Source organism: Amborella trichopoda, chromosome 2 (genome assembly GCF_054954075.1).
Source record: "Amborella trichopoda isolate Santa Cruz 75 chromosome 2, AtrichopodaSantaCruz75HAP2 v2.0, whole genome shotgun sequence".
Classification (NCBI taxonomy): domain Eukaryota; kingdom Viridiplantae; phylum Streptophyta; class Magnoliopsida; order Amborellales; family Amborellaceae; genus Amborella; species Amborella trichopoda.
In genome coordinates this window covers 67,394,675-67,506,906 of record NC_142337.1, presented here as the reverse complement: position 1 = coordinate 67,506,906, position 112,232 = coordinate 67,394,675, and the positions used below count along the sequence as shown (strand labels likewise).

General features: G+C 34.9%; 6 protein-coding genes across 12 annotated transcripts; 1 reads left to right on the top strand and 5 right to left on the bottom strand.

Annotated features, from left to right (window-relative positions):
• Window positions 1-3,439: 3,439 nt before the first annotated feature.
• LOC18430137 (40S ribosomal protein) lies at window positions 3,440-7,588 on the bottom strand. 2 transcript variants are annotated; one of them, XM_020664755.2, is made up of 4 exons: window positions 7,445-7,588; window positions 5,362-5,411; window positions 4,760-4,931; window positions 3,440-3,750 (listed from the first exon to the last, which is right to left on the bottom strand). In XM_020664755.2, the coding sequence occupies exons 3-4, from the start codon at window positions 4,905-4,907 to the stop codon at window positions 3,611-3,613; spliced, it is 288 nt and encodes a 95-aa protein (XP_020520414.1). In that variant the 5' UTR covers window positions 4,908-4,931; window positions 5,362-5,411; window positions 7,445-7,588; the 3' UTR covers window positions 3,440-3,610. The 2 variants fall into 2 exon arrangements, with proteins under 2 accessions (XP_020520414.1, XP_006840362.1); XM_006840299.4 differs by lacking the exon at window positions 5,362-5,411.
• Window positions 7,589-10,868: 3,280 nt separating this feature from the next.
• LOC18430138 (SNARE associated Golgi protein family) lies at window positions 10,869-15,454 on the bottom strand. Of its 2 annotated transcripts, XM_006840300.4 has the most exons (7): window positions 15,005-15,454; window positions 14,538-14,590; window positions 12,539-12,631; window positions 12,198-12,421; window positions 11,999-12,065; window positions 11,531-11,641; window positions 10,869-11,098 (listed from the first exon to the last, which is right to left on the bottom strand). In XM_006840300.4, exons 1-7 carry the CDS (start codon window positions 15,444-15,446, stop codon window positions 11,072-11,074), a joined length of 1,017 nt encoding a protein of 338 aa, XP_006840363.1. In that variant the 5' UTR covers window positions 15,447-15,454; the 3' UTR covers window positions 10,869-11,071. The 2 variants fall into 2 exon arrangements, with proteins under 2 accessions (XP_006840363.1, XP_088715791.1); XM_088859665.1 differs by lacking the exon at window positions 14,538-14,590.
• A 3,757-nt stretch (window positions 15,455-19,211) lies between these two features.
• Window positions 19,212-62,508, bottom strand: CHR18 (chromatin remodeling factor18). Of its 4 annotated transcripts, none has more exons than XR_016050288.1 (30): window positions 62,285-62,508; window positions 60,526-60,581; window positions 60,040-60,115; window positions 59,907-59,952; window positions 59,570-59,763; window positions 59,209-59,264; window positions 51,451-51,526; window positions 49,542-49,596; window positions 49,059-49,225; window positions 48,883-48,938; window positions 48,699-48,774; window positions 48,121-48,187; window positions 46,255-46,321; window positions 42,503-42,569; window positions 40,970-41,053; window positions 40,801-40,842; window positions 40,361-40,516; window positions 35,985-36,062; window positions 35,841-35,909; window positions 35,650-35,715; window positions 35,413-35,461; window positions 34,353-34,409; window positions 32,009-32,098; window positions 27,240-27,305; window positions 25,260-25,328; window positions 25,046-25,150; window positions 24,391-24,516; window positions 23,437-23,495; window positions 21,531-21,567; window positions 19,212-20,109 (listed from the first exon to the last, which is right to left on the bottom strand). XR_016050288.1 is itself a non-coding variant. In XM_020664791.2 (30 exons), exons 1-30 carry the CDS (start codon window positions 62,471-62,473, stop codon window positions 19,864-19,866), a joined length of 2,727 nt encoding a protein of 908 aa, XP_020520450.1. In that variant the 5' UTR covers window positions 62,474-62,508; the 3' UTR covers window positions 19,212-19,863. The 4 variants fall into 4 exon arrangements, 2 of the variants coding, with proteins under 2 accessions (XP_020520450.1, XP_011621950.1); XR_016050289.1 differs by having other exon boundaries at window positions 59,570-59,760; XM_020664791.2 differs by having other exon boundaries at window positions 35,413-35,541.
• Window positions 62,509-70,841: 8,333 nt separating this feature from the next.
• LOC18430140 (aspartic proteinase A1) lies at window positions 70,842-78,505 on the bottom strand. Its single transcript, XM_006840302.4, has 14 exons — window positions 78,479-78,505; window positions 76,570-76,944; window positions 76,292-76,352; window positions 75,969-76,063; window positions 75,495-75,607; window positions 75,129-75,297; window positions 74,996-75,035; window positions 74,811-74,875; window positions 73,636-73,749; window positions 73,387-73,451; window positions 72,979-73,135; window positions 72,459-72,578; window positions 71,715-71,803; window positions 70,842-71,526 (listed from the first exon to the last, which is right to left on the bottom strand). Exons 2-14 carry the CDS (start codon window positions 76,927-76,929, stop codon window positions 71,442-71,444), a joined length of 1,533 nt encoding a protein of 510 aa, XP_006840365.1. The 5' UTR covers window positions 76,930-76,944; window positions 78,479-78,505; the 3' UTR covers window positions 70,842-71,441.
• Window positions 78,506-95,896: 17,391 nt separating this feature from the next.
• Window positions 95,897-96,847, top strand: LOC18430141 (Rubredoxin-like superfamily protein). The gene has a single exon (XM_006840303.4). The coding sequence runs from the start codon at window positions 96,046-96,048 to the stop codon at window positions 96,742-96,744; it is 699 nt and encodes a 232-aa protein (XP_006840366.1). The 5' UTR covers window positions 95,897-96,045; the 3' UTR covers window positions 96,745-96,847.
• Window positions 96,848-99,853: 3,006 nt separating this feature from the next.
• On the bottom strand, window positions 99,854-104,728 carry LOC18430142 (DHHC-type zinc finger family protein). 2 transcript variants are annotated; one of them, XM_020664763.2, is made up of 9 exons: window positions 104,415-104,728; window positions 104,219-104,332; window positions 103,640-103,969; window positions 101,976-102,044; window positions 101,553-101,624; window positions 101,275-101,403; window positions 101,073-101,153; window positions 100,775-100,939; window positions 99,854-100,624 (listed from the first exon to the last, which is right to left on the bottom strand). In XM_020664763.2, exons 1-9 carry the CDS (start codon window positions 104,454-104,456, stop codon window positions 100,097-100,099), a joined length of 1,530 nt encoding a protein of 509 aa, XP_020520422.1. In that variant the 5' UTR covers window positions 104,457-104,728; the 3' UTR covers window positions 99,854-100,096. The 2 variants fall into 2 exon arrangements, with proteins under 2 accessions (XP_020520422.1, XP_088715790.1); XM_088859664.1 differs by lacking the exons at window positions 103,640-103,969; window positions 104,219-104,332; window positions 104,415-104,728 and having other exon boundaries at window positions 101,553-101,647.
• Window positions 104,729-112,232: the final 7,504 nt, after the last annotated feature.

Below are 112,232 nucleotides of genomic sequence, written 5' to 3'. Positions count from 1 at the left end.
ACCGTAATACTTAAGGAATTTTATACGGTACTTTTAGTACCATAATACTGAAGCCATTTTATATGGTACTTTAAGTACCGTAAACTTACACTAACCCTTATACGGCATTTTAAGTACCATAAACACTAATCTATGTTATACGACACTTAAAATGTCGTAAACCTGATTCCGTTTATCTATTTCATCTTTAATTATTTTTATGTTTATCTATTCTTTCTCTATCTAATTCTTTTTAATATTTATCTCTTTTTTTTCTCTCTAATTCTTTTTTATCTCTTCTTTCTCTCTCTACAATCTCATCATCATTTCCTTATAGAGAGTAATCAAACACTGACTTCAGCTATACAAAACAGAGGACATGATCTATCTAAGGAAACGATGATGAGATTGTAGAGAGAGAAAGAAGAGATAAAAAAGAATTAGAGAGAGAAAGAAGAGATAAATATTAAAAAGAATTATAGAGTGAAAGAAGAGATAAACATAAAAAGAATTAGAGATGAAATAGATAAACATAATGAGAAAATAATTTACAGCATTTTAAATGGCGTATAAGATGGGTTAGTTTTTACAATATTTAAAATTTCGTATGATGGGTTTTAGCTTTTACAATACTTAAAGTACCATAATTGGCTTTTCGATCATGGCCAGAGTTTTACGGTACTTAAAGTATCATAATATTACTTGAAGTTACTACGGTATTTAATATTACTTGAAGTTACTACAGTATTTTAAATACTGTATAAAATGATATGTATTACGGTAGTAAGAGTACCATAAAGATCATTTTGGTAAAAAAAAGCTGAAAATGAGGAAAAGGATGTAAACGAGATAAACGAAGGGTTGGGGTTTTTTTTCCAATTAAGCTTAAATTAAAGTATATTTGCGATAATTTTCCTCCTTTCTACTAGGGGTGGCAACGGGTTGGCCACCGGGTTGAGTCCACCCAGACCCAAACCTGAATAATATTTGGATCCCGGTTTTGGACCCGGATTTGAACCCATACCCGGACCTGTCGAGTCTTTGTCTCTAGTCAGGTCCATTGCCACCCTATGACTAAAAGCTTCTTCTTCTTCTTTTTTTTTTTCCTACCATCATATACTCATATTATTGCAACATTTACAATATTACACAACATTTATGAATACCCACATATACCCATATTCCTTATTGTTTTATGTAATAACTGAAAATTCCTAAAAAATAAATGTATCGGGACCATTTATGAATACCCATATAACATATACCCATATTATTCGGGTCGGGTACGGCTGGACCCGAATAGTATTCAGGTCCAGGTTTTGAACCCGGACCTTATGTTCCAAAATTTAAATCCATACCCGGATTCGAGATGGGGTCTACCCTCTGGTCAGGTCCATTGCCACCCCTACTCTCTACCACAAGAACGGGATGCCTTTGTCATGCGATGTATCAAAAGAACAGAACTTCCAAGCCTTCGGCAGCAGTGACCTGGTTCAAATTTTGCAGTTAGTAGTAACTTGGTTTAACCTTTGTAGTCTTGTGTGGATAGGCTTATGTAGCCTTGTGTAGATAGGCTTATTCTTTACAGAACACTAGCCATGTAAATCAAATTATGAATGAATGGAAGTACAAGTTAAATTTCGAAGACAGGAACAAAAGATGCAGCTAGGAGCAGGTATATGCATGGGGAGGCAGGATTTTGAAATTACCGCTGCATGCCTTAGGAGAGCCTGTGATAAGTTTGCCAGTTCTTTCATAACCAGTGCCACTTGTAGCGGTTTCACCTAGACAAAAACGTGTTCTTTCCCTTTTCCAAGTCCCTATTTTTTGAATAAATACGTCATATTTTATTCCCAAAATGTGCCTTCCACGATTCATCAACACAATCTAAGCTTTATCATAACTATTTGGAGTCGGTTATACAACTCCTAATATTCTTATTTCATTTAAATATCATTTTTCCTTTGTCATATATTTTTCATGGATTTGTTTCAGTTCCAATCCAACAACCACAACAATTTGGAGTTGGCTATACAGCTCCCAAGACTACGATTCCTTATTAAATATCATTTTTCCTTATCATATATTTTTCATGGATTTGTTTCAGTTTCAATCCACCACCACCACCACCACCACCATCCACTTAGGTATTTTATTGAACAAAAATGGTGCTATCGTTCCTCCATCGATCAACAATATTGATTCACGAATTTTGATATTTGGTAAGTATTATGATCATCTAATAAGAAAGGTTTCAATTTGTTCAATGAACCATTTGAATACCTATTGAATCTAACAACTGATTGCATAATTGATCATTTGGACCTTTCAATTCATAGATGTGGATATTAATATTAATTGCTTCCTTTTATTTACAGGTAGCCTTCAAATCCAATTAAGTCATGAGTCTACAACAAGAGCTTATGCTATTTTTCTCTAAAAAATTGGATAAATTATCACTATAATAGTGCTTTAATTTTATGAAAATCTTACCTTTCTCAATACATAAATAATGTACAAACATATCCATCTGAAAGGCTTAGCACTTATGACCCTCGTATCCGTGTCAAACATCAACCTAATTTCCTAATCTTCATAAATAGATTAGATAGTGCCCTAATAGAGATATCATTGACTTGCTCATGGACTTAATCTAGGAATGCACACTCGAGATGACTAAGATGTGGTGATATCCACATGGATGCTTGGGCACTTGATGTTATGCATGGCCATAACATACAATATTTCCATACATGATTCCATACAATATTTCCCTTGCTACTGTGACAATCTCCCCCAATTTTACTGATTGTTTTCCAAGTCATTCTAAGAAAACAAATTTAAATATGAAAATAGGATAAATTTCAATGAAATGTGAAAAATGCAAAACTTTTGAAGACCTTAAAAGTTCAATGCAGAAAGGATGGAAATTCTTTATCCTTTTAATAATCTTATTTCACTTTTTTCTTTTTACTCATTTAGTAGTAACTTTATCAGTTCTCTCAATTTCTAATAAAACCCTCATCTTTGAAAGAACTCAAAAAATTTCATTGACCACGGCCCCCCCATCTCTAACTATGAATGATATGACATGCCTTCTGAATACAATAGAAATAAACTTTGAACAAAGCCATCTAACCAAAGAAAAGTGAGCTCATATGTGTAGACCTCCGCAGCTCAAAGAATATGAAAAAAGGCAAAAAATAAAAAATAAAACAAAATAAAAAATAAAAATAAAATAGAAAGTCCATATTGCCTGTAAATTTAAAATCCAAAGGGCTGAAAACTACAATGTACAAAACTAATTGAGGAAATAAATGAGAAATCAGCATAGCAAAAACTGTGCAATAGGAAATGCATTTGATCAGTCCCGATCGCACATTACAGATGAGCAACTGGTATATACAAAACAACACATTGGAAACAAGATTAAAGAAAGAAAGAAAGAAAGAAAGAAAAATTAGTATCAGAAACTTTTCCAATAGATTAATTTAGAGACTCCATGGCACCATACCCATCCAACCCTCTTCTATGGTAATATTGTAATTTAATAGAGATCATAAAAACTACATATAAACTTGAAATCCTTACAAAGACTAGTTAACAGAACATAAAAACATACGTCGTCTCATTATTTCTTTTCATAGGCAGCAATGTTTTGAGGTTCACACTCAGGACTAAAAAGGCGGACCAGAAGTGCAGTGGTTGAGCTTACGCCGATTGCTCCAGAACCTGCCCACCTTAGAGACCTTGGAACTGTTATTCTGGGACCTGCATTCAGTCCACCAACCCAAGAAAATATATCATTCCCCAAATGCATTTATGATGGTCATAAGAAAGGATTCTCAGTCTGATATTATCAGTTGGTTTTAGAAAGTATAACATCCGGTTATTTTCTATTTGGGCTCATTGTTAGCACTCGCAAGCAAAAAGATGATTGCATACTCAATTTTCTTCTGATAAGTGAAGTAACAGGAAGTTTTTTTTATATATGGTTTCACTTGAAAATTTTGTGATATCTCTAGCAAAAATGGAAATAAACAAAGAAGGTATAGACTTACAGAATGCAAAAAAAAAAAAAAAAAAAGTAAAAATAATTTTGTATAAATTTTAAAATGAATCTTTTTCGCTTTCTCATTTTGGTCACCTCTCGGTGACTTTTTGTACCTCTCTCTTTCATCAATACAATGTTAACGGTATCAAAAAAAAAATTAAAATGAAATTTCAAATAAATTGCTCCTAAAACTGCAAATTTTTATAGGCATTACAAATAAATTGTTCACTATAAAATAATCATAGCAAAATGAGAAGTAAGGGAGAAAAGAGCATCACATTAAGGAAGATATCATCTAAACAAAAACATATGATATTCTAGAGAAATTTTCAAATAATATATACATTAGTCATGGGATTGTATAAGACCATTAACCTATTTACAAGAAGGTCTGAATCATCCCTAGCCTCAGATATCAAGTCAGGCACCTCGCATGTGTCATTTCTCCACAGAAAGTTCAAAAAAGATTTTCTCAGATTGAGCAAGGTCAACAGCAAGCTTCCAGCCTGCCCAATTGCACATCTGATGCGTACGGGTGATTTTGGCCTTCCTAAACCGAAGATAAACGGTCTTATTATATACCTTCCCATTAGTTACTGGGTTTGGTTGATCCATATGACTTCTCACCCCGGAAAGCAAATGAATTGATCTTAAGCACTTGCAAAGCTCGCGTGCTCTGTACTGTGGTTTTAATTCAATTTCAAAAACAGATAGAATAGGACTAACCATAATGTAGTCTACAAAGGGTCCAGAACCCTAAAGCGCCACCAACACTAAAAATAGCAGCTGTGTGCCTCATTAGTCGAGAACACGGTTTTGCATCAGATCTCGACAGCTCACCATCAGAAAATCCAAATAAACGCCTCAGAGCCATCACTGTAAACCTCTAAAGAACTTCCTGAGCTCATAGACACAAAACATGTAAACAGGAAATCCTCACTTTAGATTAGATAATATTACCATTACATAAAATAAGCCACAGATAATGCAATATTGCAGATAAATCCCTCTAGTTTATAGCTTTAAATTCCCACCGCATCTTAGGTAGTAATGAGACACCTTTGCAAGAATCAAGAGATGATTAACTAGAATTAGCCTAGTGTGCAATTTATGAGCTTTTGCCATTTCAAGCACTTGGAGAAGCAACTAACTGGTCCATCAAGGATCAGCTATCTTTTTTTGCATCTGAACCCCCATAATAATTTCTTTCTAGAGTTCACATTGGAATACTTTTGCATTTGGGAAGAACTGGGAGATTTGTACAAAATTAGCCCAATCTTCATTCAGAATGTGCAGATTTCAAAAGATTCCCATCAACATAAGCTCACCCCCTAACTAAAACATTGAATGTGGAAGAATTACTGGAGAATAAGCGCGCCTATAACAAAGAAAAAAAGAGTCAAGCTTGAATAAAGAATTTCTCCAAATTAACATGTAATAAGTAGAAAGTTTAATACAACCAAATATTAGGGCAACTTCATTAGTCTTACTATGTCAATGTCCAATCTCTATAACATGAATATGCACTGACAGTCTAAAAAATAATAATAATGGCTCATTGTATCCATGGAAGCCCTTCTCTCTAGAATTAATCCATTACCTCAACTTCAGCAATCAAAGCTCGGTTCCACTTTGATTCATGTCTTTAATTATCTAGTTCTCCTTTTTCCTTTTCTCCTTTTGTGGCTTGTTTCCCATGAGTTTATCAACGCTAATAACTATAATTATAAGTAGTGTTCTGAAATACGACTCAGCCAAGGTACTCGGACCATGGCTGAGGCGAGTTACTTGGATTGTACAGTTTTTTAAAAAGAGACAAAAACGAAAATTAAAGGTTATATAGATATACTTTGGAGAACAGTTTCAAATGGAATAGAGTGAAGGACCGGTGATTCCCTGTGTGTATAGATGAGAAGTCTTAGGTTCCACTTCACTTGTTGTCAAAGTTTTTTTGAGCCCGCCAAGCGCAGGGGTCGTACTCTCTTACGAGAAATGTCCAGTGGCATGCTGGTTAGTTTGCCGCCTTTTTAGATGCCCCTTTGTATATTGTCTCATGTTCGATCCTTGTGACAATGACCTTTTTTTTTGAACTATGGTGGGTTGAAAAAAAAAGAAGAAACTAGGGGCTAAAAAAAAAAAAACAGAAATGTGCAGTGGTTGCCGTGGGGAATCGAAACCCAATCAAAATGGCCCCTAACATGCTAACCAGAACGCCACCCAGCATTTTGTTGTCCCAGAAATGACAACTTAACTATATAAACTTAATACGAGAGGCCGAGTAACTCGGCTGAGTCCAAGCGACATCAGCTGAGTCTTGAAACACTGATTACAAGACTAAAATTCCCAGAAACATTTTTTCAAACACATTGACAAATTCGACTCAGGGAAAAAATAGTTAAACCCCATGATAAAATTACTTATTGAAAGACAATAACAAAGAGTTCATACACAACTAAAGGAATGAACCCTAGCTTCTGGATCTTCTATGAAAAATTAGAAGGCTGGAGAAATAAGTGAGATACTATCTGGCCCAAAATGTAAGGCATGATCAATCTTCACTCAGTTTCAGAGAAATTATTTTTGTTTTATCCCCACTTAATCACAATGTTTCAGAAAAGCAAATGATATATATATATATATATATATATGGACCTGGTTTCTATGTGGCCAAGCCCGCATATGTAGAAATGCGGGCCTCTTAATAAATCTATTTTTGAGATGGATATTAGGACTTAATTTTAAGGACATGTAACCTCTAACATGGAGATCATGAATATGAAAAGATAAATAAATTTTAAAAACTAGAAATAATAATTCTAGTAAGAAAATATTTGGACCGTTAGTTTCCATTGTTTTTAGATGGAAGACCTACTTGCATCCATCTTTAAGATGGATGCTTTACACTTTCTGGACCACATACCCACATGAAACAATTTTTCTATATATATATATATATATATATATATATATATATATATATATATATATATATATTTTTTGATGAATTAACTCTATAAACAAACGGCTTCTTTAAAATGTAAAATGCTGCAAATAATAATGCAATGGAACATACAACTAGCCTCTATGAATTAAAAAAAGAAATCATATAACTCAAGCATGATTTCAAAATAAAAGACAAACAGATCTTTAATTATTATTTTTTCATGAAGTAACCCTGTAGACAAACGGCTTCTTTAAAATGCAAAATGCTGCAAATAATAATGCAATGGAACATATAACTAGCCTCTATGAATTAAAAAAAGAAATCATTTAACTCAAGCATGACAATTAAGACGATTAAATAAACGATAAACAACTAAAAAAACAAAAATCAAAGCCTATTACGTATAAGAAGCAGCACATGAGAATTGATAGGGGTGATATAATGGTGGTCGAAAAGTACACACTTACAGCAGTTCAAAGTATTTAGGGTTTCTTCTGGTTTTGTGGAAATGGCAGATTAACTGGCCTTCTTTGATTGCCGTAATAAGAAAACAGCTTCTTTATAGAGGGATGGGGGTCCTTGAGCACTGAATACTACTGAGAGAGGTCCTTGCACAAAATATTAAGATCTCGGCCTTATAAAACCACACACAAAATTTTATACTCCTATATGAGTATACTGTCTATTTACTTCTTAGGGTAAACCCCAATATAGAGTACTCTCAGGACTTATTGGGCCGGGTCAATTACCATTCGGTATTCTCATTTCATTAAAATTACAAACACTCCACCCACGTTTTTCTTACTTTGGTATGTAATTTCTTCAATCCACATACTAACCTCAATAAAAACAACTTCCAAATTAAACTCCCATGTACTAGAAAAAAATATTGTCTTAAGACCGTCCAATTTTTCAAAGGCGAGATCTAAGTATAAAAGAACTCAAATTCTATTTTTATTTGTAAAAAATAATCATCTAATTTTTTTTAGGTGCTTTCCCAATTTTCAAAGAGCAAAAAAAACACCCAAGTAATCTTTTAAGTGAGGGACAAAATATACTCCCTTGGGAGCATATTATGCATATCCTTCTTTTGCGGGAGATGATGAAGGGGTTTATTTTTGGGGTTTTATTTATGTTAGCACCCTTTCAGGTGATACAGACAATTTAGGGCGAAAATAGAAGGCCTAAGTTTTACATTAAAAAATAAAGCGGTACTTCAAATCTCAATTTGAAGAGGCAATCGGGAAGTCTAATATACTTTCAAATCGATCTTGTCGACCTAAACAATTGTATGGCTAGATTTCCGGTGCTAAATATATTTTAAAACTTATTTTCCAAAATTGTTAGATGCCCACTATTTACGAGGCCATTAATTTTAGGGAAATTATCAAAAGCATATCTTTTTTAAAAAAATAATATAAAAAATAAACTTCAGAATATCCAAAACCTCATCCATACTCCTTTCCTCAATTGTTTGCATTTTTTTTTGACAAAAATACCCTTTATGATAGTCTTAGATCCGTGAAAGCATCATTGTTGACTTAAAACTGTGATGGTTATGAAAGGTTTTTTATCTTCGAAATAGATTTTCAAGTGTATTAAGGGGTTTTCTACTTCAGGTTTTGGAATTAGAGTTCAGTTTTTAGTCTATGCCATATGCTAACCACACCCTAAATCAATTGCATACCTTCTCAGAGGGAGAGGACCGTTTTAGAGGGGATTTGTGTACTACAATATTGTTTGTTTTTGGTGTAATGAGAATGAGATAACAATTATATTTCAACCGTTAGATTTTAATTTTCACAGTTTGGGATGTGTCACAAAGATAAAAAAAAATATTTAATTTTAACTTTAAATTTAATCGTTAGGACAATCTCTAGCCATCTACTTTCAAATCTGACCGTAAAAAATGATTGTGACCTCTTTGTACTAAAAATCAATAGCCTTGATCAAATGATTATATGTTAATGTAATACTAATTTTGTATCAATTTAAAAGAATTTGAGAAATCGGTGTACTTATTATACTTATTATAGGAAGGATAGATTATTTTGCATGACTTGAACTCGAAAAAACCATATTTCAACTTAGTTTATTTTTAATCAACTTGGTTTATTTTGGGGCCAAACTTGGAAGGGAGGAACCCTAAACGCCCCTCCACAGCAAGACTCAAGGGGGATTATATGATCTTGGAAAAATGTAATTGAAGTGATAATTTTATTGAGAAAATATCATTAAAAAGATCAAATAATATAATTAAAGTGATATTTTTCTTGAGAAAATATCATTAAAAAGATCAAATCACTAGTTAAATCAGCAAATTCATCAACAAATTTGCTACTTTAATAAGATAATATAGTTGAAGTAGATCCTCAAATGTTTGCCAAGAAATGCCTCATTCCGTGATTTGTAATCCTAAATAATCAGGGTTATTTTGATAATGTGGCACTAGACTTAAACACTCCTACCTGTACCCCAGGTCCTAAAGTGATAAATAGGAAATTTAGTGACAAAGCACACGGTTGCTTGTTCTGAGCTCGAGACCAAGAATAATAAATTTCAATGAAAAACACATGTTCTAGGTCCGGAATCTAGATCAAGTATGGCTACTTGAATAACTTAGCTACAGTGAATTATTAAAAAATTCTTATTTGCTCCAAGTTCCAAATCTAAACTATGCATTTCATTAATATCTCTTATTTCAATTTTGGAACTGACAACAATAAGGGGCAATTTAGTAATTTGTCCCAACTTATTAAACCCAATTACCAAACCCCTCACACCACACCAGGTAAATAAATAAAATTCAGGTATATAAACCAGGGGATACTTCTTAATAAAACATGATAGCATTTTAATAAAAAGGTGTGGTTTGCATAAAGTCACAATTTTAAACAATCCAAACATAAATTTTATTTAAGGCATAAGTCTAAATTTTATCATAAATATAAATTTGGTACCATTAATTCTTAGGATGGCTTGAGAATCTATCTTCACCTCTAATTATAAAATTTATATTCTAAAAATAGTTCAAATAAAGTAGATCTATGAACACATGAAAATCTTGAAAATAGACGATCCAAATAATGTACTGCAAGATACATTATTTCTCGGACCCAAAATCCTTTTTTTTTTCATATTCACACATCTCGATGTCGAGATGATCAATTAGAAGGCAACATCAAAACCACCTTTTTTTTTTTTATGGATTTTTTATGTATACCTCAATTATTTATTTGAAATTTGCAACCTTATGTAAACTTTTTCTTTTAATAAAAGGTGTGGTTGTATAAGGTTGCAAACTTTAACAATCAAATTAAGACGCATCTCCAAATCTTATTATAAATATCATTTTAGTATCAAATGTTCTTAAGATGGCTTGAGAATTTATTTTAATCTCTAATCATAAAATCTTAAACTTAAAAAATAGTTCAAATTAAGTAGATCCGTAAACATTTGAAAATCTTGAAAATAAACCGTCTAGATAATGTGTTGCGAGATAAATTACTTTTATAACTCGAAATTTTTTTTACCTTTTAAATTCATACATCTCAATGTCGAGATGTCCAACATTAAAACAACCTTTTATAATGGATTTTTGAGTGCACCTTAATTCTATATTTTAAGATTGCAACCTTATATAAACTTTTTATTTTAATAAAATAGCTGAGGAAACTCACAAACAAGCTTTCATCTCATTTTTAACTATATTTATAACGTTATTGTCGTTTTCCATAAATTCTTTTTCCATTTTATTATGATTCTTCTTCCATCAGTGCAGTTTAAAATAGGGCGGTTATTAATTGATCCAATGAATGGTATCTATAATAGCAATAAAAAACTAGTGCTGTTGTGTGTGCGTGTGTGAGAGAGGGACAAGAGAGAAAGAGAGAAGGGTAAAACATCATATATTTATGGGATACAAATACAATTACAGGGGTATTCTAACAGCTGCAATAATCAGCAATACTTATCTTGATTACAGTTCCAATTTACAATAACAATGACTTGACCTAGTATGATCTATATACACCCAACATTAGGCTGGCTTTCTGCATAAGAAAAATTTAGAGCAGAGCCCTTATTTTTTTGTCTTATTCATCGATGTCCTTTACTGCATCCTGCACACCAAAATTGGAACACAAAGCAAAATCAGTGTCTTATGGCCATTTTTTTACCAGAAAATACTCATCACATATCAAAAACCATTAATTAACACTATAGCTATACAGTTTGGGCCATAATTCAGTGAGAATACCTGCTAGGCAGCAAGTTTTTGGTTAAAATTCAGATATATTCAAAATTGTTTGGCAGAATCAAATATATCTTTCAGAACACCTATCCTTTTGGCCATTTCTCAACAATTCAACAATATACTGCTCAGAGACCCAGGAGTTCAGGCATATCAGATTTCTAATGGCTGAATTATAAATCGAAATGATGATAATTGCATCTTCCCCATTCAGATTTACAGTATATGTTAAGCCCATTATATCAATATTTTCTGCTTTATTTCTCAAAATTTATCATAAGCATTGAGTATCAAATGTTACCTTTGCAAGCTGTGTGACATAAGCTGCAGCAATGGCGGTAAACAAGAGGCCAAGTCCAAGAGTCACTAACTGACCGTTTCCACCTGGCAAACCCACATCTGACTCTTCTTGCTAAAAGTCGCCAAAAAACCAAACTTCAGATTAAACAAAACGAAACAAACTTAAGAACTTAATAAAACAATAATAATAATAGATAAAATTGAAGAGCCAAGAAACCAAACCTCCATATAATATCAACATAAATGCAGAATCTTTAAAAAATATATATAAAAAATAAAAAGCATACATAAAGATTCCTCAAATTGACAGTGATCTAAAAAGAAGGGAGAATATTGAGGGAGAAGAAATTCTAAGACAGTTGTGAAATATGCAAGAAAGTTTCCTAGAGGAAACCAGTTCTAAGGAGACAAATGTAGCCTATAGAAGGAAATCTAGCAAACAACCAGTACAGAGGCTGAGGAAACTTACAATTATGGCCCGGCCAAAAGCACCAGCACTGACATAAGCCCAAGTTCCAGGAAGCATTCCTAACCAACTGCAAATTTACGATTAAAGTTTAAACTTAAATACTTGATTATATATCACTACGAGGGAGGGAGGGAGGGAGGGAGGGAGGGAGGGAGGGAGAGAGAGATGGTTTGATGATAACATAAATAAATATTCTTACCTGCCCAAAACATAAGGAACAAATTTCACCGAGGTCAATCCATAGAGATAGTTTCCGAGAGAAAATGGGAGCAAAGGGCTTAGTCTCAGAAGAGTAACAACTTTGAAGCCATTCTCACCAATGGCCCTATCAATGGCAAGAAATTTTTTATTTCCCTCCACCATTGTCATAATCCGTTCTCGAGCAAAGTATCTTGCAATAAGAAAGGCAACTGTCGCTGCGACCTGAAAAGTTATACAAGTGCCTCAATAAGGTAGACATTAACCCAGCAAAGACGATACAATAGGACGTTACACCAAACTCTAAGTGAAGAATGCGCCTGGTTTTGCAAACCATCATACCGTTCCGCTGATCGAAACAATAATAGTGCCTGTAACTGTTCCAAACAGAAGTCCAGCAGACATTGTCAACGGAATGGCTGGAATTGCAAGAACCTGCAAGATATTGCATTAACGGCTCGAGGTTATCTCAAGATGGGAGTTTGATAATTTGAAACAACTTTGAGTAACAGTGTAATGGTAATAAAGCATGATATACATTAGTCCCCGAAATTCACAAAAAAAAAAAAGAACAAGAAGTAAACCTCATTATCAATAGTCTTCTTCTTCTTTTCTCTTTCCAATAACTCGTTATGGATAGTATACAATAGTTTGGCACAATAACTGATTTTGTCCAAAGAAGGAAATTCCTTGGGTGAAGAAAAATGCAAGATATAATTCTAAAAAGATATAAATGAATGTGATTCATGTAAAAGCACCAATAACAAAGAAACATGATCCATGTAATACCTTGAATTGAATTAAAATTTATAAAAATCATGTCAAGGTCGTTATGGAAAAGGTATGTGATCACTTCGACTGGGACTCCTCAGTATATAGGATGGTCCCCATGGGGTTCAGCAAGGACGGAAATAAAGTGAGAGAGCGCATTTCCCAGGTCTCCTTCAAGAGTGTACCATATACCCTTCCGTGCCTGCCAAACACCACCCCATCCTATTCATCACAGAAGCTGGACTAATGGACAAAGCAACCAAGTATATCAGAGGTTTCAAGGTTGGTTCCACTAATCCTGTGGTAGCCCATCTTCAGCAAGCAGACAATATTTGGACCTTCAGTGATCCAAGCCAACAGAGAGTTTCAAGATGATTCGCTGATATGTATGAATAGGTTCGGGGAAGGGACTGAGAAAAGGATTTAAGTTTTGGTTTGACACTTAACTTTGGGGCACTGCAAGCTCAAGTTCCAAGCATGACAATGCTACTATACTTAGCCTAGCAGTGTTGATGATTTTGTGAAAAAAGGGGTCAAGTGGGTCTGAAATCTCAAGGTCTTAATTAATAGGGAGCTTGAGGAAGTTTACATACCTTGACATGTAAAACAGGATGCTATCGTGATTCTATAGTGGTGTCCTTCTATAGGATCCTATTTCAGAGGAGGGCTTCAAGCCACCTCATATGGAGTGTTATGCAGATGATGTCCTTTTATCGTCACAACATTAGTCACATAATCTCAAAGGATACTCCGATTCCCAAAAACATTCATCTGAAGTGCAAAGGAGATGGATACATAATGGGCCACCTCTTATTGAGCTGCTTGTTCACCTTCTTTCTCTTTAAAATTATTTGGATCAAACGGAGTGTTTACATGCAATATTCACCAGCAGCTGATTGAGTAGTTTACTTTAGAGGATAAACTTGTCCTGGAAGATTAGTCCTCTAGTTATCTAACTGAATTTGAAGGGATTGTGATAACCAAATCTTTTAACTAATATACACGACTGTAGAGGATATATGCGATAGAATCAGGCACACTGTAATCTTGGGTTCTCAACTTCTGATCAATATGGAGTCCGAAGCATATGGCATTCAAGAAGCTCCCTAGGTTAAGGCTTATATTTTGTTGGGTCCCCCAATAAAGGTGGTATCTAGCTCAAGTTTGATGATATATCCTTGGTGAAGATTGAGTGAGCCCTCGGGCATGGGAGGTATTCTGAGAGGTTGTGTCGGCAATAGATCAGAGATTGCAACAGAGGAAAATTCAAATAAGAGATTCCCTTACTGCAGTAGTTGTGAATAGCCCTCATTTCGAATATGGTCTATGCAGTAACTAGTGTGTGTAACCATTACAACTGTTTAAGTATCAGTGGATGTCACTATGGGTAGAAAAAAAGAAGCTTGCTAATTTGTTTGGGCTGATGTGTGATATAAATATCGAATGCTTGTTCACCATAAATTCTATCAAATTTCCCTATAATACACTCATTTTGATCTAAGATGGACCAAATCAACCATATATAAATCAAAGAACCAAAAATTGCAGGCAATTCTAAATGCAATCTCACCTCCAATCCAGCATAAACGGCCACAAATAAAGCATACCCAGCTGGTCCATAATCTGTGTTAGGAATCATTTTATGAGAGTTATCCCACACATTTATCATCCTCCTAATCCAAACAATAAAAATTCAGAAATCTAAGTTGTGAATGTGACGAATATTTGATCACATTGAGATGATTTTGAAGAATTTTCCCAGTGCATAACTAGCATAGTTTCTTCATAATATGTAAACAAATTGATGGATCTCAAACATAAACCATCTGTCCGTTTATTTTCTTAAAGAGACACTCCTAGCTTTAACAAAACTTCAAAATGTACCAACAAAAAAAGAGAAGAAAAAAAACAGAATTCCACAAAAAAAAAAAATCCAAAGTCATTATTTTCTAAGTTAACATGATCTGAATCATCTGCTGAATACTTATTAGTAGACAAAATGGCAATTAAAAGAAGGAAAAAAATCCGAAAAATTACCCTCAATGAAGCCTGAGAACTGTGTAAGAAAAGCATTAATTTGATCGCGATAGATATAGCCCACAGATCCAAACCCGCCGATAACCCCAACAAGCAAAACCCCAGCCAAAACAGTTCCTTTCAAAGCAGTCTCTCCACCACTGTCCTCTTCCACAGTTTCTTTCTCTTCATTGACAATCTGAATCTTTTTTCTCTCCTCTGTCTCTTCATCACTATTCTGGGCCTTTTCGATCCTAAGGTTAGGAGGAACGCTCGAAACCTTCTGTGAAGCCTCTTTCCTGGTTTCCTTGAGAGAAGAGCATGGTCTGAAAATGTGGTACCGTTTGGGTCTGAAATTGGGGAGGTGAGAGAAAAGGGAGAGGGGTTTTAGAGGGAGAAAGAGAGGGGAAGAGAGAGAAAGTGTGGGTGTAGGAGGAGAAGGCCCTGGTCTCAAAGGGCACATTTTGAGAGAGAGAGAGAGAGAGAGATTTTGGTATTTACAATTTGAAAGAATTTCTTTTGTTGGGGGAATGATAAAAGGAGAGCGGTGAAAGAGTAGTGGAAGCTCCTGGTTATGTCCACGTGGCATCAGATAGACCATCAGCAAAGTGACACGTGGAACAGTTGCGATTGGCGGGAGAGGGCTGAGGAATGACTGAGAGGTGTTTGATAACGAATAAAATAGGGGAAAATCTCACACTCTCTCGTAGTACTTGTGACGTGGTTTTCACATGTTTGGGAACAGTAAATCGGGAGTAAAAGAAAATTTAGTTTTTTTCTATTTCACTACTTTTTTGAGGAAAGTAGCGAATAAAAGGCATCCTGGGTTTTTGGAGAAAGTTACGACTCATTAACAAATATAATAATAATATGTATTATATTATAATATATAAAAAAATTTATATTATAAATAATATTTTATAATATATAAAAAGTGCAGTTTGGACAAAGTCGAGGCTCTAAACAAGAAAAATAAAACACACCTTCAAATAGTATTGAGAAATGTGGTTTCAATACTTTGAATCTTTGTGATAGCCTTAAAATATATTTTTTATATTTAATTATAAAATTTAAAACTTAAAAAATAGTGTAAATTGAGTAGATTTATGAAAACTTGAAAATCTTGAAAATTGACAATACAAAAATACGTTACAAGATGCACTATTTTCAAAATCAGAAATCCATGGAGGTTTGCTATTTCTAATATACCAATTATGACATTTAAGGAATCCCCTTTCACTATTCAATAAAATTCAGCACACCACTCTCTCTCAAAGGCTTTAGTCCTTGTTATATTGCCATCAATTCAACATCATTAGGTTGAACGACACCACAAGGCCCAAAGTAAGTGAAAACCATAGCACCCCAGAATTGCAAACGACACCTCCCACCCCACTTGGGCTGGGTTTCCAAAAGAACTTCCATCAACGCTGAGCTTAACATACCCATTCAAAGGTGAAGTCCATTGTCCTTTCAGTTTAACTTTAAAAAACAATTGAAGATTGAGAATAATATCTACCTTAGAAACCCATCTCCTTTCTTCACATTGGAATACCAAAACCATTTTGATTAGTTATTTAATGAAATTGTTGAAATTTGATTTGATGTTATGTTAAAAGGAAAAGTTTATATAAGGTTGACATCTTAAAATGTAAAATTAAAATGCACATATAGAATCCTTCAAAAAAAGTTGTTTTAACGTTGTAAAAACATTTAATGGATCCAATAGAGGAGCCTACCTTCAATTAGTATCAAGAAATATAGTTTCAATACTGGAAATCTTTGTGATAGCTTTAAAATACATTTTCATCTTTGATGCAACAAAAACTAGATTCAAAATGATCGAATAGCCTCAAAATCATAGATGTTGCCAAATCAAATATTCGATCAACGAAGTGAGATAGTTCCGTCACATAAATCCTCCCCTTTTTTTTTGAGTAACCGTTGTAAAAATGTTTTCATAAGGAGTCCCTCGAGCAGTAAATGGCCGGAACGGATGCTAAGCATGCATCCCGCACAAGTGTGAGCAAAATAATTTCTCTCCTATTTTATACAAAAAACTCTAAAATTTTGAACTAGCATGGATAGCTTCGTATTTTCGTCCCACTTAAAGAGTCACATGCCAAAAGTTTCAAACCTAATTTTATAAGACTTGTAAAGTAGTGTATTTACATAATTTGGTTAAACTCAAGTAACCAAAGCCAAATGACAAAACTAACCCTGCATATTCTGAGTCAAATGACAAACTTAGCCCTGCATATTCTGCGTTCGAAACCCAAAATGATATGGTTACTAACACTCCATTCAAAATCATTCTTTAGAAAATACTCGTTTTCAAATAGCACACCGAAAGTGTGACTCTTAAATGGAAAAGTTTATAAGGTTGACACTTTAAAATGAATAATTAAGGTGCACATTTAAAATCCTTCCAAAAAAGTTGCTAACATCTAGTTGACCATCTCAACCTCGAGATGTTTGGATATGGAGAAAAAAAATGAAATTTTAAGTCTTAAAAATAATACATCTTGCAATACATGATCTGGATTGTCTATTTTGAAGATTTTCATGTGTTTATAAGTCTACTTGACTTGAATCATTTTGTAAATTTAAAATTTTATAATTAGAGATCTTAAAAAATTTCACACTAAAATTGCATCTCATGACAAAATTTGGAGGTGCACTTTAATTTGATTGTTTAAAGTGGCAACTATATACAAATCCCACCCTTCTTAAATATCCTTAACGATCTATATTTTCTCAAAAAAAATTATTGTCATATTTTATCAATTAAAAGAACCTTTTAAAATAATCCTTTTTTTTTTTATTTTTTTATTTTACGTGCCAAGTTCATAACTCATTGGGATTGAAGGAGTTATACTAAACTTACTGGGGTATAAGTTATTATATAAAGTTTTTAGCTGACTGCTGACAATGTGAACTAGAATTTATTGTTTACTTAAAACTTAACATGATGAATTGGCTTTGTATAAATACACACATACATACACCATTTTTATTTTATTTTTCTTTAATTAAAGAACCTTTTAAAAGAATCGTTATTTTATTTTTATTTTTTTTTACGAGCCAAGTTAGTCATGACTCATTGGGATTGAAGGTATCATACTAAACTTACTTGGATATAGGTTATTATATAAATTGTTTAGCTGACTACTTATAATGTGAACTAGAATTTATTGTTTACTGGTCAATGGGCTTTATATAAAGGATGCAGTTTGTATAGAGCCTAAGCTCTAAACAATCAAATTAGAGCCTACCTTCAAATAGTATCGAATAATGTGATTTCAATATTGGAAATCTTTGTAATAGCCTTAAAATATATTTTTACATTTATTTATAAAATTTAAAACTTCAAAAAGAGTATAGATCAACGGATCTAAAAAAACTTTAAAATCTTAAAGATTGACGGCCCAAACATGTGTTACAAAATATACTACTTTCAAAACATGAAATCCATTTTTTCCTCATGTCCATGCATCTTGATGTCGAGATATCAATTTGAAGATATTTGGGCATCAAAACAACCTCTTCTTATAGAATTTTTGAGGTAGGCTCAAATTTGATTGTTTAAAGTCTACGCTCTATATAAACTTTTCCCTAATATAAATACACATACATACACCATTTTTTAACTATATTTTTAATTAAATCCGAACCAACCGCACTTTTTTCACAGCACAATTTTCTTCAATGGTGAATCTTAAATGGCGAGATCTAAGTACTGGAAAGTTTCCACAATTTTAAATTGAAAATAAAAGCTTCTAAGTAGGTCTTCTAACTGACAGAGTACACGTACACTTATTGCTCCTGAGGGAGCATAGAATACCCATTTTTATAAGAGTATACCTGCATTTTTAAGCTTCCAAACCTTAAAAAGGAACATTTTGATTTTTTTTTTTTTTAACAAAATAGTTGACAACCACCTTTATTAATTGACAAAGTCCTCGAATTACACTTTTTTTAACTAAATGATCGTTTTAAAGCAATTACTAGCCATTTTAATAATATTTTCCGAAGTCCATACAAATATTCTTTCTACCTGAGAGCTCTACTTCTTCCTTTTTGTGGTTTTTTGAGTACTTAGTGTTTACCTGAGAGCTCAACGCAATAAGCCCCTTGGCTAAACACACCTGCATTTTATGCAAAACCGCTTAATTTTAAGATAAATATCATCCATTATTCATCAGAAATCTTCCAGAAACAAGAACCATTGCGAAAATAGTGAAATATAAAATAAAAAAGTCCAAAATTACATCACCATGAAATCTTCCATAAACAAGAACCCGGATTACGAAATAGTGAAATATAAAAAAAATAAGTCCAAAACTCCAGAATTACATCATAATTATCCCATGTTATACCCACTTTGATGTAGGCTGAATATGTTTCTACAAAATGCCCCTTGGTCTGGTGAAATGCATCTTAATTAAATTATACTTTTCCTATATACATTTAAATTACATAATACCCAAAGAAGAAAGAGGAAAAAAAGATTGAGGTCCAGAATAACCCAATTTCTAGAAAAACCAAGTATTTTCTCTCCCTTCAAAAGAAAAATAAGAGGGAAAATGAGACCCATAATCTTCATCACCATTACTCCTCTCTCTCTCTCACACACGCACACACACACACACAATGCGTGCACTGAAGATCGGTCTTCATCACTATTCACATATCCTTTCCCCTGATGTTCAGTAGAGTTTTCCATGCACTTTGATAGAAAAACCAAAAGAGATCAAGATAAGGCTATTTGCTAACTTCCCTCAACACCAGGTCCTGAAGTGATACTATACAAAGAGGACCTCTAACAAATGAGGGATAAAAATGGCATATATACAGCTATCTCCACATTCCTAAAAAGTTCAAAGTCTAGGGTTCTTTGGTTTTAAATGATCATCCTCGCTACCATCACTACCACGACAACGTTTAAGAAACGAGTCCAATGATGTCTGAACCCCAGATTTGCCCTTGCTCGGACTTGATGAAGCCACTGTTTGAGACCTAAAGTTGATGTTGGCCTGGCTTGGAGAATTCATTGCTTGAGAGCCAGAACGGTTTCTAGTCTGGCAATTTGAAACTTCCAATGAATTTTCTCGCCCGTCAAATACCTATTAAACATTAAAATACCACTCACATTACTATAACAGAAGGTATAAAGTCACGGGCAAGGATCAGAGAACAAAGAATGCCCAATTAAGGCTATAATGTTTCATAATACTCAGGGCACAGAGCTAATATAGAAGCCATATCTCGCTATCAAATTCAGTTATGATGAGGAAGTTGCGATCAGAGCGAAAGAACATTCTTTGGTAATTCTCCCAAACATTATTTTCCATTTTCTCTCGGTTGTTTTAAACAGTTTACTGAAATTTGACCACTTAACTTGAGAATGACTTTGATGTAAATATATAAATATTTTTCTAAAAAGGAATGACCAACAGCAGTAGATCTTTGGATCTCTCTCTCTCTCATTCATAATGGTAATACCCTCCAACTTCCTGTGTTATGTTTAGACACAAGGGTTACCGGAAATTTTTACCTAAATACCCTTCTAAAAAATACTCTAATACATTTTCAAGGGGTACTTTTGTCAAACTTAAGGAGACTATTCAATTACGTTGCCATTTTAACCAGTGAACGCCTGTCCTGCAACGAAGAGGAATGAACAACGAAAAGGAGAGAATAAGGAAGACCGAAGACTGGTTTTGAGGGGATAATACAGGTTTTAGTTAAGGCATGGTTTAGACACAATGATTGCTTGATTTGAAAGAGTTCGGTGGTTTTAATAAATTGGGTTTTTAGTGTTTTCATTGGATCTCAAGCTAAGTGGATGTCGTTTCTCTGTCAAAAGAAATTGGATTTCAGGTTTCTGGATTGGGATTTTTCGATGGAAGAAAATGGGAAGCTCATGGTGACATTGCTCTGACGTTTGAAGTGTTTGGTCATAGATTTGCTTGAATCTCAATCCAAGTGGGTGGTTTATCTCTGAAAAGTCAGTATCTCTTTTCTCTCTGCAAAATACAGGACTTTTTCCTCTTTGTTGGTGAGATAGAACTATAGAAGCAAGGATTTCTGATTTGTGCCTTTTGATTCCTGGGTTCCTCACTGAAAACAGTTACAAGGCTCAAAGCATGCTTCAAAGGATCTCTGGTTTTTACGCTATAGTAGTAAGAAGCTCCTACAAAACCACATTGGACAGATTCAAGTAGGGAATTTTCTCATCAAATGCAACGGTTCCTCTTTCTTACTCTACAACAATAAATATCCTGGTCTCTAATTATCTTCTAGAAAAGAAGAGAGCAATCCATTGTCAAGGATCTTTAGCTCTCTAGGATGTTGGAAGATTATATTCATAAGAAAGATCATGTCTATTTTCCATTCGATCATCAAAAAGAATGATTAGGGGTATTTTGGTCAAACTACATATGGTAGGAATCAATATTTGTCAATTGCGCTAGAATGCAGGATTCATGTAATCCATTAATTTTTTTCCTTTTAATATAAAAAAGGTAAGCGAGGAAATGCATACCTGTCCCAAATTTTCCAACTTGCTCTGGATAACATCCCTGCATGAAAAAAAGGATTTCCATTAAGGAAATTATAGAGCATCAAATATGATAATCACAAACAATGATTCTCATAAACTTAAAAAATGACATAATGGACTCAAACCGTAAACACTTCATACACATTGTATTTAGAATTGAATCTATTGGTAGCAACAAACAACCTTGTGGACTTAAACAGCAATGAGAAAGAGTAAAAGAAGCATTCCACCAGGGTTCCACCATTCAGCTTCCAAAAAATCCCTTGAGGTCCAGATTATGAACCACACATGTTAGTGATGTAATTTTTTTAATTGTTCAATTCAAGTACGCCATTCTTCCAAAGAAAATGTTTCAGTAAAACCTCGATTGCAGTCAATGCAACTACATCCGCACCTCAAAACCCATCTTGGATGTGGATTGGCTGCTCCTCTCAACATCTGATCTGGACTGCCGATTTCACGATCTTGACATGGTCATTCATTTCACATCTGATGGTTTTTCAGTCCATAGTTGTAGTCTGTGGACTACAATAGCAGCGCAACTAAAACCGGACCCTTTTTCTCAGACTTGTGTTGATCCTAATTTATCATTTCTAATAGCACAACTGCAAGTCAACATTGAGTTTTTGCTGCTAATAAAATGAAAATGATTTGAGGTCTTCTTCTTTCACTTGACCTTATGATTGAGCCTAAAATGCTACAAGCATCATCATCATCGAAGCCTTTTCCCAACTAATTAGGGTCAGCTAGACAAATTCAGGTCCAGCATTTTGCTATTAAGGGTCATACCCTCAATGAGGCCATGAGTCCCAAATCTTTTCTTACTACTTCCAACCATGTCCTTTTGGGCCGACCCCTTGCCTTTTTTGAGCCTTCCACCTGAACTAACTCGCACCTCCTAACAGGTGCTATGCGCAGTCTGCACCATATATGGCCAGTCCACCTAAGTATAGGTTCTCATATCTTATCGCCTATTGGTGCCACATCTAAATTCTCCTTAATGTATTCATTTCAAAATCTATCCCTTCTTGTCTTTTGACTCATCCATCTCAACATCCTCATCTCAACAACACTCATTCTATGGGTATGTTGTTTCTTGACTGCCCAACATTCCTTCAAGAAAAACATACCCATAAAATGCTACAAGTATCTGAAACTGAAACACTACAAGCATCTGGCAAAAGGTTATGGATGACCAGATTGAAGCTAGACTCGAAATTAGGAATTTTTCCAAAAGGAGAACAGCCATTGATTGCATATAGGTTTACAAGGTAAAAACATAAGATGGACAGTTGGAGTCACAGAAAGCTAGGTTGGTGGGCTTGGGTATACGTAAAAATTTTCATAGAATACGGGGAGAAGATCTGGAGAAAAAGATAAAACACATTCTATAGTGATACCAATGGCTGCAGCTAAAAACAAGCATTATTTCAGATGGACTTGGAAAAGGCCATCTTTTGTGGTAATATGCAAGAGCACATCAACACGAGTCCCCCTCTAGTAATGGTTATGAACCATAAATTTATGGTGTTTAGGAAGATTTAGTATACTAGTGTAGTTAGAAGGTCTCTGAGCTAGCTAAAGATAATTAACATAAAGTGATTAGGGGTATTTTTTTAACAAATGATAGTGATCATGCTATGCACGATTCTGGGATAATTGCACAATTGCATAATTCCTAACACTTGGTTAAGGAGAATTATTAGTTCAATAATAAGCTTCTAAGTTTAAGTAAAGTAGTACTAACCATTTCATGTTCAACATATAACAAAATAAAAGCCATAAGCACAAGAAAGAAAGTATACAGTTCAAATAATGCGAAGAAAATGCAATCACAACACGTATAACAAGACATACAATCAAGATAAACTAAAGGAAGTATAATTACCAAATGATGTCATCTACTGTGTCATTGGCAAGCAAGTAGTAGATATTCACAGATGATACCTGGAAATGCATCCCAAGGAACAAAAGTAATTAAAGCAAAATCGGTGTTTTATCTTACACATCGATATCAGTGTGTTTAGCATATGAAAGCCTTTTGATATCTTAGCCTGGAAAAGTTTAGAAAAAAGGAAAAAATACTATGAGACCATTTATCTTTCTAACGAGGAGGTCACTACGAGCCATTAGTTTTCAAAATGGATGGCTTGAGGCGTCACAAAGTTTGAGAAATTTCTTTTTAAACATTGAGTCCAGCCAATGACGCACTCACAACCACCTAATTTGAAGAAGACTGGAACACCACTTAGAGATTCCATTGAACTATTTTACCATCTACCTAAAGCATGCAATAAGACAAAAACCAATATAAAAGTTTATAAAAGAAAAACACACACACAATGACCATGCCCAGAGCACTTTATTTATTCCTTTTGATTTGGTAAGTGGAGGTTACACATCAAAGTCATTGTTCTCCATGCTGAAACCCTAAAAACCGTGGAAAGAAAAAAAAAAAAAAACCATCATTAACTCTGATAAGAACTTTGGAAATCTCAAAAATCAAAGGGATAGTCCCCTTCTTCCAAGCTTTCCTTAACTAATTAAAAAGCTCCTGATGCCAAGGCAATCATGTAATGGATTCATAGTTACACAACTTTCACCCATACTACTTAAAGAAGTCCGATGTTACACCCAGATTTCTACAGATTATTTGTGCAAATAGTCCAGCTTCTAAGAATTGCAGAAACACCTGGAGTATTTCCCCAAACCTTCAGTTTAGAAATCTCGCTAGCACTTCTCTCACAGGCTTAGCTAGTCCCCTAATAGCCAGTTTTTATCATTTGCTCTCATATTATTCTATGGTTTTAACTCTGCCCCAAGATAACATTATTTGTATTACCTGACCAATTCGGTGAGCACGATCTTCAGCTTGAATTATATCACCTGGGGTCCATGATAGCTCAGCAAAAATGACAGTGCTAGCAGCAGTCAGCGTTAATCCAACTCCTCCTGCTTTTATAGATAACTGTATATAGAAAAAACACAAATAAATTTGCAGTCATGAAAATTGGGTACAAACATGGACTAAATGCTTCAATCAAGCAGAGACTAAAAGCTAACGTTTAGAGCAAGTAAAACTTCAGCGATTTAAGGTTTCCCCTTGGCTGAAACTGAAGTTGGTAGCATGATTCACATCCGTATGTTGTCTGCTATACCTATACTACAATTAAACTCTAGCTGAAAGAAGGAGATTAACCATTTGGCAGTTTTTTGAAGCTATATCAAAATTCAGTGGTAAATCTGGGAAAAACAACAAACTCAGTATTATTCTCTTTCTTAATACTTAATTTATTATGTTAAGCAATGATCAGCCACCCATAAGCCATCAAAAGTACAAAACCTTCTGCTCAAATTTCAGGGAAACTACTCAGTTTAACTATCGGCGGAATGCAGCTCCAAGACATCTTACCACACAATAAGAGATCGTGTATAACAACAAAATAACCAATTGAAAATCAAGATATCATACATAAAAGGGTTAGTCCTATCCTTACCACTGCGGCTTTGACATTGTCTTTCTCCTGAAATTGAGTAACCAAATCTTGCCGAGTTGATGTTGGGGTACTTCCATCAATTCGGATAAGACCAACATTCTTTTTCTATAAACAAAACGCAGCTCTTAAGAGGAAATAAAATGTTCCAACAAGAAAAAAGAAATAGAAGGAAATCATTTCGTCTTAAGGGAACATAAAACTCGGATTCTCTTACAAGAAGAAATTGATGAATTGCATCCATCATAGGTTGATGATAAGCAAATATTAGGAACTTACAACCTGCCTGCATTAATTGCAAAGGAAATAAGAACATGTTGATAATATATAACATAATAAATATATATTGTATATAATATATAATATATTACATATGATATTTATATATTATATATACAATATAATAAATATATTATCGATAATATTCATATATTTTTTGATAAATTATATATACTATTTATATAATATATATCCTAACAAAATGGACGGTCTATATTACATAAAATGCTATAGTTCACCATTAAAACGCTATCGATCTTAGCCATTCTTTTGAGACTCGCCCAAGTTCATTCGGACTTTGCTTGGCCTCAGCCTTGTGCTGACGTGAATTGTATCAAGTACCTTGGTACAACACTTAATGGAATAAAGGGGAGGGCAATGCCCCCCATATTTCTCCATCGCTCTCTCTCTCTCTCTCACTAGAATGGGGGCACTACCCCTTTCATCTCTCTCTACCAGGCAGTGGCTCTCTCTCTCTCTCTCAGAAAGGGGGTTGATTTCTACCCACTTTTCATTCCTCTCTCTCCTCCCTCTCTTCCTCTCTGTCGCTATAGAGGGCTGAAGTCTGCCCCCTTTGTCATCTCTCCCTGGAGAGAGGGATCTGTGAGATAGAGAAAGATCGATATGAGGGAGAGAGAGAGAGAGCTGTTAGAGAGAGAGAGAGATCTGAGAGTGAGCAATCGGCCGGCCAGGAGGGAGGGGGGGGGGGGGGGGAGATCTGAGAGAGACATGGCCAAACATGTTGCCATATTTATATATATATATATATATATAGATATATATATATATATATAGAGAGAGAGAGAGAGGGCCAAGGGGGCAGGGCACGTGGCCAAAGCCCCCTTCCCTTTCTTTTGTATTTTTGTAAGCTTTTTTTAATCTGTATAATGGTCATTACTCAGGCGAACCCATGTCCAATCTCCTGAGTAACTAGCATTTATAATAAATGCGGACTTCCAATACAAGCACTCCCAGTTGCCAATGTAAGAATTTGCTATTAGAATTTAGGAAATTCAGGCGTCTATTGTCAAAATTTCTAATTGTTGAACAATCCCATATTGTCAAGCAAGTACCAAAAAATTTCTAATTGTTGAACAAGCCCATATGGTCTGGGCCCTGGCTTCGAATTTGGGTAAGACATTCTAAGGGTCAACTTGCACTACAGAGGTTTCTTTAGCAGTTCTTAACTCAAACTCTAAAGAGACAAAGTCAAGCATTGCCAATTCATAAGAAAGTGAAATCAGTTTAGCATTTTCCTAAGGGATTCAGGGTCATAATACAAACTAAATACATTTTCAGAAAGAATGACAAAGAAATAACAAGTACCAATCCTTCCAAATGAGCAAAACATGCAATAAATGCCCATATCAACTACACTGTTGTTGCAATTGATAATACTTGGTTAACATGAGCAACATATATTACAAATGCCCAACATAATGGGAGCAAGAATGCCAAACTTTCAAAAGAATGGAAGTAGCACCCCATTAATTACATACAATATTTGAAACTGTTTTAGATGTCAGTGGATGGGTGCATTGCAAGACAATTGTTTCATTGAAGGTTCTACATGTTTTTGGGAAAGTATTTGAGATAAAGGATATATTTGGACGCATCTTGTGTGATATCCAAAGGGATACCAACAGGATTACTCATTCATTAGCCAAGCAAGGTGAATAGAGGAGAGGTAACTCATATCTGCCTAATATGTCCGCCCATTACGTAGAATGTACTAAATGTATATACCATTCAAGTAGTGAATTACATGTTGCTTAAATAAGAAATCTAAACCAATATATTCCTCCACATTAGTTTGACGACTTGAAGTTAAGAATATGCCCATCAAGAATACAAATGTGAAAATTGCAAATCATAGATAAATATGAAACTTGAATGATGTTACACCTGAAATGGTTACCTCAACAATAGTTTCCAAATAATCCAAAACTGCCGGAATTTTGGCTTCTGCTGAATCATTGAAGATCTGGAACAAGAAAAAGAAATAAGATTTTCATGAATGCCATAAAATGTTTTGGTATCTTCATTACAAATACAAAATCCATGCAATAGCCCTAGTCATTACTACATAAACACTCAAAGTCCGATAACCTTTTGTCATAGTTTATTGTACCATGTCAGAGAATCTAGAGAGTGAAAAAAGAAAAGAGAATAATAAGTAGAGAGATATCAGAGATGTGAGAGAGAAGAGAGAGAGATGTCAGACGTGAGAGAGAAGAGAGAGATATGAGAGACGAGTGAGAGAGGAGAATGACATGAGGTTCAAACTAACCCCTCAGGCACCTCTTAAACCACTTGTATATTATTAAAAAAATATGAAACGACAGAGTTGCTCATACAAAATATGAAAGGACCCTTAGGTCCTAGAACTTGGATAAGAGGACTTTCAATACTCCCACTCAAGCTAAAGCATAAATGTCACTGCTGCCCAGCTTGGAGCAAATTGTTTAGAACATATTACGACCAAGACCTTTGGTGAAGATGTCGGAAAGCACAACATCAGATTTTATATATGGAGTAGACACCTACTTACTAGACACTTTTTACTGGATAAAATGACAATCTACTTCAATATGCTTTGTCCTTTCATTAAACATTAAATTATTGGCTACATAAGTGGTAGCTTTATTATCATAATACATCTTCATAGGTTCAACAACAGTAAACCCGATCTCCTACATCAGTGTTTTCATCCATATCATTCACATGTAGCATGTGTCATTGCTCTATATCCAGCCTCTAAACTAGATCTTGCCACAACAATTTGCTTCTTACTTTTCCATGTTAAGCTTTATGTACAATAAATGTGATAGAGCCGCTTGCTAGATGGTGAACTAACCCAATCAGCATCTGAGGAACTTTCAATGGCTAAATGATTATTTAGCATGTAACTCAAACCTCGACCTAGGGCGCCCTTTCGATGCCTTAAAATTTATGAATAGCATCCCAAAGATGAATCCTTGAAGAATGCATAAACTAACTCGCAACACTTACTGCAAAAGCAATATCAGGCCTCGTGATGATCAGATAAATCACCATGCCTACCAATCTTTTGTACCTTCCTGGATCCTCAAACAACTCCCCTTGATCACGTAATAATTTGGTCACCCAAGATTTAATCTCTATCAACAATCAGTCACATATTTTCTTTGAGACAAACTAATGCCATGGTTTGATCGGGCTACTTCAATTCCGAGAAAATACCTTAGCTGGCCTAAATCCTTTATTTGCACATATTGTTTTAGATGTCTCTTCAAATGATTGATTACATCTTAATTATTGTCAGTGACAACAATATCATCAACATGACAACTAAAGCAAAACTTTGATCACATGAACGAAGTGCATCCATCTCTTCCATTACTCTCTTCCACTGAGAAAGTGCTTCTTGAATCTTGATAGGCCTTAGGAATAGAATTAGATGAAAAGGCAAAAGAAAAACTTTGATATGATGGAGACAAATTTGTAAAGGTAATAAAATGTGCAATCAGATGTTGTATACCATCTGATACTTTTACAGATGGCAATACGAACATCATCATCACAAGAAGGAAGTGGATCGGTAGACAAAGATGATGATTGAGTAGTGTTGAGTTGGTTGAGGATGCCCATGCATTTCCTTCTGGTGTAAACATTTATGGCCTGCTTCTAAGAAACACCATAACACGTAGATGTACTAGATTCAGTGGAGTCAGGTAATTGGGGTGAAGAAGTATCAACAGGATTATGAATCCTCTTCATAGAAGGCAAGGAATTTTGAGACCTCTCCAGCAAGACAAAAAACATTTTTATCAAGCACATGATTCGCTTCTAAAAACTAAGGAGTCTTTTACAAAAATTTAACATCAGAACAAACAATTTCTTTTATAAACAGGGATGATAACAATGATAACCTTTCACGAAGCATGACTACCTGAGAAAGACACACTTGACAGCCTGGAGATTCTAGCATATTATTGCCAATACCTAATGTTAAAAAACACAAAGGTAGCCACCTAGGCGGGCGCCCAAAAACCCTTAGGGGGTGTCAGGGGAGGGGGGTTGGTGTGGGGGGGTTCGGGGAGCATCTGTTTATGTGTATTTGCATATATGTGCCCACCCAAAAAGTCCTTGGGGGGCGTCAGGTGAGGGGGGTGGGTGTGGGGGGTTTGGGGGGCCTCTGTTTATGTGTATATGTAGTTATGTAGATATGCATGTATGTGTATGTAAGAGAGCATATGGACCCTACGTGTGAGAGAGGGGTCTCGCATCGAAAACTTGGAGGGCATGTTCTTATTTTTGTTTCTTTTTGTATGCAGAGAGAGATATAATATGAGTCCATTAGAGAGAGGGGGGCCTCACATCGACCACTTGGAGGTAATCTTCTTCATTTTCTTCTTATATGTCAAGCGAGAGTACACAGGTCCATGTGTGTCTGTGAGTGAACATGTGAGACTATTTGAGGATATCAGCAGAGTGAAAAGCAGCACCAATCAAGTTATGATCCAAGTAGTATAGGCTGCCCGACTCATACCGGGCACCAATCGTCTGCTATGTCTTTAGATCCCAAATGACACAAGAGGAAGGATAAAAGGTTATAGAACAATGAAGAGATTTGGCTAATTTGCTCATTGATAATAAACTGAAAGGGAACTTTGGAACATTTATTATAGATGACAGAAAGGGAAGAAGCAAGAATAACTATACGTTGCCCTGACCCATTGGACAACGATCCATCAGCTAGGGCAAAAGAGGAATTATGATTAAACTAGTTTAGAGATACAAAAACAATGGACTCACAAGTTATGTGATCAGAGGCTCCTGAGTCAATAACGTAGGGAGTAGGTTTCTAAGAGGCAAGAAGCCCAGATGTACCTCAATTGGCAAGGGTGACAATAGAAGAGGAAGAGGGAACCAAAGACAGCTGTACTTGTTTAATAAGTTCATTATGTTCATCTTTGGAAAGCACAACAGAGTCACCAGTAGAATCCGACTGTTGTGGGCCATCATGGGGCCCATTCTGACAAAGGTCATGACTCTCAGAAGTGTAAGTAGCCTGATTTGCCTAAGCAAGCTTACCAACCTTGTCCCAACACTTATCGACTATATAATTTGTACCCCAACAATGCGGACACTTGCAAGTTCCTCGACCCCTAACCTACACCTCGGCCCCTTCTTGAGTCACGACCACATCCTCAACCTCTACCTCCATCGCCTCTCCTAAGGAGTGGGTGAAGCAAATATATTGACACGAAGATGAGCACATAAACATTCCTGAGAGACGAGAGTTCACTGCTTGCCAAGATCTATCCATGAATTAAGGCCAGATAAAAATTTGGCAACTTTAATTCTTCATGCTCTCTTCTGTGATTCCACATTACCAGATATAGGCTGCTATGAATTCAACACTTCCCGCACAACCCTGAGGAAACTATAACACTAAATCACACTCTTATTACCCTGATGCAATTGAAACATTTTTCTCAAACAGCTCATATACCCATGAGATATTTTTATCTGATGAATATGTTGATTTCAAAGTGTCCTAAATTTCTTTAGTTATATATAGAACATCATAATGGCACTTTATTGGGTGACTACTCCACAACCAGATCATGATTATATAATTCTCCCTCATCCACTCTTCATATCCACTATCAGATATACTACGCATGTCCTCAGTCAAGTATGTCAGTTTCCCGCTTGCCCCAAGGGATACCATGACAGATTGAGCCCATAGAACATAATTGGACTCATTTAATTTTACTAAGGTGATTTGTATCCCCACAGTTTCGGTAGATAACACAAGCCCAGTACAAAGTTAGAAACCACTTAAAGAGGAGAGAGATGTTTATCATTCACATCTGGTCATCTTCTCATACTTGAACGAATTAGGGCAACACCACATTAAATACATCAAAGCATCACCATACTACTATTATCGAACCAGGTCACGACATCTCTATATATCTTGATCTTGAAAGACAAAAAAAAACACACAACAGCATCGCCACAATAACAGCAGATCCACATGACCTTCTGCCCACAAAACTCTAGGAAACAACCCTAGGGTTTAATTCGAACAGTCCCAAGGACCCTTGACGAGATCAACATCAACAGGTTTGGGGTTTACTTTTTTTTTTTATTTTGAAAAGAAAGGGGAAGATGAAAGGCTAGGTTTTACCTGTTTTATTTTTTCCTTTTTGAAAGGAAAGGGGAAGTGAAAGGAAATGAGAAGATGAAAGGAATGGGGAAGAAAGGGGAAGACAAAAGAACTTAGATAGAAGGACTTTGAACATAACAAACATAGCACTATGCAAATAGTTCCAATAACACAAGACGATTCGTCATTAACTCTGTTAGTCAAATGAGAATATGCATACAGGTATCAACTATGGATCCTATGGCAGGCACAGGCACGTAAACACATATCTGAGAGAGAGAAAGAGAGATGGTTAGATGGCTACTTTGGTGCCTACCAACTTGCAGACCTCTTTTTTTCTTGTGCCATTATTCAACAAGAGTATTTCCAAACATATATGATGCATCAAAATAGAGAGACCTCCTATTACAATAAGATCAAGAACTTTAGCACAAAGAAACATATGAATCATTATCATCAACAAAGCGACACAAATACTACATGCTGGAATTAAATATGTTAGCATTTAAATCTGTATAGAGTTTAACCTTGTTGATGAGTTGCTTTTCCGAAAACTTGAGGGTGTCAACCTCTTCCTGGGATGTGCAAGCCTTAATTTTGTTTTTCACCATCTCCAACTGCAAAAGGTAGATACATGTTAACACACACCAAATGAGAAACCTCAAATTTTAAAGATAGGAAAATGAATTGGCACATCCATCAAATTGCATCTCGTACATCATACCAATAAGATGCTCATAATAGGTCCTACTGCCAGTAAAAGTCCAACTAACCTGAATGAAAATGAGCACCTGCTTTTTCATAGTTAAAGCAGTGAGAGTAGATCTTCTCACCCGAGGACAATGCAACCACATCACACACATGCCAATTGACATACCAACAAATCTGATAATGAAAAGTTCCTCAATGGGGAAACAAAAGTTTCCACTTTGGAAAAGAAAAGTCCCCAAGTGATGGTACAGAAACTCAAGATGAATCTGAAGTTCATCAAATCTATGAGGAATGCAACCCCATGAACCAGTCACAGTTAACAAATTAAGACTAGAGCCTAAAAGGGTAAAAAATGTAAACATCACCTCACCAAGAGTGCAACTACAGACTATTTTGCAAAACACCACACCTCCCCTTAAACTAGACATGTTGGGTCCACAACTGATGGTCTACCCAGAAATAATGTCAAGCTATAAACAATCCCGTTGGAAGACAGTCAAGTAAAAACAACCTACCCCTATTCCCTGTTTCTCAAAAAATGAACAACTAATATTTATACTAATTGCTATCACCACCACATAAAATATTAAGCGCGTGTTTGGATGCACCAAAAACACTTGATATAAACCTCCTTCCCACCCCTCCCCCCCTTCCCACGCCCCACCACTCCCCGCGTACAAAACCTGCAAGGGAAATCCATCAACTCACCAGAAAACTGCAATTTCTGGTCATCATCACTTCTTCCTTCCCTCATTAGATCATACCATTTCTTTTTTTTTTGAGAATGCTGAACTTGTATTTTCAGACCCAGATAATGAAGCCCTACTCATCGAGCTTGAGATAGAGCAGGCATGCAGGCAATTTTCGCATGCCCCATATCCCCCCTTTTGAGATGATCAGGTTGGTCTCTCTAGATTTTGGCAGAGCTGCAGAGAATTAGGGCTTGGTCACATAGGATTAGGATTTTCAGGGGTTTGGAGGTGGCGTTTCAGTTACATTGGGGAGAAATTGCATTTTATTTGTTCGAAATTGCATGAAATTTTGATGGGTTGCAGTAAATTAATAGGATTTTGTTGGATTTTAATTGGTCTGAATTCGGATGCTTAAGGGAATTAGATCCCAACATAGCCAAGCACCATGTCAATGATTACAAAAACATAACCTAAAGGACTGGAAAGTTCATTTGAAGAGAAGCTCAACCAAAGATGGTCTATAGCAGCTGTTCACCAGAAGCAGGGTAAGCTTTTAGGGTTTCTGTGATGATGCTGGTTGCCAAAGCTAGGGCTTTTTAATGTGTTTTTAGGAGAAAGATGGGAGTAGAGGAAGGATTTGATGTACTAGTGTGCTAACATTTGAAGAAGTATGTCAAAGAAATTATGTTGGGTTCTAGGAGAAAAGGGCCATATTTGATGTAGAGATATCAATAGTTTCAGAATGAAAGAGAAGAACTAGAGAAAGACGGGTGTTCAGAAATGCAAGGGAATGGAGCTTTGAGGGTGCGGACCAAGGATGCTTTTCAAAATGTAGAGTTTTAAATGCCAAAACAACTAACAAATTAATATTATATAGAATATGGGGTACCAACCAGAAAGATAATTTAAACAAACAAACAAAAAAAAAAAAGACGTTGCAGAATTCATTAATCTTATACAAAATAGCCTACTCGTGATAAAACTTCCTGTAATCCAGATAGGCACTAAAATTTCAGTTACCCTTCATTCTTGTCTTCTTTCCATAGCATCTTTCCAAGTGAACAATAGATAAGAAAATGCATAGAGAACCACAGTCATGTACCAGACATTGTAGCCCCTAATAAGGACATATGAAGAATTTCAAAGCACTTTATTGAAACAAGTGTTATCAAGATTGGACCAGCCACAAGACCGGGGAGGGGCCCGTCTAGTCAAAACCAGTCTAACCAAATGGACTTATATTTGAAAGGAATCAAGAAAAATAGTAACAATAGTGTAAATTACGAAATATATTAAAAAATGGTCAAACATTGTTCAACCAGTCTGAGCAACAAGATACATCAATATTTTATGAGTCTAATGATATTTTACTTTTAAGGTTTTGATCGTAACGTGAAACACTAATATTGAGAAGAACTAAGAGACACATGGAAGAAATAGAAGTGCCATAAACCTCAATTGTCCTTACCTCCCGAAACAGAGCACGGATTTGCTTCATTTCCTTCTCATCCAAATCCAAAAATACCTACAATAAGTAAGCTAGTTAAGACCCATTAAATGCAAATTCAGTAAAACCCACTCGAAAACGCCCTGTGTAAACAGCCGCATAACGATACAAGAATCAACACAATGCTCAACAGAAATTAAAAAAAAAAAAACACAAACTGAATATTCTGTGGACCAAGAAATAAAACAATTCTTACCATAAAAACTTCCTCCAGAAGAAAAAATATCCAGCGATCGAGATTTAAAAGAAAGATATGGTTTGTATAAAGCCGAGGCTCTAAATAATCAAAGTAAAGTGCACCTTCAAATAGTGTCAAGAAATGTGGTTTCAATACCGGAAATCTTTTTGACAGCCTTAAAATATATGTTTATCTTTAATTATAAAATTTACGACTTAAAAAATAGGATAAGATCGAGCAGATCTATGAAAACTTGAAAATCTTGAAAACTGACAGTCCAAAAATGTATTACAAGATGCACTATCTCCAAAACTTGAAATCCATTTTTTTCTCATATCCATGCATCTTGAGGTCGAGATGATCAATTTGAGCATATTTGGGCATCAAAACAACCTCTTCTAGTGAAATTTTTGAGGTGCGCCCTAATTTGATTGTTTAGAGCCTCACCCTTATATAAACTTTTTCCTTAAAAGAAAGTCCACCAGAAGTTATGGGTCAAAACAGGGCTCTACTGTCTTTAGATGGAAAATGCTAGGACATAAATGACCCACTATGGAACTTGTTGAAAGGAATATTATGGAACTTGTTGAAAGGAATATTACGTAGAATAAATATGCAATGTGTTCCTAACTATTAGGGTAGTTACTCTACATGGACTGAATCATTACCAATGCCACTAGCTGAGGAAGCAAACTCTTCCATTTTGCCCCCAAAAAAGTTTTGCCAGTACATTCTAGATCCATATCATATAATAGATGGCAATGCAGATAGCACAACATCACAGTCCCTACAATAGCCAGTTGATGTAACTGAACATCTAGATTATGAGTATGATGAAGCTACCTGCTGCCTACGTTTTACAGGAAGTTGAGAAAGCACATCCTTTTTAAGCCTGCGGAACATAACAGTTGCTTTTATTAAATTATGCAGCTCGTCATGGTTGCTTGCTCCTTGATACAATCCAAATATACCCTGCAAATTCAGCCTTCCCAAATCATATAGACCATCCCCGTCCATAACCACATATGCAAGTCATCGTAAGAACAAAGACAACATAAACCAAAAAAGTCCAAAACTTACACCCTTGCAATATCTCTGACCATATTCATGTACATTATTGTATACATCAGGATATAGAGCTTCTAACTGCAATAGGAAGCAGATCAATATTAATTGACCAACCATTACGAAAAAGAAACTTCACCATAACTACTACAGCGGCAATCATGCTGATAGTTCAAAAAGAGTTCAAAAAGAATGCTAAATAAAACCTGTTTGAACAGCTCAATTGGTCGAGATAATGCTGGAGTGCCAGTTAAAAGAACCACATGTCGAGCTCTCTGAAAAAATTAATTAGCAAATCAGGATATAAATACTCTTATTTCAATGGCTATACATAGTTAAAAAAAGGTAACCTGCAGAATTGGAAGACAAGCACTTGTCCTTTTGGCTTGGGGGTTCTTCAAGAAGTGTGACTCATCTGCAATAACAATCTAAAGAAAAGGAAATGTGAGAAAGGAAGATAACGACTCATTGAAAAAATTGGGGTCATAACTTTCAAATAATAAAATTATCCTCCAGAAAACCCCAGCTACACCAACACTCTAAGAAAAACTGCCTCTAGAAAGCTGTTCTCCAATAAGACAGTCTTGTTGACATGTTTCCTACATATTACACAACACATTAAATGTGAGACAAGTACTACTTAGGCAAAGTGTTTCCCAAGAAGGTGGATGGTAGAACGACTTCATTGACACTCCTGAAGACACCAGATTAAAAACTGAAAATGGAATCATGACCCACCTGAGTTGAAACAGCTTAAACAATCCACGACTTAGAATATTGAACGAAGTTTTATCAAATTGTAACCTTGACGAACCCCCCCCCCCCCCCCCGCCAACCCAAAACATAGTTGTGCTTTACCAACCCTGCCAAAGTTGACAAGACTTGAGACCCCGCAGAGATCTAACCCACCTACAAGCTTTCTAACTTGGAATGGAGCATCAGGGACTTGCATAGGTGGCTACTTTCCTTCAGAAGACCTTGCAAAAAGGGCCCGAAGCATAAACTCATACCTGATCCCAAAGAAGCTATGAAAGATCAAGGAAGAACATCCACTTAGGGAAATAGACGAAAAGGAGGACGAGGATCCTCTTTCTAAATATGCCGTGAGGTGGTCTTATCAAGCAGGCATTGTACCAAGTACAATGCCCTGGAATAGTCATGGAAGATGAGGAAATATGGCAGATCGGTCAGGGAGAAGGGACATAAAATTTTCATGAATTAAGAGTCACTTTTGAAAAAAAAAAAATTACACAAGACAGAGGAGTATCAGGCAACAAAAGACATTCCTAGAAGAAATGGGTTCCAGCAATGTTGAACATTTGGATGGGTGGCCAAGATTTGCGAGAAGCCTGTTGAAGATTTGGCAAGAAGCCTGTTGAAAGTATGTTTATGCAACAAGTTGATTATCTGTACATGAAAGAAATGTGAAATCACGAATTGGATTGTTTGATAAGATGATGGACAGGGCTAGAGTGTCTAACACACAGCAAATTGCCACCAAAGTTAAGAGAACTCAGCCGAGTCCACTCAGACTTGGCCAAGACAATCAGCCTTGGCACCCTGCCAAGCCTGTAACCCTCCCCAACTCAGGTGCATTGGGCTGCTAAAGTTCTCCAGCAACTTTAGCAACTCACAGGAGTACCAGCATAGTTCTTGATTGACTCACAGAGTCAGTCAGAATTCACCAAGTCCTATAGTGGAACAGAACCCCTATTTTCCTTATTTCTCTTCATTGAAGCATCCAATCAAGCCCAACTTTTCGCTGTAAGCTCGTTTTTGCATTATCTATCAATTGACCTAGGTTTGGTCCAAATTCAGAAAGTTGTGATTTCTTCACAATTGTCAGTCAATCCTATATGAAAATTGTTTCGTAAACCTGTTTTTGGGTTCTTCATCAAATCATGGGACAAAAATCTCAGGTTCCATTTTTTGGATTTACTATTCACCAAAAATTTCAAGTGTTATGATATCCTAGATCTGAACTGGAATCCCAAATCTAATTTGGGAATTTCAATTTGGGGTGCTTCAGAACTCTTTGACAAATATAGGAGGTATCGATTTGCACTGAGTGCAAAAATTTCATGATCGACCTCAAAATTTTGGGTTTCACTTTTACAAATTAAAATCATACATAGCTGATTTTACAGACGTTTCACGACATTTTTATATTCATAAATTCAATTTCCCAAATTGCAGATACTTTTGATGACTTTTCTAGTTTTTTCTTATTTTAAAATGACCTTTTCCAAATTATTGGGATTTCTTCTGGCCTATTTAGACAAGTTGACCAAACACAGCAAGTCAACAAGGTATTCGCCGAGCTATCTCGCTCTAGGCAGGCCCCGTGTTTCGCAGTAAGACCAAGTTTTCTGACCTTGATTGCCACGAATGATACAAAAAGAATGCAGCACCCATGATTTCATTTCATGTTAACAATAGTGCAATGGCAAATGTAGTAAACTCAGCAAGAGAAGAGTGAAATCCTTTAACATTCTTTTTATTGAGAAGTATACAAAGAGACCATTCACTTTTCGTATAAGAAGGTGACAATCACTCTCGTTTGTCAGATTTTAAATCGGGTGGTTGTAAGACTTGCATTCACTAGAGTTGAAACTTTCAAAAATCAAACTTTGTGACACAGGCGTAAGAATTCTAATTTGATATTTAACAGCTAGAAATAATTGTGACCTCCTATAACAAAGATAAATGACCTCATAGTATCATCATCATCATCAAAGCCTTTTCCAAACTAATTGGGGTCGGCTATAATGCTCCCGGTCCGTCATTCTGCTCTATTAAGGGTCATACCCTCAGTGAGGCCATAAATCCCCATATGTTTTCTCACTACTTCCAACCATACCCTTTTGAGCCTACCCCTTACCATTTTTGAGCCTTTCACTTGAACTAACTCGCACCACCTAACAGGAGCTGTATTTAGTCGGCACCACACATCGTAAGTCTACTCTCTCTCATGTTATCGCCTATTGGTGCCATACCTAAATTTTCTCGAATGTATTCGAAAACGAATTTTATCCCTTCTTGTCTTGCCACTCATCCATCTCAACATCCTCATCTCTGCTACAATCATTCTATAAGTACGTTATTTTTTGATCCACCAACATTCCGTCCCATTGAGCAAACCTAGTCTCACAGCTGCCCTGTAGAACTTGCTCTTCAGCTTCATTGGTATGCGGCTATCACATAAAATTCAGGTTGCATATCTCCACTTCGCCCACCCAGCTCTAATTCTATGTGAGACATCTTCCCCAATCTTTCCACTTTCCTGGATTATCGACCCAAGATATCGAAAATGCACTCTTTTTGGTATTTTCTGACCATCAATCTAACTACTTCCTCACCTCTACTCTGATTATTACTAAACTTGCATTCCATATACTCGGTCTTAGTCAGGCTGATTTTAAGATCATTAGATTCTAGAGCATCCCTCAAAAGTTCTAACTTTGTGTTGACGCCATTTCTAGTCTCATTGATCAAAACTATGTCATCTACGAACAACATGCACCACGGTACCTCATCTTGTAGGTGCCTATTTAAATCGTCCATAATTAAGACGAAAAGGTATGAGCTCAATGTTGACCCCTGATGTAGATCTATTGGCACTGAAAACTCACTCGTCTCTCCACTAGTTGTTCGTACACTAGTTAGCGTTCCATCGTACATATTTCTCACCAAGTCAATGAAGTGTCTAGAGACACTTTTTTTTTCCAACACCCACCAAATCAAATCTCGAGGTATTCCATCATAAGCTTTCTCTAGATCAATAAAGACCATGTGGAAGTCTTTTCCCTTCGCCCTAAACTTCTCAATCAATTGTTGACTTCCCTAGATAAAACCGAATTGGTTTGTACTCATTTCCAATCCCAAATTGCTGCCAGGTGCCAAGACGCAACTCCACTAAACAATCAATCAACTTTGTTTTCGTTGCATGTAATCCCAATCTCACTTCAAATAATGCTAGCAATCAAGAATAAACCAATGAAAAGAGGGGAAACTAAAGGCACCATGTAGTACACATACCATTCCTCATTATTGTACAAGGAACACATGTTACAAATGTAGTAGAAAGCAAAGAGAGTAAGGAATGGTTTTGCTCTTTAATGTTGAGATACAAACCAATGAGTTGATAAGCAATTTCGCAGTTGATAGAGTCTGGAGACAAGTCTACAAAGTCTTTCTTTTCTTTTTTTCTTGGACAAGTCTAGATAGAGAGTCATTACTATGCTTTACAGTTCAAAGATAATGTTTACAAAGAACAAGGAGCTAGTTGTCCAAGAATTTGCCCCTGGCTTTCATATATTGCTGAGTACATTAAAAAATGATGGCAATGGCATCATGAGGGAAAGGTTGATGGGACACAGGTTTATAGATCTCCTGAAAGGACATGATACCATAAATATAATTGGACCAAGAGCTGAAGTACTTTTGGGGGATAATGATCAGAAGCGCGCTATATATATGAGGTGATAGATTGAACTTAGCAAGCCATCCAGTCAGCCAGAATTGGACATGCTAAAGGCACATGTTGGCATTCGATATTTTTTACAGAAGTTAAAATGTACAAACCCACCACTTGTTGGACTCAGTTCCTTGATATGACTATCTATTATATTATGTATTACATCAACAGCAATTCCAAGGTCATGAAGACATGAAGGACCCCAATGATGGGCCTAATTCCGGAACCAAACATACAAGACAAGATTACCTTGAATTTAGAAGCAAGCAGCACATGTTGTAACTTAGTAACCATATCATAAGAAATTATGTTGAAGACACCATCCAGCTGTATAGACCCCTTGGAAATTGAATGAACTATTTTAAAACCAGCTCTGTTTGATCCACCAAACTGGGACAAGACCACCTGCATAAAGAACATACCAGAGCTAACAATCACAACATTTGACACCAATCGCTACATGGATGCACAAGCACGGATAGAGCAAATGTACATATGCCGATTATATTGAACTAAAGAAAAAGGGGGAGAGTTTCAGTGCTTTCTGTGTCTGCTAGATTTTGGAGAATTGCTACGTCAGAATAAAACATTATTTATACTTGTGAAAAAAAATGACCAGCAAACAATTTAGTAATTCACGGCAAATGAACTATATGGATCAATCCACAAATAGCTCGAAAGAAACATGCCAGGATGTCCGACGGAGGGATATTCAGCCACTGGTTAATCATCTGCAAAAATAACTTCAATTAGACATGAGCTACCAAAGCGTTTGCCGCATGAACACTATCTCAAATTACTTCAAGACTGAAAATTTAACAATGCATGTAAAAGGGATATATTAAGTAAACTGCTTACAGTAGCCCAATGTAAACGCAAGGATGATGGAGTGAGAACAAGAACGGGCCAAGAATCCTGAATGCATGACGAAAAGGCAATTGCCTGTGGGCACATGAAAGAGGACAATGGAGGACATAAAATTACAACTCATGGCCTCAAATGACAGAACTTACGTAGAGACAATTCACATTATAGAACCAATAACTTCTGTCCAATGATTCTTTGTTCTTGTTACAAGTACAAGTCAACCAAACATGAAAGCCAAAATGCAATCAGAGTAACAATTAATATAGTAATATAAAACAAAGACATTATACAATAATCAAGGCCATAACAGAATGCATGAAGACAACAAAAACAGACCACATTAGTGAAAAGAACAGCAAAGGACATTCGTCAATTAAGAAAGGGTGTCTTTGTATAGAGCCTAGGCTCTAAACAATCAAATTAGAACCTCCCTTCAAATAGTGTCGAGAAATGTGGTTTCAACACTGGAAATCATTGTGATAACTTTAAAAATATTTTTTCATATTTATTTATAAAGGTTAAAGCTTCAAAAATAGTGTAGATCGACAGATCTATGAAAACTTGAAAATCTTGAAAATTGACGGTCCAAAAATGCATTACAAAATACACTATTTTCAAAACTTGAAATCCATTTTTTTCCCATGTCCATGCATCTTCATGTAGAGATGATCAATTTGTGGATATTTGGGCATCAAAACAATCTCTTTGAGTGAAATTTTTGAGGTAGGATTGTTTAGAGCCTCAGCTCTAAATAAACGTTTCCCATTAAGTAATGAGTTATCGTGCATGAATTTGGAGTTTGAACATCTCGCAGCTCATCCTTACAAAAGAAAAGCAGTGCACCTTGAGACAGAAGGAACCAATACAATTAGCACCTTGAGACACCTTCGAAATGCACCAATTCATCCCACTCTGCTGCTTCCCCCACCATTGACCCCCAAGACACACGCACTCAAACAACATAAAAAGAAATACAACAAAACAAAAAGGGCAAGGAAGGGCAGACATTTTAACATGTAACTTCTAAGGAAGCTTTATGGGGGAGTGGAATTTGACAGTTGGGCAAAAAAATTCAATACACAAATGATTACTGTAATGCGTAGCATATAAGTGTGATGCCGAAGTCAGCCCAACATAGTTTAAAGGAACTACGTCCTACTTCTCCAGCAATCAAATGTTATTTTTCATATGTTTCACTGCATGTATGAGATTTACCAAGAATTACCAAGATACCCCAGTTTCCATGGGCACTACTACATCAAGGAATATTAGCATTTGCTACATAATTCACATAAGGAATTTCAAAGTCATAGAAAGTGCACAAACAGACAGCATGCCCCTTCCTCTATACTAATGTATGCATCCAATGCAAAATACGAATATCATGCAGCCAACAAGATATCCGTCTAATTTAACCAATGAACCTTGCTGAACTACAAGTATTGATACAACCTACTGGCAGGTAGCAGAAAGACTCAATAAAGAATCGAAATTAATAGCAGTTAATGACTAAGACAGAATTACTTGTATAGTTTTTCCAAGACCCATCTCATCCGCTAAGAGAGCACGTCCCCCATGTTCCAACAAAAACCTGTTCACAAGTATGCTGATTCTGTCACTGATCATGATTAAAGTTTCTAATAACAACAGAAAACCGATTAAGCCAATCAAATGGTAGCGCCTATTTGTTTTAAAGCAAAGAAAATGAAATGTCCGAACCGAAAGCAACAAACATAGAGAACGAATTTTAACATCTACTGTCCACGAATATGCCACTAAAGGTCGAAGCAAGAAGTCATAGACTAGTTTGATGATTGCAGTCATAAAAGAAAATTACTCAAAATGTTATTCAATAGGAAGTCAGAAACTGGACGTGTGCATGTGCAGTTCATAGTTCATATAAACCTGAAGGATTCCATAAAAAGCACCATCAAGGCTGTGTAGTAAATACATCCCAGACAAGAATACCAAAGCTTGTCTGACCCCATGTCAAGATGAAATTCATACCAGTAAATATTACTCTAAATTGCCCCCAAATGCACCTTAAACTTTTGAGAGAGAGAGTTATATAGTTGTTAGGTGTATTTTGATAAAACTTGCGTGAGTAAAATTTGAATACAACCTTTTACATAATCAGATAGTAGTATATATGGATACCACTATTATCAGATATTAGCATATATTAATCTGATTTTTAGGGTAACAAAAACTGATTTTTATGGCTTTCCTCTTTGCTATATATTTATAATTTTGATAATAATAATGTTAATGTGATATATTAGTACTGATATTAGCATCATTACTCCACTATGTCAATCCATTAATAGCTACAGATACATATACTTATCACTGCTAATAATTCATTAGTATCAGCATCAATGACAGATATAATATCACTTAATATCAGGCGCCAATATTAACAGATATTGATAGATTTATCCATATATAATCTCTCTCATACATACATACATACATAATACATACACACACACACACACACACACACACACACACACACACACACACTCACATACACACATATATATATATATATATGTATATACACATATATATATAGGGTGCGGTTTGTACAGAGCCTAGGCTCTAAACAGTCAAATTAGAGCCTACCGTCAAATAGTGTCGAGAAATGAAGTACTGAAAATATTTGTGATAGCCTTAAAATATATTTCATCTTTATTTATAAATTTTAAACTAGTGTAGATAGATAGACCTATGAAAACTTGAAAATCTAGAAAATTGACAGTCCAAAATGCATTACAAAATACACTATTTCCAAAACTTGAAATCCATTTTTTTCTCATGTCCATGCATCTTGATGTCGAGATGATCAATTGGAGGATATTTGGGTATCAAAACAGCCTCTTCTAGTGAAATTTTTGAGATAGGCTCAAATTTGATTGTTTAGAGCCTCAGCTCTATATAAACTTTCCCATATATATACACACATATATATATACATATATATAGGGGACTGATTTCAAGTCACCATGTCACTATAGTATAATGAAACCACACCTCTAGAAAACCATGTTAGTGGTGTATTTATGACCCCAAATTTTGCACGTACACTCTCTTCATCGCAATAATCAATCTCCAAAAAAAAAAAAGTCAATTTGCACCTTAGATATGATCAAAATGAGTCTACTCCAACAATTAATCTAGGCCATTCATTTGGTGAATTTCAAGATTGACCTTTATAAATTTAAAATAATTTTTTCCCTTTTTAACATTGTTAATCTAATTATAATAAAGCCATCTAAAAGATTTCGAAAGCAAAAAACATCTTTCAAAGGCCTAGATCTCAGCATCTCATCGAAATGGATGGCCCATATCACTAGGGCTAAAAGATGCTTTCGAGGGTATGTTTCCAAATTTTGGTGTTTTGTTAATGTTCATTGGAATCAAGAGTGTATATTTAAAAGTTGCCGTCAAACAAATGGCCATAACATGGTTTTTGAAGATTGTTTCATTTATCACTACATAACCGTTGCATGAAATCACTCTCCAAATATATATATATATACTAATATCAGATCAACAAATATATTATAATATCAGATCAACAAATATATTATAATATCAAATCAACAAATATATTAGTACCTTAGACACACACACTAACCAATTAACTAACTAATAAACTCAGAATATAAGTATATATAATATATACTTTGTGATATACATTGTAAAGTATCGGCTATATAAACTTTTATACTTCTAATGTAAAATGATAACAACATATGTTAATACATACTATGATGTTGGTGTGCTGTACTAATAGATCATAGTTAAGGCATATATTAACAAATTCAGGGGACGGAGTACTATTGTTGCATTCAGTTTTAAGTTTAGAGAGTAGATTTCAGACTAATTATGCTACATGATAATAATGATTACATCCTCATTATACTGACATTATTTACAGTGATTGCACTAACTAGTCTGAAATCAAAAGGATATAACATACTCTGGTGATGCTAATTTTCCTTTTTTAAGAGATAATGTCAAAAGGAAATTCGATAAAAAAAAAAAATATGATAGATGACATTCAAGTAAAATGAGAACCTCTTAACAATGACCCTTGAGTGAGTTGGGGTGCCAGAGAATGTAAAGCCATAAATTATTTTGGATTTTGTATTACCAAAACAGAAAATCACATAGAAATCTAGATGTTGAAGGCTTTTGATGCCGTCAGGTTCTCCAAGTCGAGAAATCCATTTATTCAAATAGACATCAACCCGGGCACAGGGATTTCTACTTGAAAAAAGTAATTGCTCGAGCTGAAGGATCTGGTTGCCTCATATGCCATTGACATCTTCTTGACTCCTCACAGTTTGCCTTCTATAGTTTAACAATACTTGAAACATATAATTTCAAATAAACATGATGTTGCCCGACTCCAACCTCAGGAGACAGTTTCGACAATGTATTTGACAAGACATTCAAGCAAATTGAAGATGTAACTTAGACGGTCATTTAAGAATATAGGCTTTGATATGATCCCAGCAGTTTCATGAAATAAATTATTTGTAATATATTTTACCAGACTTTCTAGCATATTCAAGATGCAGTTCGAACTGTTTGAGATATATTTTTTTACATGGTTATTTGAGAAAAAGCTATTTGATATAGGCTTTTGGAATTTTTGCACTAGTTTTATTAATCTTCTGGTCATATTTGAGAAGTCCCATTTCCCACACCCATTAAAAGCCCATCGCAATGAATGATGGGCTCTAAATTGACAGCAATCCATATCAATTAAGAGGTGAATGCTAGAAGTGGCAACTATGAGTTGCACTTAAGCGTAGAGCTATAACTCAGAGAAAATCAACAAAGAAATTATGGAAGAGGGAGGGAGGGAGAGAGAGATTAGTTGAATAAATAATTTTTTATTTGAATCATCTATTCTGTTACTAATAATATGGACAAGTTACGACAAAAAAAAAACTCATTCAATAGATGAATTATGTAATGAATGGTTAAAACAAGCTAAATTCCAGACTCCCAAGCTTCTAGTTTAAGCAAACCATGGAAACAAGTATCATCAGGGAATCTAGACAAGTTATCATTCTATGGTTCCCAGCAGTCAAGGCTTCATTTTCCTGAGCTCTCATTTCCAAGGCCCACCGTTTCCAAGGGAAACCACAATGGAAACTATCAAAAGGACCATAGGAAGCCTAATTCAGCAAACCAATTAATGATCCATAAATCACATCTATGAAAATCATTTCACATGCCAAAGACAGATGAAGCACCTTACTCCATCTCGTTGAAATGGCAGGAGGTTTGATTCAATATTGCTCGGCATCATTTTGTATAAGTCTGTATGAATTAAGCAAACAAAATCAGAGGCATCTAAACCAATTAGGGAAATAATCAAAGCAAACATGTGTAGCAAATGAAAATACATAAAGCTAGCAAAAAGGAGATTTTCCATCAGAAATGGTAAAAGAAAATTAGCTCGATTAAATGAAATATAAACAACAAATAAGTCACAATACCTTACAGACATTTATGGAGCAAAGTCAACAAAATCAAAACTCCACCTCAACAGACCACAGCTGAACAAAATATATAACATTTTAACAGGAAATAAAACATTTCATATCAGACAATTCCAATGCCAGGACATGCTTCTAGATGACATCGCATTTAGTGTACTGGATATATTGTGATGCCTGAATCTTCTGCAGTTTAGTAAAGAAATGATCCATTTAAACCATGACCATGAGCTAGTGCACAGATATACTCCTGGAATAGAAGCAGATATAGGAAGCCTTGTTGACAGGATCTGGCTATTTCTAAATATCCTAATAATTCCTCTAATAAAAATTAAATTGGTACTGCAAGCAGGAAAGAATTTTGGGGTTATCAAATGATATGTGAGTGACTTACAATGGAAGGGTAGCACAATATCTCCACAACTTCGTAATGTAATTCACTTCTACTTAAAACATTATGAGTGATGTAATATATAATACAGCACAATGCGTCCTTTAGAAAGGACAGTAACACCTAGTGCATTGAACATACTAGTTTTATTTGATAAGTCAATGCATACTGAAATGAGTACCAATACTGGTATCAAACCAATACCGATTCAAGCAAGCTAAATCTTCTAATCCATGATTGGGCCAAAGAAACAATTTGAATTTAATGGCTTTATTTGTATGTCTCAAGATGCTTGCCCCTATCCAAAAATTGCCATGCATGTAATACATCTACAAATTCACACATTCGAAAATATATGTAGGATCAAGGGATGAAAATGACTGAACCTAACATCCACGCCACTTTATAGGACCAATAACTCACTTTACTCATATTCTCAGTGTTAACACTAAAATTTGACACGGGGATGAAAGTGAAACTTTTTCAATGTTAGTCCTAACACTAACATTTGACATGGGATGAAAGTGAACCTTTTTCAATATTGGAAAATCCTGGGATTAGGGCACTGGCTTGATATGTTAGGGCTATGATGATTGCAATACAATGTCTTAGGTTTTCTTCCCATGCTGACCTATGTAAAAGAATTATTGGAAAAACAGTAGTGACATCATCAAGTGAATATACTTTGGGAATTTCAGAAAATGTTTATCATCTTTGACATATCGTCTAGTGAATATATTGATCTAACTTGTAAGACACTTAGGTCAGAACTAAGGTCCTAGAGGCATAGGGACCTACTCAGCGAGATTAATTACGTCCATTAACAAAATTTAGAGCCTTTTCATGTCATTTATTTTAACAGAAAAGTTAGGCCATTTGTAATTTTGATGTACATTCATCTGTGGAAGCCTATGACGGTAGCATCATCTTTAAGTACACATGTTAAAGGCAGTTCACGAATTAGAATTATTAACGCACAAAATAGCTGGACTCACGGTAGCATCATCTTTAAGTACACATGTTAAAGGCAGTTCAAGAATTAGAATTATTAACACACAAAATAGCTGGACTGATGGGTTATTATTTTTCGTTTTGCCCATAGTGCAACATGATACCAAATATAAACGTGTTTTCAAGAAACCCTATGTACAAGGAGATCCAAGGTTATAGCCAATCAAATGGAAACAATAAAGCTAACATTCCACAATGATGTAGATGATTGCAATTACCATGAAGATCTGAAACATTAGAAGCAGCATCAAGAGCACGTCTTACCAGCGAATCCAAATTGTACACCTGGCAGTCACATTTTCGGTAAACATCCAAATGATGAGCAAGTACATGGTTTCTATTAAAGCAAATGACGAACATACAAACCACACAAAAGGTTCAGGGTGGAGGATGTGATGCAAGAACCATGAACCTACTAGAATACAATCTTTAAAGCAAGTCAACCAGATTATTTCTATAATATTGACAATCCCAATATGGGTATTACAATTCCTAAAGTCAGCAATCTTAAGCTCTCCATATGCTCCAGAACTATCTTATCGTTTTTCATATACGGTGTTCTAGCTCTATATTTCCCACGGAATCTGGCTTCTAAAGAATAAATTTGATTCAAACGCATGAAAACAAACAAGAAAATCCACAGAGCACCGGAGCAATTTATATACCAGAAGAAACTGATAAAAGTGTCAGAAAGGCATTTGGTTCGTCCTATACATCCCTATCAACAATTCGGCATTATGCCACAATAAACATGACCTAGAATATGCTGAAATTACAAATTCTAAAGAAAACTTACCTCAACATCTAAGCCATCCACTTCGCTAGGAACCTTTTCAGCCGATGACAGGGAAGAGAATGGGAACAACCAGAGCCTGTTGTATAGCCAAGAACAAGCAAATACCATAAAACAAAGAGTGAGAGCATGTTTCAACGCGACCTCTACAGAAACAGATCAATCCAAGCTCACAGAAAGTATGAACCTTTCTTTCGCCTGCCAAGTACATTTGGGTATCTTTTTTATGGCATTCACGAGTGCCTGGAAGGAGATAAAACATAAAAATAAATAAATAAAACCAGCAATATTGTGAATAGATCCAAAAAAGAAATAGAAAAAAAAAGAAAAAAGAAATAGCACCCATGCAGTAAAGCTGAATACCTGCTGATAATCAAACTTAGCGGCAATATTGCAACTAGGATGAAGGAAAAACTTAATTGTAATCTTCTCCAAATTCTTGGGGCAAACATTGTCTTGGATGCAGCTTTTGTTAGAAGTATCATTCCAAAGTGATGTTTTCACAGAACGATCACCTTCACAGCGCCTGCCTGATAAAGTTAAAAAAGAAAGCACTCAAAAACATACTTGAAAATATTAACAATGATCCTGTTGAGAAACCCACAAAAGTACCATTTTATAGATGAAATCCATCTAAACGTCTTTCTTTGGGATAAATTTTAACAAAATAATGCAGCATATAAGAATGTGCAGGGATGCATAAACCATGTGCATGTAACAAGACACAATCACCAAAAATATCACCATACACTATGATATTGAATGATTCAAAACAAATAAAACCTATTTTTGTAATGTCTGGTTCCAAAGCCAAATAACTGAAAATATTCAGCAGGTTAGATTTACCAGTTCCATGAGATACTTGCAAAGCAGGTAAAACCAAAGGCGGGGAAGCCTCAATCTGGTACAACAAATAAAACAAGCATAGTCCCGCAATGTGAAAGACTGCTAGCATCAATAAACTGGAATAAATGTTCAATTAGAAAATTCATTGGTAGAATAGCACTGCCAACTCGATAAAATAAAATAACAAAAAGAAAGTGAAGAAATGCATGACGGGACACAACAACAAAAATGGTCCATCGTAAACTGAAGACAACGGATGGCATCATGTTAGCAAAAGGGAACAACAGAATTATACCGACCAACAAGGGATTCCTCCCCATGTCCAAGATATTGCAAAACCATATAAACCAACAACTCAAGTTTGATACATGGATTCCTCCCCCACAGTGAAGTTGAAGTTAGATGGAAGCTCTTGCAGCAACCAGGCCCTAGAGGTGTCGGAGGTCTATTAAGTTAAAGGTAAGACTTTACTGATGACCTATTCTGGCCCAATCCCCACTTGCGGATCAAATAAACCAAGGTAAGGTCGCTACAGCAAGGACTAAGAGTACAGGGTTCTAAATGGCCACAAGTGAATAAAGTGGGGTATTCCAGTAACATCATTGCCTGGGGCAGTGGTACAGGGCCTTGCTCATGGCAATTGCAAAATCTCTATGAAGAAATTTGAACCATATAAAAAGAATAATTCGCTGTTTCCACACACTTGGGGGGAGGCTAACTTCAAGGCTAATGCCTTGGTTAAAGATGGGATATCTAAGACATCCACAATAGTGACTTTTGATTTCAACCTTGTTTGGTATAGGCATAGTTTCTTGTTTTTTATAAAGTACCACCACCTAGGCTCAGTTCTGTAAATGTAAAAAGAACACTGATGCAGTCGTCATACGAGTAGCACAATTTTTTATTTGTGTCCAATATTGGCGCTTCAAGTTGCATTTGAAGATCTTTCAGCTATTTACAAAGGCCATTGCTGGGCTTTTTCCTCAATTTTACTATTTCAGGCCTCAAATCATAGTTTAAAATGTCAAATGAGGATGGTGACCAATATTGTGACTAATTAAAGTTTTTTATATTATGACTAATTAGAGTTTTTTATATTTTACCAATTATTAGAGGTAACTTATGATTTTAAATTATTTACTTGGATCTTCATTTGGCTTGGGGTTTTATATGTTTATAAATAAAATATTACATGTCCATTGTAGAAGGATCGGAAATTTTATTGAAATTGCTAATGAAGTTTGAGTTCCGAACTCGGTTAATGGTTGTTGCACTCTCCTGCTTTTTGAGTTTTTTTTCTCGCCCTCACCAATTCTACTACATCAAACACACAACCTTGTACATCAATTTGATAAAAAAAAATTCAGTTACCAATTACAAATATAAAAAATAAAAAGATAACAGAATTTACCATGAGTGAGCTAATTAGATGATATTTATCCCCTAACAAATATAATGTCCTTTTACATAAATCTCCATTGTATCCCAATTGAACAAATGAATTTTCCTACGAAAAAAACAAGCCTGAAAGACCTAATGGCGTATTTGTTCGGCGGAAGGTTTCGCTTTGGAAGCCAAACCTTTCCAAAAAATTTCATTCCATGGGGGGCATCATCCCTTTATATTTGGCGCAAAACCATGATCTGCCCAAGCTGGGTTCAGCACAAAGGACCACATGTGCTGGCCTTGCCACGGGCATAGCCAAGCCGGGTGGGTTGCTAGCCCATTGTCACTCCTTTTGTCCAAACATACAATCTGAACAGACCATACCAACCCAACCTTCCTTTTCTGACAAGAAAAAATACTTCTTAATTAATAAGAGAAGAAATAACACTTCAATCCATCATAATTACTTGCTTAGCAAATACTCTCTTCATGTAAGTCCCTGAAAAGAATGATGAAGACCCACCGTAACAACGGGAGATATGATTGAGGTCAATGAATCCACCGCTTCTTTCAATGAAGCAAGAGGAAATGTCCAAACCCTGCAAGAAATGAAAAATATAAAGGATTTTTTGTACTTTAGACTGAAAATTTAAAAAATATACATGACAAAACCATGAAAGCTAAATGTAAGTTCATGAAGCATCCAAAGCTTACCTCATTGTTCATAGATTATGGAATTTTAACGTATCCAATAACGAAGTGTTACATTGAAATAATTATGAACACATAAAAACAGTGAACTTTCTCACAAGCGGAGGCAACACATAAAACAATGAGAGACCACAATATTTCGTGGAAATTATTCAGCAAACTCAAAGATCATATGCATGACACATGACACAGAAATGCTGCACTAATTTTACAGGAGATATTGAGATTAGCACATCATAGAACAGTTTCCTCCATATGACGAACCCTGTTTTCGTGGCTGATTTTAAACTGAAGAGCCCTTAAATGTGTCTAGTCCTAATGATAATTTCAAAAGTCGCCCCCATATCACTCTTTCTGTGGAGGTCACAGAACTACTCCTACACACCAAACTGTTTACAACTTTTTATGCTAAAGGACTTTCATGCCTAGGTTTACCACTAAAGTACTAGAAAAAGGAAGCCGACTAAGGCTATCATGTTCCTTATGCATTCATTTCCGGCTTCATATTCCTTTCATCGAAAAATAGTATGTAGAATCTTCTACTAACTCCACATTTTTCATAAATAATTCTTAGTTCTAGAGCTTTAAAACTGATCTTTGCAGACAAGCTTAAATGCATACATAAGTTGTCTTCATTCTCAATAGCCATTCGTTAGAAATTTGTACGTGAATCACCATAATTACGTTTCCAATCAGTAAAGGACAAGGAAGTTCTGATCCCTATGTCAGCAAAAGAACTCCCCCGTCTTACCAACGGAAAGAATTAGCTTTTTTCATGTCAAGACACAGTTAGGAGGCTGTGAAACAGCCCATGGAAATAAGATACAAATGTTGAGCTATGTGCTGCTTCCAAACAAGTCAGAGATCATGGGACCAACCAAATCAGTGTTCAAGGAGGCAAAAAGAAATATGGTAAAGGGTAATCACAAGCTAAAATTTGAATTACAAGATCCATTATGGTCATAAAGAGCCATGAAGTCATACAAGTCATATATGACCATGCAATTACAGCCCTATGAGCAAGGAAAGTGACATGGCTGAACATTCATCATCCCATGCAATTTAGCAGCCCGCCCCAAGCAGCACAATGACAATAATGAGTCATGAAACACCAACAGAAGCCTTCCCAGGCTAGCGATCAGGGCAAACACCTAAAAGGTTTTGAGTCTATCTTATCATTGTTCAAAGTGTTTGAGCAAAGTCAATCCTTAATAATCCCAGAGACAAAAATCCTAACCGACAGGGACATGGAGGTAGAACCTCTATGATTCTAGGAAACTAACAAATTTACAAAATAAGGCAACATCAACAAAAGCACTTCTAACAAAAGAAAAAAGGAAACTAACTTCAACTTTCCAAAATAAAATTAAAGTCCCAATTTTTACTAAATAAATATAAATATCTTAATCAAATTTTTCAGCTGCCTTTTGACTAAGATTTGACAGAACTTCAGAAATAGGAAAAACCCTTGAGATAGTAGTCCTAGATTTCCGAGAGAACTCAATTTGATATTTGAATCACCTCAAACAGACATATACATGAAAATTTATGACATTAAAAAGCAGTAAGCATCATTAAAATAATTCAGGACGAAGGGGGACTTGGCTCCTATACCAATTTTATCAGACCAATTTGCCCCTTGGAAGCATGTCAACCTGAAGGGATTGTACATAGGGCTCTCATCCCTCCCTGAACCAAAGAGACGAGCTTTTGTTGCAATTAGTGGATTGAATGTTCTATGTGTTCATCTTATCTATTTATAATGTTTCTTATCTGTTTACACTTCTCTGTTCACTGTTTGTTTGTACACATCTATTATTGGTATCAGAGCCATGTCGTCTGTTGAGATTAAATTCTTATTTACTTTGTTGACTGGGTTAATCTATAGTCCGTACTTGGATTAGTATGCTCTGCGTCTGCGTAGCTGGACTATGATCTCTCGCATAAGAAAACAGAGTACGAATTAAAGGTTAATTTTATGAATGATTTCATTCACTGTCAATACTTTCTTAGGTTTACTTAACAAGAGCTCTAAAGTCGGCAAGAAGGCCTGGAAAGGAGTTCATACTTTGTAAACCAAATCAGGAAAGTTGGCCTTAACCTACCTTTGTTTTACAATCATAGTCAACTCTGTAAATTCTTTAAAATGGCAGATGAAAACTTCTCAGATACTTCTATAGACCTTACTTCTTCTTCGGGCCCAGATTTCGAACCCATGTTTTCAAAACAAGAACATCTTTTTGAAATAACCTATACCCCTGAAAAGTTTTATGAAACTCGTTCCCAGTTAATTAATCCTTATCATGTTTATGATAAATCTAGCTAAAATTGGACTAAGCGAATCAAGAAACTTTCTGGAAAGAAGAATCCTAAAGCCATCAAAGAATATGTTCAAGCCTCTTCTTTTGATCAACACCATTTTCCAGCCACCCAAGCCGAACAATATATCACAATTAGCCATCCCAAAAACCTTTTCCCTCAATGGCTTAAAGAAGGATATCCATTTTGGAGCTATTAAACCAGCCTTAACTTTCCATGGTCGAAAAGGAATCGAAGCAGTAACCAGAATTGCATTGTTAGACACTAGATTTCTAGAATACCAGCATGCATGCATCGGAACAATCCAAACAACCCTAAATGCTGGCACCATTTTTGTTAACTTCTTTCCTAACTTCAATATCCCTATCAGAGACCCCCATTTGAGCTCGGCATTCAAAGTTCAATTACAAATTACTGGCACCAGACAAATTGAAACTGCTATTGTAGCCACACTCCATTACCAAATGGTGCTTCAGAATCATGCTTTTGATATTGTTACTCCTTTACCTCCTGAATGTGAAAACACTACCCTGTTTATCAAAGTTGATAATAACTCCCAGCCAGTATGTCATGACATCCCGAGACAGATATCAAGGGAACGGTTGCTTGAGTTAATTCCTTCTTCTTGGGTTACGAATTATGAAAATTTACAAACCCAAAGTCAACCTGTGATGCAGTCTGAGTCTAGAATGACAAGGTTGCCAGATGGAATGGTCCAAATAAGTTTTCAGTCCCCAAGCAATATTGAAAATAAAACCAGAGAAATATTCCCTACCCAATTCCATGGTTTACTTGAAAAAGTCTCAATTGTTGCATTTGATAAAAATGGGAATCCTATTTATGAGCAAAAGACCTCAGATGGTCATAATTGATTTGATTGTTGCAACTGTTCTACTTGCATCCAAGATCAAGACGATGAGGAAGAGAAGGAAAAAAAAAAATTAAAAAGAATAACTCTTCTCAACAAAAACTTCCCCAAAGATTCATTGATGGTGATCCAACATTGGATTACTAGGTAAAAGTTCTGGAAGATGGGATTATTATGTAACTTATGGCAGTCAGCACCCAAAAACCTCTGAAACTTCAGAAATCATCCCTACTGGTTGGGATGACAAGAAAGATGCTACTGATGAAAAGTCTTACATTTTTTAATGTATGATGTTTGATCCGCACAGTTCTAATTATGCTAATAATTTCCCTCCATTACATGATTATGAAAAGATCCAGGATAATGAAAGACACTTATGGAAGATTAGAAACCCTACTTCCAGAGATTCTTCTGGAGCTTTAAAGACAATTTCTCCTGCTGAAGCAAGCCTTAACTGGCAAGCTGAGAATGCTAAATCTCAAAACTTAGCATTGCTTCGGATAGAAGAAAAACAGAATAACATGTCTTCTCAGTTGCAAGGTTTAATTAGCATAATTATGCAGTTAAAAGAAAAAATACAACTATTGCATGAAGAGTTGATGCAGATTCTGTATTCAGTTAAAGACATTCATGAGCAATCTTAATTGTTGAATCAAAAAGGAAAAGAAAAGGCATTTTTGGAAAAACAATTGCAAAGTCTTGAAAAAGACCTTTGGATGAAATCTCAGTATTCTCAGCCTCCATACCAATCCCAATTTCAACCAGTATTAGGAAATCCTTACGTTCCAAATTACCCAACTTAGATAAATCCTGATCCTTTTCCACCTACAAGAACTCTATATCCTCCTACAGGTTTAATTCCTCTAAGAAATTTTGGTTTCAGATCTTCTAACTCTTTTGAAGATGAAAGACGTTTCCAAAACTTTCACCTGGTAATCCAACTGTTAAATCACCATCAATGAATCTTTGGTGAAGTTTTTGTTGAGAAGAGTTTTTCTTTTTAATTATTTTTTTTTTCTTCTCTTCCTCATCGTCTTGATCTTGGATGCAAGTAGAACAGTTGCAACAATCAAAACCAATTATGACCATCTGAGGTCTTTTGCTCATAAATAGAATTCCCATTTTTATCAAATGCAACAATTGGGACTTTTTCAAGTAAACCATGGAATTGGGTAGGGAATATTTCTCTGGTTTGATTTTCAATATTGCTTGGGGACTGAAAACTTATTTGGACCATTCCATCTGGCAACCTTGTCATTCTAGACTCAGACTACATCACAGGTTGACTTTGGGTTTGTAAATTTTCATAATTCGTGACCCAAGAAGAAAAAATTAACTCAAGCAACCGTTCCCTTGATATCTGTCTCGGGATACCATGCAAGAAATTCTCAATGTATTGGTTGAATAAAGTGATGCTACAAATCAGCACAACTAATTAAACTCCCAGCCTCCAAGGGCATCCAATGGAAACCCTTCAAAGGGACAACCAATACCTCAATGATCCAATTTATGATGGATACCAAAGGACACCGTTTACAGGTCCATGCAAACCTTCTCAAGGGCTACTTTACTACCACAACATTCAAAGCCAGCATGGGCCAGACATCTAGCTATAATAAGCGATTTGTTGAAGCTTCTCATTCTTGAAAGCCAAACTATTGTAGACCTTGATGCTCTAGCAATTGTGTTGCCAATCCCCATCCCGATCCACTCATTGATGAAGCAACAGAGCCAATTGCACCATTTTTCGAGTTCACAAAAGGGCATGGAAAAGCATGCTATAATGGAAATGGAAAGGAGATGTAGCCCCAATTCCTTAGGAAATGCTAAGATATTTGGTGCAAGACTAACAGGTCAATCCATATCATCTTAAATTAGGTCTACTTCCACTCCTGTTTCTTCACAATACTGACTTCAGTTCTTCTCCCACGATTATTGACTAGATACCAAAACTAGAGTGGGAGCCAAGATTAATGATGCAGAACAATTTTCAAAAAACACTAGCGGCCCCTAGACAGCCGGCCTGGCACTCAAAGCCTAGGCGGGAGCCCTGAGGTGAAAACTTTAAAAATATGAACATAAGTGTTGTTCAAACACACGTGTGCAGATATTGGTGTTAATTTTGTATGTTTTTGCATTTATATGTATTCTAAGTAACTTTTCCCATGTAAATATATACGCATGAATGTTGAAACGTGTTCAAAACCTCACATCATTGAAAATTTAGCGAAAAAACATAAACAAGTCCATGGTGTATGAGTCTCCGACTCTCCAATCCATACTCCACAGTGACACACGATCATGCTACACTAATAAAATACAAGATGGAATACAAAAGAAAAGTACAAAACCAAAAACAATCGATTTAAGGTGTTTGTAGATTTATGGATCAAAGTGACCCAAAATGCCCTTAGGCGCCACTTTTATTACACAAAAATGTGCCCAAGCCTAGGTGCTAGGCGGACCCTTTTTTTTAACACTGATGCAAGGTGCTTTTCAAATGCATAATTTTCACCTATATGCAATGTTTTAAAAAAAGGTTTGCCTGACGCTTAGGCGCCTGACTAGGCGGCCAAGACAAAAAATCTGCACGCCTAAACCCAAGCGGCCTACACGGGAGGATGTACCTGGGCAGGAGCCTAGGGCCGTAAGGCCATTTTTGTTTTTTTAGAACGCCCAAAAGGGCAAAGGGAGTCATTTTGACCCCCAAAGTTGTATAAAAACGTTATGGGGTTTATTTTTAACCCCCATAGTGAAAAAAAAAAAAAATTTAAAAAACCCTCAATATATGAAAACCCCCAAAGTGAAAAAAGCTACAGGGCGCCCGAGTTCTGGGCACGCCTAGCATTTTTTGAAACCTTGCCTATGTGTCTATTTGAGGTGATTTATGTCCCAAATTGAAGGCTCTATGAGATTTATGACTACTATCTCTAGGATTTTTCCTAATTTGGATATTTCAGATCTTATACATTCTATTGATAGGTAGATGAAATTTTTTACTAAGAATCTTATAATTAATTAGCGAAGTTTGAGACTGTAATTTGATTTTAGCAAGTTGATGTTAGTGGCCCAAGGTCAATCACATAAGAGATTCAGTTGAGAATAAAGTTTGCTTTGTTTAATGGCGCAATCCATCTAGGTCTTTTTTCCTCCTTTTCGTAGGTGTTGACTCAATGAGTCTAGTTTTAAGTTGGTGTGGATGCCACTACAATTCTAAGTGTCCTAAATTGTGTTAACGTATTGACTCCTAATACAACTCAGGTAATTCCTCTTTCATCCTCTCCTCGTTTCTCTAATGATTCCGCCACCCTACCAAAACCCTGAGGAAAACCCATCTCATCCCAGAGCTCTTGTGAACCCCAACAAACCTACCCCCTAACAAACCCTTACAACAAACCTTGCATCCTTAATCTTTTCTATCCTAAAACCAACCTCACAATCCTCCTTCCATCCCCATATCTTGCCGGACTGTTAAATTTGGGTAGCTTACCCTCTACTTGCAATCCTCTACTTTACCTTAACCTCACCAAATCCTCCCCCATTGACCTACCCTAAGTCTTACACTTTAGGCATTTTGTCATCCACTCTTATGTAGTATAGGAGACCTACATACATAACCTACAGTCCCTAACTAAGTAGGAGACCTAAACATTTAAACATCCCAAATCATAATTGAATTAGAACTCGAAACTAACTGGCCCTTCTTCCTTAACCCACCTCGCATATGAGACTCGTGTAGGAGCCAATCCCCCTTGATACTAAATCACTTGACTAACTTCATAGTGTGGCCAAGCAAAAATGCAAGCCGTGCCATGAATGCAACAACAAGTGTTTGACGAAATTTTTGCACTGTTGGATACTTAAAATGCAATGCATCCTATCACCATATATGCATGGAATCCAATGAAGTTGCACATGCTCCAGCAAGATAAGGAAAAAAAAAACGTATTTGTCACTTAATTTTGTTGGGTCAAGACACATGGAAAAAAAAACCTAGTTGTCACTTAATTTTGTTGGGTCAAGACACATGGCAGCAAATTGTATACACAACAGGCTTAACATTGGCAAAGGACTCATACTGGTAAATTTATTCTTGCATTCATTGGAGTAAGTCAACTATCAACAAGAAATGTAGCACGTCATAGAAAGGTTCAGACTACAAGAAGCAGATACAGCATTAAGTAGGATACTGTGCACATTGCGCATACTAGGAAAAGCAGGTGCAATAGACAGCATGATTTTGGGCATTCTCGGTAGATTTAGATAGCCTAACAAATATCCAAAAAAAAATTAGATCTTTGAAATAGCACTTAGACGTGGTTCAGCATATATCTATTTACTGCTAATCAAACATAGATACCATAGCAGCAGAATTATACTTGCCTTTCCTCAGCATTCCACTGTCTTCCTTTTACTGATTGGCAAGCTTCCTTTATTCTCTGCAGAAAAATTGGAGTTAATGCACAAATCTAGGATATATACTGAAAGAGTACTCACAACGAGATTCCCCTGAGCAGGAACAGAAGTTCTGAACATATGGCATTAGAAGCAACAGACATCATCACAAGTTGACCACACAGGATGAAGTTAAAATATAGGAGAAAGCAAATGCGGACTAATATCTAACATCAGAAAAGGCTATTGACATTTAGCTTGAATACAAGTATGCAGCCGAGGCCCCCAGAGGAAACCACAGAATTAACATGTCAAAAGAAAAAGCTACACAAGGAATCTGCTAAAAAACCTCATTGTATGGACTTTGAGCGGCAACTCGGTCTTGGCCAATCAAATATAACACCACCCGTATTTGGCCTTTCATATTTTGCGGACTTAAACCCTTGCCTTTACTTCCCAGATCTGGTGAGCACGGAATACCACACCCAGATCCTTGTACTGGTGGAAGCTCACGCAGTATACTTTGCTCTAGGGTACAGCCTGCTGTTTAGCAATAACTGCTTTAGTTTGTTTTTCCTACCCAAAACAGCAATAGAGAGAAATTCACACAGCAATTTTCTTTCTTCTAATGTTGACTTCTTTCACACAATGGTAATTACAACAACAATAGCAATAATAAGAATCACCTTGCACAGATCTCAAGTGCGAGCGAATTGGGGAAACCATAGAGATCTGAAAATCAGAAACAAATGAAATAAATACTAAACAAGCATATAATTCAAATCTGGCAAAGCACAGAAACAGCATTTGGAATAGTACGCTGGAAATAATATCCTTGAGTGAACTTAGAGCCACTTCCAAATTCTCCAATTGAGATTCAGGGTAGGTCCAGATCCTGCACCAGGAGCAACAAAGGTTTACTCTAATTCAATTGAACCAGGAGACAGAAGCATATTAGCATTCTAACACAGGTTTAGCTCAAAAGATAGTTTCACCATAACAATGCATAAGCCAAGGAAATAAAATCTAGCATGACAAAATTCTGCTAATAGACAAAAACATTAAAAAGAACAAGCAATGAGATTGTGAATTCAAATAAATGACAGTTTTATGCAAAGGAACCCATGACTAAAATATGAAATCAATGGGCCATTTATTCCGAGTGAAAACAAGGAATATCAATCTGCGATATTAATTGATAAACCACCATAAAGAATTAAGCTCTATCAAGGCATCTAGTTGTAATGCCAAGCATTATACAGAAGCCATAAAGTAACTCATATATATGCAAGTGTAGCCTCTAACCTCCTACTTTGATCCCACTCATGACCAACCACAGACTTCAGCACATGCAAAAGTTCCTGCAAGAAAGAAAAGTTAACAAGAAAGATAACAATTCTAGTACTCTAAAACTCTAAATGTCATGAGATTCACTTAAATTTCAAAATAGAAGAAAATCAATTAACCAAAGCAAACAAGATGAATTCTCCAATTGGGACAAGAATTCAAAGAATAGCCTGCGTCCCAATACTGGATGCTTCAATAACCCATCTTATTAGGAGTAGAGCGTATCCATACCTGATGATGCAATAATGCAGAAAAAAAAAAAAAACATATACACAAACAAGGAGAACAAACCACACATGAAGACATTCAATATTACATGTAACGGATGAATTCAAGCTAAATCAGGAAAAACATAAAAGACCACCCAAAGTTCAGAGAAGGATACAAATGAGAAATCACTGCAAACATTAGAAAAATATGTAACTTATATATCAGTAGACTGTGTTTTAAATTGACTCAGTAGAAGACAGAAAAATAACAGAACATATTTAGCCTAATACAGATTTTATACGAGAAAGTAATGTATTCAGTTTATTACAATGTGCGTCTAACGCAGTTCATGAAACACACAAGCAGTTCCACTAAATCGGAGACTTCTACAAAACAAGGCTGGAACTAAAATTGCACTGTGTTTTCTTTGACTACATTGATGGCACAATAGAAGCACGCTATTTTCATAGCATGGATGAAATAGTGAGGGAATACACTATTATACAGATTTCTATGGCGAGTCAAGAGACAAGGAAACAAAATACCAATAATTAATAGAAAAATATATTAAAGAATACTAAGGAATCACCACATTTTATGGACTTTTCCATGGCAACTGATCTAAAGGTGGGGAAAAATCTATGTTCGCCAAAAATATGGCAGATTCAGTGCTTTCCTCGGTAGTTCAGGTGTGCTAAATGAGATCAAAATTTAATGTAGAACAAATATCTCAATGTAACAATCTATCTAGGGTAATTCAGTGAGATACCGGGGAAAAAAAGTACTTGCCCTGACAGAGAGAAACAAGAGAATTAAAGGGCTTCCACCAAGTCACCATGTGTTTGATGGTGTTTCTTACTGCAATTCAGATAAGAGTGCAAAGAAAACACCCCCAAACAAAAAGGTAAAAAAAAAAAAAAAATATCAATAACAAACTTGTCTTGCATAAGAAATCACTAACATCAGCATACATGAATCATAAATAGTTTTTCCACGACTAAGATCAGTTCCTGAAACTGAAATGAAAGTAGTTCCCTCTTTATACAGAGATTTCAGGAAATCCAGCAAAGTTCAGGAACACTGGCACTGGTATGGGAAAAAGGAAGGATTTTATTTCTACTGAGTTACACCGAACTTGCAAGGCGCTTTTCTCAAAAGAGCCCTTGAATTTTGACAATAACTTTGTACGGCGTCTCACACAAATATGGAGAAGAATTAAGATGATCCTCTCATGTAATAAGAAGGTAATTACCAAGTTTGACTGTGTAGAAGGTAATTACCAAGTTTGACTGTGTAGAAGGTAATTACCAAGTTCGAATCGCTTTTTCCAATAAAATTCAGCAAAATGCATTAAGAAGCAGAAGAAGAATGCTAGAAATTAACTGTAAAATCCAATACATTCGGTAGTATCAGAACTTTCCTTAAGAAGGTCTTCTAAGAATCTAAAAACAGAAAACACTTGCCCTGACTAAGACAGTGAGGCACCCAAAAAACGAAGGGCTCCTACCGTGTTGTATTGAGTTTGCAAAGCGATTCTTCCGGGAGAATCTCTGAATATTTTGATTGTAACCTTCTGAGATGGACTCTTTGAAGGAGATTGAGAAGAAGAGAAGGTATTTTTCACTGCAACTCTTTTGAGAGCTTCTTTCTCCATTGAATCGAGCTCCTCTGCACTAAAACCCCAATCGTCTTCCATTTGGCGCCTCTTTGCTCTCTCGCTTACTCTCCTCTAAATTTTTCTTTGCCGTTAAGAGAAGCTAATTTTATAGTGGGTCACTTGCTTTTATAAAGCAGGGAAGATTTTCCCAAAATATCCCTGAAAATGTGTCCTCGTTTGGTGTTGATACCCTCGTAGGAGGGATATAATTTGGAATTTTGGGAGAAACTGAGTCTAAATAAAATTTGCAAATAACGTACACTCTAAAGAAAAGCGCCCCACTTTCGAATCGGAAGAGACACTTTCAGTAATAACCTTGGTTTTGTACCAGGGTTTCTTTGGAAGGGAGGAGTAGAATTGGACATCTTTTCTCGAGGCATGGCTGGGTGGGTACACATCCGAAAATGAGATGATGTTCAGTTTTTTTAGGATTGTATAATACGAAACTATTTATCCGAAAATGAGATGATGTTCAGTTTTTTTAGGATTGACTATTTATCCGAAAATGAGATGATGTTCAATTTTTTTAGGATTGTATGATATGAGACTATTAATAATTGTTTTAAAGTCATAATTAAATATTAAATTGGATGGTTTGGGAAGTTTCATGAAGTTTGAAATTTGTTTTTTTCAATGTTCCTTTACCTTGTGTACAAAGATCTCGCAGCTATTCTCATTCATTCGATTTTTTGGCTTCACATGAGTCACGACATTCGTGAAATATTTTTTTAGAACTTTGGGTCTAATCAATTTTACTCTTACAACACCCATTTTGAAATCTAAAATACAAAATAATTATAATTTTTTTGTATAAAAAGTAAATGATCTATTTGTGAACAATCCCCGATAAAAAGTAAGAAAATGAATAAAGACACTAATCAATAGTTATTGGGATTTTATTGTTGAATTTGTGTGGTAGAATGGAAACGAGCAACTGACATCCCAAAAGACCATTTCTCTAGTAGGAGCATGCGGTTCATTTGCTCTCTCAATTAAAACTTATGGTAGGAATATTTGATGGACCCCAAAATTTTGGGGAAATAACCTTTTGATTTTAAGAATTAACCTCAAAAACAAAAAACGCAAATTGCACACTCTATGCTTGAAAAAATGTCCCGAAAATTGAACAATGCCATCCAATTTTTGAAGATCGAAGTGTTTAACTCAAAATCCACCGTAGTTTTATAATAACCGTGTAGCAATTCTTAGTTATATCCCAATATTCTCTAGCCGAACCCAAATAATTAAGAAAATGTCTGATGATGGTGATCCCAATATTCTCTGTAAAACTCTCAAGTAACTCTTTTAATTGAGGGAATTAATATATTTTATGCTCCGGGATGAGTATGCCATGTACGAAGAGCCACAAACAACATACCTAAAATATGGAAGTTTTATATAAGATAGCGGCATTACTTGTAGAAGTAAAGGTACAATGATCCATACTATTGAAATTTAATTGGACGACGTAAATTTGGTTTTTTCCGTCGCGCTGAAAAATACATGCAAAAGTGAGTGCGGTTTGTATAGAGCCTAGGTTCTAAACAATCAAATTAGAACCTATCTTCATATGTTGTCGATAAATGTGGATTCAATACTATAAATCTTTGTGATAGCCTTAAAATACATTTTCATATTTATTTATAAAGTTTAAAACTTAAAAAATAGTGTAAATCGACATATCTATGAAAACTTGAAAATATTGAAAATTGACAGTCAAAAAATTTGTTACAAAACACACTATTTCCAAAACTTGAAATCCATCTCATGTCCATGCATCTTGATGTTGATATGATCAATTTGATGCTATTTAGGCATCAAAACAACCTCTTCTAGTGAAATTTTTTAGGTAAGCTCTAATTTGATTGTTTGGAGCTTTGGCTCTATATAAACTTTTCCCTTTTTAAAAACATGTAAAATGTTGGTCGGAAGACTGCGACTTATTTTTATTGTCAAAAAATATATATATATATTTTAGGGGAAAGGCTTCTATACTTCCCCTACAACATAGAAGATCTCCATCCAATTTAGATAAAGTGAGCTACTCACCTTTTGATCTAGATCCGACGCCTCAAAATATTTTATTTTTAGTTATTTTTTATAAAAATTGTAGGACTATAAAATTTAGTACTGCCATCTTCCCAATGGGCCCACACCTAAAAAAATATTAAAAATAAATTTTCAATTTTTTAATAATTTTTTTATAAAATATAATGACCAAATAACCTTTGAAACTTTAAAGGCTATTTTGGTAATTTAATTTAATTGATAATAATTTTTAATATTTTTTTGCAAGTGCGAGTTTAAGATGGGAGTAGATGTCTAAAATTTGGTGTCAAAATATTTTATAAAAAAATAATTAAAAATAAAATAGTATAGAGACGTGACATTGTGATTAGTGTCATTTCAACCGTCTATTCGTAATGGATAGTTAGATAAGGGGCTATATATGAGTTTTATACTGTAGGAGAAGCATATAAAGCTTGCCCTAATTTTTTTGGGTAATTCAGTACGGATGACAAGCCCCTACATGTTTTTTGAAATCATTAGTGGTTTTTTAATGCGTTAGGTTTTTTGGGTACTTCAGTAGAGATAACAATCCCCTACCTATTTTTTGAAATCATTAGTGGTTTTTAAACGTGTTAGGTGTGAATGGAAGCGTACACCATAGTTGGGGCACACGTGGTGCTACCACCACAACCCCAATCCCATTTTTGAAAGCTTGTCATATTTCTAGTACAAATAAGTCACAATCACTCTTGTGAGTCAGATTTTTTCTTGAACGGTTATAAATGACTATCTACAAAGAGACACCATTTACCTTTTGTACAATGAGGTCACAATTATTTTTGTATCTTAGATTTCAAAATAGGTGGTTGTAAAAGTGTTATTGATTAGACGCAAAGTTTTTTTTTAAAAAAAAAACCTCAGACTTTGTGACTCTCCTCAAACCATCCAATATGATATCTAATGAACGGTAATAGGTGTGACTTCCTCGTACACCGAAAATGGTCTCTTCACAGACGTCCCCCTTTTAACAAAAGGTGTGATTTATGCAAGGCGCCTCACGTATGGAAGTAAAGTTGTCGTTGCCATGTTCTACTTTTTTTAGCATTTAGGTTGCCGCGTTCTATGCTATTCATTTAAGTTTGAAGACATAGAATTCGTATGTCTTTTAAGACCGTCAAAATATAACACGTATTCCAAAACCTTATTGTAGTTTCCGTTCTCACTTACCCCACCCAATAACATTTTAGTAAATCTAACTCCTAAACTATTTAAAAAAACAAGAAGGAGAATTTACATGATACATCTTAACGGGTTGTATAATGTAAAGTTGGCACCGTATATTTTTTCCTTTTTAGGGAATGGTATTATTGTATGGACAGACTTTATATATGTCCCACACCCATAGGTAGAGGTCATACATGTATGCTCCGTCTTACAGCCACTCGATCATAATGGACAACTGGAATGGTTTGTCGAATTATTTTATTTTTTATTATTTTTATATAAAGCATATCCAAAAGGGAAAATATATAATAAGACTATTTGCTTTTAATATAAGGTGGTCATATTAATTTTGACCGTGGGATGTAAAATTGGGTGGCTGCAATTGTTTCATTGACCAAGCTCAAACTTTAAAAGAAATTTATTCAAACTTTGTGACACATCCAAACTATCAAAATTTAGGATGGTTGTAAGTAATTGTGACCAACTTATATCAAAAGTAAATAGTATCATTGTATACAATCCCTATCCAAAATCAAATTTGATGCACGCCTATTTTTTCATTATTCACCCGCACGTTACACGAAGATTTTGGACTTTTATCTTTACTATAACTACTTTTCAAAATTTTTGTTGGGTGCGGCCACAATGAAAAGACTGTCTCAAATTTAATGCCAATATTATTAGTAGTGAAAAATTCGAATAAAATAAAATACTCTAACCGATCATGATCAAAGTATAACTTATTAACATTGTGGATCCAACAACAAATAATATATATATATATATGGAAAATTGTTTCATGTGGGCTAGACCGCATTTTTACAATATGTGGTCTCAAGGTATAAAGCATGCATCTTAAAGATGGATGTAAATAGGTGGTCCATCTAAAAACAATTGAAATTAATGGTCCAAATGTTTTCCTCATAAACTCATTATTTTTCTTTTATATAGGAAAAAGTTTATATAAAGTTGCAATCTTAAAATGTAGAACTACGGATGCACCTCAAAAATCCATCGGAAAAGGTTATTTTAATGTTGAAAAACCTTATGATTGATCATCTCGACATCAAGATGTATGAGTATGAAAAATAAAAATATTTTGAGTCTCATAAATAGTGCATCTTAGAACATATTATCTATATTGTCCATTTTCAAGATTTTCATATGTTTATAGATCTACTTGATTTTAACCATTTTTGAAATTTTAAATTTTATAATTAGATATAAAAATAGATTTTGAGACAATCCTAAAAACATTTTACATCAAAATTATATATTATGATAAAACTTGAAGGTGCACCTTAATTGGATTGTTTAAAGTTACAACCCTATAAAAACCTATATATATGTATAGTTTGATTAATTCCTTTGCAATTAGAGAGCAAAACAACCCAATGGAAAGAGGCATCTTAACCAATATCCACATATGCTTCCCTCTTGTTCTCATTGCTACGGTTTGACCCAGTGGTCTACCGTGCCTCTCGGTGGGAGTGCCTTTGGCAACTACTCTGACACAATGTTTGTAAACTCGTTTAAGACTAGCCCGACCGTGAGACTGGTGCGTAAAAGAGGTCTTGCACAACTTGATAGTATGGTGCAGCGCAACAGTTGCAATGTGCTTGCCATCCACACCAAAGAAAAACATGAATGTATACCACATAAACAAATTATTATTTAATAAGTATTAAAAATCAAAATTCGGCACAGAATGTGTCAGACCAGCATAATTGGAATATAGAAATTGGGCCAACACAATGTGTCATAAGCTGGTCTTGGTGCGTTTTTGTGTTGAACCAAGCAACTAGCATATTTTTATGACCAGAAGCCAGTATGGCACATGCTAGGCATCATATTTTGCGGAAAAACATAGGTTAAAATGGAGATATTTTGGTTCAAAATATTGGACCTTTTTGCTTGTGGGGCATGGGCGTTGAATGCAAAAATAAATAATATTGTGGTTAATAATATGATATCAAAATTTTTTTCTTTTTTTTTAAAAAAAAAATAAAAATTGAAGGGGATGCCTAGAAAGTACAACCTGCTATAATTTTCCCTAAAAAGAACAAACACATTATTTTCCCATATGCACATATAGAAATGAATCGTGTCACAAAACAAAATTAGAGTACAAACTGAAGTACGAATCAACCATTTAATGTTTAAAAGAATGTCCTAAAAATCGAGGCTTGTAGATTGTAACTTCGTTTGAGCATAAATAAAACTAGTGTTATGCACGTGAAATTAAATAATAATAATTCAAAAAATATATTTTATTCAATTACTGAGAGAAAAAGAAAATACCAAAGCCTTAATGAAAACCAACCAATTGGCACACACATTCTGATTACATGCTCTCAGAAAAGATGGTAGATGCCTTCATGAATTTGCATGAACAATAAGGAAAAAGAAAAGAAAAAAAAGATATTGAACGCAGAATAACATAAGGAAAATGAAAACCATATTTGTTTAGAGAGAGATCATAATCATCTTTATTGCGTGTGCAGCCTCACTCCAAAAATAAGTTATATGTTTTCCAAGTTCTCCAACTCATCGTGCACAATCTTGTTGTCTAGTTCTTGAAATTAAAATGGGAAGAACTTGGTATTGCATATGAATTTTAAATTGTTTAGGAAATGGATGCAACTGTAGAACTTCTTTCTTTATATTTTGAACATATGTAGACATATTTACCTCAAAATATAGTCTAGACAATTCACTTCTAGATTGTCCTAATAGATCTTCTCCTCCATCATCAAAGACAACGAGTAGAATTGTGTGGGAATATTATATAATATTAATCTCGAAAAGTTTCTAAAAAAAAATAAAAAATTAGCATGCTATTTTACACAATTTATATGGATAACACATTCATCACAATACATTATTTCATGTAGATTACCTCTCACCAATGAATTGAGGTGGATGTTTATTGCATTTTTTGCATAAATAACTCCCATATAATTTGCATAATTATTGAAACACTCAACAATTGACAAAAAAGTTAAAACTAATGAACCCAAAACACAAACATGAATGTTTTATCAGAGACTTAAAAAGTTCGAGCTAGTCTAGATGCAAGAGATGGTAAAAAAAGAATTAAGTCACAAATCCCTCACAAAAACTTTATGAGAAAGAAATTATAATCATCATTACAACAACTTTACAGCACAAAAGTATGCTAATTTTATAATTTACTCTATAATTACTATATCTTTACTAATATAAATACTATTAAAATATTGAAAATTATTGATTACAAATATTAATTAAATTAAATCGTATACTTAGAGTGTAGAGATTAAAGAGAGGTTGAGAAAAGAGAGTAGAGAGAGGACGTGGGGAGAGAGTAGAGATTAAATAGAGTATCTACTACTGCATTATTAACCCCAACCCAGGTTTATAAAGGTTATCTACTTGACAAGTGTCAAATAAATTAAATTAAAAAAGGATGCAGGGCTCAAGGATCGTAGGAGGGAGCTTGTGAAGAAGGAAGAGGTCAACTAGAAAAAAGCCTAACTGTTTTTTCAACGCACGAAAATTTGGCAGGAAAGAAATCGAAAGATGGTAGAGATACTATACATTCATTGGCATAGGAGAGATTACTGGGAAGATTTGAAAAAAAAGAAGGAAATTGGAGGACTTGTAGTTCATGGGCGGAATTCTTTTTAGGAATTCCAGATTACGATGACAGCATCACGTCAATTTGGGATATTTTAAGACAATGACAACATCTACACTCCCTTTTGGATTATAGTTCTTGCATTTCTTTTTTTTTTTTTTTTATCCATAGAAAACAAACAGGAAAAGTGATGGAGTAGAAGTCTTGTGTTTCTTTTTCTTTTCATTTTCAGAGTAGAGTTAGTACGTTTCTTTCTTTTCCTGGGTTCACAAAAATCAGGCAAGAAAAGGGGTTTTTATTTTTTTTTTCGAGTTCATAGAAAGCAAGCAAAAGATAGTAATATAACTTCGATTGTTAGCTTCAGAAAAGGAATTCTTTTGTTTGTTAAACCGATCATGGAATTTGTTTGATGGATTGTTTTGATGTCTACTGTTGCATGATTTATTATTATTGCATACGCAGATTTGAAACTTTTAAAATTTCACAGCCATCTAGTGTAGAATCATTTTGAGAATCATACATAAATGTTTTGGCGTAGAGTTGTACCATTTAAAATCAAATTCAAGAACAACAAAAGATAAAAATTAGGTTGATAGCACCTTTAAAAATTGTACGTACCAGAAGAAGAAGAAAGACAAGAAAAAGAAAAAATAAAGGAGCAAAAAAAACTAATACATAATTTAGTATTGGTTGGAACTTGCCCTTGATAACCGGCAATCGGGTTGTGCTGACGCACTCACCCAACCTACATCTAGGTTTGGCCTAGGATATTGGATCGAAAGCGTAAGGCCAGGTCAACCCATTGTTAGAAAAATCGAGCGATCTAACCGGTAACTGCCCAATTAGATCGGAACCGAGCCTTTGCCGGTTCTACTTTCAAGCGATTTTAGGTATTGGCCAGTATTTTAAAAATAAAAATTCCAAAAAATGTCTATAAAATCCCTAAAATATGAAATTTAATCTGTAATACATTTTTTTAAATATTTTTACATTATAAAAAATATTAAAAAAATATTTTGATCATTAATACCAACTTTTAAAATCCATATTTTTCCACTTATTTTGAATTCATTTTGTTTTAATTATTCTTTATATGTTTTTCATATTTTAATAGATTTTTATTTGCATCTTTTTTATTTTTTTCAACAATTTTTGACCGCCCAAGACTTACCCGGTTGAAACGGTTGAATCAGCTGATTTACCGGTTAAACCGCTTCTGGCCCCATATCTGAACCGTACCGGTTCGATTTTGCCAACATTGGGTCAACCCAAACCAATCCCATACATAGAAAACATATGACATCAAAGAATAGCCTACTCTTGATTCTTGAAATTGAGGAAATTGGAAGATGGGCAATGTTTATCTCAAGGTTTCAAATAACAGAACCGTGACCCAAATAACCCCTTTGGATTTCTGATCCGGATCCCCTATATACCAAACCAAATTTAACCAAAAAAAAATTTAAATTCAATGGGGCCACTTGTGGCTAGTTCTCTGGCCGAACCAAAGAATGTGATTAAAAAAAACTGAAAAAAAAAAGAGGAAAAAAAGAGAGGGTGGAACCACTTCGTATCATTTTCCGACATATCTAACAAGTTCTATTAGAGAACTGGAACAAACGAGGAGGAGGATCATGAGGGGGACCGACCGACTCTCAATATTTTACAGGATCTGGATTTACCTGACCGATTCCAAATCTTGATCAACCAAATCTGAACCAAACACCGATTTTTTCAACCTTCGTCAATCTTATTACACTTCTACAAGAATACAAAGTGACTTGGTGGCCAGAGGGAGTACGACTTATCCGAACACATTGTCGACCATCTCAGCTGGTTTTTCTCCCATAAAGCATAGGCTAAAGTACTTCAGTACACTAAAATGCATACATACATTTAAGGTTCATGTTTTCAAACTCATGTAAGACCATCATCGCTTCCTCTATATTTAACAAGGTGCTATACAGATCACCATTGAAGCTTGCATGGATAGATCCATAAAACAAGGAAAATAAAAAAGAGGCCACAAAACACACCATGTACATAAAATTCCATCCACTGCACACCATATGACTGGTTTGCTAAGGACCACTATGTTGGTAGGAAGATAGTTACTACAAACAGGAAAAGAAAGAACGAAACCAGTGGACCTTTCTAAGCTGCTTCTGCAAATCCCACTCGTAGGTTCCCATAGTCGAACACGGTGTGGTATGCCCCCATGAAGACATCTCCAAGAATCCTGCATTCCCGTAGAGAGCCATCAGATATAAACCATGCATCTCTCTCTCTCTCTCTCTCTCTCTCTCTCTCTCTCTCTCCGCTGTGTGCACGCGCGCTTAATACATAGTCATTAAACGCAAGTCATTAAACACAAATCACCAAGTGGAATGCACAAAATAAGCACCGAGAATGAAAAGATAAACATACCAGAGTGGACCTCGAGGAGGCGGCATATCCAATGCTGAAAATCCACTAATGCATTGGGCAGTAACACCTTCTCCCACTTTAAGAACATACTGTGGTGTCGATCAAAAAAAACAAAAGGAAAATAAAAAAAATATTAGTAACCAACTTACCCAATAATGTTTTGGTTACAATCAGTTTGCAATAAGATGAAAGTCTTCAAATGATTTTCCAGCTCTCATTCAGAAAAATACCTCATAGACCCAATAAATCAGTTTTTCCCATCACAAGTGGTTACAGGCTTACAGCTCATTTGGTGGAAAAGCTCGCAGTTGCATGAAATAAATTTTTCTTAATAATATGAGGGAAAATAAACCCATGCACTCAAAATCAAAATAAAAGTACCCATGACACCACTACCATCATCGTCATCCGAGCCTTATCCCAAGTATTTGGAAAAAAGTACACAAGACATAAGTATCCTAAATCTGCATGAATGGAAAATTAGCCACCACTGAATGGGGGCAGAGAGAGAGAGAGAGAGAGAGAGAGAGAGAGAGAGAGAGAGAGAGAGAGAGAGAGAGAGGGAGGGGAGAGAGATTTTTCACTTAAAAACAGGGCATTTGCATAACCTATAAAAATCCAGTTAGAGCTAATTTTTCTAAACCGATGACAGTTCTGTGAAGCTTTGAAAATCAATTCCTCCAAGGTCAACTAACATATTCAAAGTGGTGGGCTTTTAGAATTTCCACGAAGTTCAAAACATACCTGATCTGGCCTAAGATCGAAGGCCTTATTTCCAATGATGAAGGAGACATTCGGCATGCCAGAAATATTGTTGCAGTCAACAGCGGATTCTCCCATGGGACTCGGTAGTCGTTCACAGAGCTGTAATGCAATGAAGTTAACACAATTGTTCAGTATAATAAATTAATAATGCAGTTCATGGGTATAAAAGAATACCAGAAATAAAAAAGAGGAAAAAAAGAATAAAGGGAAAGCGTAGTCCGATGAACCATGGAAGACCATAATCCATTTGGGATATTACCATCAGATGAATGTAGAGGCAGTGATTGGAAAACAATAAGAGTGGGACTAAACAGAACAGGACATAATCCCAATAGTGGGTATCTCTCTCCATCACTAATTCACTATCCATCATAACCTTGGATGGTGATGACCAAATGGACCGTGATTTTTTCATTGTCTAATATAGTAAACCTTTCCAAGAAAGATCTATAGTTCCATAACTTCAAATTAAGATGGTGGCAATATTGAAAAAGATAACCTGATTAGCATATTCCAAGATTTGAGTCTTTGTCTCATTCCTCTTAATCTGATTTTGAATCCAAACAACGGCCATCTCACAAGCAGTGCACATAGCACTATCACCAACAGATGCCTTGCTCCCATCTTCCTTATCAACCACACTTGCAATGCCTGAACTGCATATATTGACGTTTAAATTTAGTGAATTACAAAGTAGCTAGACAAGCAACTCAGAAAATGACTACCAAGGATAGAAAATGACTACCAAGGATAGAAGGGTCAATGTCCAAAATAAGAAAGCTAGTTTTCTTTAGAAAGAAAGAAGATGAACCTCAGCTTGCATTTCTGTGCTTGTCTGCGTAGAACCATATATGACCAAAAAAGGTATAAAATAAGGACCCGCATGATGGCAAAATGATTTCCTTACCTAACATCTCGGTTCCCATCAAAGACACAGAGACCAATCTGGGAGCAGATTTTCTGAGGTTGTGTCTGCATACAGTTTGGAAACCATATAGATTCAGATGCAACAAGTTATGTACTCATCTCAAAGAGAGGAAGACCCCAAAGTGTATGCACAAATGAGCGTGAATTTTATTTTATTTTTTGCTGCTTTTTTTTTTGGGGGGAAGGGGGGGGGGGGGGAGGAGGGGTGGGGGGAGATGATGATACAGACCTCTGATAACAACAATTCCAGTATCATTTCTCCATATTGAGAGACCACTAATTTGCATTGCTGGCTTACAATTCCTTCTGCACCTATTGCATGGTTGATTTCTGCAACAATGGTCTGTATACAAAAAGTTGCAATCAGAGTGGACCAATAGCATAGAACATATGGAAGTATAACCAGTTTGTAGTAGCATGAATCCATGAGGAACGTTATATAAGCACGAAATTTTCTTTCGTTTGTGATGTGTAAAATGGAAAAGGTAATTAACCGGAGAAAATTACAATATACAATAAATTAATTAAAGAAACTATGTAACAGAGAAATGAAGTGTGCCTTTCCAAAAAAGTCCAAAGAAGAAAATAAAGAAATGAGAGATAGAGAAAGAGAGGGTGATAAATGTGGAAGAGAGTAAATGTTTTAAGATTAAAACAGTATACCATTGCTTCAGCAAAAGTACATAAAAGATTAAGTAGACATGCATGAGAGACGATAATATTCATCTGTCAAAATAATGAATAAGCTTTCTTTTCTAAAACCCTAAATAAGAAACATAAATCTGATTTATTTTGTATGAAATAAATTGGACATTTACGTCTACTGGGGAATAACCAGAAGCTTTAACAGACCTTAAGACTAACAGAATTCATAATTGACAGTGATTCATACTTATCTCATAAAATAGTCAAAATTGAAAAGCATCGCCAACAATGAAGACTTATGTCACAGTAGACATGAAAAAAACGACTGTGGATAAGGATTTCAATAATATATACTTGAATGCCTAGGATTTGGTGCTATAACAATTTTTCTAAGCTTGAAGGACATTAAAGTAGGTAATTCATGAATTAGAAAAGATATTGGAAACTAGAACCAGAAATTCCCTTCCAGAAGGACCCAAATAAGAGTGAAACAAAAAGTCATCTTACTGCCCTAAACCATTTCCAGTATCTTATCCAAAGTAGTTTTCAAAGGAACTGCATAATACTATGAAAATTGGCCCTGGCATTATTTTTTAATATAATTTAGAAGCAGCCCTACATTTGCTCACAGAACAGTGAACTTATCTAATTTACAAGAGCAGCATTACTACTTCCCAAGAAGGTAAAATCATTGCAAGTTTACAAAAACTATGTATCCCTTTCAGAAGCCAAATTGTACTAAAAGGATCAAGGACATACAGTAGGGCCAGTAAGTAGAGAAGTCCCAGAATCAGCAATGGCAGCACAACCATCAGCACAGAAACCTGAATAAAACAAAGGTTTAATTCCATGAATTATGCGCATAACAGGGAGAAAAGAGAGGACAAAGAAGGACAAAGAAGGGGGGGGGGGAGCGAGATGCCGTGAAACTAAGTCGAACTCACCAGTTGATTGGCCATCAATGAGAACATCCCCCATGTCAAACTGAATAAATAAAAACACTTGATGAACAGAATAATAGCAGAAGATTAATGCTTTTGTTACATATTAAAAGCACAAGCATTCAAGCTGTTGTACCTGCCAGTAGCCCTTCCGAGTGACTGGGACAAAAGTATGCTCACCCTTGAAGTGATTAGGATCAACACCTCCGAAGACAATCTCCCCACCCTCAGAATCATCTTCATTGCGGTTGAACCAAAACGAGAAAACAGGCTCGCTTACAAGACCTTGATCAACCATGTTGTACCTGTAGGGAAGTTCACCCACTATCTTAGGAATAAAAACATCTGCACTTGTTGCATACCCCAAAAAATCTTCAACAAAACCAAGCTAGTCAATCTAAAGAGCCCATCAGAGATCATAAGCAGCACAAAGCATTTGTCAAGCTATATTTTTTTCTTTCTTTTTGATGATCTACACCATAATTATAAAAGGAAGACATACCAAACAGGTGAAACATCCCCAACAGCTATTTCCTTAAAGCCAAGTCCTAATATGCCGTCAAACTTTGAAATGAGAAATGTCAAGCTCGGCTCTCGAGTAGCCTCAATGAAAGCCTAATAATGAACATAGAATATATGCATTAAAGCAAGTTCATTTAAACCAAGTTATCAAGCACCAGAAAAACCAGAAAACTCAGAATCACCATAATGTTCAATAAAATTAAAAACAATGGAAATAACACCATAGGGTAATAGGACTATGGTATATAATATCAAGGCTAGATCCACTATATGTTCTCACTGACAGATGGTATTAACCACACCTAAGCGAATGCCCATGTGGGCTCCACTCCAGTCAAGATTCAAGCATCCATTAGTAGAAACTGATGACGGAAGTAGGAGTACCATATATCAAAGTCTATTGGACTACAGTGTATTTTCCTACGAGCGAAGAAACAGACAGAATAAGAACTACCTGATCTTTGACAACGAGGTCTCCAACTTCCACATTATCTTGGCTCAGAAATCCAGAAATAGATCCTGTTCCGTAGTGGATTTCACATGAATTCCCTAAACAGTTAAGAATCGAAATGGTTAACTAAAATAATACTGAAGGCATTTAGAAGTTTGGAACTTGAAATATCAATACTAGTATGAAGCAGAATCATTAACTATTAAAGCATTTAGAATTCAAGTTTGAACTTGCATGCATCGAGGAACCATTAAATATTTGAATTAGACTTCCGTAGTCAATTCTAGGAGCACATATCAAAAGAGATTTGAGAAGGAGCCATATACCAATTTTTGTGTAAGTGCTAGACTTGGAAGCCTTGTACTTGGAGTGGAAATAGCAAGGGAGCTGCAATTTAAAAAACAGGCCACCACTGAATTCCATGACTATAAATAATCAGCCAATTCATAAAATATCCTCACTTTCACTAAAAGCAAACTACAAGAAACAAAAACTCTCAAAAAATGAATTTCCTTTAATCTTATGGGTTGATAAGATGCCATGAAAACTACATGAACCAGAAAGGTATGAGAAATTTAAATATGCTGCGATTTAAGAAACTTACAGAGAAATAGCACTTTGATGAGGGCACCCAAAGATTAGAACTGCCGGTATCGAATACAACAGTGAAAGTCTGGGACGGTGAGCCAATGCCGATCTCTCCATAGTATTGCGCATCCAAATAGTTTTTTAAAGACACAATGTCGACATCTGAATCACCCAATTTCCTAAGGATCTCATAGTTCCTAACATTCCTAGGAGGATTTCCTTTTGCCACAATTTTCCTGGCAGTGAGAGTCTGAAGATCGAAGCCCTTCTTCTTTAACCCAATTCTCACTAAACGGTCATTATGTGCATGGGCTCCTATGGAGAATAGAAGGCCCCAAAGTAATACACAAGCTAATAAGACTGATTTACCACCCATCTTCACTGGCCTTACCTGTGTAAGGAGAGAGAGAGAGAGAGAGAGAGAGAGAGAGAGAGATCACAAGCTATAACCAGTCAATCCAAACTCAGCGAGTCTCACTAGGATTCGCCCAAGTTACTCAAATTCTCAGACAAGGCCGCTTAACAAGTCTGGGGCCAAAATTTAAACATGGTTCTTCTCATATATTTCATATTTTTCACTCAAGGTCCCACTTTATCTATTTTTCTATACACCATATTAAGCTCAAATTTGGTATATCAATACTTCTCATCATATAGTCCAAAAAAAATAAACAAATAATCCAAATATAAGAAATAACCAAAATGTCCCTACAGGTATGTGATGGTGCAAAACAAGACTATACCAAATTTGAGCTTAATCCGATGTATAAAAAAAAGATATAATTGAAATAAATTATATGCATTTAGAAGTGGGACATGATTCTAAAAGTAAAACATGGTCTTTCCATAAATTTCCCTTTTCTTCAATTAGGATTCAGCATCGACCAAGCTTCCTGATTCAGGCTTGGGAACCTAGTGAGTCCCTATGAGTCCTTGCTTTAAACCAATGGTTTCGAAAAAATAAAACCTTGGCATAGCTTTGAACAAAAAAACTAGACATGGGTTTCACCAAAATATCAAAGCTAATTTTGGTTTGATTGAATACTATTGCCGCACTGACATACTAAAAGAACCATGGAAAACCAAAAAAAAAGTAAAATCCAAAAACAATGCAGAGTTATCCCACAACAGCAACATATAAACAAATACAACTGATAATCTTTGCAAACTTGACTAACCAATACATCAGTTTGATGATCAACTCCTGCACCACTAAACAACTGGTAAATACCCCAAAAACTAAAAATTAGCCCAAAAACAGCAGCTAACTATAAACCCCAATAGTTACACCATGCATAAACCCTACTTAATACATACTAGTTGCACAAAACCAAATACAAAATTGGCCCAAAAAATTGAAGGGATTAAAAAAATCAGAAGGAAGGAATAAATAAAAATATCTACAGGGGATCCAATTTTAAAAGGGGAAATACAAAATGAAATACCACCGGACAGTGGATGCACAAAAACCCCAGAAACCCATCTTATAATCGAGTGAAATGAATCAACAGAAATAAAATAAAATACAATAATCTGAGACATGCCTGACCTAGGGAAAACTCAAATTATTTGCACAGTTATCTAAGTAAAAATATAACAAAAAATAATATATAATTGCATAAAAAGTTTTAGTTGGGTGTAATTGAAGATTCAAGGACGCAAACAATTGCAGAAATGAATTCAATAACTGCAACCACAAAAGATCGAAACAAGTAAACAAAAAACTTATAACAATCCAATCAAACATGAAAACCATCAGGTGAACAAAACCTGATCGATAAACATCAATTTGGGAGTACAGACTATAAATTACATAGTATAAATCCAAAAACTTTACAGAGTGTAAATCAGAATTCCTATAAACTACAGTTATAGAAACAAGTAAAATTTCAGTTAAGCCAGTGAAAAAGAGAAGAAACCCTCACCTTATGGAACTGGATAAGTGCAAACCTAGAAGTTCGGAATGTCCGAAAGACTGGTATTTATAGGGAGACATATTCATGGTCAAATGGGAAAATAAGAACGTTTGTGGGGATGATTATTTACCGTGAAAAACCAAAAAAAGGTGCGAAAATACCTACGTGACGACGAAAATATATTTGATGTTTTAAAGTACCCAATATACCCCTACCTGGTTAGCTCGGAAGGCGCTAGAACTACGAGTGCGGTTTAGGACCGCGCAGGTGTTTATTTTTTTTATTTATTTAACGTAGAGGAAAAAGTTTATATAGGGTTACAACCTCACCTCTATAGCTACGGATCCACCTAAAAAATCTATCGAAAAATGTAGTTTTAATGTAGACTTTTGATTGATCATCTCGATGACCACGAAAAATAAAAATATTTTAAATCTAAAAAATAGTATATTTTACAACATATTCTCTGCACCGTCTATTTTAAAGATTTTCATATGTTTATAGATTTACTTGATTTTAACCATTTTTGAAATTTAAAATTTTATAATTAGATATAAAAATAGATTTTGAGGTAATCCTAATAACAATTTACATCAAAATTATATACATGATAAAATTTGAAGGTGCATCTTACCCCTTACAGTTGCACCCTTTATTGAATCAAAAGAGAGTTACAGGGATTTTCAATAAATCGGCTTACTTTAAAATCGAGAAAAAATCATTTTTATTTCAAATGAAAAAATCGGATACAAAATATGGATCGGCAAAAATACTTCATGTAAAGATATCGCCAATACATCAGACTAGGCTAAAAAATTCGGAAAATATATGTATAATTTGTATTATAGTTTTCTACCATAGTAGCATAATAATAATCCCAATAACATAAAATAGAACGGTAGCTTAACAATCCCAATAATGTTTTCGTGTACAAGTACACCCTGATCCTTAGAGTATATAATTTTTGTTGTCCTCATTTCTGTGAAACGAGTAATATAAAAAGCTCCTGCCGTCTCATACAATGTATTAAATAAGCTTAAAACAGGGCTCGAGTAAGGAAACCATTGGACTTCGTTGCTCTGTATCGAGGGAGAGAAAGAAACCTTAACCAGGATGGAGCAAATTTTGGGATCACTGTTTTTATAGAGAAAAATAAATCTTGAGCTTGAATAAGATTTGGAAAGGCAATAAGAGATGGTGGACCTTATTTTAGAGATTTTAAAGAGAGAAAGAAACCCTAATCAATGCTATGCTTGTAGTGATTTGGGTATTTTTTAGGTTAGGGCAAGATTTGAAAAGACAAGAAGAGATGGTGGAGCTGATTTTAGAGAGACAAAAAGAATAGATGATTTTTTTCTTTTTGTAATATGTAATTTTTCTTCTTAAAATAAAACCATTTTTTTCGTTTTTTTGATAGGTGCTTGATAAACCATCAAACTGAGTAGACTCAAAAGGGCTAGTAGCATTTGATGTATGCAAACAAACATTACAAGAAATTAAACTGCAAATTTAAGCTCAGTGTTTACAATTACGAAAACAACACCGTCTCCCCCATCCCTCCCATGAAACTAGAGCTTTAGAATATCTAAGCTTTATGCTTCTCATGAACGTTCTTTTTATAATTATTATCTCATTTGGATCAAAATTTAGAAGAAAATAATATGCATCCATAGACGCTCTATGAATCAATCGGCTGCATAAGTACCTCTCCCAAAGGTTAAAAAATAAGATAAGTTTTTCACAGAGGTTCTAGAGAGAGAAACATGGCCCTTTTTATTCTTTTGGGTTTTTCTCTGTAAAATTAGGAAAAAGATTGTGGTTAAATGGAGGTTTTCTCTGTAAGTTGCATGTTTCAAAAGCTTGTGGTTCTAGAGAGAGAAACATAGTTTTTTTTATTTTTTTGGATTTTTTTTTGTGAAATCAGCAAGAAAATAAATTTTTTTTTGGGCCCGTTTTATTCTATCTCCAAAAAAATGTGTTTTTAACGTTATTAGGGAAAAAAAGTGTTTTTTTTACTAACTTTTCAAAAAAAACATTGTTTTTAATGTTTTAAAAAAATCTCCGATTTTTTTTAACGATTTTTTGAAAAAATCGGTGATTAATCGCCGATTTGCTAACTATGGTTACAAGACACAAGACATAGAGGAAGAACAAAAAACTGAAGCATTAGAAAAAAATGACTAGCAAAGATTTGGAATTTGCCCGTCCTTTGGCTAAGGCATTTGCCGCTTCATTCACCTCACAAAAGCCACGATACAAATTAACATTGATAGAAGAAAAGATGTTCTTAATCTCATAAAACAAAACTCTAAGGCTCCGTGGAATATTGAATTGGTTAAGCACCACGCAATTCAGTAGTAGGAATCGAACTTGAGATATAATAGTACTCACATCTTATGATCACTCGAGTTACAACCCAATTTATGAATTATGTTCATTATATTTGAACTAGCTATCAAGCTAGTAAGTGGTTTGGTCTAATGATAATTGGTTTGATCGACAGTTGAATAGGTTAAGTTGATATCAAAAAAAATAAAAAAAATGAATAAGTGTATATAGAAAAAAATTCCCAGCTTCAAAGGGTAAAAAATGGATTGTATAACTAGCTAAAATCAGTCTAGCATCGACTTTAACTCGTTTTCAATCAAACTAAGCTTTTTTTATACCAGACTTGTCATGGCACTAGTAGCGAAAATGATTGGTCAGATCCAGTGGTCTAGTCCAATCTTAATAACTATTATGTGGCCTATTTTGATGAAAGTAAATAAAAGGCTCAAATTCTTTAAAACTATGAAAGCCATAAGATCCAATGTCCTTTTACTTGTACCTTCTACTTGTTGGTACGTGTATGTGGCCATGGGGCCTTAAAACGTGCAATATTTATCTATCTTATAATTTAATGTTTATCTCTAAAACAGGGAGGCTTCTTAGATAGATAGAGCGTCGTTATCTAACGGCTAGAAAGTAACCATCCACTTTTCAGGATTATAGGGTTACGTTTTCTCAAAGATTTCAGGAGGAAGAAGTAACCACCCAGTTTCCAAGATTACATGCCACGTTTTCTCAAATATTTAAGGAGGAAGCCGAACAGTGGAGAACGGCCTCCTCCATCCCTCTTTAAGAAGGGTTTCATGGTCATGGAGAGGGACACATAAATTTACAGAGTTCTCATACTTCTGGTAAAAGCCTGATCTCTGCAATCGATAGCCTCACGACACTGCCCCTGATACTGAGAGTGGGTCCTTCTCTTCCCTCAAGTTTTCAACATTAGTATCAGAGCCGGTTGTGGAAGAGTGGTGGGCTCATAACCTACAGATCCCAAATTCTATTTTTCGTTTTTATTAGTGTTTTATCCTGATTTTAATTTACAATAATTTTAATATTGTGCTTTGTCATTCACATATATGTTGCTGTAAATTTTTTGTTCTCAATTTTGGCTCTCTAATGCTGTCGCTTCATCCATGAATCACAATTGCATGAGTCATAACTTTTTCCATTGTTTACGATTTTTTGGTGCACAGTACTTTACTACCCCTATCTTGATGCCCATACATATTGGATGATAACATTATTGATAATTTAACAACCTTGACACTCTTATTGATAAAGTTATTGACAAAATTATTGATTCATTGATTATTCATATATATCTCTTTTATTATTCATATATATATCTTCTTTCCTTTTTCTTTTCGTAATCCTCTACTCTTAATTCACCTTCTTGCCTACGTGATTCATATATATCTTGTTGACTCATTGTTCTTAATTCGCATATATCTTATTGATAAGGTTATTGATGATGTATGATTCATTGTTCCGTATGTAGCAAGTCAGTGATTGATAAGTAGGAGATCTCGTACATATCTGGATAGATACTTAGCTCTTGCAGTGAATTAATATTTACCCAATATCTCGTACATATTTGGATAGATTTAGCTCTTGCAGTGAATTAATCTTACCCAAGCGCGTATATTTTTTTTTTGTGAAAACTCGTGCACATAGCAGCCACGCACCTTAACCACTTGGCCAAAGTGTAGTGGTAGTTCTCTATCTAATAATAAAATAAAATAAAATTAAAGATACAATTTGCTGCTGAATTTGAGAGAGAGAGATATAGAGTTATTGCTATAATTTTAGCGAGAGAGACAAGAGACACATAATTGCTGAAAATCAATTGGCTTGCATCTTTTCTTTCTTCCATATTTTATTGCTGACAATTAGTGCATAAAATTTATTGGATTATTGAAAATTGCTATGCACACAACAACTATTCAAGTAAAGGTTGTTATATCAACTGCATGATTTTTTTTTTTTTGTGACTTATAATTTAGGGATTGTTGACATATTTTATTTGCATAATAATTGTCACTGCATTGCATAATTATCCTATACTTTGGTCTCTTTAAGTTAAAAAATTTCATGATATTGATTTTGTGAATTTTTATTTTTTGTACGATTATGCAATGCCATGTTTTTTTGTTAAAAAATATCAAATATCATTGTAGACTCTCTATATTGTGCTAAGACATATTCACATATTTGTGAAAATCATTCTCATGCAAGACCTGATATAAAAGTAGTTGTTGCCTTACTTTATTAATTTATTGTTGCATCACAGCAGTGCGAACATAAACTGTTCGAGAAAATTTTTCTTTGAAGTTGCAACTCACTGAGAGTCGGCAAACTTATTGATTTTGCTAGCAGACAACCTTTTCTTAAACACAATTAAATTTGTTTTTGAATTTTTAGGTATTATCTAAAAATTTAAACTGGTATCTAGGCTAGTCATGTCAGAATTATCCAAACTTGAAAAACTCAATGGGACCAAGTTTTCTATGTGGAAAAGAAAATTTGGATATATATTTTTTTCAAGATATGGTAGATTATGTCATATAAACAGAACCACCAGTTTTAAAGCCTAATGCCAATGGTCAAGCCAGAATGCGACTTGAAAAATGGTTAGAAGATAACAATGTAGCTAGGACTGCTATGTTGAGCTTTATGGAATATGATTTAATTAGAGTATTTGAAGATTACATCACATCGTAAAGTATGATAAGCGTCATATCTGAAAAGTATGGGACCACTTCTAAGCCCCATGTAAAATTGTTGTTAGAAAAATACAATTCTAGCAGAATGAATGAACCGGACTCAGTGACCGAGCATGTCAATAAAATGACAGTGCTCGTAAAGGACATTGTTGCAACTGGGAATTCAGTCCCTGATCGCATGCAAGTGTCCATTGTCCTTAACAGTCTCCCTCCATCTTGGGAGTTTGTTGTAATTGCATTGAATCATTATGCACAAGGGATAACCATGTTAACTCGTCCCATGCATATTAGTATTGAAGCTGAGAGAAAAATGAGAAAGAAGTCAAATGAGCTCCACATTGCCCAAAGTTCATATTCTCAGATCCTCAATAAACCTTTCAATTATCAGAAAAATAATAGGTATAAGGGAATGAGGATAAATTTTAAAAGTCAACAGAATAAGGTTGATAAGATATGTTTTTATTGTAAGAAAATTAGGCACATCAAGTTTAATTGTCCTAAGCTGAAAAAGAAAAATAGGAACCAAAATAACAATCATGTTCGAAATAATCAAAATAAGATAAAGGATTTGATCTGCGTAGTCATAAAATCAATAGTTGCCGATCATGACATGAGAAATTGGTGGGTAGACTCAGCCTCCACTTGACATGTCTCGAGGACCAAGGATGGATTCACATAATTGAAAGAGATTGTAGCCGGTAACCAGCGGATTTATATGGGAAATGACACATACTGTAATGTATTAGGTGTTGGTACTTTCAAGCTGTATTTATTAGGAAGAAACAAATCTCTTATTGACTGATACATTATATGCGCCCAATATGAGGGGTAATTTGATTTTTGTCCCAAGGCTAGACGACAAGGGTTATGAAATAAGGTTCAAGTCTGGTCGGGTTACCATTAATAAGCATTCTAGAGCTTTGGTGTACGGTACTAAAGTTGACAATTTGTACCGACTGAATATTAATGAGAGTTCATCATTTTCTGATTATATTGATGCGTCTTTTGATGCTTGCTCCCCAATTTAGGATAAATTGTGTTCAAAACATATGAGCTATGTATTTCTGGTAAATTAACTAAAAAGCATTTCTTTAAAGAGAAAATGTCTAGTGAATTACTTAGTATTGTTCACTCAGTTAGGTAGACATATTAAAATTCTTCGAACATATAGGGGAGGTGAATATTGCTTCACCTTATTTTTTGAATTTTGTAAGGAGTAGGATATAATTCACCAAACAACTATACCATATACACCACAAAAAATGGTGTAGCTGAAAAAAGAAATAGAACTCTAATGGACATGGTTAGGTCCATGATGAGCCATTCAAATTTATCACCTCACTTTTTGGGTGAGGCTCTCAATACTGTAATATATATCATTAATCGTGTTCCAACTAAATCTATAGATTTTACCCCATATGAATTACGGACAGGTAGAAAACCTAACCTTACTATATTGAAAGTTTGGGATTCTTGGGCACATGTGCTTATACAACTACAAAATAGAGATAAGTTATAAAGTAAAACTATAAAATGATATTTTATAGGCTATTCAGAAATTCTAAAAGGGTGTAGATTCTATAACTATAATACTAGATCATTAGTAGATAGTTATGATGCTCATTTTTTATAAAATATAGATGATGAAACTATTTTAAATAACCCTATTGACTTACATGAAACTGATAAAGATAATGGTCTGGAAGACCCTGTTTCTCAAACTCCTTCTACATTTGGTGAGAATGATTCAATTGAATTAAGTATGCCAGATAGGTTTAAAAGAACTAGAGCTCCACCTACGACTTTAGAATAATTGTATGTATTTATGAATGAAGATAATTACTCTTCAATGAGTGATTATACAATAGATGAGCCTCGTAGCTACAATGAAGTTATTAACTCACATGACTCAGCTGAGTAGACTCGAGCCATGGATGATGAACTTTATTATATTAAAAGAAATCAAGTTTGGGAGTTGGTTGGCCTCCTTAAAGGCAAAAAAGCCATCGGTTGCAAATGGGTCATAAAGAAAAAGCTTAATGCAAATGGATCTATTGATAAACATAAAGCTAAGTTGGTAGCTAAAGGATTTATCCAAATGGAGGGCATAAATTATGTAGAAACTTATTATCCAGTAGCAAATTTTTCATCTATTAGGATCATCATTGCATTAGTTACATATTATGATCTATAATTATTTCAGATGGATGTCAAAATAGCTTTCTTAAATGGATAATTAAAAAAAATATATACATGAAACAACTAGAAGGATATGTAATTAAAGGCCAAGAAGACAAAGTACATAAACTTAAAAAATCTTTATATGGTCTAAAACAGTATTCTAGACAATGGTACTTTACTTTTCATAATGCAATCATTGAATTGATTATATAGCCAATAGGTTAGACCATTGTGTATATGTCTGGAATAGTGGAAGCAATTTTGTTATATTGTCACTATATGTGGATGACATTTTGATAGCCAGTAATGATATTAGTATGATTAACCATACCAAATCATGACTAAGCTCCCATTTTGAGGTAAAAGATATGGGATAAGCCTCATATATATTGGGTATTAAGATAACAAGAGATAGAAGTTCAAGACTTATATGTTTATCTTCAAAAAATTATTTAGAAAGTGCTTTAAAGAAATTTAAGATGGAAAATTGTAAGCCCATAGATACACCTGTTTTTAAAGGCTTGAAATTATCAAAGAAAATGTGTCAATTAAAGCTGAAATTAAAAGAATTCTGTATGCTCAAACTGTAGGATGCATAAATTATGCCATGTTGTGTACAAAACCTGATTTGAGTCATGTATATGGTCTTGTGAGTAGATTTCAGAGTAATCATATGATGACTCATTGGCAAGTTGTAAAAAAGATACTCATATATATTTAGAAAAGTAAAAATTACAAGTTTTGCTTCCAAGTTGATAACTTAGAGGTTACTGGGTACTCTGATGCAATTTTGCAGGAGACCCAGATGATAGAAAATCAACCTCAGGAATTGTATTCCTCTTTGGAGGTGGATGTGTTTATTGTTCTAGTAAGAAACAAGGTTGTGTAACTCGGTATACTATGGAAGCCGAGTATATTGCTTGTAGCATTGCTACAACTTATACCATCTGGATTAAACGTTTCATAAATGATTTGAAGCTGGATATAGCCGACGGACCTGTTAAATTTTTTTGTGATAATCAGGCTGTTATTTCATTAATTAGAAATGGAGCTTATAGTTCCAAAGGTAAGCATATTGAAATTTATTATCATTATATTTATGATATTATTGGAAAGAATGAAATAACCGTAAGTTATTTGTCATCTTCAAATATGCTTGCAGACCCATTAACAAAGAGATTGAGTGCAAAAATATTATCAAAGCAAGTAGCTTTGATGAGAATTGAAAATATTTAAGTCAGGAACTCCCAAATGAGATATTTTTTGATGTCTTGGTCATGAGAGGAAATACCGCATTTGAGTGAAAAACGATGACATGACTTCGAATATTTTTTGTTATGAAGTGTATAACTGCACTTGTGTGAAAACCTCATGACAAAAATATGCACATAAATGTTAATTTCATTAAGTGGTAAAGACTTTAGGATATTTTAATATATCTGGCGCTCATGTCCAAGTGGGAGATGTTGGTACGTGTGTGTGACCATGAGATCTTTAAATGTGCAATATTTCCCTCTCTTATAATTTAATGATTATCTCTAAAAAATGGAGGCTTCTTAGAGAGAGAAAGTGTCGCTATCTAACGGCTATAAAGTAACCACCCACTTCCCAAGATTACAGGGCGAAACCGAACGATTGGAGAACGACCTCTCCATCCCTCTTTAAGAAGGGTTTAATGGCCATCGAGAGGGACACATAAATTTACAGAGATCTCATAGTTCTAGTAAAAGCCTGATCTCTGCAATCGATAGTCTTATGACACTATTTCTAATCCACTCATCTTGAGAGTGGGTCCATCTATTCCCTCAAATTTTCAACACTACTTGCGGGGCAATTTAACAGGGGATTGGACCTTGTGAACTGCTTGGCTTAAATGACTTTGTACGCGAATCTTTCCAGTACAAAATTTTAATCAAAATTGCATCCATAGAGGCAAATAAATGTACGTTCATCTTTAGCCATTGGATTTGAAATCGCGATTGTCGAAATGTGCTATTAGTACAAAAAAAGTTTTAAAAACTTTGTGCTAAAAAATGAAACAAGTTTGGCCGTTCGATTTCACATCGCCAATGAAGGGGTGATTATTTCCATGTTTGTATATATTAAAAACCAGATAAAATTTTAAATGAGGTCCTATTCAAATGAGTCTCTTTCCAATAATCTATATTAAGGATGGATTTTGGATATGAATCACATCATAATTCACCAATCTATGCATCTTTCCGCTCTAGATTCATGATTTTTTCACCTAAAAGTAAATGTACATCTGAATGTATAAAAAAAAACTAGAATTAACTATGATGAACTACGAGGAATAACATTTTAAGTATTTTATTTTCGGATTATTTACCATTGAAACAAGGTGGTCACAATTATTTACAACCATCCGATGTGAAATTTGATAGCTTTGATGTGTCACAAAATATGAGAATTTTTTTTTTTGAAGTTTGAACTTGGTGAATGGAATAATTGCAACCACCCAATTTCACATCCAATAGTAAAGATTGATGCGACCACTTTGTACCAAAAGTAAATTGTCTCATTCTATGCTTTTATGTTTAAAATATTTTTTCGTTACTTTATTGTGATGGTCAAGATTATCGACCTGAAACTTTTGTCATAAGCCAACCATAAATAATTCTTGATCGCATTTATTTGTCAAAAAAAATATATATATCTTGATCGCATTTGAACAAATGTGTCCGCTGATGCACCAAACTCCATCCAACAAACACAAGAATTTTGCCAATAAATTGTCATATTTTACCTTTTATTTTCCAAAATGCATATTATCGATGAAAATCCACATGTGAGGCGTCGATGATCCCATTGTATCATTCTTGGCCGACGTCCAAATTGTCCATGCCAACATCCTTCACCTCGTAGAAAACCGACAAAATATGTAATGTTTTTTTTGTGTATAAAAAGTCCCGCAATACCAAACCACACCTTTTCCACGACAAGATTTTATGCTTCCGTACGAGTGTACAGTCCAATTACTAGCCATACGTTGATTCCAATATTAAAAAATAAATAAATAATTATTGCAATTTCTATGCACTTAAAAAAATGGAAAAATGATGTGTATATTATACTCAATATTATTATGAAATGGGAAAGCTTTTTAATGTTCCCCACAACATACAAGTTATACCCACCCCGACTCTCCAACCGTTTATTTTTTATTCACCGTTTTATGTTAGATTCGATCTCTCAAAGTATTTTATTTATAAATTTTTTAATACAATTTTCCTGAATATAAAATTTGATACTTGCCATCTTTTAGGGTGCACCTATAAAAAAATATTAATAATATTTTTTCTATAAAAATAATAACGAAAATACCTTTTGAAACTTTCAGGGATATTTTGATCATTTTATTTTTTCGAAATTATTATTTTTTATATTTTTCGTTAGGGCGAGTTTAATAGAGGAATGGACATCCAAAATTTGATATGAAAATAGTTTATAAAAAACTTAAAAATAAAATAGCGTAGAGACGTGACATTGTGATTGGGACAATTTTAGCCATCCATTAAAAAATAAACGGTTGGATAAGGGGATATAGAACTTCTATGTTATAGGGAAACATAAAAAGCTTTCCCTAGCGATAAAACCTAGAAGTTTCTATTATTACATGTATACCCAATTTTTTCAACTTCGTAACATTTTTTAAAAAAAAAACGGAACTACCCTTTCGGTTTTTCAAAAAACTGAAAATATAAAAAATTAGGTTTTCAAAACCCCGAGTTGGGTTTGGTCTTCGAATATCCCTTGTTCCTCTCTCTCTCTCTCTGTCTCTCTCTCTCTCCTGCTCAAAAAGCAAAATTGGGTTTTCACCTGTGCAAAATGTGTTCCCCTCGTATAACAAATGATCCCTTCCCTAAACCATCACTTCTCAGAATGGCATGCCCCAGATATTGAAAAGTATCAGAAACAAATTGCGAAAAGTTCGCTATCCGAAAGAATAATCAGGATCAACATCTCACTGTGAATCCTCCAATCCAATAATATTTCATAAATAATACTATTGTTATTTTACATTTGCATAAGGTAATATTTCATGCAATTAATCGGGCCACTCTGTTTGAAGCACATAAACTTCAGCCAAGAAGCCCACTTCAGTTCAACCTAACAAACTCCATCAAGAGGGAATGTGCGAATCATGCTTTGAAAATGAGAGATGCAGCCAAGACGTGCATGGAAAGTTTGGTGGTAATGCAAGAGATGAGTGGGACATCGGAAACAAAAGTGAACAATGAGGGGAGTTCAACTCAGCAAAGTGTAGAGAGAGAATGGAAAAAGGAGTTTTGAAGAAAAAACCCAATTTCGGTTATTGAATAATCCAAAATTTTTAAATTTTGCTTTTTGAATACCTGAATTTCTCTATTTTTTGGTTTTTAAAAAACCAATTTTTTCTAATTTTTTTATTTTTAAAAAACCAAAAAGGCAGTTGCTTTTTTTTTTTTTGTAATGCTATGAAGTTTAAAAAACAGGGATACATGTAATAATAAAAACTTCAAGGTAATTCCGTAATAAAGCTAAATATAACAGATTTTTAGGTCATTTTCCCTAAAAAAATAATGCATCGAGATTAAACATACACGATCCAAGTTTGAGAGCAAGATCTGCATGTTAGAAAACTAAAATTTCATATATATTTTTTTAATTAATCATGTAAGGGTTCTTAAGCGACTTTCAAATTTTCAAACTAAAAAATCAGTAAATAATAAATAACAAAAACGTCCTAAGCGGGTATTCTAACTGAAGGAGTAGAGCTCCCGCGGGAACATAGCATACGCCCGGAAATAATTAGTTTTTACGCGTTTAACTTCCTATATATTAAAGGGGAAAGTTTATATAGAGCCGAGGCTCTAAACAATGAAATTAGAGCCTCTCTAGAAAATTTAACTTGTTTTGATGCTCAAATATCCTCAAATTGATCATCTTGACATCAAGATGCATGAGCATGAGAAAAAATATATATTTCAAGTTTTGAAAATAATATATTATGTAACGCATTTTTAGACTGTTAATTTTCAAGATTTTCAAGTTTTCATAGATCTGTCGATTTACACTATTTTGAATCTTTAAACTTTATAAATAATGATGAAAATATATTTTAAGATTATCACAAATATTTCATTGAAACCACATTTCTAGACACTATTTTAAGATGGGTGCGGTTTGTATAGAGCCCAGGCTCTAAACAATCAAATTAGAGCCTGCTTTCAAATAATGTCGAGAAATGTGCTTTCACTACTAAAAATCTTTGTGATAGCCATAAAATGTATTTTCATATTTATTTATAAAATTTAAAGCTTAAAAAATAGTGTAGATCAACTGATCGATGAACACTTGAAAATCTTGAAAATTGACGGTCCAAAAATGCGCTACAAAGTACATTATTTCTAAAACTTGAAATCTATTTTCTTCTCATGTCCATACATCTTAATATCGAAATAATCAATTTGAAAAATATTTAGGCATCAAAACAACCTCTTTCAAAGAAATTTTTTAGGTAGGCACAAATTTGATTGTTTAAAGCCTCGGCTCTACATAATGAAATTTTTAAGGTAGGCTCAAATTTGATTGTTTAAAGTTGGATAAGAGCCTCGAAACACATGCACGGTCAGACTTTATGAAAAAAATAAAATCATCCAATCTAAGCAATCCTTCATTCTTAAAATATTTCCATGAGAGCACCAAGTTATGGTGGAATCAAATGTTATAACCGCAAGGGGATACGCCAAAATGCCCTAGTTGACAAATTTTTTGGATTAGGGCTTTTGACCTAGACCTAAAATGGGTTGGTTCTGGATCTGGACCTGACTTGGCAGATCCAATTCATGAGGGGAATCGACCTGTGCCATTGACTTGGCTCCTTTTGTTGAAGTGATAAAGGGTGAAAATATAGGTGGGAAAGAGGTATGACCTGGATTTGGATTGACGAACTAGTCGATTAGGATCTTGGTCTATTTGACTTAGGTTGGGTTCAAGTCAGACCCAAAACATACCAAGTAAAGGCGGGTTTTGTCTAGGTCTGGGTCTAGGTTGATTCCACCATCCACATTCTACAAGAGTATGAGATTCATCCTGTATCAAGAGGCTCTCAATGTTTTCTTAGGGGATTGTCCGCAAATAAATTAGAAGGAGCTCATAATTATTCCCATTTATTAGATGTCAAATTAGATACTTCAAGGTCAGTCATGTAGTTTGAGAATTTTTTTCTGGAACTCTGTTTCTATTCAATTATATTCTTACATCCACCCATTTTGAAATTTAAAAGACAAGAGTGAATGTGATCTCTTTGTAGACAATCCCTTTTTTTAAAGCGATCCCACAAGTTTATTTCCAATGCAATAAAGCCATATAGATTTAATACGAACCAAGGCACCCACAAAATGCAGCTTGTGCACCAAGCCAAGGCTGCCACCATGGCTCAAGGGCTAGGGAGAGTGAGGTCTAGGTCAGGTCATGACATGGCCAGGTATGGCCCTGTGTTTCCCTCTTTTATTTATTTATTTTTTTAAAGCTATTAGGCCCATATCACAGCCAGTCCCAGTCGGTCAGGCTTTGAGACTAACCCTATAAGGACCGACACCGGCTGTGATCAGAGCTGGCCCAACCATCTGCCAGCCCTACGATGTGAAAAAAAAGAATCCGTGTAATTTATTTTTGTCCGACAATAGAACAATATGGGACTCATTTGGACCATATCTTTCACGTGTCTGATTTATTTTCTTTAGAAAATTAGAGCATTTTATCCAGAGTACGATAATCGCTATCTTTTATTTTGTACGTTTGTAAAGAAACCCTGTCCTCTCCTCTCCACAAGTCCCATTTCTTTCAAGGTGGCATATGCTCACTACTCTGAAAGGAATATACCAAATTTAAAAATGGAAAATGAAAAAATTAGAGCAATTTTTATATTTTTCTCCTTGAACCATCGCTTCTAATAATGAGATTATATTAGTAAAATTATTAAACCACTTCAAAATTCTGTCAAAGTAGTCCCTTACACAGATGTATCAATAAAGTGGTTACTTGGTATCTTCTTTTAAATTCAAGTACCTTCTGAAGCATTTGGTTTAAAACAAAGTGGTTACTTGATATGTGATTTAATTCAAGTACCTTCTAAAGAATTTGGTTTAAAACAGTCAAATTTTCTGTGTCAAGGGTTCGCTTAAATTACCAAAATAATCTACTCATATATTCCAAACCTAGAAGGAGTATTTTGGTACTTTGGCCTACTCATGTCATCTGTCAAAATCAGTATTCGCAAAATCAAACCGGAACGGTTAACCGGACATATGACTGGAAGCGGTTTAATTGGCCTAACCGGCAAACCGGTTGATTCAACTGCTCTAACCAGATAAGTCCCCAGTGGTAAAAAAAAGTGTTGAAAAAACATAAAAAAAATATCAAAAAAATCTACTAAAATATGAAAAACATATAAAAATGATTAAAATAAAACATATTCAAATGAAGTTGAAAATTAACAAAAAAAAAATGGATTTTAACCCATTTTATATTTTTCAAGAGCTATTTTTAAATTTTTCTAAAAAAGATGGAAAAATATAAAAGTGAGTATTAATTACCAAAACAAATTTTAATATTTTACCAAAACAAATTTTAATCTTTGGCATAACGTAAAAAATATTTAAAAATATATTACACATCAAATTCTTTATTTTTGAGAATTTATATACATTTTTATTTTTTTATTTTTTTAAATACCAGTTGATCACTCTAACCGTCCAAAATTGAAACCGTCCACTGGCCGATTCCGATCTAACCGGTGGTGAAAGCAAATGGCCCTAAAAGGTACAAATACACGGTGGTGAACGAAAAAGTATTCCAGATTCATACATCATCACCAGGATTAGCAAATCCCAAAAACTTGGATATATATTCCATCTTTCAAGGCGAATTTTGAAGGAGGCACGAAAATGAATAAGTGAGTTGGCTGACTCACTAAGTAGTTTAGCATTAAAAAAAAACCTTGGGAAAATTATAAAACCTCCATTCGCTTGACTTTTACTGAAAAATTAACTTTTTATTGCAAAGACTCCAAGTAAAAAAGTTATAGTTTGAATGATGAAAATACTTTTGTGTGTATATGAAGACGTCATATTTCCATAAACGTTCGATTACCAAAAATGGTCTAGTACATATTACTATCGATCGAGGAATCATAGTGCTGGACCGACCAAATATACTTGTCGTACAGCTTTAGGAATTCCCGAACCATAGGCCTTGCAATAAACACTATTGGACCATATGGCAAATATGTTCAACCATATGGAACATAATGCCAAACCGTATAGCACATATATTGGACCGTATGGCCCATGTTGCCGGACTGTATTTACAAGTGTTGGACCGACGGCATTCAACGACCAAGGGAAAGGCATTTTGGTCAAAAAAATTATAACTTTTTTGACTTGAAGTATTTGTCATAAATGTTTGTTTTGAGGTAAAAATTATTATAAAAAAATTGATTGGTAAGAAGTTGTCTAGAAAGTTCAATTTGGGGTATTGTAATTTTCAAAAAAAAAAAAAAAAAAAAAAAAAAAAAAAAAAAAAAGAAAAGAAAAGAAAAGAAAAGAAAAGAAGAAGAATATTTTTAATTTTAAAAAAATAACTAGGATCCACATTTTAAAATGCCTTTTAAAGATCAAGAAAGTATTACAGTGGAATAATATTATTTTGCATAACCACCTTTTAAATTAATCGATTTAGCTACCTTAATGATGTCTGAGGTGTTTGAACCAGCGTTTTAAAAAACGCCGAGTCGAACCGGACTCGCCCGGTTCGACTCGGAAATCGTGAAAAGGGACCGGATAGCCCAAAAAATCGGAAATCGTCCGGTTCTAGAGAGAACCGGACGATTCTGTACAGCGAATCGCCGATTCACTGTACGGAATCGGCGAGTCCGAACAGTGAAGGCGATTCCGTACGGTTTTTTTTTTTTTTTTTTTTTTTTTTTTTTTTTTTTTTTTTTTTTTTTTTTTTGTAATCCATGATAGATTTTTTTGTAATACTTGAACGATTTTTTTGTAATCCATGATAGATTTTTTTGTAATACTTGATCGATTTTTTTGTAATCCATGATAGATTTTTTTGTAATACTTGATCGATTTTTTTGTAATCCATGATCGAATTGTTTTTGTTTTTTTGTAATCCATGATCGAATTTTTTGGTTTTTTGTAACCCATAATAGAATTTTTTGTAATCCATGATCGAAATGTTTGTTTTCTTTTCTTGTAATCCATGATCGATTTTTTTGTTTTTTTGTTTTTTTTTGTAACCCATGATAGAATTTTTTGTAATCCATGATCGAATGTTTTGTAATACATGATCGAAATGTTTGTTTTTTTTTTGTAATCCATGATCGAAATGTTTGTTTTTTTTTTGTAATCCATGATTGAATTTTTTGTTTTTTGCTTTTTTCGTAACCCATGATAGAGTTTTTTGTAATTCATGATTGAATTTTTTGTAATCCATGATCGAACTATTTTTTTCTTTTTTTGTAATCCACGATTGAATTTTTTGTTTTTTTTGTTTGTTTTTTTTTGTAATCCATGATCGAATTTTATGTAATCCATGATCGAATTTTATGTAATCCATGATCGAATTTTTTGAAAATTTGTGATTTTTTTTATTTAATCCATGATCGAATTTTTTTTTTTAATCCATGATAGAATTTTTTGAAAATTTGTGGTTTTTTTTTTAATCCATGATCGATTTTTTTGAAAATTTGTTTTTTTTTTTTTAATCCATATTATTCAAAGAGAAAACGAGAGAGATGATGATTCTGAGGCCACCCTATCCCAACCATATTATTCACGTCCCAACAGCAACAGTGTAGGGATGAGCACGAAATACTGTAAATTAAATGCTGAATGGCGGTTCATGCAGGGAAAGAACATATCAATATTCGCATATTCATTCAAAAACATGAAAATTCTTAATGGAGTACCCTCATTTTTTATTGAATTCCTAAAAAAAAATATTTATAATGAATTTTAATAATTTTTTCAAACATTTTTTAAGCTTTATTCTGACCGATTCACCCGATTCCCAATCCAAATCGCCGATTCGCCCATCCGGATCTATTTTTTGGAAGCCCGACCCGAGTCACCGATCCGTTTTTTAAACCATTGGTTTGAACCATTCTACCGATATTTTTCTTTGAATGGTTTAATTACCCGCCTTATCCAAGCAGCTTGGCACGCACACTCCAGACTCTCTCTCTCTCTCTCTCTCTCTCTCTCTCATACTTTTCCTTTCAATTTTACTCGCAATCCTTCTGACTTCGAACATTTTAAACCTGCTTTAATGGCGTCTGCAACTTCTTTCCTCGCTCCCTGCAACTTCCTCCCCACTGTTACTGCAACCAAAAAAACCCTAGCTTCTCTTTCCCCCAGCTCCAAACCTCCTTCTGTTCCTCAAGGAACTCTAATTCTCTTTACTCGCTTCTTCATCCCCTCTGCAACTCACCCTAAAGCCATAATTTCCCATCCTCCAGCTCATAATTCGTCTGCAACTGCAAAACCATTCTGCTGCAAATCCATTGGTGTCTCAAAAGAGGATAAATCCACACCTGACGAATCGAACTCCAAAGCTCCATTAAACCTCGAAACCTTAGACGAGAATGATCAGGTCAATCTTGAAACCCTAGATGAGAAGCCTCAGGTTGATCTTCGAAGGTTTGAAGAGAAATTTGTGGTGTTAAACACTGGAATATATGAGTGTGGGTCCTGTGGTTACAGATATGATGAAAACCTAGGCGATCCTTCTTATCCTGTACCTCCTGGTATGCCATTCTCGAAATTGCCCGATGACTGGAGATGCCCAACTTGTGGAGCTGCTCGGTCTTTCTTCAAGAGCAAGAGCGTGGAGATTGCAGGGTTCGCGCAAAACCAACAGTTTGGATTTGGGGGAAATGCATTGACATCTGGTCAGAAAGCTATATTGATTTATGGAAGCTTGTTCTTTTTCTTTGTACTCTTCCTCTCGGGTTATTTTATACAGTGAGTTGTTTAGGCCACTGTGAGATGTGCAATTTCTCTCTGTTATGTATTTTTTTTCTGTACATTTTACCCATCGAAAACCAAGAAGAAATCACTAAAATTTTTCATATAGATTTCTTTAGCGTGATTTGTTAAGCTCTGATATTGTTTAGAGTCCGTTTTTAAGTATTATCTATATTTATACTTGTGGCCTCTTCTGTTTCCTGTTCTCTTGCAAGCTGAAAAGCCCATGATGTATTTTTTTTCTATGTTTTTAGCTGCACTCAGTGGTAATAGCCATCAAGATTATGAAATGCGAGTGGATTAACTCATTAACCAACTAAAAGTTTGTATTTTGTTAGTTCTTTAGAAACTAACAAGAAGTTTATCAATAAAGTTACTAGAAATTGCTAGTCAGTAGAAACCCATCTTGGAATTCGATGATCTCTTTGCATTTTAAAAGCCAAGATTGCAAAGATTGGTGCATATTTTACTGCTGAAAGTTCTTAGAAATATCATGAATCGTGCTAGTAGAATTGTATGCATTGAGTTATGTAGTCTATGGCTAAAACCTAGTGAAAACAGAAACCAGATTGAAAAATTCTTTGCAATATCATGAATTATACAAGTAGAAATGTGGAAACTCTTTGGTTTGGAATTAATCTCACACCAAAATATTTGTGCATTGAGTTATGTAATCTATCGCTAAAACCTAATGATTACAAAGCCTGAAGTGGTGAGGCTGAACCCACTTAAACCCATATCATGGATTTATTTGTATGGAACCTAGGCTCTAAACAATCAAATTAGAGCCTACCTTCAAATAGTATCAAGAAAACTGGTTTCAATACTGGAAATCTTTGTGATAGCCTTAACATATATTTTCATATTTATTTATAAAGTTTAAAACTTAAAAAATAGTGTGGATCAATAGATTTATGAAAACTTCAAAAACTTGAAAATTGACAGTCAAAAAATGCGTTACAAAATTCACTATTTTCAAAACTTGAAATCCTTTTTTTTCTCATGTCCATGTATCTTGTTGTCGAGATGATCAATTTGAAGATAGTTGGGCATCAAAACAACCTCTTCTAGTGAAATTTTTAAAGTAGGCTCTAATTTGATTGTTTAGAGCCTCGGCTCTATATAAACTTTTCCCTTTATCTATTTTTGACTCTTCAAAGGGCGCGGTTTGTATAGAGCTGAGGTTCTAAACAATCAAAGTGAAGCGCACCTTCAAATCGTGTCGACAAATGTGGCTTCAATACTAGAAATCTTTGTGATAGCCTTAAAATATATTTTCATATCTAATTATAAAATTTCAAGCTTAAAAAATAAAGTAATGATCCTATGAGACCCTCTCCCACCCATGTGTGTAGGAACCCAAAGGATCACCATTAAATTTGACACATATCTCTTGAAAAGTTATCACATAGGTATCTGACTTGACTTTTCTAGAGATCTGTGCCAAATTTAATGGTGATCCTTTGGGGCCCTACACACATGGGTGTGGGAGGGTCTCATAGGATCATTACTCTAAAAAATAATGTAGATCGAGCAGATCTATGAAAATCTTGAAAATTGATGGTCTAAAAATGCATTACAAGATGCACTGTTTCCAAAACTTGAAATTCATTTTTTCTCATGCATCTTGATGTCGAGGTGATCAATTTGAGGATATTTGGGCATCAAAACAACATTTCCTAGTGAAATTTTTTAGGTGCGCTCTAATTTGATTGTTTAGAGCCTCGCAATTTTCTCATTGATAACAAGTCATAGTTTTAGGAATCGGGCTTAAGCTTCAATGCCAATGGTTTACAAAAGATACCAGTGACAGTTTTGCTGGTTCAAGCAAAAAAAAGGTCATGCCTGAGCCAGTATGATTTGCTTACTTTCCAAGGGACTAATACTCTAAAACATGAGATTATCTCTTAAAGTCGATCAAAAAAAGAAAAATGGAAAGAGTTTCTCTCTCATTTAACATAACTATGATTTATAGAGTGATAGAAAAGCTCTAGTGTGGCACAAGGAATAAAGGATGCTAGATATATCGATCAAATTTCTTAATGCAAACCCAATCACTTTTTATTCTTCCAAACCATTTGAGGTACCTGTGATATATTCAAGTACATGCTTATGAAAGATCTAAATAATAATAAAAAAAAGCAGCTAGAGATTCAAGTTTCTCATTGACAAATGCATATCGTGCCTTAATAAATTATTCACAAGAGCTTATACTTAAGATTTAAAACCTTAAATTAAAAAGGCGGACCAGCTCTTCGCCCTTCAGTCATGGCGATTAAGCATGTATTTGAAATGCTTTCGTAGACATATGTGAATATGAAATATTCATAGATTTCCTATTTCCTTTTTCAGTGACAGAAGTCGCTCTATCTATTTATTTGACCTCACTCTAGCATTCTACGCATGCAAGGGGACGAACTATGTGAATCCTATAGTTCATCCTTTCTCTCTCTCTCTGTCTCTGTCTCTCTCGTGTGTGCGTTTGTGCAGCAGTTGGATAGAACATGTGGCCTTCGCATTTGTGTTCATGGTTGAATGATAGCCACGACACATTGGCAGCAATTTCATCTCGAAGTTTTGTTTTTCCCCCTTTTCTTGAAGGAAAAAGTTTATATAAGGATGCAACCTTATATAATATGTAGAACTATGGATGTACCTCAAAAATCCATCGGAAAAGGTAGTTTAATATTAAAAAACCCTTTGATTGATCATCTCGACATCGAGATGTATGACCATGAAAAATAAAAAGATTTTAAGTCTCAGAAATAGTGCATTTTACAACATATTATCTACACTGTCCATTTTCAAGATTTTCGTATGTTCATAGATCTACTTGAGTTTAACCATTTTTGAAATTTAAAATTTTATAATTAGATATAAAAATAGATTTTGAGATAGTCCTAAGAACATTTTACATCAAAATTATATACCATGATAAAGTTTGAAGGTGCACCTTACCTCTACAGCTACGGATGCATCTGTATGCCAACTGCACCCTTTCTTGAAGGTGTCATAGCAAATATATGTGTATTTGAGCCTTTTCATTTAACGCATGTGTCGTACGCATATATAAGGAGTTGAATGAAAAAAAGGTGAAGTTGGGCTTTTCATGGTTTCAACAAAAGATAATTTGAACTATGACTGCATACAAGCTTCGTGTAGGTAGAAATCCACTTCTACACCCACCAATAGAATGAATAAAACACCTCTTCATCGTGAAGAAGGATCCTTTCCCTTAATAAAGCACCCAATTTCCAATAAAAAAAATTATCAGAAATTATGCAAAAAATCAATAATCTTGGTATATAGAATTTTTCTCAAAGACTGAGAAAGAAGATAAATCCCTACTGCGATTAACTGGCACATCCTGATGATTCCCTTCCCTTTTTCAAGATTGAGCCAAGGACCTGTTGGGATATATAACTTTCCAGTTGTCTAGATACTTCACTGAGCTTTGGTTCGAAGTGGGTCTTATATTTATGAGGAGAATGCAGAGGGCTCTGCCTCCTAGAAATCATAAGGGCACTTGGCTTGCCTGAAAACGAAGTTGGGGAGCTCGAAATCCTTCTTCTTGGACTTGAAAAAGCGGCAGGAAAAATAAGTGTTCTTTCCAAAGGGAGTGGGGTTAGCAAAATTTGGCTCTTGATGAGATCCAACTTCATATTCTGAGGCTCTTCAGGTTTTGTGGAATCGATTTTGACGTCATTCTCTGTGGTTTTTGGCTGGTTTGAGATTCTCTCTCTTGCTTTCTCGGCTGCCATTATAGCTTTTTCTTTGCTCATCTTTAGCAGTCTCCATGGGTTGATACTTGGGTGGGAGTTGGGGTTCTTGGTGTTTGACAGGTCAGAGCTCAGGTCAATCCTAATTGAAAGTCTTCTGGTCTGTGAAGAACAAAAGGGCTGCTTTTAATGCATAAATATGAGAGAGAGAGAGAGAGAGAGCGAGAGAGAGAGAGTTTACTGGAAGAAATTTTCTTGCCTTTTATATTCATCATGATCTATATTTTAAAAAAGTTATAGGTGGGTGGTAACCTGATTTGTTTGACATCCTTTGCATATAAATCTTGAAATGAAACTGCTTCTTTGGGGTGAATCGAGCTCAAAGTCATCATCAGATGAAGAATCGGAATCATAAAATAATTCAGTTGCTTCCCTTTCTTCTCTCATTGCCAATATATAATCATAAGTTCTCATGCCCTGGTAGAACAATATCTTGAAAAGATCAGATGAAGAGTGTGAAACAAATGTGGATTTTAAGCAGCCAAAACAATATCAATTGTGTCAAATTTTAGGCCAAAGTTGTGTGGAGGGGTAGAGTGAATAGGCATACCTTTCGAATGAGGACCACATGAAAGAAGAAAAGTTGGCCCAATGCAACTGATGTATAAGCTGTAAGCACAGTTATACAGGCCTGAAATAGGTTGAAATGCTATTAGATTAATGAAAGTTAGAACATGGTTGTTGCATGTGTTCTGACATTAGTATGAAAAAAATGGTGAATATTACTAATTTTTTTAAAAAATGAATATTACCGCAATCGCTGCAAGTAATCCTGTAGGAAACTTATTGTAATGTTTCAGTTTCATCTCTCTCACAATTCCCTTATGATCTGCGAAGCACCTTACAAAAATGGCAATTCCTGACCCTCCTTCAATAATTAGCTGCAAAATCCTCTCCAATATAGGCTTAATATATAAATACTGGTTGAGATTGGTGGTGTTCATTAAGCATGGTCCCATAGGCTGATAAATTAATTATAGAAATTTCTTGATAAGTAGTAGACACAATAGAAGATAAAAAACTACCATACCATTAGCATGACGAAGACCATCATGAGAATGAAGGTCGTGTAGTTCTTTTTCCCAATGCAATTGTTCAGCCACTGTAGAGAAACCAAGATTGCCACTGCTCAGTGTTTTAAGAGAGAGATGTTAAGAGGAAATCCCAATACAACTGCCAAAATTTCAGCAAATAAGAGTATGAATTTTGCATTTATAAATATGCATTATTTGCCAAGTAACCAAGAAGATAAGTCATTGATAGTAGCACAAAATTCAGAGTCAATCAAATAAAAGCAAAGGAGAAAGCAAAATCAGAAGAAGAGGGGTAAAATTGACACAAAATGTGGCAAATTGGTTGTTCTAGAGTATCAAGGATAGGAACTGAATCTCAATTTTTACCAAAATTGAAAATTGCTTTCACTGAAATTTAGAACTTGGCGTTTGTTTCTTACCCTGCAATGATGATCAAACCCTTCAACACATCTATTACAGCTTTTACAGTGTTTGCTGTTCTTCTTCACCTGAAATACAGTTACATTTCAAGGGAATTTTAGTGAGAACTCGAGGGATATCTTATAATTTGGCTAAAAATGACCATAAGCAGAAGTTGATACCATGAAAATTAGAAATTTGCATGTTTCGAGCCCAAAAACGTAAATTTTGTGGTTTTTGCAAAATTGTGTGGAAATTTACATGATCTTATAGTTTGGGCCAGACGTGGGTATTCAATTTGATGAAACTAACTAGAAAAAAGGCCCAACAAAGTTTTGAATTAAGAACTTGGAATTACAGCTATGTTGGGTGATCGAGATTTTGCAGTGGAAGTTCTCATAATTTCCATCAATACAAAATTTTGAAAAATTATATTTAGAACATTTTTTTAACTTGTGCAGTTCTCTTCCACCGGTTAGTGTCAAACACATCCTTGGAGAAGCCAACATGAAAGCAAAAAGGTTGGTTGAGGATGGAGCTCTAAACTTCATAGGTGCACACTCTAGCCCCTTACAGCTCTCTCCTCCCTGCCCTCTCCCCTCACCCTTAAAAAAAAAAAAAAAAAAAAGAGAGAGAGAGAAATGGAGCAAAAAGAGGAGGGGAAAAAAGGTCAAAAAAAAAAAAAAAAAAAAAAAAGCAAGGAAAAAAGAAATTGAATAAATTTGATATATATCTCAGACTATAATTACACCCTCCACATAGGGCTGGCAATGGACCTGGATCCAACCCGGGTATACCCCGGTCTGGGTATGGGTCCAGACATTGGACCTGTGGGTAGGGTCCAGGCCCTTCATGACGGACCGACTGGCACAGTTGGCTTTAATTTTCACTTCCTATGTATTCTTCAAATTCAGTGATTGCTGTATCCTGAGCACCCTAAAAGTGGGCTGCTGTTTTACCACATCTCGTGGTCTCTCTTCATGTGCATTTAGTTTTTGCCTTCTTCCTTCTGCACATCTCTCCTTCGAGTCCTTCCCCTTATTACCCATGGTTTTATGTTGTATTCTGAGCACCCACCTGTGGGATGCCTATTTACCACTTTTTGTGGTTTTTATACTATTTCTTTTTATATTTATAAAATTAACCTTTCCCTCAAAAAAAAAACATTTGCTTAACTCTATAATTTTCCCTTAACTCTGATAATCTGTGATCATGATAGCTCCATCTCACCCAAAGTTACCGAGGACCAGATCTGGTTGCAAAATGAAGGAAATACAAGTTTGAAAATCCAAATCTTTTTCATCCTGACATTCCAGATGCCCAAGTTTTCAATCAAATCTTTCACAATGAACACAACAAAGAAAATTTTGAACTTTACAACTTGGATAAAAAATTCCGAATTAAACTCAATTTTGAGTTATTGTAACCCCAGCTAAGGTCAATGTTACAGAGCTCTCACAACTAAGGGGGGAAAGGAAAAAAGACAAAGTCGAGTTCAAAAGTTTGCTGTCTCAGAATACCAACAGTTCAAGTCAGCTTTTCATAGATTCTAGCATTAAAAAGTCAAATAAAACCCCTGAAAATTTCAATTTGAATCAAAACTTTGATCTCAAAATTTTATTAAAAAAGTAGATTTTGATTTCAATTGTAGTAAGCAAATAAAGATTTTAGGTTCCCAACTAACCTCAATGTTGCAGAGAGAACAGAACGTGGTTTCGTCACCTTTAGCTTCAGGAGTTACCACTTCATCCTTTGCAAGAAGAAGAAATGGCACAAAAGGATCCATTTGAACAGGTGAAAACCACGGGTCCATGTATCTTCTCCTAATAAAACGCCTTAGTATTTTCCTCTCAATCTTCCTGAAAAACCTGTGAAAAATCTGGACCAAGATACCCCAGTAGTTAAGCTTTGGTAAGCCATAGCTTTTTTCCCCTGCTTTCTTCTTCTTTAAACTGGTCTTATCAGAAGGATCAATGGCAGTGCACCTGATGAAGAACACCATAACTGAAAGTGCCTGAAATAAAGAGATGGGTTATCAGTAAATCACATGAACTCGAGCGTGAGAACCCGCTCCTTAATGTAGACATATTCAGGTCTACAATTTAGAAAGAGAGAGAAATGGGTGAGATGGGCATCAGTAAATTACAAATTTAGGGCGATAGTTTAGAGAGAGAGATGGGTTGGATGGGTATCAGTAAAACACAAGATTCAGTCCCATAATTTAGAGAGAGAGAGAGAGATTCTAATTTATTTTTTTACATACCACAAAGGAGAAGAGGGAAAGTACTGTGTTTTCCGCTACTCTGTTGCCAAGGAGTGGTCCTAAGAAGGAGTAGAATGCAGCAACAAGCAGACAGTAGAATGTAATGGCAACAATCTGAAAACAAAAAGCGAACAGATTAAAACTTAAATACCAGCCTGAGAGAGAGAGAGAGAAAAAGAGAGAGAGAAACATTTACCTGTAGAGTATGAAGAGGGGACTGCCAGCCATGGCGTCTCATGGTGGAGAGAGAGAGAGAGAGAGAGAGAGATGCAGAGAGAGAGGGAGGGTTTCAGCTTAAGGAACCCATTTCTTGCTGTTTCATGGGGTATTGTGCTTGGCTCCTAATGAGGATGTTAACGGTCGGTTTGTTTATTTTTAGGTTTAAAATTCGAAAACGGGTACCTACAACGGCTAGTATCGCCCAAACAAATTGTACGCGATTGCAGGAGACCCATGATATTATTCATTCGGAAACGCTCAAAGTTACCTTACGATTGACAGAAGAGAGAGGGACCCAAGGTGATTCATGAGAGGAGTTTTAAAATCCGGATCGGTCTGGACAAGATTGTCGACTGATTTTTGGGTGTGGCACTCAGTCCCAAAATTAAATCGGAGTATTACTAAGTAATTAAGTATTTAATATTGGGGAAAGCTTTCTATGTTTTCCCCGCAACACACAAATTCTATCCTCTTTTTACCATCCGGCCGTCTATTTTTTTTTTTAAGAGAGCCACTCGTCTTAGATCTGGCGTCTCAAAGTATTTTATTTTTAATTTTTTTTAATACAAGTTTTCTGAATATGAAATTTGGGATGTGTCATCTTCTCATTAGGGCGCACTTATAAAAAATATTAACAATAATTTTTCGATGAAATATAATGACCGAAATACCCCTTGAAACTTTTATGGGTATTTTTGTCATTTTATTTTATCTAAAATAATTTTTTTGTATTTTTTGTTAGTGTGAATTTAATAAAGGAATGAACATCCAAAATTTGGTGTAAAAATAGTTTATAGGAAAAAATTAAAAATGAAATAGTGTAGAGACGTGATATTGTGATTGGGGCAATCTTGGCCTTTCATTAAAAAATTGACGGCCGAATAAAGGGAGGATAGAACTTCTATGTTGTAAGGGGAACATAAAAAGCTTTCCCTTAATATTGGGTGTGGTTTGTATAAGGTCCTAAACAATCAAGTTAGATGCACTTTCAAATAGTGTCGAAAGATGTTTCAGTATTGGAAATCTTTGTTATGGCATGAAAAATTATTTTATGATTATAAAATTTAAAGCTTCGAAAATAGTGTAGAATGAGTAGATCTTTGAACAAATGAAAATCTTAAAAAATTGATGATCCACAAAATGTACTACAATATGCACTATTTTCAATACTTGAAATCTATTTTTTCTCATATTCATGCATCTTGAAGTTGAGATGACTGATTTTGGGATTTTTTTGCATCAAAACAACATCTTCCAGTGAATTTTTGAAGTGCCGCTTAATTTGAATGTTTAGGATCTCAACCATACATAAACTTTTTCCTTTAATAATTTGCCCATGACTTTTGCTTTGATTTTAAAATCACTATAGTAGGTGTTCAAAATTTGTTGAGTACAATGACAAATTACTATAAACACAAAACACTATAGTAGGTATTCAAAATTTGTTGAGTACAATGATAATTTACTCTATAGTGTGAAAACCCTAACATAAGTTAGGTGTATTTTAACAAAGGAAAAAGTTTATATAAGGATGCAACCTTATAATGTAGAACTACGGATGCACATAAAAAATTCATCGGAAAAAATAATTTTAATGTTGAAAAACCTTTTGATTGATCATCTTGACATCGAGATGTATGACCATGAAAATTAAAAAGATTTTAAGTCTTAAAAATAGTACATTTTACAGCATATTATCCACATCATCCATTTTCAAGATTTTAATATGTTTATAGGTCTACTTGATTTTAACTATTTTTGAAATTTAAAATTTTATAATTAGATATAAAAATAGATTTTGAGCTAATTCTAATGACATTTTACCTCAAAATTATACACCATGATAAAATTTGAAGGTGCACCTTCTCTTATTTTAAAATCAAATAAAAAATAAAAAATCACCAATCTCAATACGAATCACTATTTTCAATGATAGAAAGAGAGAGAAAGGAGTGAGTGAATGAGTGCCCGTTCCAATGAAACAACCATTTAAATTCACAACCATCAAATGCCATATAGAGAAGTTGGGTTGAAAAAGTTCCGTTGTGGACCAAACCATTATGGATTAAACATACAACTATTGTTCATGTTGTTGAAAAAAATACTTTTTAAGGTTAATTTACAAAATCTATCTCTAAGATATTGTTCATGGATGAAACGAGAGCCTGTTTAAAAATACGAGATCAGACGACACATGCCCATAACATGATTTTTCAACTAGCAACTTCATTGTTCTTCCATAAAATATTATAAAGTACTTGCATGATATCAATCCCTTGACAGAAAAAGGGAAAATTATCGAATGCACTTAAGATATTCACTATTTGAAATTCTACCCATATGTTTTGACTTAGTTTCCAAGTACCCATCAATATACATGTGATTTTTGAGTTGGAATAATGTGAAAAGGGAAAAATGTTACCAAAGAACATATTTAAAAGATATTTTTTCTTTTTCTTTTTTTGACCTTTTGGAGTAGGTAATCCAAAATTCAAACCTGGACCAAGCCCTTCCAAATCTTTTCATATTTTTAAAGCAAGATCCAAATTTATGATTAATAAAGCATAATTTTCATATTTTAAAGCAAGATCCAAATTTATGATTGATAATAAAATATAAGTGAAAAGCTTCAAAAGATTATGATTTGATTTCATTTTTGGAATTTTTTTTACTCCTTTGGTTGGATCCTGGTTTTTTAGGATAAATACGTTGTTTATTCAAATATAAATTTCAACTCCGCCAACCCCAGTACCGGGGTCCCAAGCTTGGTGAAAGGAATGTTGCGCTATGCTGGAAGCCGAATCTTATACGGCCATATCCAATGCATAAGCACCCTTCCAATGGTTGACATCTTGTATGACCATATCCAATGGCCAAAAATTAATCTCGTATTTTTTTTGTTTTTTATTTAAATAAAAGACCTATTTAAAATTTGAAGTGTACGTGTATTTTCATAAATACAACTAAATAAGAAATGAAAAAAAAAAAACAAGAGTGTAGGTATACTTTCATAGATACAACTTAGTAAAAATTATTAAAAAAATTAAATAGAAATACCAAAATACCTCTAATTTTTTTTTGGTCAATGTTTTTTTATCAAAATATATTTTATTATTTTTATTCAGCATTACTTATAAAAATGAATCTAAAACCAAAATTCCAAATTAATAATATTTTTATATAAAAATTTAAAAATAAAAAACGAGATTCATTTTTGGCCCTTGGATTGAGCATAGTTCAATCTAAACTATTAAAAGGTGTCTGCCTAGGGAGGTATAAGCACAAATAAGAGGGACAACTAGAAAAGAACAATCGGAACATTTTCCAATTGAAATGCATATACAATGATCCATAGTTCTACATTGACCTTGAGACAGTCTGTCTACCACCCAGGGATTTTTTTTATTTTTATTTTTATTTTTTTGTAATTATAGAATAGGAAAATATGGGGAAATATTTGTTTTTCGTCTTATTCAGGCCATGGGCGACACAAAACCACTTGTGGGACTAAACCCACACAAGGGAGAAAAAAGTAATAAAAAACCCTTTTAGTGGTCAATCCAAAATCGAATGTAATTTTTTTCTTATTTAGGCTAAAAATGGATAAGACCCAAATTAATCCTCCAAAATAGTTTCCCTAATAAATCATACTCTCTCTCTCTCTCTCGATTCTTGGAAAAAAATGATGGAACCATATTGAATCTCTCTCTCTCTCTCAAATGAGACTCTTATATTTCAAATGTATAATAGTTCAAAAGTCCTTGATGTTGTTGTATGTCGGTCTGAGTGAGGGAGATCAAAAGTTTGAATTATTGAAGTTCGTCTCAAAAAGCCCAAACACATTTTTTGTATAATAAAATTAATGAGGAAAAACTCGAGATAGCTAGCTCAGACTCACCCGAGTAATTCATACACAGGCAAGTCCAAGTTGTTGGATATGGTGATTATCCAAAATTACCCACATAAAGAAATCCAATGGGATTGGAATTGAAATGGACAAGTTTAATAAAAGAAATAGGAATCCAAAAGATTAAGACAGATATGTCTCTTGGTTATTGAGATATACGTAACACTTTTAGGAGGTTTTCTATTTGGTGTGGACTCTTGATTTTTTATATATATATGAGATGAAAGTGAAGAGAATTTGTGTATCCTATTTGGGTCACCATATGGGAAAATATGGCTTCTTCTAGAGAGAGGCAGGGCCTCGTCAGCATCGGCAAGGGCTCATTTAGAGAGAATAAAGCTTCTTACAAAGATAAACGCCTCCCTTAGAGAGAGAATAGCTTTTTATGGAGCTTCCTTTAAAGATAATAAAACTTCTTACAGAGATAAACGCCTCCTTCAGAGATAAAAGAGCTTCTTACAGAGACAATTGCCACATATATGTCTCATATAAATTGAGAGGTTTGTTTCTTATAGAAAAAAGAAGCGTTTTGGTGGTTTCCCCTTTAGAGAGAGAAAGTCTCGAATGCTCTCAGGGTTCTCCTCGTGGACATTGGTTTAATTGTGGAATGAAGATGGTTTCTTCCTAAATAGTGGTTTAGTTGTAGAATAGAGATGAGAGGGCATGAATAGAAATGAGAGACTTTGAAATGAATATGGTTTATTCCTAGACAATGATTTAGTTGTGGAATAGAGATGAGAATCTAAGAATAGAGATGAGAGGTCTATGATTGTGCCGATGGGGAGATTGGGTCTAAAATGATTTATTTGACTGGGTTTTGTCGAATGTTATAGTGGTAACTCTATATCCCAAAATTTGTAATGTAACTTTCTATAGTGGATTTCAGCAAACCGTGCCCGGGGATGTAGCCCTATTGGAGTGAACCACGTAAAATTTTGTATTATTGTAGCATTCATGTGGCGTGTGTGTTTCATGCTGTTTTTATGACGTGCGTGTTTCATGTTTTATTTCTCGTATTATAGGTAGTGATTTTGCCTATTTTGTTACTAGCTGGATAAGTACACGATATTGGTGGGATCCAGTATTTGGGATTTCTCTTTCCGCATCTTAAGAGGGTTCTTAAATCCTAACAAGTGATATCAGAGCGCATGGTTCAGTACAAGTCTAGTGTTGTGCCTTCAATTGAAAAAAACCACATGACAAAGTATTCAAGCATTTTATTTGAGGTGGAGAAATATGATGGCAAGCAGTATTTTCAGGAAGAATGGTGAAAGAATTTATTTGAATTCATAAAGCCATCCATTCGATGTTGGTATGGTGAGCAGGTCCAAAATCACCAAAATAAGAAAATCTCATATTATGTGGGATTGGGATTGATAATTATAAGTTTCTTAAATAAAATAAGAATAAAAAAAGATTAGGACTTTGGGATATATCTTTTGGTTCTTGAGATATATGTAACACTTATAAAGAGTTTCCTATTTAGTGTGGACTTCTAACCTTACATATATGGAAAAATTAGAACTCTAGGATATTTCTCTTGGTTATTGAGATATATGTAACACTTATAAGGAGTTTCCTATTTGATGTGGACTCCTAAGCTTATATACATGGGAAACCTTATATATATGGAATGAGAGCGTAGAGAATTTGTGTGTCCTATTTGAGTTACCATATAGGAAACATGGGTTTCTAAACTTATATATATGGGATGAAAGTGTAGAGGATTTGTGTACCCTATTTGAGTTATTATATGAGAAATGTAGCTTCCTCTAAAGTGAGAGGCAGAGCCTCGTCAGCATCGGCAAGGCCTCCTTTAGAGAGTAGAGAACTTCCTACGGGATGCCTCCCTTAGAGAGAAGAGAACTTCCTACGGGATGCTTCCCTTAGAGAGAAGATGGCTTTTTACGAAAAGAAAGAGAAACACCACGGATGCGCCTCCTGTAAAATAAGAAATTTTCAATTGCTCTTAAGGTTCTCCTCTTGGACGGTTCTCATATTGGACAGTAGTTTAACTGTGGAATGGATATGGTCTCTTTATGGATAATGGTTTAGCGGTGAAATAGAAATGAGAAGTCGACAATGGTGCCAATAGGGAGACTGAGTCTAAAAGAGTTTACTCAGCTGGATTTTGTTGAGGGTTATAGAAATAACCCTATATCCCAAAATCTGTACTATAATTTTCATTGGTATAGTGGAATTCAGTTTACCGTGCCCTTGGGTGTAGCCCTCTTAGGGGGAACCACATAAATCTTTGTATTCTTGCAGTATTGTTTTATATTTTAGTTTATGTTTTATTTCTCGTATTATGGCTCGTGCTCTCGTATTATGGCTCGTGCTCTCGCCTATTTTGTTTTTAGCATTTTGGAATTTCATATTTAGTTGAACTTCCTCAAGCGATCTTCAAAGGAATTTCTAGTTGAACTTCCTCCAACCATCTTCAAAGGAATTTCATATCTAGTTAACTTCCTCCCGTCATCTTCAAAGATATGCTTATGCTGGATCTTAAACAACCATAAGGCTCTGATACCAATGGTAGAGGATTAAAACCAAAGTTTCCCAAAAATAAAGGAAAAAAGTATAGTGCATAAAAATAAAAAAACATAAACATATAGATTTACGTCGTTCGACAAGTTACCTACATCCAGGGCCCTAACATAAAGTATTTTTCTCTCAAAAACACCCACCCAAAAAGGCTAGATAACTAACCTTACCTCTAATTTTTTTTTGCATTATTTTATCTCTCTACAAATATGCTATTTATAAAGATCCAAGACACCCCATATATTTTCCTATCTTTTAGGAGTTAGAAAGATTTCCTCTCCCCAATAGGAGTTAGAAAGGCTTCTCTCCATAATAGAAATCACGCCTTTTCTTGTTGTAACTAGATCTCCCATAGATAATGGGATTTTACCTTCCTATAAAATAGGATCTATATTGGCTCAAACCAAAAATCGTGAGTTACGCAAAATAATGGGTTTTTACAATCCATCTATTAGGAAACAAGGTTTCACGTATATCTGTATCCCCCAATTGGGTGGTCGACCTGGGAATCTTAAAAAAAATAAAAAATAAAGAAATTCAAAAGATTATATATATATATATATATATATATATATATATATATGTTGTTTTATGTTTTCTATCGATTTGGCAAAGATTGAAAAGTATTTTGAATTTTTTAAAATTTTATTTTTTCACTACTTTTTTAGTCTCATTTAGACATGGATTTGTTTAATTTTACTTTAAAATATATTTTCTTATTTTTGGGGAATTTTGTATTTTTTTAAAATTTTTAACATTTTTTTGCTTGCCAGACTCAGCCCGAGCCTGATCGGAGTTATTTGGCTCGGCCAGCGGCCAAGCCCTATTGTGATTTGTAGTTTCCCTCACTCAATAAAAAGATGAGTTTTTTCGTACAATTTATTCCATCTAGGGAAGGGAAATGGATCGGTTTGACTCATGGACCTGATAGGTTGACTCAACTGGTTTGAGTCTGGACCGAGATAATGCACCAATAGGTTGGGTTTGGATCCATTTGATCTTGACTCAACCCATGTAGGGAGGGGTTGGCAAAGGGCCATGTCCGTCTAGGCCCTAGTCCTTACAGGACTAGCTCTAGCGTAGCTTGGCCCTAATCAGAGCAAAAAAGCCATGGCCCAAGCTTAGGCATGCCCCTGCTTGGGTTGGGCTGGGTAGGCCCTCGCCCTGACCCAACCTTCGGGCCCTAGCCGCTCGGCCCGAGTCCGGCCCTCAAGCCACATTTTGCGGGCCGGTTCTTGGTTTTTAGGGCTGGGCCCACCAGACCAAACCCAGCCGCCTAAACCATTGCCGAGGTCTAAGAATGGGTCGGAGCCAACCCAACCAGGAATATAAAGGGAAATGATC

What these genes read in the sequence shown, in the direction of transcription:
- LOC18430137 (XM_020664755.2), bottom strand. Translation starts at nt 4,907, where the DNA reads ATGGCTCTGAGGCGTTTATTTGGATTTTCTGATGGTGAGCTGTCGAGA. An exon ending in CCTTTGTAGACTACATTATG is followed by an intron (nt 3,751 to 4,759) that starts GTTAGTCCTATT and finishes GACTGAATGCAG; the next exon opens with GTCCCAGAATAACAGTTCCA.
- LOC18430140 (XM_006840302.4), bottom strand. Translation starts at nt 76,929, where the DNA reads ATGGGTGGTAAATCAGTCTTATTAGCTTGTGTATTACTTTGGGGCCTT. An exon ending in CTCTACTTACTGGCCCTACT is followed by an intron (nt 73,750 to 74,810) that starts GTATGTCCTTGA and finishes TTTTGTATACAG; the next exon opens with ACCATTGTTGCAGAAATCAA. An exon ending in CCTCCTCGAGGTCCACTCTG is followed by an intron (nt 71,527 to 71,714) that starts GTATGTTTATCT and finishes ACGGGAATGCAG; the next exon opens with GATTCTTGGAGATGTCTTCA.
- LOC18430138 (XM_006840300.4), bottom strand. Translation starts at nt 15,446, where the DNA reads ATGTGCCCTTTGAGACCAGGGCCTTCTCCTCCTACACCCACACTTTCT. An exon ending in CCGTTTATGCTGGATTGGAG is followed by an intron (nt 12,632 to 14,537) that starts GTGAGATTGCAT and finishes AATATCTTGCAG; the next exon opens with GTTCTTGCAATTCCAGCCAT. An exon ending in ATGTCACACAGCTTGCAAAG is followed by an intron (nt 11,099 to 11,530) that starts GTAACATTTGAT and finishes TTTGGTGTGCAG; the next exon opens with GATGCAGTAAAGGACATCGA.
- LOC18430141 (XM_006840303.4), top strand. Translation starts at nt 96,046, where the DNA reads ATGGCGTCTGCAACTTCTTTCCTCGCTCCCTGCAACTTCCTCCCCACT.
- CHR18 (XM_020664791.2), bottom strand. Translation starts at nt 62,473, where the DNA reads ATGGAAGACGATTGGGGTTTTAGTGCAGAGGAGCTCGATTCAATGGAG. An exon ending in CAGTGGAATGCTGAGGAAAG is followed by an intron (nt 51,527 to 59,208) that starts GCAAGTATAATT and finishes CATTTCTTGCAG; the next exon opens with GGTTTGGACATTTCCTCTTG. An exon ending in AGTTGGAAAATTTGGGACAG is followed by an intron (nt 20,110 to 21,530) that starts GTATGCATTTCC and finishes AATGTTTAATAG; the next exon opens with GTATTTGACGGGCGAGAAAA.
- LOC18430142 (XM_020664763.2), bottom strand. Translation starts at nt 104,456, where the DNA reads ATGAGACGCCATGGCTGGCAGTCCCCTCTTCATACTCTACAG. An exon ending in TTTCCCTCTTCTCCTTTGTG is followed by an intron (nt 103,970 to 104,218) that starts GTATGTAAAAAA and finishes TCTTTATTTCAG; the next exon opens with GCACTTTCAGTTATGGTGTT. An exon ending in ATGTGGTCCTCATTCGAAAG is followed by an intron (nt 100,940 to 101,072) that starts GTATGCCTATTC and finishes TTGTTCTACCAG; the next exon opens with GGCATGAGAACTTATGATTA.